The sequence below is a fragment of the Apium graveolens genome, chromosome 2 (genome assembly GCF_009905375.1).
Source record: "Apium graveolens cultivar Ventura chromosome 2, ASM990537v1, whole genome shotgun sequence".
In the NCBI taxonomy this organism is placed as follows: domain Eukaryota; kingdom Viridiplantae; phylum Streptophyta; class Magnoliopsida; order Apiales; family Apiaceae; genus Apium; species Apium graveolens.
The window spans coordinates 53,431,425-53,575,603 of NC_133648.1; the positions used below are offsets into that span (position 1 = coordinate 53,431,425).

The 144,179-nt window shown below is 36.8% G+C and overlaps 3 protein-coding genes and 1 non-coding gene across 4 annotated transcripts; 3 read left to right on the forward strand and 1 right to left on the reverse strand.

The window, feature by feature from the left end:
* Positions 1-26,666: 26,666 nt before the first annotated feature.
* LOC141707426 (uncharacterized protein C227.17c-like) lies at positions 26,667-50,391 on the forward strand. Its single transcript, XM_074510589.1, has 4 exons — positions 26,667-26,815; positions 27,172-27,276; positions 49,645-49,763; positions 50,079-50,391. The coding sequence occupies exons 2-4, from the start codon at positions 27,183-27,185 to the stop codon at positions 50,190-50,192; spliced, it is 327 nt and encodes a 108-aa protein (XP_074366690.1). The 5' UTR covers positions 26,667-26,815; positions 27,172-27,182; the 3' UTR covers positions 50,193-50,391.
* A 19,137-nt stretch (positions 50,392-69,528) lies between these two features.
* Positions 69,529-74,620, forward strand: LOC141707427 (glucomannan 4-beta-mannosyltransferase 2-like). The gene is made up of 9 exons (XM_074510590.1): positions 69,529-70,214; positions 70,416-70,514; positions 70,764-71,016; positions 71,962-72,072; positions 72,703-72,839; positions 73,011-73,124; positions 73,232-73,431; positions 73,517-73,714; positions 74,085-74,620. The coding sequence occupies exons 1-9, from the start codon at positions 69,885-69,887 to the stop codon at positions 74,242-74,244; spliced, it is 1,602 nt and encodes a 533-aa protein (XP_074366691.1). The 5' UTR covers positions 69,529-69,884; the 3' UTR covers positions 74,245-74,620.
* Positions 74,621-91,428: 16,808 nt separating this feature from the next.
* Positions 91,429-92,731, reverse strand: LOC141689708 (ubiquitin-like-specific protease ESD4). The gene is made up of 5 exons (XM_074494065.1): positions 92,615-92,731; positions 92,413-92,502; positions 92,137-92,346; positions 91,832-92,043; positions 91,429-91,507 (listed from the first exon to the last, which is right to left on the reverse strand). The coding sequence occupies exons 1-5, from the start codon at positions 92,729-92,731 to the stop codon at positions 91,429-91,431; spliced, it is 708 nt and encodes a 235-aa protein (XP_074350166.1).
* A 46,355-nt stretch (positions 92,732-139,086) lies between these two features.
* Positions 139,087-139,193, forward strand: LOC141709472 (small nucleolar RNA R71). The gene has a single exon (XR_012570046.1). It is a non-coding gene; the product is annotated as a small nucleolar RNA R71 (small nucleolar RNA).
* The last annotated feature ends 4,986 nt before the right edge of the window (positions 139,194-144,179 follow it).

The following is a 144,179-nucleotide window of genomic DNA, read 5'->3' on the forward strand; positions in this document are numbered from 1 at the left end:
TGTGTGAGGAACAGTCTTTGTTCTCTTTGGCTTAGAGGATGTAGGCTTCACAATAGATGCTGAAGAAGAAGGTTGAGCAGTCTGTGAAGTGGAGAGATAGGATTTGAGATAAGTTCTGAGGGTAGGTTGAGTAGAATGAGAGGTAGGTACTGAGGTTGATGGATTTTGGTTATGGTGAGTTGGTTGAACATTTGAGTAAACAGATTTGTAAGTAGCAGGATCAGCATGTACCAGAATCTGTTTCACAGACTGAGGAATCTGTAATTGTCTCACCATTGATTTCTTTGTGTCAGCATTTATCAGGTCGTTAAGTACCTTTTTGCAACCTTAAAAGGTGGGGTTTGAGTGCTGACTAACTGGGGTTCAGCAGTACAATACGTATAAATAAGTTGACAGAATCTAGCAAAATAAACAACATCTCGATCCTCTGTCATCCTATCCCCAATAAAACCAATTATTCCAGTTGCAAAATCAAAATGAGTTTGATGGATAATAGCATACCCGATGTGCTGACTCAGAATTGGGATGACATCAAAATTTGAACACTTGTTGTCAAAAGCCTTGGTGATGCAATCGAAGAAGAAACTCCAGTCTCTTCTGATATTAGCCCGTTTCAACTGTCCAAGTTTCATCAGACTCTTTTCATATCCCAAATCAGTCATTAACCCCCGAAGTTCTGATTCCTCTGGTATAGAGAAGGTACAATCTTCTGGAAGATGTAATGCTCTTCGTACTGTACCAGGAGTGACTACATAGGATGAATCACCCACTTGGAAGATAATACTGGGAGTTCCTCGTTTACCACCATCATCAAAAACGCCAGTCCTCCAGAACCGCAGAACTTGTTGACTTGAAAATAATTCAGGCTGAGTTAAGGCGTACCCAACCTCACTATGTGCAAGAAGATCTTGCACAAAGTGCAATTCAGATGGAGCTTCAGCATGATCAAGAATTGCAGCATAGTTGTTTGGAACAAACTTTGCTCCATCAATGAGTAAATCCTTTGGTGCCATGTGAAAAAATATTGAGATTCAAGTATGCCTGTTAGGTGTTTGAGATAATGTCTGTATGAAAAACCAACGTGAGAAAGAATGAGAAATAAAGTAAAAGTAAGAAGAGAGATAAAGTATAAAGAAAATAAAAGATTAAAGAAATCTTCTCTCTGTTGTTCTTATACTCTGAAAAAAAATGTTACCGTTGGACACCTGTCAGACATGCAGTAATAACGGATAGTTACTGGGCTCGAGAAAACAGGAATGATTACTTACCCAGTTGCCTTGTTTCAAGGAAAAACCGTTCCATTTATCAAGAGACACAGTTTTAATTCAAAATTTAAACCGTTAGCACTGATTGAATTATTTTTCACTGCAACATTAATATTCTGAAAATGAATCATGTTAAAAATGACCGAGATAATTTCGATGAATAAGTGCTGACAGAGAATCAGAACTTAAATGAAGACAAAATTTAAATGGTCATCAGAATATCAAGCAGGATTTAACAACACAAGATAAAATAACTCAGAGACAAAATCTTGAAGTAAAAATAGTTTTCATTAATATATCAAGTCAATACATATATGAAATAGAAATTACATCAATACAAGATTTTCCCTAAGCTTCTAATCCTAACGTCAACAGCTTTAGTCCTAGCTAAGAAGCCTGACAAAGCTGAGGATGAAGAAGAACAGGAAGAAGACGAGATTAAGTCATCTTCCTCTTCCTATCTTCGACGAACAAGATGGCGAGTCGTATGATTGGCTCTTGCTGACGGATAGCTTCCCGCCTTTCCTCCTCCTGGCGCTCCAGATGGCGATGATAATCCATCTCGAAGAATAGAAGGTGAGCCAGCACCTCCCGTGGGACAGAGTCCCAGATCTCCTCAGGAATGGCTATTATATGCCACTCCTGCTGCCAGTCGGCACAACTGAGCTCCATTGTAAAGGTTTGTGTGTTCAAAAACATGTTGTATCGAACCATTATGTTTTTGACCGAAGAAGGAGGATAAGTGTGTGAGAAGAATGTGATGGAAAGACTGATGTGAAGTGGTTGTTTATATAGGCAAAAGAATGCCAAGAGACGCAAAGATATTTAATGCTGACAGGTAGAATTAATTCTACCTCGGCTCCCTAGACTTTGAAAAAGAATAACAGTCATTGGAAAGAGGAATCATGGTCTAGACCGCACAAGACACAAGAAACAGTGGACTGTTCAAGTACAAAACCATTAATCCTAATTATAGTGACTATTAATCTTCCACTTCAACATATGCGAGTACAAACTGAGACTGTTATTAAATTTCATTCAAAGATAAGCCAAGTAAAGGATTAGACTGAGAAATCAGAACTTAGACCTATACCAGAACTTAACAGTCATCAGAACATAATTTCTTAACTCGAAAAAGGAATGCTCATCTTAGTAAATCCTCATACAAGTTCTTAGTTATGAACGTCAGAACTGAATCATCAGAACGTGTAACTAGAACTTGTCCTCAGAATTTGTGCAAAAATGACACAATGACTGTTTATCTACAATAACATAGACCACCACAGAAATTTTCATCATTCAGATGGAGTGATTAGTGTGTGCATTAAGCTAAATAACAGACAAAGAGTAAAGTCTGATTCACTTCAGTACATCTTAGAAATAAGGCATAACTAAAATTTTGCTAAAGAGCTGTCATTATCCTGAAACCTACTGATGAATGAGTTCATGCTTGACGCCACCTCAACTGTTTTGTGCTAATTTTACGCATCTTTTGAAATTCTATTTTACAGTGGCTTCTCAGTGTAAGTGAGTCACGACTGTTTATCAGAATTTATGCTATTATCAGAGTATTTCTCCAGTAATCATAGAGTGTGAAAAGTCACCAAGAAAATATTTTGCTTTTCTAATGCATATTTACTTAATACCGGGAATGCACTTGGGTCGTCCCTTTCATATTTTTAGTCTAGATCTCAAAGGAGTACCTGATTTTATTCTTTAATCTTTTTGCTTTTTCTTTTTATAAGAGAGGTCTATCAGCACTTAGTGCACTCAGTAGTTTTACTAGTATCAGAACTTAACAGATGAGTAGCATTATTCTAATTTGTGACTTAGTAATAAGATATACAAAGTAAACTTAACTAAGCTCAATTATCAGAATTTGCTAGTGTCGTAAGATTTCCACTGAAATAATTACTTCTTCCATGGAATCATTTGTTTATTGAAGACTACTAGGTCAGTATCTAGCACAGTTATCCTCAAAGGATTGAATAGGTACTAGAACAAACATATCACTTATCAGAGTTTAGAAACATATATCAGGCAACAGTCAGTACTTAAAGACATTTATCAATTAAGCACAGAATACACAATGAGATTAATTCTGTAAATACTGAGCATAAAGTCTAATAACACAGAACAAGTCTAAGCAGATTTAAAGAAAGAACCTGAAACCATTCCAAGTTCATTTACCAATCTTGTAAAAGTAGCTTCATATAATGGTTTTGTGAAGATATCTGCCAACTGTTGATCTGTGGGAACAAAATGCAATTCCACTGTACCTTCATCCACATGTTCCCTGATGAAGTGGTACCTGATGCTGATGTGCTTTGTCATTGAGTGTTGAACTGGATTACCTGTCATAGCAATAGCACTTTGATTATCACAGTAAATAGGGATTTTGAAATATGTTAACCCATAATCCAGTAACTGATTCTTCATCCAAAGAATCTGTGCATAACAGCTTCCTGCAGCAATATACTCTGCTTCTGCAGTTGATGTGGAAATTGACTTTTGTTTCTTGCTGTACCAAGAAACCAATCTGCCTCCAAGAAATTGGCAGCTTCCACTTGTGCTTTTCCTGTCAATTTTGCAACCTGCAAAATCTGCATCTGAGTAACCTATTAGTTTAAAATCTGATTCTCTAGGATACCATAATCCCAGAGCAGCTGTTCCTTTAAGATACTTAAAGATTCTTTTTACAGCTGTTAAGTGAGGTTCTCTTGGATCTGCTTGAAATCTTGCACAAAGACAGGTAGCATACATGATATCAGGTCTACTAGCAGTTAGATAGAGTAGAGAGCCAATCATACCTCTGTAGTCAGTAATATCTACTGATTTACCGGTATCCTTGTCCAGTTTTGTTGCAGTGGCCATTGGAGTGGATGCACTTGAACAATCTTGCATTCCAAATTTCTTTAGCAAGTTTTTGGTGTACTTGGTTTGACAAATAAAAGTGCCTTCCTCATTCTGCTTGACTTGAAGGCCCAGAAAATAGCTAAGTTCCCCCATCATACTCATCTGATATCTTGACTGTATTAGTTTGGCAAACTTCTTGCAAAGTTTGTCATTTGTAGATCCAAAAATGATATCATCAACATAAATCTGGACCAGAAGTAAGTCCTTTCCATGGTTGAGGTAGAACAGTGTTTTGTCTATTGTCCCTCTGTTGAATCCACTTTCCAGAAGAAACTGAGCTAAAGTCTCATACCATGCTCTAGGAGCTTGCTTAAGTCCATAAAGTGCTTTATCAAGCCTGTAGACATAATCTGAATGTTTGGTATCTACAAAACCTGGAGGTTGTTCAACATATACCTCTTCCTCCAATTCTCCATTGAGAAAAGCACTTTTCACATCCATTTGAAAGACAGTAAACTTTTTGTGAGCAGCATAAGCCAAAAATATCCTTATAGCTTCTAACCTAGCAACTGGTGCAAATGTTTCATCATAATCAATTCCCTCATGTTGAGAATATCCTTTTGCAACCAGCCTTGCCTTATTTCTTGTAATTATGCCATCACTATCAGTTTTGTTTCTGAATACCCACTTTGTACCAACAACAGATCTATTCTTTGGTCTTGGCACTAGGGTCCAGACTTTGTTTCTTTCAAATTCATTCAACTCTTCCTGCATTGCTTGCACCCAATCAGCATCTTGAAGAGCTTCTTCTACTTTCTTTGGCTCAGTCTGAGAGAGAAAATAATTGCATAGACACTCATTTGAAGTACCTGTTCTAGTTCTGACACCTGCATCAGGATTTCCAATTATCAAATCAGGTGTATGTGATTTTGTCCACTTCCTTGCAGATGGAATGTTTTCTCTAGAACTGGATGCTCCCCCATGATCCATGCTATCTTCATTTTCATTTTCTGATGCTCCCCCTGAAACTATGCTCTCTGAGTTGGATTCTTCAGTATTTAGATTTTCAGCACTATCAGAACTTGGCTTATCAGAACTTGACGAATTAGAACTTGAAGAGCCAGATGCATGTTCTGATGTTTCTTGAGATGTGGTAGAATCTTGAGTATGCTCCCCCTGCATAGGTGCATCTTCCTTTAACGTAGTCACCACAGTTTCAATAACATCAGAGTTTAATCCGTCAGAGTTTGTAGTATCAGGACTTAGACTGTCAGGTTTTTCAGTATCAGAATATGAGTCTTCATTTTCAAATCTCAGATGATCATGATCAACGAAATCTTTAAGACCAGTGATCTTCTTGTCATCAAAAGAGACATTGATAGATTCCATGACCACTTTTGTTCTCAAATTATAGACTCTGAAGGCTTTTGTGGAAAGTGGATATCCAACAAAGATTCCTTCATCAGCTTTTAGATCAAACTTTGATAGCTGTTTAGGATGAGTCTTGAGAACAAAACACTTGCATCCAAATACATGAAAATATTTCAGATTTGGCTTCTTTTTCTTCACCATCTCATATGGTGTTTTTCCATGCTTGTTAATGAGTGTTGCATTTTGAGTAAAACAAGCAGTCTGCACAGCTTCAGCCCAGAAATAGGTTGGAAGCTTTGCTTCTTCAAGCATTGTACGTGCAGCTTCAATGAGAGTTCTATTCTTCCTTTCAACAACTCCATTTTGCTGTGGAGTTCCAGGAGCAGAAAATTCCTGCTTTATTCCATTGCTTTTGCAGAACTCTTCCATTATCAGATTCTTGAACTCAGTGCCATTATCACTCCTTAAAATTTTCACAGAATCTTTGACCATTTTATCCAGCTGTTTGACACGATCAATCAAGATAGATGCAGTTTCACTTTTTGTGTGCAAGAAATACACCCATGTGTATCTGGTGAACTCATCCACTATGACCAACGCATACTTCTTCTTTGCAATAGACATGACATTTACTGGACCAAATAGATCAACATGTATAAGATGATAAGGCTCAAGAATTGATGATTCAGTCTTGCTCTTGAATGAAGATTTTCTTTGTTTGGCTTTCTGACATGAATCACAAAGACCATCAGGAGCAAATACTGTGTTTGGTAATCCTCTCACAAGATCTTTCTTGACCAGTTCATTTATATTGTTAAAATTTAAATGAGAGAGTTTCTTATGCCAATTCCAGCTTTCTTCAATTGATGCTCTACTTAACAGACAGATTGCAGAGCCATCAGCACTTGTTGAAAGCTTAGCTTCATAAATGTTACCACGTCTATATCCTTTCAGAACAACTTTGCCTTTAGATTTACTCATAATTTCACAGTGTTTTTCAAAGAAATCAACATGATAACCTCTGTCACAGATTTGACTTATACTCAGAAGGTTGTGTTTAAGTCCTGAGACCAGAGCTACTTCTTTAATGATGACATTCCCAAGATTGATATTGCCATATCCCAATGTTTTTCCAATGTTGCCATCTCCATAAGAAACACTTGGGTCAGCTTTCTCCACAAAGTCTGATAGCAGGGTCTTATTTCCAGTCATATGACCTGAACATCCACTGTCCAGAACTAGAATATTTTTCCTGTTGCCCTGCAATCATAAGGACCACTAATTATTAGTTTTAAGGACCCAGACTTGCTTGGATCCTTTGGTCTTATTAAGTTTGTTAACATTTGCAGTGGATTTAGCATCAGAGTTTATGTTAACATTTTTCTTATCAGAATTTACATTATCAGACTTTGAATCAGAATTTATACTAGAAGGAACAATGGAAACTTTCTTCAAAGAAGGTTTTATTTGATAATAATCATAGTACATACTATGATATTCCTTACAAGTATAAATGGAATGCCATAAACTACCACAATGAAAACAAGGATTTTGTGGTTTGTATCTAACTGACTGACTCTTAACTCCTGATTTCGAAGGTAAGGAGTTAATATTCTTATTTTTCCTGCAAAAAGAAGCCAGATGGTTAGAACTTCCACAGTTATGACATGTTTTCCTAGGTGCATCAGGAACAGGTTTATAATCATTGCTTTTATTCACACCTTCCTTTCCATTCCTATTTTTCCTAGGTGATTTTACCTTGTTTGCATTCTTGACATCTTTCAGCTTATGCTTAAGCTGCTTCTTTGTCATTAAGCCTATGTTTACTTCAGCTGTCTTTTCCTGTTTTAGTTTGTCAGAAGTTAATTCCTCTTTAACTTCTGATTTCTCATTATCAGACTTTACAGTTACAAACTTAACAGGTTTTAACTTTGGCTTTTGCTTAACAACAGGCTTAATTTCTTCAGTTCCTTTATCATTCTTATTTTCTCCATAACCTAAGCCCTCTTTCCAATTTTCACTACTTAGCAAATTTTGAGTTGTTCTGCCAGAGTTAGTCCAAGTCCTGATTATTTCTCTTTCCTTTTCTAACTCAGTTTTTAGAGATTCATTCATTTTTAGCACTTCATCCCTAACATAAAAAGCATCATCTCTATCCTTCTGAGTTTGATGGAATATGACTAACTCTTTTTCTAAGAAATCATTTCTTTTCTTATATGCAAGATTTTCAGAAGTTAATCTTTCACATGTTAAAGTTTGATCTCTATAGCTAACAAACATGGTTTTAAGATATCTTCTCAACTCATTAATATCATCAGTATGAAAAGCATAAGTAGTCTGACGTACCTTTGTTTCAGCAGCTTCAGAACTGCTCTCAGCACTTTCTTTATCAGCATTTGCCATTAATGCATAGTTCTCCTCACTTTCAGAGTCTGAGGTTTCTGTCCAGCTTTTCTGCTTTGTGACAAGAGCCTTGCCTTTGTCACCATTTACCTTCTTGCAGTCAGGAGATATGTGGTCTTTCTCACCACAGTTATAGCATTTAACATTGGTATAATCTCCTCTGTCAGATTTTCCTCCTCTTCCTTCAGATCTTCTGAAATTCTTCTTATCAGAACTTATGCATTTCCTGGGAAACTTCTTTCCCTTCCTGAACTTTCTGTATGCAATCTTTGTGATTCCTTTCACCATAAGAGCACACAGTTTCATCATCTCCTCATCAGCATCAGCCTCAGGCAAGCTTTCAGAATCTGAGTCATCATCACTCTCAGAACTTGATGACTCAGTATCAGACTTTATGAAAAGAGCTTTACCCTTGTCTTTCTTTGAGGAAGCTGCTTTGGGGAATTCTTCTTCAGCCTTAAGAGCAACTGTCCTTGACTTTCCTCCTTTCCTCTTGCTTCTTTGTTCCATCTCCAGCTCGTGTGTCTTGAGCATTCCATAGATTTCATCAAGAGTTGTTTCATCAAGATTGTAGTTGTCTCTTATTGTCGTTGCCTTCAAATCCCAGCATTCAGGAAGAGCTAACAGGAACTTAAGGTTTGAATCTTCAAGGTCATACTCTTTATCAACTAATGACAAATCATTCAAAAGTTTGACAAATCTATCATATAAATCATTCAATGACTCATTAGTCTTTGAGTCAAAGTGTTCATACTCTTGAGTGAGTATTGTCTTCCTGTTCTTCTTAATTGTGTCAGTTCCCTGACATCTTGTTTCCAGAGCATCCCATATCTCCTTAGCAGTCTTGCAGTTGATTACCCTGTTTGACATTACATTGTCAATGGCACTATGCAGTAAGTGTCGTACCTTAGCATCCTTAGCAATTGATGCTATGTCCTCAGCAGTATAATCACTCTTCTCCTTTGGTACGGTCGTTGCTGCTTCACCTGCAACTGCAACAGCGAGTTTGGTTGGTTTGTGAGGACCTTCCTTGATTCTATCCAGGTATTCTGGATCTGTTGCTTCCAGGAACATGGTCATCCTTACCTTTCATATGGGATATTCAGATGGTCTCAGTATGGGGATTCTGATGGTCTCATACCGACTCTGAATTTGTGTCTTTGGTGGTTCCTCAGTTGTGGTAGGCTTAGTTGGAGTTTCTGTGTCCGACATGATTGTGTTTGGATCTTTAACTGTATGTAAGTTAACAGATAGGCTCTGATACCAATCGTTAGGTCACACACACACTGTAGAGGGGGTGAATACAGTGTATAGTACACTCAAATCGAACTTAAAGAACTTGAGTAACAGAAAACAAACTTTATTGAAACAATAAACTCTGTTACAATATGGAACTGTTACCTCTCAATGATGAACAAATATCACGAGAGCTGCTAGGGTTATATAGAATAATAACTTCGATAATGATAACACTTATAGTGTAAACCCTATGCCTGTGTTTATATACTACACAATTACAAGATAATCGCTAATTGATATGGAATATAATTCTGCTTCCTAAAATATATCAATCAGATATCTTCTATTCCAAGTATTCCATTCTTCACGGAATTCCTTCTTCATGCATATCTCTTCTTATGTTTTATCTCTATCTTCTTTCCTTTAATCAGCTACTGTCCTTATCTGATCGTCCTTCAGCACTTAAGTTCTGATATCTATCTTCTGATGATTATCTCCTGATAATATAAGTACTGATATCCTTAAGTCCTGACTTCCAGTATAAGTACTGATCAACAGTTAAGTACTGATCTATCATGTTCACACAAGATCTGAAAGCTAAACACAAGACATATTAGCCATGACATTATCAAATATATCTAACATCCTTGTTCTTCGTCTCCTTAAAGTCATGACCCATAGAGTATGCTTTGTTGTCCCCTTGTGGAAATTTTAAGTCATGCCGCTCATTGTTTACGATTTTTAATTAGATTTAAAATTATTGCCATCATATAATAACCTAAAGGGTCACACAAAGAATGATTGGAGGATTATTTATTTCAAATTGGGATTTAAATTAAATGTAAGCAATTCGAATAATTTGTTATTAATTAAGTAAGGCTTAATTAATTAAATAAATATGAAATTTGAATTTACTATTTAATCTGAAATTGAGTTATTGGGTGATTAAGTAAGACTTAATTAATAATAACTAGGATTTTCGGATTTATTAAAACTTTAAATTAGTTTAGGGTAAGAAATCTTTTTCTCTAGCCTATATAATATTCTTTTAAGCCTAAACTAGGGTTGGACGTTTTTATAAGATAAAAAAATACAAACCTTAGCAGCTTGAGAGGAAAAAGAGAGAGAGAAAAGGCGGCTTCTGGTTTACGAGTGCTAGTACACGCTCATCCTCCATTCGATCATTCGTGTGGATATATTTAAGGCGTACATTGTTTCACGACAGGATACGTGGTGATTGTTGAATGTTTGGACCTCCATTAGACATCAAAAATCGTAAACCTTCTTAAGGTAAACATCTCAACCACAAATTAAATATTGTCTTTTCGCATGGATCATGCGATGAGTTCCATTTTTTTCTGGTTTTTATAGTTTTAAACTTTGTTTCCGCGGCATTTTATGCCTCGAAACCCAACATCTTTTGATATGTATCGACCAGTGGGTCAATTGATACATTCAATAATGCACTTATTAAGAGTTTATCTTCTACCCACTTCCATTATCCAATCTTTTCTCGAACATCTTCGGTTTTTTTGTAGTCATCATTAAGATTGATATAATTTCCTTATTAAAGACAAACACTTGTAAATGCAGAGAATTTTGAGTAGGTGACTGTTAGGTTTCAAATTGTGGATTTAAAAATGGAGGAAATTGAAATTGATAGAGAGAATTTTGAGGATTTGGAAATGAAAATTGAAAATTTTGAGAGTGTGGGAATTGATATTGAGAATTCAGAGTTAGAGAATTAAAATTAAAATTTCGGGTATTTAGAAAATAGAAATTTGGATATGGATTTGAAAATTGAGAGTTTGAATGTTGAGAATTTGTAGGAGGAGGATTATTTGAATTCATCGTTCGATATAAAAAATACTAGAATTTGGAAGAAGTAGAAATTGTGAATAATAAGGGTGTGAAATTTTGGTATATATAGAAGTTACAATGTTATTGTTAATTATATGAATGTTACAATATAAATGTATTAACCGATAAAGTGTATACGAGTTAATAAAGTAATACACTAATCTACTAAAAAGTAATTGGTGTGGTAGAAACGGACGCGGCGTGTCCTTTTTTTCTAATACTCATCTAATGCAAAATTCTTGTTTCTGTAAGACCACTTTCCATTTCGTGCGTCTCGAGGTAGGGACTTGGGCAGCATTGTAGCTGCTCTAAGGACTACACATTGTGTTATTACGTGGTCAGTGGGCATCCAATTCACCGATCTTGCTGGTCAGTATTTTGGAGATTACATATTTGTGAGGTAGTTTGGGCATTCTTTCCATTTAATTTTAGTAACAAATATTGAAAAAATATTTTTTTAGAAAGAAAATTAAGGTAAGATACGTGATAGTGGAATGCACAAATTTTTTTACAAGAAAATGAAGAAACGCTTTTACATAATGCGTGTATATTGATAGGTATTTGTGAAATGCATTTCTTTTATTTTTCAGATGCACCTTCTTAAGATGCGATTCCTATCAGTATTTTGGACCATCTCGTGCTCATATGGATATTTGGGTCGTTATTGCTCAGATGCAGTTATTTTAGACATGTCATCGATGTTATACACCGTAATTATGAATGCAAATTAATTGTTTTAAATATTAAAACTGAAAATGCATGAAATATATAAATAATTAATTTAAGATTATTATTTTAGACAATATTTTATTGAAAATAGGTGAAATACTATCTTTTAAAAAAATCAAAAGCACTTTTTAGGACTTTTACGAAAGTACTATCTTTATTTGAATATTAAATAACCAAAGATATACTTATATGAAAGTACTATCTTTATTTGAATAATCAAAAGTAAGTTTGATTATCGAAACATTATTCTTTAACAAAATAAAGAATATTATTTAATAAAATAAGCGGAGCCATAAGCCCTCGAATGAATATTCAAAATAATATTCATTAATAAAATAAAGGGAGTCATAAGCCCTCGAATGAATATTCAAAATAATATTCATTAATAAAATAAAGGGAGTCATAAGCCCTCGAATGAATATTCAAAATAATATTCATTAATAAAATAAAGGGAGTCATAAGCCCTCGAATGAATATTCAAAATAATATTCATTAATAAAATAAAGGGAGTCATAAGCCCTCGAATGAATATTCAAAATAATATTCATTAATAAAATAAAGGGAGTCATAAGCCCTCGAATCAATATTCAAAATAATATTCATTAATAAAATAAAGGGAGTCATAAGCCCTCGAATCAATATTCAAAATAATATTCATTAATAAAATAAAGGGAGTCATAAGCCCTCGAATGAATATTCAAAATAATATTCATTAATAAAATAAGGGGAGTCATAAGCCCTCAAATGAATATTCAAAATAATATTCATTAATAAAATAAAATAAAATTGTCGAATAAACCTTATTCGATTAATAGTTTTGAAAACTATATCAATATATATATATATATATATATATATATTATACTCGGGAACATCGACTCCCGGTTTAGAAAAAATGTTCACCTTTAGGTCCCCTATACTAAGGGTATACGCAACTACTGCTTATTTCTAGCATAGGTATTATGCAACTATAAACATTGAAATCAACAGATAGATAACCAGATTATGAAACAGACATGCATATATATACCATCTCAGCATGCTTCAATATATCGCAAAATTTGCTAATTAACCAACATGCATCTATCACAAGATAATGCATATACATATATACATCACCACAACAGTATAACAGGTAGAAAACTTGTATGAGTGCTCCCGGATAGACTTAAGCTTAGAGTGGGTCCGATAACCTATGAACAACAACATAAGTTGGAATTAAACCCCAGTCGCTTAAGAAACTAGACTTTAACCAATTGAACTCTAACGTTCGCTTATGGTCACTCATACGCTTAACGAATCACCTAAGTCGTTCGAGTACCCTCGGCTCCACTATTTTTAATAAATTAACCATTAAGATTTTTAAGGCGATTCTTTTGCGAGTACCTTACCAACTGCCTAATCCACTTAACATAATTGTTTCATATCCCAATTAGTCATTTAAAGTCCTTAACCAAGATTTTAAAGTAAGGCGAGGGGTAATGGGTCGTTCGCGAAACGCCGTTACTTAAAACGGTTGTTTCTCCTAAACCGTACATCGGATTTAAACGAACCACATATCAAAACGAAGCTCGTAATATGAGCTATATAAACATGACAATGGTAAGAATCTTACAGTGAGTTCACGGGTCCTGAATTTAATAACAAAAACAGTCTTAGGTAAATCGGGCATTACGACGGCTATGTTTACGCGATTACCAAAGTTTAAACTACTCCAATCAACCACCAACCAACTCATAACCATCAATAAAACAAAAATTCACATAAACCATATCACATCAGTCCATAACCTCCAAGTTTTTCAACTCAAATAACCACAATCAAGACCTATGAACTATAATCAAGCTTTAATTACCAAAACACTTCCAAATCAAACCGAACTACTAATAATCACAATCTATGCTTCTCATTTCTCAAAACCAACAATTAAACTTACTAACAAATAAATTAAAGGCTAGGTTTTGATGTTTATACCTTCCTTGGTAGGTGTTAAGTTGCTAGGAAGCCTTAAGAAGCCTCCTACAAGCTTGATCTTTTCAAAGAAATCAAGAACACAAAGTTAGGCTTTGAAGTTTCTAAAAGTCCGATTTAAAGAACTATAAAAATGAGGGTCTTACCATACTTATTTGGACAAGACTTGTGAACAAGAGTTATAGGCCATCTCAATACCTTTCCAACGAGCTATAGAACACAACATTTGAGTGAGTATTGAAGGAGATATGGCAGTTTGAAGTTTCTGTGTTTATTTTGGCCGAGAGCTTCTTCTTGCAAAGTCAACTCTTCTCTTTTTGATTTATGTTATTTGCTTGGTTGATTCTTCTTTTTGTCTTGAAATTTATTTTAACCTTTTTACCATGGTTAATTTTGTATGGCCCAAAATCACCCAACAAACAAAACTCCTTTGTCATGCTTATGCAATCAAGCTTGTGTCATGTGATGACATCATCATCCACTAACTTTTTGATTAATCCCTTAATTACTTGGCTAATGACCACTGATCTGTTATACGGTTCGCTTATCTTTTGTTTTCGTTTATCGTTTGAGGGATCATACCTGGGATCTTATTACTTAGGTTCCCCTAAACCTTTCTCAATATTTTATATTCCTTTTATGATCCTCTCTAAAAATCCTTGAATTTAAATTCTTTTTATCATGTTACCTTATACTCAATTCTTTCGGTATCTGGTGGATTTTCGGGAAAAATCAAAGTGTGCGGATTTGGATTCTGACGATCTTTACATACACTTATTTACTTTATGGAATACTAATACGATCTTAGAATTTCCATAACAGTACTCCTATATAGCATGGTCTGATAATTTTCCTTAATCAGCATCATCAGCAAAAGTTACTATTCATCCATGCTTCAAAAATTCCAAAAATTGGGGTTATTACAGTCTCCCCTCCTTAAAAGGATTCCGTCCCGGAATCGGATAGAAAATGAATAGGGATGCTCTCTTAGCATTGCACTTTCTAACTCTCAAGTAAATTTTCCAACATTGTGGTTCTACCATCAAACTCTGACTAGTTTGATAACCCTTCTCCTAAGCACTTGTTCCTTTTCAATCTATAACCCTTCCTGGTTGCTCCATATAGGTTACGTTTGGTTGCATGTCTATGCGCTTATATGCCCCTATTTGTCTGGCATCCGAATTACACTTCCTTAACATTGATATGTGGAACACGTTATGAACTTGCTACATGTTCGGGGGTAGGGCTAGCTCATATGTTAATTTCCCAATACGTCTTAATATATCCAAGGGTCCAATAATTTGTGGGCTTAGCTTTCCTTTCTTTCCGAACCTTATCCATCCTTTCTAAGGGAATACCTATAACAGCACTAGGTCCCCTACTTCCTATTCTTTGTCCTTTTGTGTCAAATCAACATACTTCGTGTGCCCGTCTTGGGCTACTACCAGCCGTCCTCTGATTAAATCTATTATATCCTTGGTCATTTGGACCACTGCTGGTCCGAGCATCTTGAGCTCTCCAACTTCATTCTATCATAAGGGAGATCGACATTGTCTTCCCTCAAGGATCTTATAAGGCGATACCTCGATACTGACATACGATCGATTATCATGAGAAAACTTAATCCGCATTAAGTGATCATTCCAAATTCTTTCAAGTCTATTGCACCGACTCTCATCATAGCTTCTAGCATTATAGCTTTTGCTTCTCAATACCTATTTTTTTCCAGTTCGTAGTCGTTACTATCTTTCGTACATAATACTATACTGGTTACACTTTTGCTCGTTAGCGTTCTATAACCTTTTAATAACCACGTCAACCTTAGTATCACGAACGTGTTAAAATCAGAATACCACCGTACTGATACTACTTCCTTTCTAGCTGCTTCCATCTTCGAAAGCTTGATCCATCATATAGAAGTAAAGGAATTTGTTGAGAGATCACTATGATCATGAACACTTGTTATATCGCATAGTTAGTACAGAAGGTGGCCAGCCTTTAGTACTTGACAAACAATTAAACAATAGATGGTATCCTACTAGGCTTCTATCACACAGATAGATAGTCATTCGACAATACCTGCCCTTCTGGAAGGGTTGTTCTTCTCAGCTTACATGAAATGAAAAGGAGAGAAAAGAACGAATTGAAGAGAATTGTATATATATTAAAATATATACCGCCACAAAATATCTGGCTTGAAATCTACCTCTGAACTATAGAGGTTTATCATAGGAGAACAAAACATATATGTATATAAATCAACATTAAGCATTATAGCATCGTATTTCACATGCCTAATTATTTTTGATATTCCGTCCATCATTCTATGGACCCATGCTCTTCCTCGAGCTTATACACAATCACCTTTGAAACTCCCTTGACATCGAAAATCGAATTTGGGATTTCATTCTAGACATCATCTTTACTAGAATTCTATGCTTGCACCGCAACCTTCTTCGTAATAATACGACTCTCTATTCCTAAGAAGGAATAAATATTCAATAGGTAAATAATCGACCTAGTTTTTCTATCAAAGATAACTTATACGTCAACACGACCCGATTAGTGGTACTCAATCTCAACATCCATTCCAATACAACTCTCACGGTTGTAATCAACTCATTACTCGCAGAATCATTGCTGCATTACTATGGTCCACCACTGACCTACTGTCGTCATTCACTTTTCATGAAATCTTAATATCTAACCATACGGAGTCCATACATGTCGTATCAAATTCTTCTAAGGAGTTAACATAATCACCATTCATAATTCATGAAGAACACTCCAGATTCTGACGTACTTTCATGACATGAAGCAGATAAAATTGTAGAAGAGTTTCAATCAATGCAACGATAGCAGGTTAATACCATTCTTAATCATATGCCTTAAATAGAAGACATAACTCAAAGGTTCTTCTAGTCCTTTTTGAAACATGGTCCTGGCTTATCTCAAGATAGTACCTTTTGAGATAGATAGCCCGCTCATGGCGATTACACGAATTAAACCTTTACCAACTACTATTACGGTTGGGTATTGCACAGTCATCAGAAGGAATGTCAATCTTCCCAACCATAATACAACCATCACAGCTTTAACCATCATCACTGTATTCCTTTGGCACAAGAGCCTACAATTATCCTCTTACCTTTAAAGTATCGGCCACCTCTTTGGCTTTTCCTGATAGTAAAATTTTCTTACAGTCAATGTTATTTTAACCACCTCCAAATAAATTTTCTACCTCATTTCAATCACTGCTTATGTGAAGATGTTTTCCTTAAAATCTGATGAGTAAAAAAAATATCACCATTTTTCCATTAGTTATTGCCTTAGTCTTTAGAGGTTAATCACTGTCACGACTGACTCTCAATCATACGTAGAACATCTTTTATCTTAGGTCCTAATTGCCCTGAACAATTTCGACCTTTACTGGTTCGATCCATACTTTCTCGTGGTTTAACACGTGCCCCACTTGGCATCATTATAATTACGTCATATTTCCTTTATCAATATTTCTATTCTTGAGAATTTTGAATATTACCTTTCTCCTTGTAAAACCTCTAAGGTTATCCTTGAATCGTTCCTCCTGTATTCCCTAGATACAGGGCATATCAAGATACCATTTATTAATACCAGAATCATTGTCTATATTCTTCTGAAAAATTTCTCCACTGATTCTTAAAGGTTGTTATTACCTTAATCCTTTCCAATTTATACTGTCAAAACTCATACTATCCCTATTAAGGGTGAAATGCCAACCTTTATGCATTCCCCTAGGATTCATTTTAAGTTACCGATGTTCTATCCTTAATTCCACCTTTAAAAAGGTACATGTATCCTTCCATGGATAAATCAAGTCATATATCCCTGATAAGGGTGTCTTATTCAATCATTCCCACCTCGATAGTATATGCCGAATTTCACAATAACATCTGTATTCAAAATGAGGTCAATCAATATGGCCTTCAAAAGATAACAACGGTTATCCGCTTTTATTGCCTAAATTGGGTAACGATAACAAGGATGTTCTGGAAGATATTGGTCGTGTTCAACGTGAACTTCTTCTTAATAAATCCTTATTTTCTTTTGTTGTTTATCTCAATAGTCATCTCAATGTTGGGATATCTTTCATACCCGGCGTCTCCCTTTCTGGGTATCATGCCCCCGGTCTTACACTTCACTTTCTTGAAGGTCACTTCCTTCATCCAATTTTCTTAATTTCTTACTTTCTTGTCTCCTCAGTCTATCTGCGTCTCATTATTTATCCTTCGAACTATCTCAAGGTTTCCCCGAATCCTTCCAACTTGAAGGGGTACAACATATATATCTCTTATGCCTTCAACCATCAACTTTAACTCATGGTAAATCATCCTCATCCTGACGATCATATACTTTTCTATTTCTATTACTACGAATCTTTAGGGTTTCCTCATACCCAACTCCCTTATCATTCCTCAAACTCTATTGCCTTTATATTCCTTTCCACTTCAGTTTCTTTTTATTTTCCTTTCTCTTATCATTATTTCATGAACCCACTAATCATTGACTTCAAACATCACATCATTCTGGGATTCTTGTCATCAGAACGAATCTTGACAACTTTTACAACTTAGCTTCATAATTCATCATACTCGTCCGCCTTTGTTCTGGCTCTAAAGCTTTTACACTATCTCCATAACCTTGGGAATTACTTTCCCGAAAACAATTGATTGAACTTTAATCAGTTTATTCTAACCTCTGGCTTCGTGCCTTTCTTGGTCTTTCACCAGCGGGTGGTCTCTCTCTTAGGAGGGTAAGTGACAAAAACAGTCTTTTGCGCTTCATCAATCATTTAGAATATAAAATCATTTCTCTATTTCCTTTGTCCAGGCTCTTGCCTCGGCTAGGTCAGCTTGTTCCTTGGAACTCTGAGAGCTTAGTGACTTAAAAGTCCTGAAAGAATTTCCCACTGCATTGTTTCCTCAGGGTGGTGTTTGGGAATAAAAGTATATTTTTTGTTTAGGCAGGTCCATGAATTGCCTCATAGGAGTACCATCCCGGTTCTCCCTATCTTGGTTCTCCCTATCTTGCTCGACTTCTATTTTCTCAGTATGAAATGTTTCATCCTTCTCCCACAATCAGGGTTATCTTATACGTTAAAATCCTTGTTTTCCATTTCATTATGTTATGGGTTCTTCTATCTTGATGTCAACCTCCCTGACTATCACGTTCAGGGTTTGCTCTAAATCTTATTCCTCAAACTAGCTTTCATCTAAGATCTCATCTTTAAGCTCTTGAACATTTGGAAGCCAAATTCTGTAGGAATACCTCATTATTCCCCTATCATCTTTCTCGGTATTAATCTTTTATCTAATTGTTGGCTCTCTGCCTTCATTCATCACTTTTTCTGGCAGAATATGTTCTTTTCCGATAATTTGAACTATATTGCAATCTCAAACAGCTTTTCGGTACCGGCTCTGGTTACCTTCACTTCTGTTTCCATTTTCTCAAAATCTCCTATAAACCCTCCAAAAGACATTATCATCTTGAGTCTCTCCTTTTTACTAAGGGCATCAACCACCACATTGGCTTTCCCCGAATGATAAAGAATATCCCAATCATAATTCTTGATTAGCTCTAACCGCCTCCTCTGGCGTATGTTGAGCTCTTTCTACGTAAAAATATACTAGAGCTCCTATGGTTTGTGAATCTCGCACTTCTCTCCATACAAGTAGTGCCTCAAATCTTTAGGGTAAAACTATTATCACGAGCCTAAGCTCATGGGCGGGGATATCGAACTTTATATTCCCTTAATTATCTTGACGCGTACGCGATTACCTTATTGTGCTGTATAAGAAGCACCCTAATTCCTTATGCGAAGCGTCACTACACATCACAAAATCTCCTTTTCCATCTGGCAACGCCATCATAGGGGCCGTCACCAATCTTTGCTTCAATTCTTGAAAGTTGTTCTCGTATTTCTCCGTCCATTCGAACTTCTCAGTCTTATGAGTAAGCCGCGTTAAAGGGGCTACTATCTTTACGAACTTGAACGAACCTCCGGTAGTAACCGGCCAATCCTACCTCTGGTAGTTTCCCTAACCATAGTCATCAATTCCTCAGTGGTCCTTTATTCATTCTTGTAAGGATCCTCCATGGGATTCTTCTCAGCAACAATCCCTTCTAGGACAACATCCTCAACCGCTACATCCTCAATATGAACATCATCCGGTCCCTCATTAGGACGCTCTATCGGATCCACAATCTGATCTCCAATAAGTAATAAAACATCATCACGTTGTTGCTCCTTAACCTCAGGGTTCGGAGTCCCGCTACCATATACGATAACGAACTACGCTTCTATCACGATATTTATAAAGGTTCCCATAAGGGTTTTAACTGTCAGTACTACGTTAGGTAGCCCGACTATGAACTTGGCAAGAGTTCTTATTATCTTAGTGAACTTATTATCTTAACGTCACATCATCTCGAGGTTTATAACGCTTAGCTCTGATACCATTTCTGTAACACCCCCAAATCCGGGATCGGGGATCCGGGTTGTCACGAGTTCCATTTTCCTTAATAACACTTAATCTTAATAAACAACCAACTACTACATACTGTGACCCCACAATATACACACACACCACAAGTTATAGTCTCAGAGATGAATACCAAAAAAATAATACAAGTCACTTTATTCCACAATTATATGCCATTACACCTTAAAAGGGTTTCTGAATAAATTTACATTTCCTTGCCATTATTACAATTCATAAATATACATAAGTCTGGTACATCAAAAGTTGAAAGCCTAGCCTATTGGTAGATCCTACCTCGGCTATAACGGCATCAACGCCTACAGGAAACTACGGAACGTTTCCTAACCGCTTGCGAATCGGGAACTTGGTCCTGTTCATCTTTTCTATCTGTTGTTGCCCACCGAAATAATATGTATAATAATTAACAATATATGAGCATTCTCATAATACTCATGAAAGTCTTGGTCAAGAAGAAATGAACCAAGTTTGATATCTTAATGCGACGAAGTCGCAAAATATTCAGTATATATACTTATATACTTTTCAAAACCTTGGAAGTCCTCTTCCATGCCTAATATACACAGAGTTCCAGTTTATAACTGTATAAAAATATCGTTGCAAGGTGATCTCATATATCTAACCTTGTCTCAACATTTTTGTGAAAATCTTTGTCATGCATAAGATAATCATTAACCAGATATAAGTTTAAAAGATGAAGTTACAAGATACTCCAATATACTTATATCTTTTCCAAATACTACTTATATCTAGCATAGGTATTATGCAACTATAAGCATTGAAATCAATAGATAGATAACCAGATTACGAAACAGACATGCATATATATACCATCTCAGCATGCTTCAATATATCGCAAAATTTGCTAATTAACCAACATGCATCTATCACAAGATAATGCATATACATATATACATCACCACAACAGTAAAACAGGTAGAAAACTTGCATGAGTGCTCCCGGATAGACTTAAGCTTAGAGTGAGTCCGATAACCTATGAACCACAACATAAGTTGGAATTAAACCTCGGTCGCTTAAGAAACTAGACTTTAACCAATTGAACCCTAACGTTCGCTTATGGTCACTCATACGCTTAACGAATCACCTAAGTCGTTCGAGTACCCTCGGCTCCACCATTTTTAATAAATTAACCATTAAGAGTTTTAAGGCGATTCTTTCGCGAGTACCTTACCAACTGCCTAATACACTTAACATAATTGTTTCATATCCCAATTAGTCATTTAAAGTCCTTAACCAAGATTTCAAAGTAAGGCGAGGGGTAATGGTTCGTTCGCGAAACGCCGTTACTTAAAATGGTCGTTTCTCCTAAACCGTACATCGGATTCAAACGAACCACATATCAAAATGAAGCTCGTAATATGAACTATATAAACATGACAATGGTAAGAATCTTACAGTGAGTTCACGGGTCCTGAAGTTAATAACAAAAACAGTCTAAGGTAAATCGGGCATTACGACGGCTATGTTTACGCGATTACCAAAGTTTAAACTACTCCAATCAACCACCAACCAACTCATAACCATCAATACAACAAAACTTCACCTAAACCATATCACATCAGTCCATAACCTCCAAGTTTTTCAACTCAAACAACCACAATCAAGACCTATGAACTATAATCAAGCTTTAATTACCAAAACACTTCCAAATCAAACCAAACTACTAATAATCACAATCTATGCTTCTCATTTCACAAAACCAACAATTAAACTTACTAACAAATAAAGTAAAGGCTAGGGTTTGATGTTTATACCTTCCTTGGGAGGTGTTAAGTTGCTAGGAAGTCTTTGGAAGCCTCCTACAAGCTTGATCTTTCCAAAGAAATCAAGAACACAAAGTTAGGCTTTGAAGTTTCTAAAAGTCCGATTTAAAGAACTGTAAAAATGAGGGTCTTACCATACTTATTTGGACGAGACTTTTGAACAAGAGTTGTAGGCCATCTCAATACCTTTCCAACGATTTATAGAACACAACATTTGAGTGAGTATTGAAGGAGATATGGCAGTTTGAAGTTGCTGTGTTTATTTTGGCCGAGAGCTTCTTCTTGCAAAGTTAACTCTTCTCTTTTTGATTTATGTTATTTGTTTGGTTGATTCTTCTTTTTGTCTTGAAATTTGTTTTAACCTTTTTACCATGATTAATTTTGTATGGCCCAAAATCACCCAACAAACAAAACTCCTTTGTCATGCTTATGCAAGCAAGCTTGTGTCATGTGATGACATCATCATCCACTACCTTTTTGATTAATCCCTTAATTACTTGGCTAATGACCGCTGATCTGTTATACGGCTCGCTTATCTTTTGTTTTCGTTTATCGTTTGAGGGATCATACCTGGGATCTTATTACTTAGGTTCCCCTAAACCTTTCTCAATATTTTATATTCCTTTTATGATCCTCTCTAAAAATCCTTGAATTTAAATCCTTTTTATCATGTTACCTTATACTCAATTCTTTCGGTATCTAATGGATTTTCGGGAAAAGTTAAAGTGTGCGGATTTGGATTCTGACGATCTTTACATACACTTATTTACTTTATGGAATACTAATACGATCTTAGAATTTCCATAACAGTACTCCTATATAGCGTGGTCTGATAATTTTCTTTAATTAGCATCATCAGCAAAAGTTACTATTCATCCATGCTTCAAAAATTCCAAAAATTGGGGTTATTACAGTCTCCCCTCCTTAAAAAAGGATTCTGTCCCGGAATCGGATAGAAAATGAATAGGGATGCTCTCTTAGCATTGCACTTTCTAACTCTCAAGTAAATTTTCCAACATTGTGGTTCTACCATCAAACTCTGACTAGTTTGATAACCCTTCTCCTAAGCACTTGTTCCTTTTCAATCTATAACCCTTCCTGGTTGCTCCATATAGGTTACGTCTGGTTGCATGTCTATGCGCTCATATGCCCCTATTTGTCTGGCATCCGAAGTACAAGGAACTCTAAACTTAAATATCTCCTGGTCGTAGGATTACTAACTGGTAATTAGTAATCCGTAAAGATCAGTACATACTATGCTTGCTTCATTATGAAGGATGTCTGTTCTCATAGAAATTTATGTGGTGACACTATAGCTAGTATGTAGGTACTTATTATAGAATAAGTTCACTGAACATGACTCACACAGCTGAACAACTGATGGAGTTCACTCACGTGTCAGCAGTTGTTCATATAGTGATAGTTGTACAAGTATCCTTAGACTTGAGGTTATCATAGTCATCTTGTGTACACTGAACTATGCTTTGGTTTAGTTCTTAGTCTCCAGGGACAATTATAAGGGCTCTACTGGGTATAGGAATTTGTACACGAAGATAGTGTATGATCAATAAAGGATCTATCCCTTCCAGTGAAGGAAGAGAATGTTCAATGCTGATCCACTTATGCTATTTCAGGAATCTCTAGCCAGAGTGAATGAAATTAGAAAGGAGTTTCTAATTTACATTAAATAGAACTAAGCATAGTGAATGGGAAAGCAAATGATTAAATAAGATAGGCTTGACACAAGTTTCATACCTTGTATTTAATCATGACATTGCAGGGTAGAAGGAATTGATTGTACGGTAACTACTCACTGAATAGGTTCTTGGTATTCTAAGCAGTGAATTCGTATTATCCGGATAGTCGCGATATGCTGAGAAGTATCCCTCACGACGAATAAATTAATTATATTTAATGAATTAGAGAATTTATATAAATAATGATAAAATAGTTTTATTATTATTTATTTCTACTACCGGCTTAATATTGAATCTACAGGGTCACACCATAAAAGAGAATGATTTAATGGCTGATAATTAATTAATAATGGCTGGTAATTATTTATTTGTGAAATAAATAATTAATTAGCAGATTTAATAATTGATTAATTGAGATTTAATTAATTCTTAATATTATTAATTAAGAATTTAATTTTAAAAATTAAATCAAGTGAGAGAATTATTTTTCTAAAGTATTTAGAAAAGATTAAAAGGTGTTTTAATTATTAGTTAATTGGTTAATAAGAATAATCAATTAAAGGGTTAATAATAATAATAATTTATGGAAAATTTTCAGCTGAAAATTTTGCCTATAAATATACTATTATAAACCCTATTTGCCTCAACCCAAATAATTAACCCTAATTCTAAAGTAGAACAAGAGAGAGACAACTAATTATCTCAACCTCTTACTCCTCCATTACATTGATCTCTTGGTGGATACCGGTGGAGTGCTTCACACTTGAGGAGCAGCTGCTAGGGATTTCCGTTCATCGTTCTTGGATCGCTATTAAAGACCTCCATCTTTCCATTAATGTAAAGCTTCCTAAGGTAAACATACTGAACTACGAATTAAATATTATTTTTCGCATGGATCCTGCGGAGGGTTTCAGTTATTTTTAAGATTTAAATTTACATTTTCGTTGCGTTTATGTGCTAAAAACCCTTCAGCAACTTTGTCGCAATATATTCATGGATTCCACTAAGAAAATGTCTTAGATCCAAATATGAAAGTTGAAGTCCTCATGTCAATGAACAACCTCCAAGTGTTAACTTCCGGAAATCATATCAAGAACATATATAAAATATGCCTCAAACTTTCCATTTTCTAACATTTAAAATATTTAGGACGAGATAAGCCTGAACCTATGACATTATTCACATAGGATTTACCTAATTCCAAATGTATTTAACATTTCTCAAATAGCTGGACATACATAACTACCATGAAAAAGAATAACTCTTTTGAAGATTGAAAAATGAACTTGGACATCTACTAAAACGATCCCGTTTTCCAAAATGGCCTCAACAAGCATTAATCAAATCAACATCTCTACAGAAATGACAAAAACAGTGGATAATAAACCAAAAATCTAAAGCACTTCAAAACTTATTCTATAGGTTTCCGTAAATGAAAGTAAAGAAAACCTTTTATGATAATTTTTCTAAGATTGGTATGCTTGTAAAATACGTGGTAACCACCAGGAAGAAGACCAGCGAAATTGGTATTATACCATTAATATTTGACTATGATTCAGTTTTTGGCCATGGGTAAATATACAGGAGATAACAATTGACAGTTTTGAAAAAGTATGAGATGAACAGGACGATTACCGATGGTAGGAAGAAGATAACCCGCTACTGGGATCGGGTTCTTACTGTATATCCATATTTAGTACCCATTCTCTTCAAATAAACATCGCCTCTCCGCAATCTACTAACGTTGAGAAGACAAAATCCACCAAATCATATTAATCTTCGACATGATTATGCACTTTCTTACCGGGATCAAGCGCCTTCTGTTGCAAGTAATGAGAAGCAGTTCCAAAAATCAAAACCAACTTTAACCAAAGTAACATTATGTGTTAGAGAAGAAAACCGATGAAAAGAAATTTTTATCTATCTTATTCCTAAAAACTTCCTTGTTTTCGTCCGACCATCACCACCCCTGTTTCTTCTTCCACGATAAAAACCGCTCACTCCATCTTCTCACGCAGGCTACCATTTTTATCGCCCTAATTTTTTTCTCCTCAATAAATTTATAAATTATTAAATTATAGAGAGTCTTTTTTTAAATAATTTATAGAGAGTTTATAATATTAAATAAAATTAGATTTAATTGTATAAATAAAAATGGAATAAACTATCCTAATTTATGTATTGTATTTAATTTCGTGAATATTACCTAGAAATTTAATGTAAATCAAAAAATATTTAATTTAAATGTGTTAATTTGATTCCTAAGAACAATATTAAGAAGATATTAAATAAGATACAACATCTTATACGTAAAAAGCGAATAAAAATACTCAATATCTTTATAACTTGTGTGAAAGACAATGCTTAATTTTTGAATTGATATAAGAGTTTAATATTAATTGTAAAATATATTTAAGTTTTAAACAAAAAAAAATAAAAAAATAATAATAATATTTAACATTGTAATAATAAATATATTTTCATAATTATCACAAATTATTAATTTATAATATTATTTTTTTGTCAAATCTATAATATTATTAGATTTATACTTGTATATAAGAATTTTTACAAAATATATTATCTTATTATTTTCTGTGAAATGGCCACCGGCGAAAAAATGACAAAAATAACCGATTTTTAAAAAAAATTAACAAAAATAGCCATTCTGAAAAAAATGACCAATTTTGGACGATTGAATACTCCACTGTCAGTTGGGTATCCCAATTTGTATAAAATACTCCACTGGTAGTTGGGTATTTCATATATGGGATACTCCACTGCCAGTTGGGTATCTTATATAAAGTGGATACTCCACTGACAGTTGGGTATCCCATCGGCCAAAGTTGGCCAACTTTTCAGAAATTGGTTATTTTTGTCAATTTTGTGTAAAAATAGGCTAAATTTGTCCTTCACCCCCACCCGCCTCGAAATCAAGCTAGAAAAAATATTAGTGTAAAGAGGTTATATTATAAGGATTAATAGCGTAACAACTAACAACACGAGGAAAATATAGCTTTCGATTACTAATTACAGAACTCCCGCGACTCGTACTCTCGGTTGTCGCCACGGGGTACGTTGAAGCTTTGATTATCGCTAAGGTGCGTAATGTTACTTTCAGTTTGATATACGCCCCATTTCGTATCAATTGTTCTATTTTGTTTTCATAATTCACACTTTTCTCTTGTGTCAAACAACTTTGGTTTGTCAGTTTTATAGATAGAACATCTTACTCTTTAGATTTTATATGTATGTGTGTATTACTGGTGATGGCTCTAAACCCTCGAGATTTAATCTTCTTTTTTTTAATGTTTTATATTACTTTCGTTCCAATTTGGGGCTCAATTTGTTTCATTTAGTATAGTTTAGGCGTCTTGGCGTTTGGGTTTTGTGTATCTATTAAAATTTTTAACAATGGCTCTGGACATTTTGTGTTTTGAATTTGTCTAATTGACAGGCCTAGAAAAAATGAGTGGCATTAAGGAAGAATCTTCGGTTGCTGTCGCCCCTCGGAAGAAATTATCGTGCACCTCCTACTTTGATGCTCTCATGTTTTGCTATTGTATGTCATTTTTATTCTCCTTGCTGTCGATGCTACTCACACACATGATTTACACATGTAACTATAATCTGCATCAGCTTGAAAAGTTTTAATGCTAGAGTCCTTGTGAAAGCAAATTTTCAATGGGAATTTTCAATTTTTATATAGTAACCATAAAGATATACGAAGAATTTTGAAGGTGAATTTTCAAGCCTTATACATTTGCAATTGCAGCAGAAATTTTCATTGCTAGTCTTAAACCTATGTGTCTTCTGAGTTATGATATAGATCCCTTAGTATTAGTACTATAGGTTCAAGTTTCACAACTTGATGGTGATGTGGAGTACGAATCAAGAATCTAGTTAGTTGTTTTGTGCGTATTAATAAAGACAACTAGTTATAGATCATCTTAGTAACGGATTGAATTAGCTGTTTTGACTAGCGGCAAATTGAGTAAACTGTTTTGACCATCCAATTGAATTTAGAATTTAGATGTTTTGAATGAAATTGTTCGGTGAATAACTGTTTGAACTACATGTTTGTATTTTAATTAGACACATGTCAGCCCTCTAATTGAAAAAACTGCTCCAAGTAACTTATTCAAAATTAGCGGATTAGGTCCAAAACGCTGTTTCAATCCACTAACTACCAAACATTAATTTTAGAGGATTCAGTTTGGTCAAACCTCTAATTTGATTCAATTAGCTAATTTCAAGAAGAATCAGCAAGAACCATAACAATTCCGCAAAATTATTATAAAAGCATTCATCAATAAAAATATTTCATTCTAAATAATGATGATGATTAGAATTGAATATAGACTTCCTAATACTTGGAAAACTTTACAAGTGAGATCCAAAATAATACGGAACTTGTGGTATTTGATAGCCGGTGCTTAATAACTAGTACAAACTACTTTATCTAATACTAATTAAATTAATTATGATTTGTATATTCGATAATGTAACTGTTAAGACAAATGAGACAGTCTCTTATGTAAATGAGACAAACCCTTTCACGAATCGGACAGACTATGAGATAGTCTCAATTAGTTCTGCAGAAAATAAATTAATGAAATGCAAAGCAGTAATAAACATAAATAAAAGTAATGCTGAACACCAAGAGTTTTCACTTGGTTGGGCCCCTACTCCTTGTCTATGGCCTACATCCAAGTCCCTATGCCAACTAATCTAAATAATGTATTATATCAACTTCAATAAAAAAACTTACAATCTTTTCTATGATTACAAACGGATAGCCACGAAATCACTCTTTCCCTTAGCACACTTGCTACCTAGCACTACTGCTATCACCTAGCCCACTGGCAACTTTGTATAATCTTTTGAAATGAAAACATTGCCACAACCCAGCACAAGTTGATATGAATACACGTACAACAAATGAATATGAAGTTATGTCAGGATTAGAGCTAAGGAAGCTATAGTGTTAACAGTTAGAGTAGTACTATAATGCTAGAGACTCAATAATTCAATTACAATTTCTTATAAAAATACGAAAATGACTCAAATAAGAAAGGATATGACTCTATGCAATAAGAGTTCTTGCTAATTATTACACAGAGCCTAGCCACATTCGAGAGGTGGATCTCTCCTGATCTCAATTACACAACACAATATTTCAGAATGGCTACTCTGCTCCCTTTCTTTCCTTTAAGTATATCCCTGAGTGTAATTACTTATCTGCCCTTTGGATCTCCATGTTTAGACCGTTGTGCCCTTTCTTTCTTTTCCTTGCACATGTCAAGACTGTTGACGTGTCTCTATGTGGGGTCATAGCAATCAGGGACAAAACTGGAAATTGAAAATGGGGTGGGCTTGACAAGTTACTAGCCGGGCTTAGCATATAATTAGGCAAAAATAATTCAAAATATGTATAGCTAATAGTATATTTTTTCCAAATCCTCCTGGGGCTAGGGAAGCCCCTCTGTACTTCCGTCCCTGATAGCAATATCGGGGCCCCAGCCACCTCGTCCTCAAGGTGAAAACTTGGAAATCGTAAGTTAGTGCCTACAAAATCTTCCCAGGTTGCCTCCCAAATTGGTAAATCCTGCCACTTGAGCAACACTTCCATACCTGAATTTCCCTGCTGGTCCCTGTAACGAACATCCAACACCCTTTCTGGTCTTGCCTCCATAACCATATCCGCAGAGATCTGAGGTGGAATCGAGGTTGGTTCCTTAGCTGCTCCTACTGCCTTTTTGAGCTAGGAAACATGGAATACGTTGTGTATTTTTGCTGACTCCGGTAGCTGCAACTTATAAGCCACCTTACCGACACGACCAAGCACAAGGAATGGGCATAAAATCGGGGTGCTAACTTGTCATTTGGTCTTCTGGCCAGGGAAGTTTTCCGATAAGGCTGCAGTTTCACATACACAAGATCACCTATTTCAAAATCGAGTTCTCTTCTCTGCCTATCAGCATAAGTCCGCATCCGCTGTTGGGTTTGTGTGAGGTTTGCCTTCAGTTCATCTAAAATTGCATCCCTGTCCAACAATTGCTCTTCTAGAGATGCCACAACTGTATTGTTTTCAGTAAAACGGATCACCATTGGAGGAGTTCTCTCATAGACGATTTCAAATGGAGAGTATTTAGTCGATGCGTGCGAGCTTGTATTATACCAAAACTCTGCCCATGGCAGCCACTTAGCCCAGCTTCGTGGTTTACCTTGGATGAAACACCTCAGATAACTTTCCAAGGTCTTATTGACTACCTCGGTTTGGCCATCCGTTTGAGGAGTTTGAGGATGGTATGCCGTGCTGCGTAACAGAGCTGTTCCCTGTGCCCTGAACAGTTAACTCCAAAACAAACTCATAAAAACACGGTCTCGGTCCGATACGATGGTGGAGGGGTACCCATGAAGACGTACTATCTCTCGTATGAATGCAGTGGCTACACTTGGTGCTGTAAAAGGGTGAGAGAGCCCAATGAAGTGAGCATACTTCGATAAGCGATCCACTACAACTAATATTGTGTCAAAGCCTTGTGATTTCGGTAAACCTTCAACAAAATCTAGGGAGATATCCTCCCAAATTCGAGACGGAATCGGCAGAGGTTGCAAAAATCCAGCTGGTTTTAAAGTAGATTGTTTTTGCTGCTGACACACACTGCATTTATGAACATATTCTCCTATCGCCTTACGCATACCAGGCCAAAACCATTCCGGTGCCAACCTTTTATATGTCTTCAGCTCTCTAGAATGTCCCCCAATTGGTGAGTCGTGGTATTCCCGAAGTAATTTACTAACCAATTCAGATTTTGGAGAGATGACTACTCGTCCCTTGTATCTAACAATTCCTTGAACCAACTTATAACCCTTCGTCTGGTTCTTATTATTTTCCAAGTCAGACTTCAATTTCTGCACGAATTCATCGTTACTAATAGATTGTTGTACCTCTTGCCATGGTACGCCCCTAATTGAAATCATGCCGCACAATTCTAATGCTTCTAAACAAACTCGAGAAAGAGCATCAGCAGCCTTGTTAGTGTTCCCCGACTTGTAAATTATCGTGAATTGATAACCCAATAATTTGCTAACCCAGCGTTGGTATTCTGCACCCACTTCGCGTTGTTCAAGTAGAAATTTCAGACCTTGCTGATCAGTTCTAATAACGAAAGGGTGCCCTAAAAGATAGTGTCTCCATTTTTGAACCGCCAACACAATAGCCATCAATTCTTTTTCGTAAATTGATTTTAGCCTTGCCCGTTGCCCTAAGACCTTACTGAAATACGCAATGGGATGCTCTCTTTGCAACATAATTGCTCCCAAACCGTAGCCTGATGCGTCTGTTTCAATAGCAAAAGGTAGGGTAAAATCAGGTAGCCCGAGAACAGGGGCAATCACTAGAGCTTGCTTAAGAGCAGAGAAGGCTTGAGTTGTCTCAGATGTCCACCCAAAAGAATCCCGTTTCAACTGGTCAGTGAGGGGTCCAACAATATGGGCATAGTTTCTAATAAATTTTCGATAATAGCCCGATAACCCCAGAAAACCTCGCAGGCTTTTTAGATTTTGTGGAATCGGCCAGTCCAACATTGATTGGACCTTGTTAGGATCTACTGCTACTCCCTTACCCGATATTAAATGGCCTAAATACGCCACCTCCTGTTTACAAAAGTCACATTTCTTAAAATTGGCGTACAACTGCTGTTGTTGTAGCATACCCAGGATTGTTTCTACATGCTTCACATGCTCTTCAATATTAGGGCTATAGATGAGTATGTCGTCAAAGAAAACAAGTACATATTTTCGTAGATAAGGTCGGAAAACCTCATTCATGTTGGCTTGAAAAGTAGCGGGTGCATTTGTTAAACCGAACGACATCACTAAAAATTCGTAGTGACCCTCATGTGCACGGAATGCCGTCTTGGGGATGTCTTCCTTTCTCACCCGAACTTGATGATATCCGGATTTAAGGTCTAGTTTGGTAAAAATGGCTGCCCCGTTGAGCACTTGAGCTCATCTAGAAGCTCGTCAATGACAGGAATGGGAAATTTATTCGGAACTGTGGCTTTGTTTAAGGCCCGATAATCCACGCAAAACCTCCATGAGTCGTCCTTTTTCTTCACCAATAACACTGGACTTGAGAATGGGCTGTCCGAGAGTTATATTATCCCCGCGACAAGCATGTCGTGTATAAGTCTCTTAATCTCATCCTTTTGTGTTTGTGGATATCGATATGGCCTGACATTTATCGGGTTCGTCCCCTCCTTCAACATTATGTTATGATCAAGCCTTCTCTCGGGAGGCAGCCCTTGAGGTAGATGAAAAACCTCTCGATATTTACTGACCAGGGATGCTAAAAATTCAGGCACCATCCCCCGGACTTGTTCCTCGCCCCTTTCCCCATTACTTCCCCCCCAATAGTTGAACTCCACCAAGACCCTGTTACCATCCTTTCGAAGCGTTTTCATCATAGCCTTTAGAGTAATTCCTGACCTACCAAGGGAGGCATCTCCCGTTAACACAACAGTCTCGCCGCCCATTTTGAATGAAATTTTATGCGATCTCCAATTTGCTGTCATGGTGCCCAGCTTCTCTAACCACTGCAGCCCTAATATGAGATCAGAATTGCCTAGAGCAATTGGCAAGAAATTCTCAACCACGGTTAGCCCCTGCATTTGTAAAACCACTGACTTACATTCACCATTGCTTTGAACTAACTCCCCTGTGCCCAGTGAAACACCAAATGCCTTAGTTGGGCTACACTCAATTCCTAACTTCTCAACATCGTGTAAAGCTATGAAGTTGTGTGTTGCTCCTGGATCAATCATAATGATCACCTCACCCCCCTTTACCTTACCCCGAATTTATAAGGTTTTTGGATCGGTGAATCCAACCACCGAGTTTAATGAATCTCGGGGTGGTTCTCTTCTTCCATACCCTTGTCCCCCTCTCCTCCAAACTCTGTTTTATCAGAATCATCCTCTACCGAACTTTCTTCTTGTGTAAGGAGGACCATTGTTATCACGAAGACGACTAGTCGACGACTAGTCAGCGACTAGTCGACACGAAGGTACTCAGGCGTCAAGAGTCTTCAAGCCCGACTTGTCGTCGACTAGTTGACGTGAAGGTCACCCAAGAGTCTCGTAGCCCGACTTGGGGGCTTCATAACCATAATTGTGATGTACCATGCTTATTTTGAACTAATTATTCTATTACTTTTGATCTAAATTATAAAATTAACGTGTTCAAATATATTATATATTAAATCTAGTAATTATACGTATAATGAACACTTTGTCGACTTTTTACGACTAGTCGGACGACTTGTCGACTAGTCTTCACGAAGGTACTCAGGCTTCGAGGGTCGACTTGGCGCCGTGATAACCTTGAGGAGGACGCTCAACTCCTTATGTTGACATTTATGACCAATACTCCATTTGCCATCGCATCGAAAGCATAATCCCTTGGCCCTTTTTTCCTGCAATTCCTTTTCATTCAACCTTCTAACCTCCGAATTTGGTTTTGGGCTACTTCCAGTTGAGACGCCTGATGGTGTATAACTCGCGTACGAATTTGAACCAAAAGATTTTGGGCTAAAAGATTTTGGGCTGGACATATAACTACCATGGGTCGAACTTGGAGATAGATTTCCCGGGGTTCCCCTAAAAGCAAGGTTTACTCAGTAGGCTAAACCCTGTTTTGTATTCCCCTCTATGTTTATTCAATTTCAATTTATCCTCTACCATGTGAGCTAGCTCCATAGCATGGTCCACTGTTAACGGGCTTAAAAGCCTTACCTCTGCCTTAATTTCCTCCTGCAACCCATTAAGAATTGGCCCAATGACAATTCCTCAGACACATTATCTAACGGAGCAAGTAATTCAATGAATTTAAGGCGGTAATCAGAAACAATACCTAATTGACGATGGGCTAACCATTGTTCTTGCAAGGTCCCTGTCGATTGTGAACGAAATTGCCGTTGTAGTAAGGCTATCATCTGCTCCCACTGTTCAATTGGTCTTCGCCTATGTTCCCACTGGAACCACAATAAGGCTTGTCCTTCCATTGCCACAACTGTAGCCTCCACTTTTTCATCCTCATTCAGCCCATAAAAATTAAAGAGCCTCTCCGCTCGTAAAATCCATCCATCCGGATTCGTCCCATCAAATAAGGGCATATCCAGCTTCTTATGTCACCATGAGGTTCGATTATATCCATTATTACCACCGTTATTTTCCACCAATCCGGGTCCGTATCCGCCATCTAGACCCGACCCATATCTGCCACCTACACCCGACCCGTTTCCACCTCCCGGACCTCCACCCGATCCAGACCCGTTTCCTCCATATCCGGCCCCTGTTTTTCCAATACCACTGCTACTTCCTTCTCCAAACCCTAACCCGACGTCATCGATGTTGTGTCCCCCTCCTTGTACCTTAGTTTGTCCCGATGGAAGGTTTGATAACGTAGATCTAACATCGGATTTAAATTTGAGTTGTTCATCACGCATCGTCGAGATGAGGCTTTCTTGGGTGTCTCGAGATCTGGTGATTCGACCTTCCAGGCGAGATATGGCAGCAGCTAGCTTGTCATCCTGTTGTTTAGAGATTTCATCGAATGTGGCCGTGAAACTATTCACTAAGGTTTGTTGCATAGCGGCCACGACACCTTTGATGGCGGCGCCTACCTCAACGACAATCGTCTCCCTCATTTCCTGGTGAATGGTCTCTAGCCGGTCTTCAATTTTGCTCAAACGATCTGCTTCGGGTTTAGTGGGTGCCATGGTGCCATGGATCGAGAAGGGGGCTCTGATACCAAGTTTGCTAGAGACTCAATAATTCAATTGTAATTTCTTATAAAAATAGGAAAATGACTTAAATAAGAAAGGATATGACTATGCAATAAGAGTTCTTGCTAATTAGTATATAGAGCCTAGCCACATTCGAGAGGTGGATCTCTCCTGATCTCAATTACACAACACAATATTTCAGAATGCTTACTCTGCTGCCTTTCTTTCCTTATCCCTCAGTGTAATTACCCATCTTCCCTTTGGATCTCCATGTTCTGACCGTTGTGCCCTTTCTTTCTTTTCCTTGCATATGTCAAGACTGTTAGACGTGTCTCTATGTGAGGTAATAGCATATAAGTCAGGGGCATATTAGTACTTTACTTGTTCAAGTTAGTTGTATTAGTAGTCCTATTATATAAACTCAGTGGTATGATGTAATTCAGATGTATGCATATTATGAAAAGGAAAGCTATTTCCCCCAACTCTCTCCCTCCTAGGAAGTAATCTCAGCTGCAAGTTCAGAAATTTCTCAGAAAGTGATCAGGTGTTATGTTTCTAGCTTATCTCTTTAGATTTGTTGAAGTTTTGTTGTTACTAGCTAGAACTGAAGATGTTTAAGATGGTTCAACTCGTTTTCATTCTAGTAGTTGTTATTAGCTGTTGTTATTGAAGAAAATCACAAAAATAGTAGGATTAGTGCAGTGAAGTGAGGTGTGATTGTCTGCCACCTTTTACTTGCTGTTTTGTGAGTGATCTGTGACTAGAGTTGTGAATTTTGGTTGATTACTGGAGTTTGTAATTGTTGTTAGTTGGAGATAAGATCTGTGTTGTGAAGTGAAGTAGTGATTACAGTCCTGTGAAATTTTGTGACAACTGCTTGTTAAGTGTTTGAGTAATTGCCTAACAGAATGAATTATTTGAAGAGTGAGGAGTATGCTGAATCATCTCCGCAAGGAGCCTTCAGGATTATGCAACAGGATCTTCAAGGCCATATGCTAAGTGCTGAAGATAAAATTGACAGGTTGCAGAGGCAAATTGAGCTGTTAGTAGTTGGAATGAATAAGAATAACAGTAAGAAGGTTGATGTGGACAATGAGTATGTGGAGGAAGATGACTATAAGGAGAATGTACTTCCCGGCTCTAATAGTAAAGGAATGTACAGAGATCATTTACGTGGTGCTGTAGAAAGACAGAAGTTATGGCAGAAGCAAAATAAGGTGGATGATTTAAGGATTTTTGGAGGATACAAAGAGAAAGAAGGACCGAAAGACACTCAGAGTCTAAGACACCTTAAGTTGATTTTTCCGGTATACAAGGAGGGAACTGATGCATTGGAGTGGTTAAGAGATTGTGAGGAATATTTCTCTATCAATGAGGTGAATGATGGAAAAAGAGCAGCCATTGCAGCCATGCACCTGACTGGAGTACCAAGATCCAGGTACAAATCCCTCATGATGGGACAGGAAGGAGCTATTTGGCAACAATTTGTAGATGCTTTTACAGCTAGATTTGGAGAAATTGACACAGAACTAGTATCTGACAAGTTCAAGAGACTGCAACAAAGCAGTTTAGTGGAAGAGTATTTTGATGAATTTGAGAAAATTAAGGGACGAGTTCTTTAGAAAATACCTGGATTAACTGTAGAATACTTTTTGGAGAACTTTGTTGGGGTCTTAATAATGAAATTAAAGGAATGATCTTGTTATTAGAACCTACTACCTTAGAGCAGGCTCTATGATTGACAAGGTATTATGAAAGCACTTTAAGAAACCTACCTAAGAAGGGCAGTTACACTGGAAATTATCAGAAGTCAAGTTATATTGTCTCCCAAGCTAGTAAAGGTCCCAATACTGGTGCTGGAAGTGTGACTATTAGCAAAGCACCTTTGCTAATACCTAATAAGCATGCAGAAACTCTGAATGCAAATCCTAGACCACTCACTTATTCACAAAGAGAAGAGAGGAGGCAAAAGGCCTATGTTACTACTGTGATGATAAGTTTGTGAAAGGACACGAATGCGAGAAACATCAAAGTTTTATGATGATAAGTGAAGAAAATACTGAAGAATATGAAGGAGCTCCAAAGTTTGATAAAGATCCTGATGATACAGGGGAGACTGGAGAAATGAGGAGATATTATTGTCAGCTTTGGGATTAAAAGATATGAATTGTAAACAGCCTATGAGGTTTCAAGGATTATGTAACCAGAAGGCAGTTAAAATTCTATGGGATGGAGGTAGTACACCTAACTTGGTAGATAAGCAAGTTTGTGAGGAGTTACACTTGCAGACTAAAGTGGTGGAACCAATTTCCATTAGCTTGGCCAATGGTGAAATCATAAATTCAGATAGGAAGTGCGCATAATTTTATTGGGAAGTGGATTCTCAGAAATTTCAAGCTGAAGTTTGGGTTGTGGAATTACAAGAATGGGATGTGATACTGGGAGTGCAGTGGCTAGCTCGGTTAGGAGAGGTACATTGTAATTATGAAACTCAGACTATCAGATTTGAGTGGCAAGGAAGAGTTGTGGAGCTGAATTTAAGAACCAGATGGAAATTACTAGGAAGCTGTTTTCATATTAGTGCTGTTGTTCCTGCTTGGATGTAACAGATCATTACTAGCTATGAAGGAGATGCTGAGGTGCAGGGAATTATAGCTGAAGTTGTTGTAGACAGATCTGGTCCACAATAATACTATCTGGTGCAAGGGTTGTTACGGTACCAAGGAAGGTGGGTTATTGGGAGTTCAGGAGACTTGAGGAAGCAGATTTTTACTGAGTTGCATAACAATGGCATTGAGGGGCATTCAGGTAATAGGGCCCCTTTCAAGAGAATATATGAATATTTTTATTGGACTACAATAAGGCAGGATGTGGGAAGATGGGTAAGAGAATGTGAGATTTGTCAAGAAGTTAAAGGAGAACATGTCAGAAAACCAGAAATGCTTCAACCTTTTCAAGTACCTGTAGATACTTGGACTGACATAGCTATGGACTTCATTACAAGGTTACCATAGTCCCTTGGGTATGAAGTAATTTGGGTAGTTGTTGACATATTTAGTAGATATGCCCATTTTGCAGCATCCAATATCAGCTAAAAGCCTGGCTTTATCTTTCTTTGATCACATTTATAAGCTACATGGCTTACCTAATTACATTGTGAGTGATAGAGACAGCCTGTTCTTAAGTGAGTTTTGCAGACACTGTTTAAAATTGCTGGGACCAGGTTATGCATGAGTACAACTTATCATACACAATCAGATGGTTGTACTGGAAGGGTAAATCAGTGCTTGGAACAATATTTGAGAAGCATGCCCAGTCAAGTGCCAAGGAAATGGGCTTCATGGTTAACTGCTGCAGAATGGTGGTACAATACCACATTCCACATTGCTCTCAATTCAACACCTTATCAGGTTGTATATGGTTCTAAACCTAGGCATTTACCTTGGCAAACTAGAATTCATACCAATCTCTCTTCATTGGAGGCAATGCTGGTTGAGAGACAACAACAATGGTCTATCTTAAGAGAAGTGTTGGAGGTTGCTCAAGGAAGGATGAAAAGCTATGCTGATAGCAAGAGATCTGAAGGAGAGTTTGCCACAGCAGATTGGGTATATACCTAAAATTGCAGCCCTACAGGCAGGTAACAGTGGCCATTAGGAAGAATCTGAAACTTTCTGCTAAATTCTTTGGTCCTTATCAGATTCTGGACAGGATTGGTAAAGTTGCTTACAAACTGGATTTGCCTGCAACTTCAAGGGTACACCCTGTGTTCTATATGTCTCAGTTAAAGAAGGCTATTGGGCAAGCTAAAGTTCAGAGGAAGCTACCTCAAGTGACAAAGCAGGGGATATTTGACTTAAGTCCACTCAGGCAACTTGATAGCAGAAGTATTGTCAAGGATCACAAGGATCACAAGGTAGTTCATCAGGTGCTAATACAGTGGAAAGGATGTAGCATTGATGAAGCAACCTGGGAAGATGAAGATTTACTGAAGATCAACTTTCCTGAGTTTTCCTTATCTCCATGAGGACATGGTGATACTTGCAGGAGGGAAGGATGTCAGGATTAGTGCTAAGGAAGCTATCGTATTAACAGTATTAGAGTAGTACTATACGTCAGGGGCATATTAGTACTTGTTCAAGTAAGTTGTATTAGTGGTACTACTATATAAACTCAGTGGTATGATGTAACTCAGATTTATGCATATTATGAAAAGGAAAGCTATTTCCACCACACTCTCTCTCTCTAACTGAATTCTTACTTCTTCTATAAGATATGCATCACTCTATCATTTCTGTGTTTCTTCTTCATCTGATCTGTTGATTCTCTCTTGTTACTAGCTTAATTCTATCTTAATTCTATAAGATATGAATTCTTAAGATTTATGCATGGTGATACTTGCAGGAGGGAAGGATTTCAGGATTAGTGCTAAGGAAGCTATAGTATTAACAGTATTAGAGTAGTACTATAAGTCAGGGGCATATTAGTACTTGTTCAAGTAAGTTGTATTAGTGGTACTACTATATAAACTCAGTGGTATGATGTAACTCAGATTTATGCATATTATGAAAAGTAAAGCTATTTCCACCACACTCTCTCTCTCTAACTGAATTCTTACTTCTTCTATAAGATATGCATCACTCTATCATTTCTGTGTTTCTTCTTCATCTGATCTGTTGATTCTCTCTTGTTACTAGCTTAATTCTACGTTCTCCTTGTTATTTCCTGTTCTATAAACTCAGAAAATACAAAAAACACTCAACTCACAAAAACACAAAGTTAGAATCCTTAGTTCCTGACAAGTTACAACTCAAACTAGCTTCTTGTTTGACTGGATATACAAGATATAAAACAAGAATGATTTTCAGAGTATAAAAATTGAATGGGTAAGCATTAGTCTAAAATCTGAAACCTGGAGTTGTATATATATCAGATCTGGAACTAACAGTTTGGATTTTCAAACTCGGGATAAGATAGATTTGTTAAAATAAATGTTTAAAAATTGTTTAAATAATTCTTTGAAAATAATCCGTTAGTTTGTTGTAGGTAGATAAACCTTAATAAGGATAAGAAGATTAGTTCAAAATAAGTTTATCTAGAAAGAGTTTGTTTGAGATAAAATAGGAAGACGATACCCTCTCAAACTAGAATTACAACAAACCCTATCAAGACAAACAATTCTATGCTACCAGAATGTGTGCATTATCTCGAACAAGTTTGCTGCTAGAAATCCAAATCATCATAAATCTGTGTTCCAAGACTTCTTAGCTGAGATAGGTGTTTTTAAACCCTTTCACGGACTTGTACCTGGGTGTTAAGAGCATTGGTCTCTTAATCAATTCCATAATTATTGGAAAATATAGGTTCTACATGTTTTAATAGGGCATTGTTCATAGTCACTGTTCATTGGACATGGTTCACTGTCATTGTTAATTGGTATTGTTCATTAGGGCACTGTTGGGAAACAAACCTCCATAGTCAAAATGGAAGAGATTCTTGATGATCGTAAATGTAAAAGTCTCTAGCATTTGTGATGTGGAACAAGGAATTCTTAAATTAATTTGTATTTATTTTATCTTACTAATTAGATTTAAAAGTAATTATAATTGATTGGGTAGTTTAGTTATAATTAAAATATATTTATTAGGAAGATTCTAGATTATATTGTAGGATTTGTTTCCTTTAATTAGTAGATATTTACAAGGATTTGGTTTTAGAAAATTACTTGCCTCCCAAGTACTCAATTATCTAAAGAAACTTTGTATCTCATATTGGAATAGAGTTGAATATTATGAATTAAGTCTGCGGATTTGTGTGTTTTTGCTGATTTGCTGCGGAGATAGCCCTGTATTCCCCTGTTTACCCCTTTCCCTACTCATTGTCCTACATCAAGTGGTATTAGAAGCCGTCGTTCCTGTACCTAAACCTTTTATCAAACACCTTTCTTAAAAAAAACTCCCAACAGCCAACAAACAGCCGCCTTCAGCCACCACCAGCCGCCAGCAACCACTATAGTCTCTGTCTAGAAGTGTAAGGGATTCCAAAACCCTTTAATTATTCAAAACAGCCTTGCACTTTAGTATCTTGGACAAAAATGTCATATCAAATGACACCGGATCGAGAATGTCAGGTTATATTAGATATGCTATCATTCTCTCTTTCATAGTCCCGATTACTTTAAATGTTATGAAGAATGTCAATGGTGATGATTGTAAAATTGAATGTCGAATATGAAAGAGTAGTACTACTTGACATTGCTCGTGGACTAGAAAGAATGGAACACACTCATAGTCCCGATTACTTTAAATATCATGAAGAATGTCAATGTTACATTGGTACGTTGAGATGATTGTAAAATTGAATGTTGAATATGAAAGAGTAGTACTACTTGACATTGTTGATGGACTAGAAAGAATGAAACATACTATGCAAGATTTGATTGTTCCAAAAGAGAAAAAGTCAACTTAAATGATAACGAGTTCTTGCAAAAGATCGAGATAATGGAGACAACAAGTTTGTTCTTGCAAAAGATCGAGATGTCTTTATTGCAAATGAGGAAATCAAACTTTAGATGATTCCATACATGTTGAAGAAGAAAATAGGCCTGAATATAAAAATAACAGTAACACCGATGTGGTAGTTGTGGAAATTCTGGAAAATTAATTTTGTTTTTAAACTCTCGAAATTAAGGTGCATGATTATGATTTCATTATTCCAGATTGGTTTTACTAAGTCAAAGTTGTCAATAATGTATCTCAATTGCTTCCAAAAGTTCATGCGCAACGCTAGACCTGACAATGTTCCATGTTGTGTACAAACTTTCGTGTACTTTCGTGTTTTCGTGTACCTAACCTTAAATCCGAACTCGGCCCAGATTTGCATTTGTGTACCAATTTGGTGACACTAACCCGAAACTAATATATTCGTGTTCACCCGCTTTAGTACACTAAAGTACACGGATTATATACGAAAAAATTAATTCTTAAAATATGCAATACATAATTAAATGGTGAAGTGCTCACTCACGTAGTCAAGGATCAATAAAATATATTTTAGTATATATAATTATTATGTTATTTAAAATAGGTAAAATTAATATTTGGTATTTAGTATATATATGTGTATTATATATTTTATAATATTTAATTGATTATTTATTTTGTGTACTTTCGTTCCATATCGTGTACCTATACTCAAACCTGACACTAATTATATTCGTGTTTTTCCGTGTTCGTGTACCAAATTTTCGAACCCAAACACTAATTATTCGTGTCATTTCGTACCGTGTCCACGTGTCGTATACCAGTATTGCCAGGTCCCCTCAACGCATATAAACTATAAAACTCGTGATCGAGTTTTTTTTAAAGGAAAGGAGAATGATGTGGAACAAGTAATTAGTATATTGATTTTTATATATTTTATATTACTACTTAGATTTTAAAGTAACTATAATTGGTTGGTAGTTTAGTTATATTAAAATATATACATTAGGAAGATTCTAGATTATGGCCATAGGATTTGTTTCCTTATTAGTAGATATTTACAAGAATTTGGTTTTAGGAAAATACTTGCCTCCCAAATAATCAATTATCTATATAAACTTTGTAATGTCATATTGGAAAAAAGTTTAATTATGAATTAAATCTGCGGATTTGTGTGTTTCTTGCTGATTCTTTGCGGAGATAGGACTTTATACCTGCTTTAACCCTCCCTTTAACCCTCCCTTTAACCCTCCCTTTAACCCTCCATTTACCCTTTCCTACATCAATTAGTGGCAATATAGAGTATATTGTTATGATTGATGATTTATTGGTAAGATGGGGTGAAATACAAAAAGAAGGAAAATGATAAATGTTAATGGATTAACTAGATGAACCCAGAAGCACAAGTCCTTAGTTGATCCAACGGCCGAAGTACCCCTAGGATTTCTTAACAACAAAAGAGACGAAATTGCATGGATCGCAACCCTCAACAAAGAGAAACAAATCTCAGTTTCAATTATCAAAGTCTTTCAATACATCTCCTTATATTGTTGTAACTCTTAAAAATTCAATTAGTTAAAAATTAAAATTAAAATAATTTAGAAGGAGTTTGTTTTGTTCTTGCTTTTCGGTATCAATTTATATTAACACTATTATGATTTATTTTATTAATTTTTAGTTTTTTGCTGGTTAAAGTTATTTAATTCTTTGAATTGTGGTTTTAATATAAAGTTGAGAGGATAAAGATTGATCTCATTAAGGTATTAAAGACCAATTGAAAATAGGCATGATTTAGATAAAGTTGCATGTAAATTCTGTTTTACACATCCATACTTAATCAATGTCTTGAGTATATTTATATGGTGATCATCTTTGGTGTCATATTTATATATGAGATGAACTAGATTGATTAAGGGAGATGTTTCCAAAGAATGAACAATTTTGTGCTCCCCTGAGGTTATTAAATTTAATTGTTGTTTGGAATAATTTGCGGTAAAGTTGGAGACCGTTAGATTATTTTTTTGATAATCACAATAGATGGGCTAACAAATTAAATGCTATTATATTTAATGTTAATTCTATATGTAGGCTAATGAAGTGGTCTAAAATAAAGGATCCGTGAGCATCTTATCTGGTACAGATTATGTAATGCGTGATACCCAAGAATAAGTGTTATTAAGGTAATGGGGTCTAAATGGGCTATTTTATAAAAAAATATAATAGGGTTTTGGTCTCCAATACTGTTCACAACATCTACTTCTCTATTCCCATCAGTTCGAGTAATGTACGACTAGAGGCGAGTCAATTCTTTGGAAGATCAAGTCTCGAAATTTGTATTCATAATTAACTTCATGGAATCAGGTATGTTTTGCACTGCAGTTTTATCATATAACTTTGATTATATCGCATAAGATGATCCGTGGTTATTTAATCAAGATTTAACATCAGAACTTGTATAATAATGATTCCCATTTCAAAGCACCAATGAATTAATTTCATTTTTTATATGGATATTGGGAAGATAGATTAATGTATGTGTTAAAGTAGAAATTGTGTAGGTAGTTTGTGTAATACCTAATAGTAACCTTTTAAAGTTAATGGAGGTCTAATCGGGATACTATATAAAGTACCTAATAGGGTTTTGGTCCCAAGAGTGTTCGCAACTTTTACTCCTTATCATATATATGACAATCCGTTACTAGCCCAACATATACGACTAAAATATAAAATAATATATTTATCTACGTTATACACTTATAACATATATATATATAGGAATAGATTCAATGGGTAACCTTTTTTGTTGGGTAACTAAGTAACACTTAACGTCGTTAAATATAAAACCATTACACACATCTGTTTCACTTAACTGCCCATTAGTATTCCCTTGTTGTTTTCCTATTTTTATGTATTTGTATACTGCCTTTTTATATATCTATTTTTTTATCTTGTACTCTAGAATTATATTTAAATTTTTATCTTTTGTACTCTCACCTGTTCCAAGTGTTCTCTATTATTTATTTATGTTCTCTAATCTTTTCGGGTTCATAGTTATTTTATGTTCTTTATTTTTTGTTATTTAGTGTATATATAGTTGTGTTCTGTATTTCTATTAATGTTTCATGTGTTCTATAATTATTTTTATGTTCTTTATTTCTTTTTGTGTTCTTTAATTCTTGTTGTAGCTGTTCTGTAATCATTTTACAGAACACAAAATGAACATTAAATGTTTTATCATTGTTGTGTATTTTAATATTCAGTAATATAATATAGTGTTTTGTAATGATTTAAATGACTTCTTTAATTTTTTTTATAATGTATAATTCTTATTAGTGTTTTGTAAATTTTGAATTATGTTCACTAACTTTTATCTATTTTAATGATAATTTTATGTTCTTTGTTTTTTTTTTTATTTTCTAGTGTTCAGTATTTTTAATTGATATTCCATATGTTCTCTAATTACTTTTATGTAACACACAATGAGCATTAAAATTTTTGTCAGTGTTATGTATATAAATGTTGTATAAAGAAATTATTAAATATTTAATTATTATTTTGTATAAAAATATTTTGTAAGAAAGTATTCTGTACTTATTTTAATGAGTTCTTTAATTTTTAATAATGTGTAATTCTTATTAGTAAATTCTGAATTATGTTCACTGATTTTTATCTAATAACAATATTTTTTTGTTGTTTATAAAATAAAAAGTTTGATGTAGTTTTAGAAAGATCATTTCAGAATTTAATAAGATATATCATGTTTAGTAAAGTTAAACTTGTAGTTAAAGATCATATATCTGGCTTTAAATAAAAACAACACGTGCCACTTAGTTAGGTTGGTGTACGATGTCATGTCAGTTTCTTTTTAATGTCTTGGATTAACGTCGTTTAACATACTTGTTAAAAATGATCTGCACCCTTGATATACTATCAATCCAATGGCTACAGGTGAGTTACGTAGTCACCCACACAAAAAGTTACCATTTGATCCCCCTCTCTCTCTCTATATATATTCTCTTCACTTTCGTTTTCAAGATCTCAAATAAAAGTAAAATACTTCTAATTCATGGCCAATATGACGCAGGACCGATTTAGGAAGATGTGAATATAAAAAACGATTATACATGATTATGGATAATCCATCCAAATTCATATATTATCGTTCTCTTTATCATATATTCATTTTTTCTAAAATTTGGCCTAAATTAAATGACAACAAATTCGAGGTTTCGAATTTCACTAGTTCATGTTCATCCTAGAAAAAAAGAAGCAAAAGAAAGGAACTCACTAACAATAGTTTTTCCATCACCCTCTGGTTATGAGGTCACGACTTTCTTAACTCTAATACGTGTGTGTGTGTATCGTATTATATAATATCCGCCTTTACATATACATTCGACCATGTCATATAACTCGGTCCACCTCTATTTGTAGATGTAAATCAGCCTTTAATATTTGAGAAAATACAAATCAGCCCCTGAATATCTAGAATTTTTCAAAAGTACCCCTCTTGAATCTTTCATTGTATCTATGTTTTGAGACCTAAAATTCGAAATTCAGAGGGTAAGATATGACATTTGTTGTCTTGAGGATGATTGTAATCACTTTAGCTATAAAGTTTATGTAATCGTAGGAATAACTTATATGGATATGATATGAACATGAGCTTACATTGCATGAATCTAAAGCATGTTATGAACTTGAAACTTGAGACATAATTACAAAGTTGAAATGTGAAAGCAAGAAACGGACAAACATGAAAAGGAGAGACAATAGATTCCTGGGTGGGAATGATGAATCACATTTGGATGTGGAACGAGAGTGGAAAGTGTATATATGTGTTATTTATAAGTGTATATATATTTACTATAGAGAATTGTAATTATTTATGTATATATTCTATATTTGGGGTTGGTAGTTCACAAAATATAGGTTATTATTAATAAATTGTTTATGCCAGTTTATTTTATTTATGAGTGTATATATATTTGGTGAAATATAATAAATTTATGTATTTCTTTCTTATATTTGGGGCTGGTGGTTCAAATTATGGGAGAAAGGTATTTCCGTCAATTCACTGAAGGAGGGAAATAGATTTCAATTTTTGAACAGCTGTCAAAATGAACAGAGCGGGGGGAGATTCTGTTTTGCTTATTTCTTGCTACATTACTATTTGTATAAATACAGAATTGTGGTGAAACCTAGCAATTAAGAAATGAAATGAATTGTTCTTAGTTCTCATCTATCCCCCCCCCTCTCCCCCCCCCCCTCTCCCCCCCCTCTCCCCCCCCTCTCTCTCTCCTCGCTCTCTCTCTCTCTCTCTCTCTCTCTCTCTCTCTCTCTCTCGCTCGCTCTCCCTCTCTCTCTCTCTCTCTGATCTCTCAAATCTGTTAATCTCTCTTGATAAATCTCTCTCGATCTATCTGAATTGTATTCATTAGTTAGTAAAGGTCGTTTAACCTTTATCATTCACAAAAGATATGTTATTTTTAATAAATTGTTTATGGCCAGTCCATTACTATTAGGATAGATTATTACAGTTTTCAATTCCTATATAAGTAATGTAATTCCCACAATTTATAAGACTTGATTAACATAATATTGTCGAATATTAGATTGGGTCTTGTATATGGGTTGCGATCCATAGATTTTCTCCCTTCAGCGGATGGGAAACCTTGGTGTAGTGGGTGTTCTGCGGTTTTACCACCCAAGCTTATTCTGTTTATGTTTTGATATTATATATCATCGTTTCTAGAAGTTGTTCTCCATCAAATGGTATTAGAGCTTAAGGTTTCTTCACTGTTTTCTTAAATGTTAATAGATCTTGATTTTTTTTAAATGAAAACTGTTCATCGAATTACTATTCACTGCTAGAAACATTGTTCACAGCCAGTTACAGTTCATACCTGCTATTCACTTGTATTGCTCATTGAAACGAAAGAAAAAGAGTGATTGAAGGTCTTGGGTAGGAAGAACAAGAGAATGGAGATAAGAGCAAAGACTTTGTTGCTAGTTTTCTCTATTGGTGGCTACTGCGCTAGAAAGATAGTATAGGGAACCCAGAATTTTTTCAGAAAAATTATAATAAAGTACCTCAGTTTACTTGGCTTTCAAGAAACTTTAATTAAGTCCCTCGGGTTTCTATATTTTAGACCCCAGTCCCTTAAGTTTCTAAGAAATACAAAACAGTCCCCGGAATTTGCATGTTTTCAGATAAGTCCCTGAACGTCATAATTTTGTCAATTTAACTCCTGAAGCTTCTGATTTTTGACATCTCAGCTCCTGCAACTTCTATTATTTATTGACAATTTTACCTCTAATGTGCATTCAAACATGTCTAAATGCATGAAATCTAAAATTGGGAGAGTAAATTATACTATTTGTTGTCTTGAAAATGAATGTGATTTTTTATATAATGAAACCTGTGTTTGTCATTGTGGATGTAAGTTAATTGAATATTACCTCACAATGAAGGAATTCGATAATCAATATATCGAATTTATAATGTTGGGAAAAAAGGTATACATGTGCAAATGAGGATCAAGAGAGGACTCTTGAGACTCTTACATCTCAACTCAACATCTTACACATTTGGAGCATGCGATAATAGTCAAAGAGGATGATCAGGCAAGGAAAATCCAATTGAGGATGTTAAACGAGTAGAGGTTGTTAGTAATGATCAGGTTTAAATAGAAACCAAGCCAGAATCTTATTGCTTTCGAATTGTTGGGGAATGTAAAGTGGTTGATGATGTTGTGGAGGTTGAACATACTGAGTTTGTAATTGCAGTATACTCGGTTACACCTCCTTCGCTTGCTAGTCAATTTTCAGAGTTCTTTGCACCTCAACAGTTCTTCAAGAACAAAAACTTCTTCATTCTAGTTATGTCTTGAATGGTTCTTTCCTTCTACAAAAACTATTAAGGAGAGATTAATGGCAATTAAAGTAAAGTGTGTGTGTATATGCTATTTATAAGTGTTTATATATTTAGTGTAGAGAAATATAATATTTTGATCTATTTGTTTTATATGTGGGGCTAGTAGTTTATAAAATATAGGTAATATATAATAAGACCAGTTGATTATAAGCTCGAGTCCATGAGGTATTATTAGTTGGTTTTCGGGTTGGTGGGTGTTTTGATGTACATCCGCCCAAGGTTATTTTGTTCTTGTTTTTATATCACATATCATCGTTTCTACAAGTTGTCTTGCATCAATTAGAGTATTTATGTATACTAGCGTACATCCCATGCGATGCACGGGTTTCCATTAATATTTTAAATTTTTATTTATCAAGTTATATTATATTTTTAAAATATTTATATAAATATATAATGATTATAAATTTATAATAAAAACAATAGAATAACATGTGGTCCTAATTTAGTAGAATAAATAGACTATTTCTAGTAGTTTAACAATTTAGTAGTTTAGCAGATATGTAACACTATTATTTATATCTTTTAATAATAGGATAAGTTGTATTCGTAGTTTAGTAGAATAAGTATACTATATTTAGTAGTAGTTTAATAATTTAGTAGTTTATTAGATATATAACACTATTTATCTATTTTTGTAATAATCAAAATTATGGAATTATCGTTGAACCAAATCGTTGAACCAAATTATCTCTATTCCGACTATTATAATATAGTATAAATTATTGTACTCATCACTAATAATTAGATTTGAATTATATATTGAAGAATTCTTGGACATAAATACGCTGATTTATTGTGTATTAGTTGATTCTATGCGGAGATAGGCCATCACCCCCTGTTAAAACCCCTTCCCAACCCATGTTTTACATTAACGAGTGTCATGACGTGCGTCATGGTGGCAGCTGTAACAATATAGTTGGAGTAACACCTGAGGATGTATAACTAGTCTGATTTACACTAGATGGAGGAAATGCTAATTCTGCCATCTCGCTCCAGACAATAAATCTTACTGTCCTGTAAATGCCCAGAAATAGATAGCAACCTATTTATAGACGAATATGTGACACAATTTAAAATTAAAGTAGTCTACAGTGTTCAACATATCTTATATCTTGTTAACTCATTCATGGAATTCTGACCAGTAGACAGGAATGGCTTGAGAGGGAGCTATATGGTGCTTATTACTGTAGCACTTTCAAATTACAGTTATTTTTTAAACTTTACGAGAACCTTAAGTTACATACTAGTGATATTCTTAAACTCAACTAATTAATTATTCTATCAATGGTATTAGTTATCTCAAAATGGGACCTTTAGTTTAGCAACACTAAAAAAAAAGTGAGGACTTTCTAAAACAAAAATATTTTACATTTATAATTAGTTATTATAGGTGTTTTATGTAGACTGCTAATGTGATTCATAATCAATTTCTTGTTAGGATTCTTTTTTAAATAACAAAATAACTTGTTGATTTGATTTTGGTGATAATATCAAAGTTACAAAAAAATTGGGGGCCTAAGGTAGTTGCCTCTATAAGGCCTATACAAAGGACCGGCCCCAAATGATGCATGTATGCATTTATTTTAACATATCGAGGATTTGGTTGACTTAAAAATTCTGCTAAATACTGGAATATCGTCTTTTGACAAACCTAACCATTTCAGCACCTTTCTTGCACTGAAGATTTTTAGCTAATGGGTTTTAATAATCTTGCAGCTCCGGTTCATCAGCTGCAGCAGTACTATCGAGCTGGGCAGCTTGATAACTGTTCTGGGAAGTGGAGTGGGCTTGTCGATTGTTTAACTCTGAAAACAAAGAGATCTTCTGAAGTGGAGGTGATTTATACACTGTAAATTTTATACTATATATATATATATTTAACACAAGATTTAAAAGGAATCACTGCGTCTGAGAACCATCATTCTGAACTGTCTCACTGAGTTTGTACTCTAGTGGAAAAAATATTTTTAAAACTTAGCAAAAAAAAAGGAAAAATATTATTATTAATTGTAAGGGTCGTCATGTGGGTGCTAATCATATTGCAGTGAGTATGGTTGTTCTATATAGTTCTTTGGATGTAGAAACACTCTTGTTTCCTCTTTGGTGCTAATATCTGCTTAACATCGAAAATTCTAATTATATGGCTGCAGGAAATCTTAGAAGCCCGTGAAAAGGAAAAGTTCCATATTTGGTCTTTTCGAACACCAGAGGAAGCAGCATCTAACTGGGAAGAACTGTTTGGACACTTAGATGAAGTAGAATAAATTGTATCCTGCTATATTCTTTTTAAAACATTGATGTAGCATCTCTTTGATAATTATTAATGTTGAAGTCGTGGATCAACAATCCAGCAGAAGAGCATACGCCTTAGCTATTTGACGATTGTCTCAGTTTACTGGAAAAAATTCTTGAAAACTCTTCATTACATATTTGAAATAATATGATGAGCAAACCCTTATATTCCCTTGTGATTCAGTCCAGAAAATTGGTCCCGGTAACCTGTGATCCCAACACCATCACTTATTTTCACGAACTTGTACTAAATCCTTTGTCCTAAAAGTTCAGCTTTGTGACCGAAAAGAAAGATGAATCATCAAATCTATCCTTATTTTTGGAGAATCTTGTTAGCGAGGAACTGGAGTTGCATATATGTACATATAGCTACACAGAGATTTAAAGGCAGGTATATTTTGTTGCGTTGTGACGAGATACTTAGGTATCTTACGTTTTTCCAGATCAAGATTCAGGCAGCAAGTTAAGTGGGGTGCAATTAGAGTGACATGAGGATTCCGCTCATTGTCAGATTCCTACCCTGCTATCTATTTCAGGTAAACTGAATTTAGTTAATTGTCATGTGAAACGCGAATATAAATGCTGCATATTAATTGAACTAATAGGGTAACTAAGCGTGTGCTACTTGTAATGTTATTATGTTTGACATTTCACATACATTTGGAACAAGGTACACTAATTTTATGTGTTGCTGTCATTCACTGAGATCTAGATGCAAGTATATTCTAAATAGGTTCTTAGCTCATGTGATTTATTCCTTTTAATAGCACTGCAGTTTATGTTTTAGACCTTTCTTTAGTTACTAACTAGTGTTCTACCACCAAGACCATGTTAAATTTACGTGTATATATACATTATATCATACATCAATTACTGTACCACCAATGCTATTATAAATATTCTGTATCAGATATTAATTTTTCTATATTCATGTGGTGTTTCCACCACAAGTTTGGTTCTTATTGGCAAAGATGGACAGCTTCTTCCTAGCTGTTTTCTGAATGATCATTAATTCTTGCACATGTAATATAGGAATATAAGAGCCCCCCCCCCCCCCCCCCCAACAAACACAAACACACACTTCTTATTCGATTCTGTAGCATATTATAGTGACGTGCTTTGCATCTGAGCCTGTAATCTATCTTTAACTACAACTGCATCACTTGGAACATTGACTAACAATTGATCCTTCTTCACAAAAAATTACCAATTTGTTGGTTGTAGACTTGGAACAGCTTTTTATGCATAAACAAATTAAATTTAGATGTCCGGGGCACAAGACTCTCATACTGTATTACCACCACGTAAATTTCCCGTAGAACATTATCGAGAAAGTCGAGATTTAATCTTATCTTTTTATATACATTATCATATGCATAGGTTAATTATACCTGCAATCATTAATTGTCATTTTAATGTTTCAGAATTGCAATTTAATGATTATTTCTGTTGAGAAATGATTGATTATGCCGATGAGATAACTTTACTTTTAAGTGTGTAATTGGTCAAGGCAAAAATGAAAAAGTGTCACATATAAGAAAATAAACATCGGATTCGGATGGTTAACGTAATACTTTGTTTATATATGTGCATATAATACAAAGCTACCGTCAAATAGAGGTGACAATGTTCTCCTTTTAATAGATGTCTAGTTGAGCCATCACTCAATTACACAGGGTATGACATAACTAATAACATAAAATATCCTTGTACCAATCGATAATTGAACAAGGAATATCTTCTTTAAATTATTCAAAAAAGTAAATGTGGAGTAGATATTTTAATTTTTTGTTTTTTTAAAGCAAATAAGTCACCAGGGCGGTAAAAAGAATTAAGGGGACGTAAGAATTGAAAATGTAACATCGTATACCAATCTCAGTTTATTGGGCTTGCTGAGCACTTGTTGAGTTTGCTGAGCAGACCTAACTCCACATTAGTATGATATTGTCCGTTTTGGGCCGAGCCCTCACGGTTTTGTTTTTGGGCACCTCCCAAAAAGCCTCATACTAATTGAAATTATATGGTTGCTTATATTCTAGCAAACTGCCCCTCCCACAAACGATGTGGGACAACTCCTAACAATCTCCCCCTTCACATATCGGGCCCGACACCTGTCGATTTTGCCTCCTTCAGTGTGACTAGGGTCCCCCTCGACCCATACTGAAAGTCCATCTGGCTATCTGCTCCCCTAGGCCCATAATGGAATGTCCATCTGCCTCTTCCTAGGTCACTTCTGGAGCCCATTTGAGATTGTTATGGACCATTTATAACCTGAAACTCTGATATCACTTGTTGGGCTTGCTGAGCAGGCCTAAGAATTAAGGGGACGTGAGAATTGAAAATGTAATATCGTATACCAATCTCAGTTTTCGTCACTAGATTATGAACTTAGTGATAATGAATTTTTGCTTTTATGTTGAACGAGACAAGAGTCCCTCAACTCGGTAACAAGAGTTGCCGAGTTAGGTTTGATGAAATAAATAAGTTGTGAGCCATAGTTTTTTTTAATGTTGGCTTAATCTTTGATTGATTGAACTTGGAAACTAACACTTGACCTTAAGACTAGTAGATGAGAGATGCCGGTAGTTAAAAATTGGACAAAAATAGGCTGTTAAATCGTGTGCACTGCATTTTTTTTAATCTAAATAGCCATAAAGAGTAGTTCTTGACATTAAACAAACTCTCCGGATAAAATTCTTTTGATGTCAGCTTGAAAATAGTTATTAGACTCGTGAAAGTGAGTTGGCTAACTATTGAACAGCCAATCTCAAACCGATCTAAATTCTGACTCAGACAAGTGGTATCTATGTTAAAAGTGGGATTTATATTTGACTCGTTTATTCATACTTCCAGATTATTTCAAATTTTAAGATCATTGTAAATAAAAAATATTTGATTTTTTTTTATTGTGCTCAACACGAATAAGATTTTTAACAGGATACAGCCATTGTAAATGAAAAGCACTTGATTTTTTGTTGTTCTTAACTTGAATAAGATTTTTAACGGGAACGCTGTATCATTCATCAACAGGAACGCTGTCGGTGGAATATTTGGTGAACATTGTGTTGAAGAAACCTTTAAAATCATCTAAACTCAGCTGTGCTCTCTTTTTCTCATTACATTTTATATTGTGCCCCTTATGAAGATATTGTATACCCCACGAAACACTCAAAGAATCAACTTCTTGGAGCTATAATTAAGAATGTGACATTTAATGTAGACCAACATCTTTCCTCTTTCTTTCTCGATGAAATCATCAACAATATGCTATAATTTGATTATTGACGTGAAATCTTTGTGAATGAATTCATCTTAATAATTGTATGTGCTAATCTTATATAAAGTCATGTTCATGTAACATTGTTCTTCTTTTCCTCGAAAGATCTCAAAATCTACCCGTACATAAACATTAACGTTAGGTGCATGACGTGATTAATTTTTTAAATTAAGATATCTCTATTGAATACCAAAAGCGTTTTCAAATACTTACGTTTAAATGTATATTGTATAATTTTTGTAATAATAAAATATGACCTTGCGCGTATACATACCTGTATATAAATTAAAATACGTCAAGTGTCGTTTTAGGAATCAATTCGGGGTACGTAACACTAAACAGATTATGTGCGAGAAGTTAATGTAAGTACAGATAATTGAATGTATAAAAATGACACAATTATGTATTTGTTAGAGAGAAAGTGTGCCATGGAAATTTTCAGAAAAAAATTGCAAGTAGGCGTTTTAAATTAAATGGCTTCCAAAATTACCACATTGTGGTTAGGTGTCTTGTTAATATTGTGTGCAACAAAATTTTGAAATATATAATAAACCCGTATAAATCTTTCTATTTGTTTAATAGAAATCGATTCAACTAAGTAGATTGAGCGGATAACTCAAGGGGTTTAAGATTTCTAGCTCAATACTCGCTCATCTCGAATTTTTTTGAAAACGGATACTCATTCTCATTTGTAAAATTTTTAAGTTATATTTATCAAAAAAAAATCAGAATAATTGTTAATAAGCTTCTGATACAAATGAGAGTATTAGAAATATATACAAGTGGATCAATATTACATTTTTAGTTACGTACTAGTACCGATTTATAAAATAAGTTAGGGATAAATTAGGTAGCCAAAGAATAACTTGTATAAAAAAAATTATAAAGACAGTTGACATTATAACAACATATTTAGACTAAATAACCAGTGATTAGCCTGTTAGAATTTACTAGTGAACTACCCCGTTATTGGGGGGTTTTTGTTTATAACTAGTTGGTTACTTGGTTAGGTCATAGCATACGTGTGTGAGGAACCAATTTAGAAGTTCTTTAACTTCAATAATTTTCATATATTCAAATATAACAAAAATATGTAAAATTGGCCTCAATTACCTCTTAATATGCATATCGAAAATATTTTTTCTCGGTATTTGGTTGAATGCTTATCACATTTTCTCATTGGCTATCTTTGGGAGAAAAATAAGATCAGTCGGGAACAGAAAAAAAAGAGTAAGAGTTTTGTATCAGTTGACGTTTTACATGTCAAGTTAAATTAGTAAATCCAGAATTAATTATTTTAGTCAATTGAGAACTAAGTAAAATTCAGTTTCTCTTATTTGATATTTTGTTCGATATAAATTTTGATGTAGGTAAGAGTCGCATCGAAACCTTCAGCCGATGGATAGCTCTGTCACTCAGCTACTTGCGTGGCAATTATATTTATCACTCTTAGTACAATTGTGCTTTTTTGAAAAATATTCAAGTGCAAAAATATTTTTGTAAGAATATTGTAATTTTTTAAAAAAATATACAAAAATGTTTTTTAATTTACAAAAACACTATTTTTAATTTTTTTTTATCGTAGATAAGCCGCAGCCCCTACCCTTTGGGTGCGCACTGGATAAACACTACTGATTCACGTAATAACCTGTAAATCACGTGAATCAAGGTAAACCGCATTTAAACGACATACTCTGACTCAAGAGGCATAATCGTAAATTCTCCTCCAGTATGATTCGAACATGTGACCAAGAGAATAGTGATAGGGATAAATAAGTCCTGATTTTATAATTAATGGGCTGCTAGGCCCAATAATAAGATGTATAATATTCAGACCAGAAAGGTTAAGCCTGATGGACCAGATCGGGCCTGGTGGAATAAAAAAGGCCCAAAAGCCCTGATTATTAATTAATTTCGTAATTAATTAATAAGGGAAAAATCAGCTATTGAGAAGAGTCCCGATAAGGATATAAATCCTTATAGATTAGCCTCAAGGGGACCTAAAAGGATAAGGAATCAGCTTCCTACTTCCTAGGACTCCTAAGTCTATCCTAATTCAGAGGCTTGTCCACCAAGTCTCCTATACCAAGTCCAATTCAAGGACTCCCACATCTATATAAGGGGCCTCACCCCACAAATCAGAACTACGTTTTTTGACTTGATCCTTGGCAATCAGCAAGGTACGTAGGCATCTTGTTAAGGCAGATTGAGTCACGAAACACAAGAGCAGTCAAATCGAGCCTTGGAGCTCACGTTCCTTAGTATTAAATACAGCAATTATATATAGTAGTTTTAATCCATAACATTTGGCGCCGTCTGTGGGAAAAACGGAACAACAACCATGGCGAGAACACGGAGAACAACCAGCACTCTGGAGGAGGGAACACCATCAGGGACAACCCAGGTGATTTCATCAACCGTGGAGGTTCCTCCCCATTCAACTTATGCATCTACTCAGGGGGAAGCCCAGACAGGGGCAACTCATCCTCAGCCACAAGGGACAACTCCCCCGACTATTCAAGGTACGAATCCTCAAGTTCAACAAATACATATACCTGTGAATTCTCGACCCGTCGGGTATGAATATTCAACTATTGTTACTAATAACCCCCCTTATGGGATGCCCCTTCACCCTGAGGTTGGAGGAAGTGGATATGCTGGGCGAAGCGAAGCACGAGGGCGGTCGCCCCCCTATATACGAGGTTTGGATCCTATCCCTGAGGATCGGGAATTTTCTGGTCCATACACTGAGAGAGACTCCGAATCTTCGGATGATGAAGTGGCCCCGAGAAGGAGGCGTCCTGGAAAAGAGCCAATGGCCGATGGAAGGCAACGCCCCCAAAGCACCCCAGGGGCGAATCCCCAAGAAGTGCAGGAAAAGATCAGGGCTCATGAGGCTGAAATCCAAAGGCTGAGGCGTGATTTGGAGGCTCACCAAGCCACCAGACCCCACATACCTCCTAGGGGGAGAAATCCTCCTCCTATCATAGACCTGGATGGTCCGGTAAGAAGAAGGGCTGCTGTCCCAAGAACTGATCCAAGCAATCTCCTTCCCCTTGGAGATCCTGATGATCCAACCCCACCCTTCACAGAAGAGATAATGAATGCCCATATCTCAAGAAAATTCAAGATGCCCACTATCAAAGCCTATGATGGCACGGGAGACCCCGCTAATCATGTTAGGACATTCTCTAATGCACTGCTGCTGCAACCCGTGAATGATGCTATAAAATGTCGGGCCTTCCCTCAAACCCTGTCGGGTATGGCTCAAAGATGGTACAGTTGCCTACCCCAAATTCTATTGGATCATTCAGAGAATTAAGTCAGGCTTTTATTAAGCAATTCATCAGTGGAAGAGTCCATGAGAAAAGTTCAGCATCTCTTATGAGTCTTGTGCAGGGAGCTAAAGAATCCTTAAGAGATTACCTAAATCGTTTTACAAAGGAGGCTTTAAAAGTCCCAGACCTTGATGATAAGGTAGCCATGATAGCACTGCAACAAGGAACTAGGGATGAGTTTTTCAAGATGTCTTTGGCCAAACGACCCCCTGAGAGCATGTTGCAGCTCCAAGAGAGGGCAGGGAAGTATATCAAGGTTGAAGAAAGTATGAGGAAGACCGTAGTAAGTAATGAGCCCACTGGAGGCAAGAAACGAAAAACTGATTTGGAGTATATCGCTAAGGATAAATATCCTAGAACTGAACAAAACCCTGATTCAACCCCCAAGAAGGGAGGACCTGGGCAAAAGTTCACTGAATACGCTAAGCTGAATGCTCCCAGAAGTCAGATTTTGATGGAGATTGAGAAAGACAGAGATATTCGCTGGCCTAAGCCCTTGAAGGCTGATCCCGCCAAGCTAGATAAGGGCAAGTATTGCAGGTTTCACAAAGATGTTGGCCATGACACCGATGAGTGTAGGCAGTTGAAAGATGAAATTGAGTTTTTGATTCGAAAAGGAAGATTGAACAAGTATACTGGAGATGGAGGAGACAGAAATAATAATGGAAGGAAGAACTTTGAAGATCGTAGGAGGGACCAAGATGATCAGGGGCGGAATCCCCAACCTAGAGGACCAGTTATAAACACCATTTATGGAGGGCCGAGACCTCGAGGGCCTGTGATAAACACGATCTTTGGAGGTCCAACTGCTGCTGGATTGTCCAAAAATTCCAGAAAGGCATATACTAGAGAGGTTATGCATATTGTTGGAGAAGCCCCGAAGAGGGCCAGGACAGAAGTAACATTGGCTTTTGATGATTCCGACCTAGAGGGTGTGAAGTTTCCCCATGACGACCCGCTGGTCATAACGCCGATAATAGGAAATAGCCCGGTTAAGTGGGTCCTTGTGGATAATGGTGCTTCTGTGGATATCTTGCTCCACGACACCTTTCTAAGGATGGGGTATAACGACTCCCAGTTGACACCAACCGACATGCCGATATATGGATTTGCTGGAGTAGAATGTCCTGTGGAAGGGATAATTAAATTGCCAACCACCATAGGTACGGAGCCAAGGCAAGCAACGCAAATGCTGGATTTTGTGGTGGTAAAGGCTAGTTCAACTTATAATGCTATCATGGGGAGAACAGGGATACATGCCTTCAAGGCAGTCCCCTCTTCCTACCATTCAGTCATGAAGTTTCCCACCCGAAACGGGATTGGAGAAGAGAGAGGAGATCAAAAAATGGCTAGAAGCTATTATGTGGCCTCTTTGAGGGCAGATGGAGTCGGGGGGCAGGTTCTTCCTATTGAAGATATGGATGTTCGAGAAAATGATGAGAATAGAGGAAGGCCAGCGGAAGAATTGGTTTCGGTTCCTTTAGATCCCAAGAATCCTGAGAGGATGACTTTCATTGGAGCTACATTAGAGGAGCCCCTTAGAGGGAAGTTAGTGAAATTTTTGCAAGAAAATAGTGATGTGTTTGCATGGTCAGCAGCTGATATGCCAGGCATAGACCCGGAGTTAATTACCCACAAGTTAAACGTGGATCCAAGCCGGAAGACAGTGAAACAAAAGAAAAGAAATTTTGCCCCGGAAAGACAAGAGGCTATAAAGCAGGAAGTGGAAAAGCTCTTAGAGGCTGGTTTCATTGAGGAGATTCAATTTCCGGAGTGGTTAGCAAACCCTGTAATGGTGAAGAAGGCTAATGGAAAGTGGAGGATGTGTATAGACTTCACCGATCTGAATGATGCATGCCCCAAAGACTGTTTTCCGCTGCCTAGAATTGATACTTTGATTGATGCCACCGCTGGACATGAGATGCTGAGTTTCATGGATGGGTTTAGCGGATACAACCAGATCAAAATGCATAAGGATGACATTCCAAAGGTATCATTTATCACTGACTTTGGTGTTTATTATTATCTTGTTATGGCGTTTGGTCTCAAGAATGCAGGAGCCACCTATCAAAGGTTGGTGAACAAAATTTTTAAGGATCTTATTGGGAAGACTATGGAAGTCTATGTTGATGACATGCTAGTCAAGAGTCTAGTAAAGACTGATCATATAACCCATTTGAGGGAAGCTTTTGAGGTCCTGAGGTACCACAAGATGATGTTGAATCCCACGAAGTGTGCTTTCGGAGTAGGATCTGGAAAGTTCTTGGGATTGATGGTCTCAAAGAGGGGAATTGAGGCTAACCCCGATAAAATAAAGGCAATCCTGGACATGGAATCCCCAAAAACTGTCAAGGATGTTCAGAAACTCACAGGAAGGGTTGCTGCGCTAGGACGATTCATCTCCAAGTCAGGAGACAAGTGCTTGTCATTCTTCAAGTCATTAAAGAACATTAAAGACTTTGTATGGAGTGAGGAAAATCAGAAGGCATTTGAAGAGTTAAAGAAGTATATGGGCCAGGCCCCGTTGTTGGCCAAGCCAGTTCTGGGTGAAGTTTTATTCTTGTACTTGGCTGTTTCAGAAAGCGCCTTGAGCGCGGTGTTGGTTAAGGAGGAACTGAAAGTCCAGAAACCCGTATACTATGTCAGCAAAATTTTGCATGGTGCTGAGTTGAATTATTCAGCCATTGAGAAATTCGCTTTAGCCTTGGTAATGGCTTCAAGAAAGCTGCGTCCTTATTTTCAAGCTCACCAAATTGAAGTGCTAACAAATCAGCCACTGAGAAATATCATTCACAGTCCCAAGGCAAGTGGGAGACTGATTAAGTGGGCAATAGAGTTGGGAGAGTTCGATCTCAAGTATAAGCCACGTATGGCCATAAAAGCCCAGACACTAGCTGACTTCGTGGTGGAATGTACCATACCCAACCAAGAAGTCGGGGGGCAGGAAGATACCACACCTCAAGACAAGGGAGTCGACAATGGGGACAAGGAGAAAGAATATTGGGTTCTCTATTTTGATGGAGCATCAAAAACAAATTCCAGTGGAGCAGGGTTGGTTTTGCAAAGCCCTGATGGATTCTTAATTGAGTATGCCATGAAGCTAGACTTCCCAACCACAAACAATGAGGCAGAGTATGAAGCCCTGATTGCTGGCCTTGGTCTAGCTGGGACACTTAGAGTCAAAAACTTAAAGGTCCGTGGAGACTCGAAGTTGATCATATCCCAGGTAAAGGGAGAATTTGAAGCAAGGGATGATACGATGGCAAAGTATGTTCGCCTAGTAAGGGCTGTGATGACCCAATTTAATGAATGCCATGTTGAACACATTCCAAGGGAAGAAAATGCTAAAGCAGATGCGCTATCAAAGTTTGCTTCATCTGAGATTGAAGAAAGTTCAGGAAGTGTGTACTTCCGTGTTTTGAAGACACGAAGCATAGATGTTAAGCTTGTGGCTCCCGTAGGCTTGGGGACGTCATGGATTGATCCCATCAAGGCTCACATTCAGACCGGTTGGTTTCCAAGCGATACAATTGAGGCACGGAAGTTAACTGTTCGAGCACTAAGGTACTCTTTGATAGATGGGATTCTATATAAAAGATCTTTCGTGGTTCCTTACTTGAGGTGTCTCAGGCCCGATGAGGCACGCTTAGCTCTTGAGGAAGTGCATGGAGGTATTTGTGGGCAACACTTGGGGGGCAGGGCCTTGGCTCATAAGATAACTCGTTTAGGCTTCTATTGGCCAGAAATGATGGCTGATGCCAAAGAATATGTAAAGAAGTGTGATCGTTGTCAGAAGCATGCACCAGTCGCCAGACAACCCCCCGAGATGCTGACCTCTATCAACTCACCTATTCCCTTTGCTATGTGGGGGATGGATATTCTAGGGCCTTTTCCTATGGCCACAGCACAAAGGAAGTTTCTGATTGTAGCCATTGATTATTTCACCAAGTGGATCGAAGCCAAACCTTTGGCCAAAATCACAACTAAGCAGGTTGCACAATTCCTGTGGGAAAACATTATGTGCCGATATGGAATTCCCCGTATCCTCGTCACTGACAATGGAACACAATTCAACAACGAGGAATTCAAGAAGTATTGCGAAGAAAATGAAATTGAGTTACGGTTCACCTCTGTGGCTCACCCGCAAGCCAATGGGCAAGCGGAGGTAGCAAATCGGATAATCCTGGATGGACTAAAGAAGAGGATCGAAAAGTCAAGAAATAACTGGGTGGATGAGATACTTCCCATATTGTGGGCCTATAGGACTACCTGTAGAGTCACGACAAATGCAACTCCTTTCATGTTGGCATATGGGGCGGAAGCAGTAGTTCCCGTGGAGATATCACATTCTTCTCCAAGGATTCAGGCTTTTGATGAAAAAGAAAATGAGGAAGGGCAGAAGTTAGCCCTGGATTTAATCGATGAAGTGCGAGATAAAGCACACGCAAAGATAGTAGAATATCAGAAAAAGGCTTCATTCTACTACAACCTAAGGGTTAAAGAGAGGTTTTTCAAACAAGGTGACCTAGTCTTGAGAAAAATAGAGGCTTCTGGTGTCGGACAGAAAGGAAAGCTTGCCCCAAATTGGGAAGGGCCGTATAGAGTCAAGAGCGTTCAGGGTAGAGGAACCTACAAGCTGGAGACTATGGATGGTTTTGAAGTCCCGAGAACCTGGCACGCACAAAACCTGAAGGTTTACTACGTGTGAGATGATCGAAGTACGATTCTCACTCGTCAGGATGGCGAGTAGGTTGAAAAGCACCTTGAAGCTTTGCTTGCTTAGGATTTATATGTTTTAGTTTTATTACGAAATTTATTAAGACTTGTGTAAGGGACGAATCCCAGACAATTTTATGAAATTCATAAGTTCTTCAAAGTATGTTTGTGGCCTAACAAATAAAAATCAAATGCATGGATGCAAGCATAAAAGGTGATAAATGAAATAGATCTGATAGATGTTACAAAAGTTTGATAAATAAAGTCTCGAAAATAAAAAAAGCCACGCAGGGCTGAAAAAGCTCTAAGGAGCTGAAGTACCCTCGGCATCCATATCATCGTCCTCTCCACTCTCGCTGGATGTCTCTGTCGTCTCGGAGGAGGAGGAAGAGCTGTCGTCCTCAGCAGGTCTGGAAGAAGACTCGGGAGGAGGAAGGAGTGGATCCTGAGGAACATGGTCTGAGACAACTACTCGGGTACGAAACCTCTGTAGCAAAGCCTCGTCATCAGGGCAGATATAGTCCGCCGGGTTAATATCAGGACAAGCCCCGTTCACGGTCCCAAGGGCCGTGTCCCAACCAGTCCTAAAAAACTCGGGAAAGACTGAATCATCCCTAGTCCTCATAGACTGGGCAAACTCCTCCGAGTCCAGATAGTTGTCTATAGCCTTATCCTTATCCGCCCGAAGTACCACCAGCTCGGCGTTAGACTCTCCGAGTTCTTCCTCCTTGCGCTTGAGCTTCTTCTCCAGGGTAGCATACTTCTTCTGCTGCCTCCTGAGGGCATTATCGGCCTTATCAGAAGCCCGCTTCCATGATTCGGCTTGCCTCACAGCGCCTTGAAAGTAGGCGTTAGACTGAAACAAAACAATTAACAAAGTATAAGGCAAGAAAGTGCTACAAGAACGAGAAATAAGTTTAAAAAAGAGAAGGCATACCGAAGCCAGAGATTGGGCTCCCATGAGCTTAATCCTCTCAAAGTCAGGGGTGGCCACCACATCAGTAAAGTCCTTTGGAGTCACGCTATGGTAGGACCAATCCCAAGCATGCTTCGTGGAACCAACCACGGTATCCCCTCGGCGGAATCCCCAGAGAGGCTAAAAGGCGCCTGTAGCAGCAGCAGCAGGGGCAGCAGCAGTGATAGGAGCATTATGTCCCTCAGCTCCTTCAGTTGAAGCCTCCCCCATAGGCTCCTTGTGCTTTCTCAAGAAGATAGGCTCTGCCGCCTTTCCTCGGGTGTCTAGGCCTGCTAACCGAGCTTTCTTCATCCTAGCTGTTTCCTCGACCAAGGGGACATTGTCCTCGTTAATCTCCTTAGCAGCTGAAACAAAGCAAAAGACAAAATAAGTGATGTTAATAATGCGTGAAATAAAGAAAAATAAAGAAGGGAAGAGAAATACCCTGTTGAGAAACAGAGGATAGTCCCACATGAATCAGGGAAAACTCTTCTAAAAGAGTCCAGCTGGTGGTGGTGCCATCATCCTGAGTGAGCCCATTGTAAATGATAGTTTCTTCAGGAGTTAAGTGAATGGATTTGAGGCTACCATCACTGACCTTCCCGAAGGAAGATCGAAAGAGCGTGCCCCAGTCGCCATTCTCCCAACGTAACCCAACGAAACTATTCCTCCAATTTGGATTATTATCAGGAATAGAGGCGCTATTAAAGATATGTTTGCTTTTGGGCCTTTGTTTGACATAAACCCAGCCACAAATATTGGAAGAACTATTGTAACATTGAAAGACTTTCCTAAAAACGGCTACAGAAAGAGGAAAGCCCTCCCTAAGACAACAAACCATAAAACATAGAATATTCCTCCAGGCGTTTGGAGGAAGCTGACACGGGTTGATTTGTAAGTCAGCCAAAAGATGAGGGATAAAAGGATGGAAAGGGAACCTAAGCCCAACATTAAGGGCGTCGGTGTAGATGAAGAGAGTATCGGGCCTCCAGTGGCAAGTACGGTCACCACCAGAGACTGGAACTAGTCTAAAGGGGGGAGGGACGTTATAACGAGCATTTAGTTTATTGAAATCTATGTTATGCCAAGTATTACAGTGATTAAAGGAGTCGAGATGTGCAGTGGAAGGATATTCATCCCCCCTAGTATTAATCATATCAATTAAAGACATATATGAAGAGCGGATCTCGATATCCTTACCTCGTTTTGAAGCCGAGGCTATCTTGGCCGCCCTCTCGGAACTCTTGTCAGCCATCTAGTAAAGACTGGAAAAGACTTGGGAGGAGGAAGGAGTGGATTTGAGAGAGGAGAAGATTAGGAAGTTTGAGATGAAGAGAAATGAAATGAGAGGTGTGAAGAAGCACACTCTCATCCCACCTATATATAGGAGAAATAAGTGGATAATGGGCCTTAAAAAGCCCATTTTGGCCCAAAGTAAGGAATATTCTGGAATGTTCTACAAGGAATTGAAAGAATTAAGGGAAACTTTCTAGAAAAATCCAGAAACATTTGGAAATTCCATAAAAACCTCGAAAATTCCAGAAGGTTCTAAAATTTTTTAGACCAGCCCCAGAATTATTGGGCCTGTGGGTACAAGAAGCCCAGATTCAGAAAAAGGCCCAGAGCTAAGGCCCAGGTATAAAAGCCCTGTTTGAGGCCCTAATATCTTTTTGAGTGGGCCCAAAGATTAGCCCAATAAAACCAGCCCAGAAAAGGGCCCAAATAGTTGAAAATCAAAGGCCCAAAAAGGAAAAACCCACTGAATGGTTGGCCCAAAAGAATCTAGGCCCAAATCAAAAAAAAGAGAGAGTCCAGCCCAAACATATGGCCCAACTTCAAGATAAAAGGATATGAAAATGATCATTTCTTACTCATTCGACTAGAAATCAAATGAAAACCCTGGTCGAATCAATCCTGCTCAAAAAAGCTTCGATCAAGGCACAATATGGAGGTTAATTCGGTCAAGAAAAGAATCCTGACCAAAAATTCCTGATCGAAAAAGGAAGAAAAGAATATTTTGTTTCATTCGACCAGAATGCCTGAATGATTTCTGACCTTTTTTCCTGACCCTGTCGACCAGGAAGCAAGGTAAAAACCTGGTCGAATAGAACCTGCCCGAATTTTTGTCGATCTGGGCTTAAAAGAAAGGCTAAATCGGTCAAAAAATGTATTCTGACCGAAAATCCTAGTCGAAGATTTCTGTTCAAAAAAAAAAAAAAAAAAAAAAAAAAGGGAAAAAATCCTGGCCGAAATTCGACCAGGACTTCTGCTCGAAACACTCCTGCTCGAAAAGCTGTCGACCAGGGCAATATGGGGGTTAATTCGACCAGGATCCTGGTCGAATGGATTCCTGGTCGAAAATTATATAGAAAAAAAAGAAAAAAAAAAGGAAAGAAAAGGAAGAAAAATCCTGGAAAATCACAAAAAAATAAGGAAATTCCTTAAATAATTTCTGAAAAATATTAATATTTTCAGAAATAAGGAATAAATCCAGAAAATTAGGATAAATCCCAGAAATTAAGGGAAAAATCCAGAAAAAATAAGGAAATTCCTTAAATAATTTCTGAAAAATATTAATATTTTCAGAAATAAGGAATAAATCCAGAAAATTAGGATAAATCCCAGAAATTAAGGGAAAAATCCAGAAAAATTAGGATAAATCCCAGAAATTAAGGGAAAAATCCAGAAAAATTAGCATAAATCCCAGAAATTAAGGGAAAAATCCAGAAAAATTAGGATAAATCCCAGAAATTAAGGGAAAAATCCAGAAAAATTAGGATAAATCCCAAAAATTAAGGGAAAAATCCAGAAAAATTAGGATAAATCCCAGAAATTAAGGGAAAAATCCAGAAAAATTAGGATAAATCCCAGAAATTAGGGAAAAATCCCAGAAAATTAGGGAAAATTCCAGAAAATTAGGGAAAAATTCCTGGAAATTAAGATAATTTCTGAATAAAAGGAAGATTCGTTGTAAATGTGTAGGTCGCTCCACACTTTACGCAAAAACGAAACCCTGTAAGGGAACGAATAGATTTAACTTCTGCGAAACCTAATCAATGTTTCCCAAAAGTTGGGGGGCAAATGATAGGGATAAATAAGTCCTGATTTTATAATTAATGGGCTGCTAGGCCCAATAATAAGATGTATAATATTCAGACCAGAAAGGTTAAGCCTGATGGACCAGATCAGGCCTGGTGGAATAAAAAAGGCCCAAAAGCCCTGATTATTAATTAATTTCGTAATTAATTAATAAGGGAAAAATCAGCTATTGAGAAGAGTCCCGATAAAGATATAAATCCTTATAGATTAGCCTCAAGGGGACCTAAAAGGATAAGGAATCAGCTTCCTACTTCCTAGGACTCCTAAGTCTATCCTAATTCAGAGGCTTGTCCACCAAGTCTCCTATACCAAGTCCAATTCAAGGACTCCCACATCTATATAAGGGGCCTCACCCCACAAATCAGAACTACATTTTTTGACTTGATCCTTGGCAATCAGCAAGGTACGTAGGCATCTTGTTAAGGCAGATTGAGTCACGAAACACAAGAGCAGTCAAATCGAGCATTGGAGCTCACGTTCCTTAGTATTAAATACAGCAATTATATATAGTAGTTTTAATCCATAACATATAGTTATCTTCTCTTTATTTTTTTACAAAAATATGGTTTTTGACAATTGGAATCAACTCGATGCAACTTTTGACGAGTTTCTGAAACTACATGCAACCTCAAATACAACCAAAAATACTTCAACTAGTTGAATATCCCGGTTGATTTTGGTTGATTTTGGTTGATTCCGTATTTTAGCAAAAAAATCAGAAGATAGTGAAATCACAATTTTTTATAGAAAAGTTAGTATTTTTGGTAAATTTTCAACAATTTGTGTATATACTATATTATAATAATCAGAATGGACTATAATTTGGTTCAACAGTTATTTCCTAAACTTGATTAATAAAATAATAAATAATAGTGTTATATATCCGTTAAACTACTAAATTATTAAATTACTAGGCATAGACTATTTATCCTACTAAACTACAACCATAATTTATCATATTATTAAAAATAAATAAATAATGTTATATATCCGCTAAACTATTAAATTGTTAAACTAATATACTCATCATACTAAATTACGATCATACATGTTATTTTATAATTTTAATTGTAAATTTATATTTATTTATATATTTATATAAATATTTTAAAATTATAATATAACATGATAATAAAATTTTTAAACATTAACGGGAATCCGTGCATGATAAGGGATTTAGGCTAGTCATTATAAATCTATGACAGTAGTAAATTTTTTTTTTTAATAGATTTAAAACTACCAAATTCCAGACTTACAAGTTGTATAGTAATATATATGACCCGCATATATTATAGGAAGATAAAAGTTTTATGGAGACCATTTTTTTATGGGAGACATTGGAGACCATATATGTTTTGCAATCAAAACATTATAAAATATATTATTTTGTGAAGTATGTTCTACGAGTATCATTAATTCATTAAAATTATTGAAGATCATTTAAGTTTAATAAGTAGAATATGTATGTTCTGCAAGTTAAACAAATGTTCTGCAAACTTAACATGTTTTGCAGAATAAAGTATTTTTGTAATGTTATACATGTAGTATTCAAGATTGAATAAAATAAAGATCTTTGTAGATCACGATTCACAAATAATATGTTTTGCAATATTTTTATACAATATTTAACTTGCAGAACACAAGTGATCTCCCAGATCTCCAAAAAAAGTGGTGTCCATAGAACTAATTTCATTACGGGAAATGTGAAAAATGATAAGGTACATAAATTTGTATAGTTGGACTTGGTGGCCTGGCCTGCAAACCCTATGGGAAATTTCATTTGACCGAGCGTATTATTTGTGCAAATAGGGCATATGCTGTTTGGTACTCCTATTTGATTCTTTCAGTAGTTGCTGCAGCACTTGCAGTGCACATGCAAACAACCATAAATCATTTAAAACTTAAATACATGCAATGTTGATTATTTCGGAAAAAAAATTAATTCTTTAACCTTAACATGGTTTATCTTTTAACAGTCCATTTGAATTTAACATAAAAAAAAATTTATACAATTATGACAATTGGGAATTTATAAGTGTGTATATTGGGAGAGAATGAATCAATGAAAGGTATGCCTCAGCAACTTCACCATGAAATATAATATTAAAGCAAAGTCTGTGGGCAAAATCTTCACTAGGGCCTGTCATATTTCTTATATTAAATAATAAAGAAGAGGTGGTTTTAGGTCTTTTTATTAATTTTTAATGTGTATACGATTGTAGGGTTATAGCATTATATTCTTCCTTCTTCTTCTTGGTATGTTTGTGCATCTAGCACCGACAATGTGAAGATGTTACTTTCTCAGTAAACTTGACAATCATGAGTTTATTCAATTTTTACTAGTAATTCATTTAAGTTACTCCCCGTGATCTTCCCTCCACTTTCAATTTATACTTCCCCAAAACCAGAACTAAATGAACCAAAGCCTTGAATGTTACTCCATCGTCTGGGAGTTGCTCCATTGTTTAGGACAAACAAATTGCTTAGACAGTTAAATGTCCTTTTTAACTACTTCAAACGTTTATTCTTAACACCAATTTCAATAATTTACCAACTTCTAATATTAATATTACAAGAGTATGTTAGTGATTTCTTAAATTATTAAAACAAGTTTCTCATGCCTTATTAATAATACAGTCATCCCTTACCTATTTTTTATCAATAAAAAAATATTTCTCTCCTATTTCTTTATATTATAATGATGATAATAGGTGAATATATGAATTATTATTACAGTTGAAATACATAATTATATCATAAATCACTAAAATTTATTATTTTATAAAATTTATAAACAATCAACTAAGACACCATTATGAAATTTGAGTACACAATTAGAAAAGTACATTTTACATTTGCCATAATTTGGTAATGTCATTTTAAGTTGATACTTTGAAGTTTGAACCCTGCTATTCCTCAACTGGAAACATAATTTTGCATTGAAAATATTGTGGCCATATAATTAAAGTACAACAGCCTGGTGTAAACTGTTTCTTCCAATGAACCATTATATTTTTCATATACCGGGTAGTATTTTGATGAATTTGTCACTAAATTCATGTGACAACATTTCTTTAATGCATTTGTAGGTTATATACATTTTTGTTACAATGTTATTATTTGTAAAGCTAGATTGGACATGTGCACCGTAAACCAATTATTTGCTTGCAGCTCATTTTCTTTATCATCTGCATTTCTAGCTGTCCCTTTATGACTGGTTAGAAAATACCTTTTTTTTTCTTTTCATATATTTCACATGAATCTTTCCTCTTTAATTAATTTCAGTTTCATTATATCATGTATAAATATTAAGTAAAAATACATAAGAAGTCATTTACATACATGTTCAAGCATTAAAAATTAAGTATTAATACATAATAAATAACAATTTAATTTCTGTAATTTTTAAATTTGGGCCATGTAGCCGGAACTATAATAAAACAAATTAAAACTTGGCAGATGTAAAATACTCTCAACATACATACAAAATTTACACACAAAATCCACAGGAATGAGTTGGTATTTCAAAATTGTAATGTGACAGCAAGTAAATGTAGGAACCACTTTACTGTTGAACACTATTTTTTATAAATGTTAAATACTAAAATAGAAACATTATTTTATTAATAAACAACGATGACTAATTTTTTAATTTATTATAAAATATTCATTTTAAACCGTTTTTGATAAAAGAATAACAATTCCAACGGGAAACTTTTACCATTGACGGCTGACAACTATTGCAATTACTTGACATTAGTGGTTGAAACAGTAAAGGCCAACAAACATAAATAGTGACTATATAATAAACCAGCATTATTTGTTTTAATAAATTAGTGAAAATTAAATGTATATTGCAGATAAATCAATTATAATAACCAAGAACGACTATAAAACTCCTCACTTCTCTCTCTGCTTGATACTACCTCGTCTCTCTCTCTCTCTATGCACAGTGCAGCTCCCTCGTCTCTCTCTCCCTGCACAGTGCAGCTGCTCTGTCAGTTGTTCTATTATGATTAAATCAATAGACAAGAAGGCAGACAGTTTCAGCACTTGCTAAAACAGAGAAGAAACCTTTTTTCTATTTACAGGAAAAAACAGAGAGCTCTGTAAAAATAGCCCATTTGACTAAAAGCTAGTAACCCTTTATTCCTATCTCATCCACATTGTTATATAACGACTCCATTTATCAAATCTTTACATACCCACGTCAAGATTTGAGTGTTTATATACATCCAGTGGCTGCTATTTAGCTCCCCCCCTGTTTTTAGTAGAGGAAATGGCACAAGTTTCTGCTAATAGTTTCATTCCAGAGACATTTCAGGGAACAACAGTGGATTTAACTTCACAAATTGGATTGCTTTGGGAGTTGATTAGAGTTCCACTGATTGTTCCATTGCTGAAATTAGCAGTGGTCATATGTTTAGTTATGGAACTTATGCTGTTTGCTGAGAGATTATACATGGGTATAGTCATTATTTTAGTGAAACTCTTTTGGCAAAAGCCTGAAAAGAGATACAACTGGGAGGCAATGAAGGAAGATTTGGAAGCTGGCAGCTCTACTTTTCCATTGGTTCTTATTCAAATTCCCATGTTTAATGAAAAAGAGGTCAGTTTTATTACATTTTCTTGATTTTTACCATATGAATTTTATGCTCTGTTATTGCTTGTTTGTTGTTCTCTGTTTTTTGGTGTCTGTATGTTGTTCTCTGTCACAATTTGGCACTGTTCAAGTTTCTTACAGTAAAAAAAAATAAGTTTTTAAGGGCTGTATTTGTCTGTTTGTATAATTTTGTTGTTTTGTGGGCAGGTTTACAAGATCTCAATTGGGGCTGCATGTAACCTGTCATGGCCAGCAGATCGTCTTGTTATTCAGGTTCTTGATGATTCAACTGACCCTTTTGTCAAGGTAACTTCAAGTTCAACATTAGTTCCTTGTCTTATTCAATCTGTTAAGTGCCGTATTTGGTTAACTTTTTTGTTGATAAATCTTCTGGAAATGCAAGCTTTGACCTGGTTAAGTCACCGCTTGATGATTTTACTTACCGTTAACAAAGTCTAAATGTCATATAAAACTTATAATTACAAAATAGTTTGATACATCATTCGATATTTTTTTGGCATGTTATATTAAATTAAGTTATGACTAATGTTGCAGGAATTAGTTGAGAAAGAATGCAAAAGGTGGGCAGCCAAAGGCTTAAACATCACCTACCAAATCAGAGAAACAAGAGGAGGCTACAAAGCCGGTGCTCTTAAGGAAGGATTAAAACGAGATTATGTTAAGGATTGCGAATACGTTGCAATTTTCGATGCTGATTTCCGGCCAGAACCTGATTTTCTGCGGCGATCTATCCCATTTCTGATGCACAACCCCAAAATTGCACTTGTTCAAGCTAGATGGAGATTCGGTAAACCTACTAACTAAATAACCAAATTAAGTAATGTTACCGTCGTATTAACATGTCACTATAACTACCTCCTTTTTGTCCCTTTTCCTGTTATGTTTCTATCATTTTAAGAGTGTCGGTTGTCTACTGTGCCTTATATTTTTACCTATGAGAATGCCAAAATTTTACAGAAACACTTTCATGTTTCGGGTAAAATTTTGTTGACAGTGAAGAGGTTTCGTGGATTCTTATAAAGTTGTGTAAATCTTATAACGAAAAGTTTGTACAAGCATAATTTTGCGAAACAGATAAAATCTCCGGATATGCTTTGGAACGTTTAATTAAGTTTGTTTGAGCATGTTGACATGGTGAAGTGGTGAAGTGGGCACATAAAATGCACAGCTCGTGGATTGGGCCAACTTGGTTGTCCGTCCTAATTTGATTGTCTTATTACTCTGGACCTCCCATGGACTCATGGTGTTTGTAGTTTGTACAACCAATCCACCACCACGCCATGTTTTTTTTTCCTTTCTACCCTTTGTCATACAAAATTTTCTACTATTAATGAGTAATTAATATAAAAAGTAGTCAACATATGGTGCAATTAAATTTTCTACTATTAATGCTTGAGCTATCATAAATTTGTTGACCAGTAGTATTATATTGAGAGGTGACAGAGTTTGTGTACAGGTATAGATTTGTAATATAATGACAGAGTTTGTGTGCATATTAAAACATGGGAGTAGATTGACTCTTGCTAACTTACTTCACCTACCCACACTTGGGTCTGGTGGTCTCCTGCAATCAACATTTTTATTGCATTATTTGATGTGTCTGTATGTTTTTATATTAGTACAAAAGTCTAGCCTGTTATAGTTGATGTGTTATATCATATGTGTAGTTTTATGAAATATGCTGTTGTTTATAAGTAAAATGCTAAGTGGATAAATGGGATTTTTACTGCAGTGAATTCCGATGAGTGTTTGATGACAAGAATGCAAGAGATGTCACTGGATTACCATTTCACAGTGGAGCAAGAAGTGGGATCAGCTACTCACGCCTTCTTTGGTTTTAACGGTACTTATATTTCAACTACTGCCTCTTCCTCATGTCCCTTTCCGATGTGATTAGTTACTAGTTTCGATTCTTGTTTCCTCGCTTTCATATTTAAGAATTAAGACATTGGGAAATATGTCATTTACCAAAAGATATATGAACTTCGCAAAGTAATGTGATAACTTCAGTAAGTTTTGACAATTTATGCCCATGTTTACTTGTCCCGAGTTCTTCATCAACTTGATAGTTCCAGACTCTAAAACTAAAATCTTATAAATTGTTTTCATTTATATGTGTAAACATAGGACAGTAACTGAGTTTGCAAAGTGCTTTGGATTTTGTATACAACCTTGACATGTGACTCTTACAAGGCACAACATCACAAAGGGAAATAGAGAATGGTCCATTTTTGTAATCGATAGTCACTGGGTGGGTCTTTTGTTCTGTGGTCCAATCTCTTCAAATCAAATGATGCTTGTAGTTTAGTCCTATAACATAGCCATCCCCAGTAAAAACTAATAAATTTGGCCTAACAGTTCCAAACTTTATAAGTTTAAAATGTCTTCTTAAGTCAATCTAGTGAAAACTACTTAATACTAAATAGAATAACTAGCATGCCTAATAAGTTATTATGATTGAACTATTGTGCAGGAACGGGTGGCATATGGAGAATTGCTGCTATCAATGAGGCAGGTGGATGGAAGGATCGAACAACAGTTGAAGATATGGATCTTGCTGTCCGTGCTAGTCTCAGGGGCTGGAAATTTGTCTACCTTGGCGATCTTCATGTACGTTTTACTTGCCTATTAGATCATGCATTGTATAAAATCATTCACGACAACTTAAAAATCAGTTCATCTGGACATTTTATTTGCAATTCGAAACTGATAATCATTTGAGAATTGTTTGTAATTGAGAGATATATATATCTTATGTTTTGTTTGCTGAACTTACCATAGGTTAAAAGTGAACTTCCCAGTACTTTCAAAGCCTTCCGATATCAACAACATAGATGGTCTTGTGGTCCTGCTAATTTGTTCAGAAAAATGGTGATGGAAATTGTGAGGAACAAGGTATGTTAACTATAACTCTTGCACAACGGTCCACGAAAGTTATTCTATCAAAATTAAGACAACATTAACAATATCTCTTTTCCTTTTGGTTTTAATTATTGTTGCAGAAAGTAAACTTCTGGAAGAAGGTTTATGTGATATACAGCTTCTTCTTTGTAAGGAAGATCATAGCTCATATGGTCACATTTTTCTTCTTCTGTGTCGTCCTTCCATTAACCATTATGGTTCCCGAAATTGATGTTCCAAAATGGGGAGCCATCTATATTCCTTGCATCATCACCGCTCTCAATTCAGTTGGAACACCAAGGTCTGAAAACTTCTCATTTCTTACAGACGGTGAAACCTTTTTCTTGTCTTTCTCTCTTTCCTTATTTTTGAAATGCATTTTGCAGGTCGATCCATTTACTGTTTTACTGGATTCTGTTTGAGAATGTTATGTCTTTCCACCGCACCAAGGCAACCTTCATTGGTTTATTTGAAGCAAAGAGAGCTAATGAATGGGTTGTGACTGAGAAACTAGGAGATGGTCTGAAGAACAAAAACAGCAAACAAAATAAGAAGTTCCAATTCAACTTCAATATAGGAGACAGGTAATAATACTTTGATATGCTTCTTTCACTTTAATTTAGTTATAAAATGTGCATCCAGTTCTACTGACAACGTATAGAGTTACTCTGAACTCCGAAGGTAACATATGCGATCAGCATATCCATATCAGTAAAATGCACATTCTGTCTGTGATCTATATTTTCTTTCCTGTTCAAATTCCCCAGAAAAATATAAGACATCCTTACTAGTCACTACGCTATGTGATCGATGAATTGCATATAATTGAATTTCTGTTTTCTTCTTTATAAAACATTGATTTGTTAAATAGTTCCCCTTTCCAACTTTTCCATATTCGTATGGTAATAATAGGTGGCCTGATATGCAATACAAATTTGTGTTCTCTCTTTTCAGGATACATGTTACAGAGCTTGGATTTGCAGCATTTCTTTTCTTCTGTGGATGCTATGATTATCTTTACGGGAAAAACAATTACTTCGTTTACATGTTCCTCCAGACAATAACCTTTTCGATTGTTGGATTCGGCTATATCGGAACAATTGTCCCAACCTAATAGACAAAGGAAGCATAATCTACATGCAACATTCCAGCACATAGTGAATCCTCTGTGTATCTTTCTTCTTTACGTGAATACGTAGAATATGTGTTTCTGTTCAGCATTGAATTGTCCAAGGTTAGTTGTTGGAGGGGAACCAGAAAACAGATTGGTAATTGTTTTAGCTTAGAAATAGATAGTGAGTTAAGGTTGATACAAGTACAGATTGCAGCTATTGTATTCCAGAGGTTAGATCATCAGTGTCTATGTTTTTACTTGTGATTACATCATTAGTTATTGCTGTACTTGTTCACCAATCACTTCAATTATACTTGTAGTTTTTTTCAGTTTGAAGAGTGAAATAAACTGTTGAGCAAAAGAATCAACCTTGCAACTTGTTACTTGTATCAAAATGATCTTGCCATTTTGTAATTCTTATTTTTTGTCAGTACATATTAGTTAATGAATTTGAGAGTTTATCAGAATGTGCAAGTGATTCTGTGATTACCCTTCTTTAAAACACTCTAATAAAATAAATTTTCGTGTGATTGGCCCTAGCATGTCCAGTTCTTCGACTAAAAATGACATTATAAGAGCAAAGTCAATGCTCTTGTAAAAATAGGTGCACCTATTAGTATAATTTAGAACCAAAAGGTGATTTTTGGTATTAAAATAACACCACTTCTTCAATGGTTGTTTCTGTATTTAACTAAATTGTTTCTAATTTAACTAACTTTTTTATTTATGTGTATAAAAAATTTTCACTTTTACTTATTTTTTATTTCCCTCTCTATTTGTAACTCTTTTGTAGTGTGGCAAATATAACACAATGCTAAATTTTGTGCTATATTTAGTACAAACTATAAAACTGTGTTATTTTAGGACAATCTTTACACCACCATTGGATTGTCAAAATTCACATTTTGTGCTATATTATAGATATTAGGGGTGAGCAAAAAACCGAAATAAAACCGAAACCGAACCGAAACCGCTAAAACCGCTAAAAATCGATCCGGAAAATATCGAGCCGAATCCGAAAAGTTGAAAACCGAACCGACTTTATGGTTCCGGTTCCGGTTATTGGTTAAAACCGAACCAAAAAAACCGAACCAAACCGAATATTTAAAATATTTAAATAAATATATTATTTAATTAAGTTGGGTTATGTGGAGACCTCTCTAAATTGGAGACCACGAAGACCTCTATCTCTAATGTTAAATTAAACTTAATCCAATGTATTATTGTACCTTTTTTCTATCACTTTTCATTAAAGTGTCAATCTGGTCGTCTTATTTGTCACCTTTTTTGTAAAAAAATTCTATTGTGCTGAACTGTTAGTATTACTATTACAGTTGGTAATATATTTGGAGTTCATGTTTCTTATCTCTCAACCAAGTCTGTGTAAATTTGGTATATTGTGTAAAACTTAAAATGTTGAAATAAATTTTGAATTAAGTATGTTTTTATATTTATAATTGTATTTTCATTTTCTAATTTTAATCTCATCCGGTTTTGTAACCGATACCGAACCGATTATAACCGAACCGGGGATTTTTGAACCAAAACCGAAACCGAATCCGAACCGGCGGTTACGGTTTTCAATTTTAAAAACCGAATATATATGATTGCGGTTCCGATTTTAACACACCATTTAGCACACCATTGGACACCAATTTATCAGTGTTATAAAACCAAAGCCTACATGACATAGGTGCCAAATCTTTCGGAAGGATTTCTTAATTTAGAAAACATATAATATACTGATATTGAATACTGAATCACAACAACCTATTTTATATAAATTGTTGCTGACCATAATCCATTAAATACATATTTTTATATTATCACTAACTCTAAGAATAGAATAGTATAGTATAGTATAGTAGTGATAGAGATTTTAAATTGGGTATCAAAATTTATTTTCTAAATAATATGGCATTGATAATATTTACCATTTTAATTAATTTTTATGTAACATTTTGAAATGCAAATTGAATACTCTAACATTTTCAGTAAAAATATCCCCCACGTACGCTCTGGCCAAGCGCTCAAGGCATTTAACCTGAAATTTGGACAAAGTATCTAGCATCCGTCTTTTACTTGGATTAGAGATCTGCTTACAGATATACTTTACCTCCCCTTCTTAAAAAATACACAATCATCGGTGAAGCTTTTTAATATAGTATACATTCTTTATCTATCAGTAGCTAAACTTCCTTTTCCTTGTATAATTTGTTTTGTTTTCTCGAGTCTAAGTAACAAACACACGAGTAAGGATGGATAGCTCAAGTGGTTAATAGTTTATTATGTGTAACTGTCTGTAATAACCCCAATTTTTAGAAATTTTTGAAACCCTGATGAATAGTAACTTTTGCTGACTATGCTGATTAAGGAAAATTATCAGACCACGTTATATAGGAGTACTGTTATGGAAATTCTAAGATCGTATTAGTATTCCATAAAGTAAATGAGTGTATGTAAATGTCGTCAGAATTCGGATTCGAAAACTTTGGTTTTTTTCAAAAATCCACCAGATACCGACAAAATTAAGTATAAGGTAACATGATAAAAAAGATTTCAATTCAAGGATTATAAGAGAGGATCATTTAAGGAATATAAAATATTAAGAAAGGTTTAGGGAAGCCCAAGTAATAAGATCCCGGATGTTATCCCTCAAACGATTAACGAGAACGAGAGTTAAGCGAACCGTAAAACAAATAAACAACCAAGGGACAAGCACATACAAGTAGAATGGGAAGGAAGCTTCCAAGAGAAGCTAAAACATGTGGTTAAAAGAGAAGGTGACATCATCACACCATGAGGATTGGACAAGTGGTAAGATGATGAGGTAGGCAAGATGATGCAAGCAATTTGCAAGATATTTAGCCAATGATTGATATCAAACAAGCATTTTTATGCACAAAGATAAATAAAATTAAGCAAGCTTCTCCCCCCACCCATTTTATCTTCTTCACTTCGAGTTTTCATGCAAATGGTGATTTGGAAATTCAAAACTCAAGCTATACTCCATGGAAAATTATAAGGTTTGTTTCTTTGGATCCTATATTTCATAACTAAGAAGAGCAAGTAGTTTGAGTGCTTGAATCAAAGGTTTTCTATCTCAAACAAATCATTTTAGTGGAGGGTGAATAGTAACCAACTTAGTTGTGTTTTAGTTTCATTAGGTTCCATTGAAGATCCAAGCTTCCTAAGGCCATATAAGCACCCCTTGAAGCTTCTAATTGAATCCCCACTCTCCAAGGAAGGTATAAAGCCCTTGAACCCTTATAAATCAGTGGGTTTAATATGTTTTTAAGAATATTATGATTGTTGTGGGGTATTCTAAGAATTGGTATGATTAGTGATATGATTTGGATGAGTTTATGCTTGGTTATTGCCATTAGTTAGTCAAGTTAATGCTTAATGATTAAAGTTATGGATCTTGAATGTTTTGTTGGGAACCACGGACTTAGGGTGTTACTACGTTTTACGATAAAGATTACGAAAAGAGGATTACCTTGTTAATGGTTGATTCCACGCTCTTCTATTGTATTCCCAAATTCCCTTGAGCGAAGTGTGGCCTCCGTCTTCTCAAGTTATCCTCTCTTCTTGCTCCTTGGTGGCTACAATATGTTTTCACACAATTCCAAGCAAGAAGAGAATAAGAATATATATAGGCTACAATAGGGACCATGAATAACTAGGCTGGGCCTTCTAATTACATCTTGAGCCTAGCCCAATGTAATTAAATATTAATTCAATCCACTAAAGAATTAATATTTGCACTACCTTTCTTAATAACGTAATTTAATTAATTCGGTTCCAATATTATTTGCTTATTAAATTCCCCATGTTTAAAATATCATATGTCCATTAATTAAATAAATTACTGATAATTTATTTAATTAATATCTTTTATCCTTGATCATCCACTCAACCTTTATTTAATTATGCCAGAATAAATTCCACTTGCAGGGTTTCACATAATTAAATCTTTTTAAGCTTTCAAGGGGACATCATTAACCCGAATATTATCAGGACATGGATTCCTTCAATAAATAATATCCACCATGTATATAATTCCATCACCCAAAATATAATGATATAATTCAAAAGAATTATTTCATATATAGATCAAAGCATGTAAATAATATACACGTGTCAATTACTATTTTCGGATTAAGAACCTAAGCATTAATAATAACATAGAATCTTAGTTCTCCTTCTTAATCAGTATTAAGGGAACAATTCTAAATTTGATCCTGTTCAATATACACAAAGTATACTAGTATTATTTATTAGTCAATATAAACTAATCTAAATAATACTACAGCCATACTAGTGGATTGTCCAACACCACCTGTGCTGTGAACCTTATTATATTATATAACCGTATTTAACAATCTAATATTCTGTATCCCATTTGATACTAAATTGTTCACAATATATAATATTAGACAACATGTAAACATTCAAATTATTCTCAAATAAACTGGCCAGAAATAAATGTACATACTTCAAATAAATATTTTCAGTAAACACTAACAATCTCCCACTTATACTCAAAATATTCTATGTGTACATCAGTGTTTATTTAATCCACTATTACATAAAAATCTATGTGTCCACCCATCTGACTCCTATCGCTTCCACATGCTTGTCAAAAACCTTGGTTGGCAAGCTCTTTGTGAAAGGATCTGCTCGGTTGTCTTCTGATGATATGTGAGCCACAACTATATCCCCTCGCTTTACGATTCCTCGTATGAGATGATACTTACGTTCAATATGTTTAGCTGCTTTGTGGTCTCGCGGTTCCTTTGAATTTTCCACAGCACTAGTGTTATCACAATACACCGTCAAGCTCCTAGGCAAATTAGGTACCACATCTAAGTCCAAAAGGAAGTTCCTGAACCATACAGCCTCCTTGGCAGCCTCAGAGGCCGCCACGTACTCGGCCTCCATGGTGGAGTCTGCAATGCATTTATGCTTTACACTCCTCCATATAACGGCTCCACCTCCCAAAGTAAAAACATATCCCGAGGTTGATTTCCTCTTATCCCTATCTGATTGGAAATCTGAATCAGTATATCCCACAGGAAATAGATCTGAGGCCTTGTAAATTAACATATACTCCTTAGTCCTTCACAGGTACTTGAGTATAGTTTTTACTGCACTCCAATGTTCCTTACCTGGGTTCGACTGATATCTACTAACCATGCCTACAGCAAAGCAGATGTCAGGCCTCGTACATAACATAACATATATTAAGCTTCCACATGATGAAGCATAAGGAACTGCTTTCATGCTCTCTATATCCTTAGGTGTCGATGGACATTGCTTCTTAGATAGAGCAACTCCATGCTTAAAAGGTAGAAAACCTTTCTTGGAGTTCTGCATGTTAAAATGAGCTAATACTTCATCAATGTAGGGCTCTTGAGATAAAGCCAACATCCTTTTCTTGCGATCCCTTATAACTTTGATCCCAAGGATGTATGCCGCTTCACCTAAGTCCTTCATGTCAAATTGTTTGAACAACCATGCCTTTACTGATGACAACATCTCAACATTGTTTCCAATGAGTAAAATATCATCTACATATAGTACTAGAAAAACCACTGCATTACCTTCACTTCTCTTATACACGCCGATTCGCTTGGACTTTGATCAAATCCATATGACTGGACTGCCTGATCAAAACGAATATTCCAGTCTCTAGAAGCTTGTTTAAGTCCATAAATAGACCTCTTAAGCTTACATACCAGATGCTCTTGGCCTTCTTTAATGAATCCTTTTGGTTGCTGCATATAGATGGTTTCTTCAAAACTTCCATTAAGAAAAGCTGTCTTGACATCCATTTGCCAAATCACATAATCGAGATGAGCTGCTATAGATAAAAGAATACGGATTGACTTAAGCATGACTCCCGGTGAAAAGGTTTCCTCATAATCGATACCTTCTTTCTGAGTATACCCTTTCGCAACAAGTCTTGCTTTCCAGGCTTTCACCTTTTTATCTAATCCCCTATTTTTCTTGTAGATCCACTTACATCCAATAGGTTTTATACCTTTGGGTGGTTCCACGAGCTCCCAGACCTGATTAGAATACATTGATTCTATCTCAGATTCCATCGCCTTTTGCCAAAGATCTGCATCTTTGTCTTGTGCTGCCTCTTCGTATGTACGGGGATCATCATCATGTTCACCAGAGACCAAGTCTGAAGACTCACCCAAAAATATGAATCTATCAGGCTGTTGAACAACCCTCCCACTACGACGAGGCACTGGTGCGGTATTAGTGACAGGTTGTACATTATGTTGTGGTTGTTCTACTTGTACTACAGCTTCATGGGTATTATTTGTCCCTCCCACTAGTTCCTCTAAAACGACACTACTCATGGGTTTGTGATTCATTATATATTCCTCCTCTAAGAATCTTGCATTGGTGCTAACAATGACATCCCGATTCTTCGGACTATAAAATAAATATCCTTTCGTTCCCATGTGGTAGCCTACAAACAACCTTACTTCTGTACGAGATTCTAACTTAGTCGCATTCTTGTTCAGCACATGTGCTGGACAGCCCCATATTCGAATATGTTTTAGACTCGGTTTATCCCCGGTCCACAATTCTAAGGGGGTTTTAGGAACCGACTTAGAAGGTACTAAGTTAAGAAGATAAGCTGCTGTCTCTAAGGCATGTCCCCAAAACGACTTGGGTAAATCCGAATAACTCATCATCGATCTAACACTCTCTAAAAGAGTCCGGTTCCTTCTCTCTGCTACACCGTTCTGCTGGGGTGTGCCTGGTGCAGTTAACTGGGATTCTATCCCATTTTCTGATAAATATTCCCTAAATTCTCCAAGCAAGTATTTGCCACCACGATCTGATCGTAGTGACTTGATACTTTTATTAAGTCGCTTCTCCGTTTTAGCTTTGTACTCTTTGAACTTATCAAAACACTCAGACTTACGGTGCAACAAATAAACGTACCCATATCTAGAATAATCATCAATGAAAGTGACGAAATATTCATAACCACCTCTTGCTTGGATATTCATGGGTCCACATAAATCAGAGTGAACCAATTCTAACAGTTGTTTGGCTCTATTCCCTTTTGCCTTGAAAGGCCTATTAGTCATTTTACCTTCCAAGCAGGATTCACAAACTGGAAATGGCTCCACTGCCAATGAGCTTAAAGGCCCGTCTACTACCAGTCTTTGAATCCTCCTCAAGTTAATATGACCTAATCTCAAGTGCCAAAGATATGTTTGGTTCAAACTAGAAGGTTCCTTTCTTTTAGTGGAGTTAGAAGATGTGTTGTTCAATTCTCTAAATTGCAGTTGCAGTGCAGGTTGACTAGGATTAATTATATACAAATTGTCTTGTAATGTACCAGAACATATAATTCGTTTATTCATCATAATAGAAACATTACGATCCAAACAAACATTATAACCATCCAAAGCAAGTTTAGAAACCGAAATTAAATTCCTTCTAAAAGAAGGTACATAAAGACAATTGTTCAAAACCAAAATCCTATCAGAACCAAAAGATAAATGAATAACTCCTACTGCAACTACCGTTACTTTCGTAGCATCTCCCATGAACACGTATATCTCACCATCTCTAAGAATTCTGGATAGTTGGAACCCCTGCATAGAATTACAAACATGATCAGTGGCTCCTGTATCTACACACCAAGTGCTCGTAGATATAGCCGCTATAAATGTTTCTGTAACTAGAGAAAGAGACATACCAGTATTGTTTATCTTCTTAGGAAGAGGACGATCCTGTTTCCAGTGACCTGACTGTTTGCATCTGAAGCACTTTCCCTTAGGCTTTTTCACACCACCCTGAACTCCCACTGCCTTCACAGCTTTCTTTGTCTGATCCTTTTTCTTCTTCTTAATACCTTTCGGCTTAGAGAAAGAACCTTTCTCAGCCACATTCACTTGAACACTCTGCCGAAATAATCCTTCAGCTGCCTGAAGTTCTGTCAGCAGTTCCGCGAGACTATACTGCCTCTTGTTCATGTTGTAATTCAAGCAGAACTGCTCAAAACTCTTGGACAAGCTCATAAAGATAATGTCAATCTGGGTTTCCCCATCAAGTTCAGCACCAAGGATCTCTATCTCATTCAGATGCGACATCATCTTGAGAACATGATCCCTTACAGGTGTGCCTTCAGCCATCTGAGTGTTCATTAAAGCCTTCATGGCTACTTGCCTAGCAGCCCTATTCTGATCTCCAAAAAGTTCCTTGAGATTAAAGAGCATATCCGAAGTAGTGGCCATAGACTGATGCTGATGCTGCAAAACACCCGACATTGCTGCCAGAATGTAACATCGCGACATCTCATCAGCCTTAATCCACCATTTATAATACTCTTTCTCATCTTCAGGAGCATCAGCAGCAGGCTGTTCAGGCTTGGGTTCATAAGTGCAAAACTTGTATTCCTCAGCAGTCAACACAATGTCCAAATTTCGTTTCCATTCAATATAGTTAGGTCCGGTAAGTTTGTTATCCTTAAGTATGGTGAATAGTGGATTAAATCCCATTTTATCCTGAGAATCATGCATTAAAACATCACATAAATAAGGGTGCATTAATTATTAAGATCTAAATTATTAAAATTTAATGCACTAACATTTAAACACCATAAGCTTCTGGTACGCCACGATGTGTGACATGTATACCACCTAATTTTGTTTAAATGTTACTTCGGTCCTATTACTAAAGAATATGCCACGTTGGGGTGGACTATATTATTTTTCATAGCTAAGTGTATACCATCATCAAATCTTAAATTATTCGAAATCTATGGAACTTGGCACGCCACGATGGGTGGCGTGTATACCTTCCAATATTCGTAATTTTGCCTTGAATAGAATACTTCAATTCAATATTCATCAATGGTTTGATTTCCAGGTAGTGGAGGAGTCACATCGATCTCGCTTAAAACCCACAGCCTTACAAGTTCGATGAATCCGTTTTTGACAAAATCGCCCCAAATCAGAAATAAAGAAAATCCGTATTTATTCCTTTCAAAATTTATTAATTTAAGAAGTTTGTTCTAGTAATTTCTATAACATTCTAGACAACACAAATTACATGCCACGATGGGTGACGTATATATAATTTATATTTGTCTTTATGTTAAATTACCTACAACCAATAATGGAGACCATGTGATTTAATTTCATATTAATTCCCTCTCCCACTTAGAATTTTTTTTATTAAAATTGAGGAATTTTAAAATTAAATGGGGCCCTATATTTTTATAATTATGTCTAATCATGCATTCAAAATACACACATAATTTTAGCAACATATAACATTTAATTAAAACAATAAATAAATTTTATGTCCATGTCGTCCTAATTAAGTTAAACATGCAATTTTAAAAGAATTACACACATAATTAATGACACACATAATCAATAAATTAAAGCAATAATTAAAATTTAATGGAAAAAATTAAAATAAATTTTCCACTATTATGGCCCTTGAAAAAAAATCCAGCTCTAAAAAAAAATCTGCCCCAAACGCGCCCCGACGCCCCCAGCAGCCCCAGCAGCCCCAGCAGTCCCAGCTGCCGCAGCAGCCCCAGCAGCCCCAGCAGCCCCAGCAGTCCCAGCTGCCGCAGCAGTCCCAGCTGCCGCAGCGCGCGCGCCTGTTGCTTTTCTGTGAGTTTTATTTTAATTTCGTTCGATCCAAACATCAACAACATCCCCTTGTAATCGCACAGCGGAACAAAAAACTACCGGAATTGATTTCCGATCGCACATAACTATTACAAAATACCCGGAACAATTACAAAAAAATAGATCTAATACAAAACTAATTTTGTAAAATCTATTCTAACACGATCAACCCTCGTGTAAATTACAACCACGATTAAACCACGTGGAAACCAAAACAAAAATTAACCACGATTAAACCACGTGGGATCCAAACACATAATTAAAATATACATGGCCATAATAGTGGATTAACAACCTGCATCAAAACCAATACAAGCAAAACACTATATACACGCATATATAATTATAACATGGACATTATATCATAAAACGTATAACCCATTATCAGGCTCTGATACCAATTGTTGGGAACCACGGACTTAGGGTGTTACTACGTTTTACGATAAAGATTACGAAAAGAGGATTACCTTGTTAATGGTTGATTCCACGCTATTCTATTGTATTCCCATATTCCCTTGAGCGAAGTGTGGCCTCCGTCTTCTCAAGTTATCCTCTCTTCTTGCTCCTTGGTGGCTACAATATGTTTTCACACAATTCCAAGCAAGAAGAGAATAAGAATATATATAGGCTACAATAGGGACCATGGATAATTAGGTTGGGCCTTCTAATTACATCTTGAGCCTAGCCCAATGTAATTAAATATTAATTCAATCCACTAAAGAATTAATATTTGCACTACCTTTCCTAATACCGTAATTTAATTAATTCGGTTCCAATATTATTTGCTTATTAAATTCCCCATGTTTAAAATATCATATGTCCATTAATTAAATAAATTACTGATAATTTATTTAATTAATATCTTTCATCCTTGATCATCCACTCAACCTTTATTTAATTATGCCAGAATAAATTCCACCTGCAGGGTTTCACATAATTAAATCTTTTTGAGCTTTCAAGGGGACATCATTAACCCGAATATTATCAGGACATGGATTCCTTCAATAAATAATATCCACCATGTATATAATTCCATCACCCAAAATATAATGATATAATTCAAAATAATTATTTCATATATAAATCAAAGCATGTAAATAATATACACGTGTCAATTACTATTTCCGGATTAAGAACCTAAACATTAATAATAACATAGAATCTTAGTTCTCCTTCTTAATCAGTATTAAGGGAACAATTCTAAATTTGATCCTGTTCAATATACACAAAGTATACTAGTATTATTTATTAGTCAATATAAACTAATCTAAATAATACTACAGCCATACCAGTGGATTGTCCAACACCACCTGTGCTGTGAACCTTATTATATTATATAACCGTATTTAACAATCTAATATTCTGTATCCCATTTGATACTAGATTGTTCACAATATATAATATTAGACAACATGTAAACATTCAAATGATTCTCAAATAAACTTGCCAGAAATAAATGTACATACTTCAAATAAAAATTTTCAGTATACACTAACATGTTTGACCTAGAAATTGGCGTATTAGGTAATGGTAAAATGTTGATGGTTGAATGATCTTGTATTGGGGTTAAATGGTGGTGTAATGGTGTTGATTGGTGGTGGTTTGGTATTGAATTGATTTGGTAAAATTTGGGACTGATGTAAACATAGCCGTCGTAATGCCCAATTTTCCTTAGACTATTTTGTGCATAACTTTTGCACCCGAACACTCACTGCCATGAAATGACAATTACCATTCTTAGATATTTTATGATTCAAGCTTCGTTTTGATATGTGGTTCGCTTAGATCCGATGTACGCTTTAGGAGAAACGACCATTTTAAGTAACGGCATTTCGCGAGTGAACCATTACCCCTCGCCTTACTTTGAACATTGGTTAAGGTCCTTAAATGACTAATTGGAGTATGAAACAATTATGTAAGATTTATTGGTCAGTTGGTGTGGTATTCGCGAAAGAGTCGCCTTAAAAAGTTAAACGGTTAATTTTATAAAAATGGTGGAGCCGAGGGTACTCGAGTGATTAACGCAAATCGTTAAGCGTATAAGCGACCTTAAGCGACCGTTAGGGTATGAGTGAGTTTTGACCAGTTTCTTAAGCGACCGTGGTCTAATTCCGGCTTATGTTGTTGTTCATAGGTTACCGGACCCACTCTAAGCTTAAGTCTACCCCGGAATGCTCAGGCAAGTTTTCTGCCCGTTATACTGTTGTTGTGATGTAAATATATATATGCATTATCTTGTGATAAGTGCATGATTGTTATTAGAAAATCTTGCGATATATTGGAGCATGTTGATATGTTATATATATGCATGTTGTGAAATCTTGATATTTTATTATCAATTCAAATGCTTATAAACTGCATAATACCTATGCTAGAGATAAGCAGTAGTTGCGTATACCCTTAGTATATGGGACCCGAAGGTGAACATTTTTCTAAACCAGGAGGCGATGTTCTCGAGTATATTATACACATATATATATATATATATATAAAGTTTTCAAAACTATGAATCGAATAAGGTTTATTCGATAGTTTTATATTATAAATGAATATTATTTTGGATATTCATTCGAGGAGTTATGACTCCGCTTATTTTATTTAATGAATATTATTTTGGATATTCATTCGAGGACTTATGACTCAACTTATTTTATTAAATAATATTCTTTATTTTCTTAAAGAATAATGTTTCGATATTTGCCAAGTATTCAGAAAATAATTGATATTATCCAATCATTCTTACTTTAAATATTTCCAGAGATCATTTTCAAACTAGAAAAACTATTTTTGGAAAGTTAGAGCGGATCCCAAAACTCATTTTCAAATTTAAGATCTTCCTTTCGAAGGGGATTTAAATACTCGCTCAAAAATCTGAGGGATTTGGCTCCGTGATGTATTTTATATTCGCAACAAGGTTGTTGTTTTGATAAAAGAGTTTTTGATTACTTACCCAACACTCGATAAGTAAAATTCTTGGAATAAGTTAATCCATTAACAGGCATCGCCTGGGAAATATCGGTGAGTTTTCCTTTCCAACTAGATACGACTTCTTCGTGGAGCCGTATCAACAAGTTTCTACTTGGGGAAAGTGGGGACGAGCTTTACGTTTCAGAGTCATGGATTTTATCTGAACTAGGAGTGGTGTAAGTGGTCGAGTGGCATCGGCCCAGCCTTATTATATTGGCCCAAATGGCCCAGAAGTTCCGCTAAGACGGTCCATTCCTTAGGAGTCCAGTGTTCGGTTGACAAGTAAATCCGACTGTTCTCCTCTACATGCAGAAAATGGTGGGGTTGCACTACTGCGACCGATCATCGTGAGTGGTCTTCCTGGCGCGGTAAACTCCCGTAATGAGTTCATCATCTAGTTGGATATTTCCGAAACACTACCCAAAGCACTTCGATAGAAAGGCTACGGCTAGGCGATTGTTGAGTGTTGGCAGGGTCGAGTTTTCAAAATGATGTTTTCATCAAATGAAGTATCTCGTAACTTCATTTCATTTTGATGATATTTCAAAGATTGATTCTCTACAAGTTTGTCTTGTAGCTTTATCTATGGGATGAACTATTTATACCTTGAACGGTGGTAGTTCAGTAGTATTCGGAAAAGATATAAGTATATTGGAGTATCTTGTAACTTCATCTTTTCAACTTATATCTAGTTAATGATTATCTTGTGCACGACAAAGATTTCAGAAAAACGTTGAGACAAGGTTAGATATATAAGATCACCTTGCAACGATATTTTATACAGTTATAAACTGGAACTCTGTGTACGTTATACATGTCAGAAGATTTCAAAGATTTTGAGAAGTATATATGTATATATATACTGAATATTTTGCGACTTCGTCACATTAAAATATCAAACTTGGTTCATTTCTTCTTGACCAAGACTTTCATGAGTACTATGAGAATGCTCATATTTTGTTAATTATTATACATATTATTTTGGTGGGTTTGTTGCTCACCCTTGCTTTCTTCTTTCATCACACAACAACAGATAGACAGGATGAACATGACCAAGCTCCCAATTCGCAAGCGGATAGGAAACGTTCCACAGTTTCCTGTAGGCGTTGATGCCGTTGTAGCTGAGGTAGGAACTACCAATAGGCTAGGTTTTCAACTGTTGATGTACCGGACTTATGTATATTATGAATTGTACTAATGGCAAAGAATATGTAAATTTATTCAGAAACCCTTTTGAGGTGTAATGACTTATAATTATGGAATAAAATGACTTGTGTTATTTTGGTATTCATCTCTGAGACTATAACTTGTGGTGTGTGTATTTTGTGGGGTCACAGTACGCAGTAATTGGTTGTTTATTTAGATTAAGTATTGTTAAGGGAAATAGAACTCGTGACAACCCATATCTCTGACCCCGAATTTGGGGGTGTTACACTGTCGTTCCATATTTTAGATTCGATTCTCGTTCATTCCGAGAATTTATTAAAATATGAAGATCACCTTTTTTAGAGATGATTATTTATGTTCAGCAAATAAAATCTTGCATAAGAATATTGCAAAACGTATTATTTTACGAATTATGCTCTAGGATGCAAATATGTATGAAAATGTTGATGGGGAGGAGTTCCATATTAGAATCAAATTTTTCAAAGTATGGATGACGCCAGTCATTTTTTAGGGCTTATGCTTTAAAAAATGGATTTGCTATTAAAATTCAAGCGAGTCATCGTAATAAAGATAACGAGATATATGGTCGTTTATATGTTTGTAGGTCTTATGGAAAAAGTGTCGTCGTCGAGAGTAGTAGAAATAAATGGCGTATAGAGGTTCTTCCTAAAAGTGAGTGCAAGGTGAGGATGTATGTCAATTATCAAAAGAAAAAATGTCTTTGGGAGATAACTAGCCTTGAGTTGGTACACAACCACGATCTTGTTTCCGCTAGTAAGATGAATTTGGTACAACGCGAAAGACACGTCAACACCGCTACCCGTAATTTGATTGAAACTCTTTATGATTCGGGGGTTCGTAATTGTCAAGTGATGAATGTGATTGGTAATATTCATGGAGGTAATGATAAAGTTGGTTGTAATGTTCAACATGTTAGGAATGTGATAAGAGACGAGAGAAAGAAAAGGTTTGATATTGGGAAGGCGATTCAAGAGGGAGAAGAAAGAAAATAATGTCTCGATTAATCTAAAACGTCCAATGAAAATGCATACCACATTGGAGTATCATGCTTCTTGTATTTACATCAAGGAAATATTTAGAAAATTTCAAGATGACTTGGTTGAGTCTTCAAAATACTTTGTTGAAAAAAACCGATGAGCTTGTGAAGATGGGGAGAGACGAGGGGATGTCTATACGTACTATAGTTGTTATAGGCCCATGTCTGAGCCTACGAGAAGAAATGTTTATTTTGTTACATTCGAGAAAGAAAGCTTGTTGGGAATGTGTATGTGTAGAATATTTGAACATTCGGGGCTACCCTGTAGACACCTATTGGCGGTCTTTACTAAGAAACGGGTTTCGAAAATTCCCCCTATTTCATACACTCGAGGTGGACAATGCATGCCAATAAAGTTGATGGTGTGTTGCCTTACGATTTGGATGTTGGACAAAGTCATGAGATGACCTCAACCGATAGATTTAATAGCATGACAATATTAACCATGATTTTTTGTCAAAGTAGCATTGCATCCAAGGAACGATATGATTATGCCGTTGGAGTGATGAATTGAGAAATACCAATTCTTGAAAGAATAAGCGTTGATGGAATTAATTATTACGAAAGCAATTCTCATGCTCCAAATGCAAGTGCTCATGAAGAACTAATTTTTGACCCTATTATGTCCCAAACTAAAGGGAGGAAAAAGGACGTTCATTTCAAAAGTCCCGTAGAATCGATTGGTAAAAAGGAGAAGCCTCCAAGAAAGTGCACCTACTGTCAAAGGGAATGCCATGATAAAAGAAAGTGTGCTAGTAGATTAGAAGATCTTAAAAATGCTCAAGAATTGTAATATAATTTGTAGTGTAGTATTTGTAACGAAATGTTGTAATCTTTTAATGAATTTGAATTTTTAGTATTTAACATTGCTTTCTTTTTTGTTATGTTTTATTGTCATATAATTGTGTTTTATTGTCATATAATTGTGTTTAATTGTGATAGGTTACATGACTAGCGAGTATAGTGGTGACAACAACTCCGATCATAGTTGTGATTCGGTTTCTCACGTTAGCAACACATTCTCAGACTCCCACCCAAGCGACTCGTGGTATGAGGAAAATGATGAGAAAGTTGTGGTCTCACCAACCTTTAGTGAGATGGAAGATGCATATGGTGAGTTGATGCTCCTTGTGGATAATGATGAGTCGCCCCATATGGAGGAAGAGGAAACAGACTTGTACCCTCCCGATGAGGAGGCTTACAGGGCTAAAAATTGGATCGAGGCATGCAATTGGATGGGGGTAGTGAACCGTTGACCTTGGTGAACTCTCATCCGGATCCGTAATTCCTTCCGATCTTGAATTTGGGCAACAACACGCCTGATGAAAAATGGAAAAAATCCGGATGGAATGGCGGTAAGCTTGTTAAATATGATCGGATTGCCAATATTGTAAAGTTGAGGCCTTGTGAGGGTTGTAATATGGAACAAATGTGCATTGAATATGTGAAGGGTTGGGTCTCATACCTAACGGGAGGGAAGGAGAGGGAACACATGATATTTTCTGCAAGATTTCATCTCTACGATGGCTCGAGTACCATTCTCGTTACCATTCAGAACGACTCCAACCCTTACCCATGGAAACTTACGCAAGGGCATATCCGTGATAGTTGTGTACTTATTCTCTACCATATTGCATGCTTCGTGGATACTACGCAAGGAGTTGCTTAACACCGGTTATCCGGTGGTCTTTCTAATATACTAGGTATTTTTGGTTAGAATCAATGTATTTCGTAAAATTTAGTGGATTCTAGTGATCATGTAATTTTCATTCGAATCTATGTATTTTGTAATTTTCATTGAATTTGAGTGGAAAGTATGTATTTTGTAAGATTTCAAGTATGAAATTTAAGATTGAAAGTCTACCTATAAATTTAAGATTGAAAATTAAAAATTACAAGTCCAACTATACATTAGAAATTGTTATGGAATGCATTAAAAAGTTTTTGTTAACATTTAATCAAAATGTTGTCTTTCTTTTTAAGGAATTTTCATTTAAATGTAAAAATTGAAAAAAAATATTCTAAAATTCATTCATTCATCTATTTTAAGACCTTTGAAAGTGCTTAGGAATTTTCGAAGTTAGTTAAGGACCAACTTCCAAAATTTAAGAAAAGTTATAGAAGGTTTTTTGCTAGCTTCCCAGTTTTTGCTCTGTTTCTTGGCTGTAGAAAAAAAAACATCCTGGACGGACCGCATAAATTGTCCGCAGTTGGGCTGGATTTTTTTTTCCTGCAGCTAAGAGATAAAGGACCAAAAACCTGCCAACCTGTATACTCTATCCATTCACAATCCTACCAACAATCCATTCACATTCCTACCAACAATCCAAACACCAACAAAAATCCACCAACAATTGAAAAACCAAACCAAAACCTACAAATCCACCTACAATCCAAAAACCAACAAATCCATCAAAATTCAACTACAGAAAACCAAATAAACCAAAATAAAATCAGACTACATAATCAAATTCAAACTACGACTGCGTAAATCCCACTACATAAATCCGACAACATAAATCTGAACACATAAATCGAAATGAAATCCAACTACATAATCCGACCACATAAATCAAAATGAAATCCAACTACATAAAGCTAACTACCAGGTAAGTGATATAAGTACTACGAAGCTTCGTGACGTCTATGCATACGAATCCTAGGAATCCCCCTTGCCTTCCACAGCTGAAGCTCCCTGGCTATCCGGTACCTGAAGGTATCCACCTCCTCTTGCGACCAATTCGGTACCGTGGCTAAGTCATATCCTTTTGTGAAGTAGTCCATGTATTTCATCACATAAAGACAACAATCATTGGATTTTCGTTGCTTTGGTCTAGACGGTAGAGCTAGGACCTCTGCTGAAGCAGGGTCACACCCCTCCACTGGCTGTATCATATGCAATAGCCTCGGCAACAACCATGACTACAATGAAATCATTATCAGAGAATGAATACAACATACAATTGGTAAGGACTATATAGAACACATTAATAGTATATAAGTAAAAGACCATACCACCACTCGTATATCCTCCCGATATGACGGCTCGTAATTCATTGAATCTATGATAAGACCTTCAAATCGTCTAGTACCGAACATGAACAAAACCCAATGCACATCTCCAACATAACAGGGGATTAAAATGTAGTCCGCCTCGAGAATAGTAGGCCCAATATTAGCAGTGGAAAAACCAGTAAAACTACGTAATGCTTTATTGCATGCCCTCTGCAATGTATCTTCACCAATCCTTGATACTTTTCTGATTTTCTTCACATGTCATTTCCCAAGTACCATGAAGTAGGGATCCATGAAGTAATAGACGGGTATCCTCTCCCATATACCTCCATTGTGAATCTCCTCCTCCCGACTCATTAGCAATCCCTGAAAATAAATATGAAGGAAAATGTATGCACTTAGAAACAAGTAAAATATATGCAACAAGTAAAATGAATGCAATAACTAAAATGTATTAGCAATGAGTAACGAACAATACCATATAAGTGTATATGATCCTGTCATCAACCCATGATCCTGGAGCAAGGCTCTGCATCGCTGATGCATGGACATGATAGTCATGAACAGTAAGACCACCAGGAATCCTCGGCTCCATCCCAAAGCCCAATCCTCAATCTGAATATATCTCATTCTTCTTTGTCATGCTCAGACTCTTCGTGATACTCCACGTTTCTTCTTTCATCCGGCGGGATGCAAGCTTCGCGGGTCTACTAGATGAGGCAATAGTCTGGGGGCTGAGACACATGTTAGGATGGTTGTGTCATGTCAACGACATCCTGGGAAGGAATGGCTGGTATGTCAAAGTCGTCAGCCGAAGCTGCAATGAAATCTGCTTTTATGTTCTCAAATGTGGGAGGTCTATAGGAAGGTCCTTTGATCTTCTTCATCAACCAAGAGAATGGTGTAAGGAAGGTACCATAAATCATCCCAAACTCATCCACAAACTCTGGAGGAACCCTAACATCCAGCTGCTTCAACATATTAAGCCCGACAACCATCTACAAACAAAAACATACAGTTTTTTTATTAATTCCACAAGGCTATTATATGTGCAAGATGAAATACGTGTGAATGCAAATTTGGTAGTGTGTGGTGTAATGTGAAATATGTATATTTGTAAAACACTTACAACTTCATATCCCTCGAGGCTATCATACAACTCCTTCGTCTTGTACTGTTGCTGAGGCTGTAGATCCAACTTCCCTATTCACATACGAGATACATCTGCATACCACACCATGTAATCAGCCTTAGAAGCAATATCAACCGATTCATCAATAAGTCCATCTAAATCTAAACAGAACCTGGCCCATTTGTTAATATCAACGAACCACCGTACAAGCAAATCCTCTCCTGTAAACGTGGCCTTCCTAGGCCCCCTATAGCCATGCATGTTCACTGGCGCTCGTGGAATCTGGGGAATAGCACCAAACTATCTGCTCACCCTGCTCGGATGCTGCCACTCGACCACATCATAACATATAAGGGGAACTCGACCACACCCAGCTAATTGTGTCTATATCATCTCACTTTCCATAATATCGTTGAATCTAGAATATGGCCTCCAAACCACCTCATCACCAGCAATGCCATCAAACTTACCCCTATAGAACGATAATCTATGGTGAGTGATAAGTGGAATTTTATACCACTTAGAGCGTCTTATAAAGGCTTGAATTGGTGTCTTGAACTCGAGTATTTTGTGTATTTGATGTGTTTTCGAGTGTTTTTGCATTTCAGGGTATAACTTGCGTAAATAGGAAGAATTCATCAAAATAAGCCTAAGGAAGTGCTTGGGACCAGTCTCCGGGAGTTGTGCGAAGAAATCAGCAAAATAAGGAGCAAAAAATATGATTTTTCCAGAAACTGTGCAGGCGCCCGCCTGGGATGTGCAGGCGACCGCCTGGAGATGCAGGCGCCCGCGTGGGAATGGAAGCGGCCGCCTAGGGTTTAGAAAATTAATTATGGATTTTCTAATTAGAATTCTATTGGGCTTCTATGACTGCTGGTTCTTGTGGATTCTTATAAAAACCTTATGGGAAGACGTTCTAAAAAAAGAGAGGTCTCGGAGAGCAATAAGAAGCCCTAGAGAGCACGAGAAGGCTACGAAGAAGAAGAGTCTTATTTTCTTCAATATAGTTGATACTTGGATGCTCATTTTCGATTTGTTCTTGAACCCTAGAACTCTTATATTGTTTAACATTATGCTTTCATCGGAACCCACGTTGATGATGAATCCGATTATGGGCTAATCGTTATCGTGGGGTTCTAAAGGATTTACTTATGGATTTCAATAGTTAATTATTTTGATACCTTAGTGTGTGGTGATTGATTGATATCCTAGTATTGGTTGTGCTTATTCGTCTTATGTGCGTAGCTAACATATAAGATAGCGTATTAATCTCTTGTGAAGCGACAGTGAATCTTGAGGTTTAGAACTTGCCATGCTAGTATAGGTTCATGTATTGTATGCATTATTAGTGGGTAACTCTAACCGTTTTACTTGCCCTATGTAATCATTATGGTTTAAACCGTCATGTTGTCAAATTCTATAGATATACAGGGTCTCAATATAACTGGTGCCTATTCAGCTTCTATCTCTTTTGTGGATGTCTGGTAGAATGGTACTCGTGCAACGAAAGTTGACGTTTATCAGTTTCGTGTTATCTGATTAGTGTCATCACCATCACATGCTCGGGTTAAGAACGAAAAGGCTATTGAATGAAGTAGTAATGAAGTTAGAATCCCATATTTGTCATATATAGTAATTCAACCTTAATTCTCTTAGTTAATGTTATTTAGTATAATCTCTTAGTTAATCAACCTTAATTGTTATTATCTTGACATTGAGAAGTAATCATACATTGGTGAGTAAGTGTTAATTAAACATAATTAGTCAGAGTCTTTGTGGGAACGAACTAGAAATCATTCTATATTACTTGCGAACGCGTATACTTGCGTGAATTATTAGCGCATGCTTTGTGCCTAACAAGTTTTTGGCGCCGCTGTCGGGGACTTGGTGTTAATTTGTTTAGTTTATATACTTGCCATCAGTGGTCATTAGTACTCATTGATTAAGACTTGTTACTTCTTGTTTCCGGTTGTGTTTCAGGTATTCTAGCGAGCGTTTATGCAAACACGTTCTCACACTCGCAATAGGACTCTAGATACGGCTGAGGAGACAGATTCACTTCTTGACATTCCGGAGAAGTTAGATTTTGAAGATTCGGATAAAGAAAGTGAAAAGAAAGAACCGGTAATCATGGGTGATCGTATAGTTCCAGCAGATCCAGCTCTTATGGACTTTTCTCGGCCTAAAATTGATGACATTCAGTCAAGCGTCATTCATCCGGCTATTCAGGCTAATACTTTTGAAATCAAGCCGGGCACTATTCAGATGGTGCAGAATTCTGTTTCTTTCGGAGGTGCTGCGACTGAAGATCCCAACATGCATATCAGGAATTTTGTCGAGATCTGTAGTACTTCCAAATATAATGGTGTTACTGATAAGGCTATCAAGCTGAGGCTTTTCCCATTCTCTCTGAGGGATAACGCTAAGGACTGGTTACATTCTTTACCAGCTGGGTCTATCACTACTTGGGAAGATCTTGCGCAAAAGTTTCTGGTGAAGTTCTATCTAATGGCCAAGACTGCAGCTATGAGGAGTGCTCTTACTCAGTTTGCGCAGCAACCAACAGAATCTATGTGCGACGCTTGGGAGCGTTATAAGGAGATGTTGAGAAAGTGTCCACATCATGGTATGCCTGATTGGATGGTGATCACTGGTTTCTACAATGGTTTGGGGGCCCAATCTCGGCCCATGCTCGATGCAGCTTCTGGAGGCGCCTTGTGGGCCAAAAGCTATACTGAGGCCTATAATCTCATTGAAACTATGGCTGCAAATGAGTATCAAAACCCTACAACAAGGATGATGCCTAGGAAGGTAGCAGGTATTCTGGAAGTTGATGCAGCTACAACTATTGCAGCGCTGTCTATGAAGATCGATTCGTTAACCAACTATGGAGTCAATCAAATAGCTATGGTCTGTGAGCTTTATGCAGGCTCTCATGCTACGAATCAGGTTCTCTTGTTAATGAATATGTTCAGTTTGTGAACAATTTACAGCAGCCTGTGCCAGCTACTTATCATCCCAATAACAGAAATCATCCCAATTTCAGCTGGAGCATTAATCAGAATGTTGTTCAGCAACCATATCAACAAGCTGTGAGTAAACAGTTTAATCCACCTGGATTCCAGCAACCTCAACAGTATGCTCAAAGGCAATCATATCCTCAACAAGGAGGTACTGCTCCACCTTCTAGTGCTGATTTTGAGGAGCTAAAGCTATTGTGCAAAAGTCAGGCTATTTCTATCAAGACCGTGGAGAATCAAATTGGTCAAATAGCCAAAGCCTTGCTTAATCGTCAACCTGGCACACTTCCCAGCGATACTGAAGTACCAGACATGAAGGAAGCTAAAGAGCAAGTCAAAGCTGTCACCTTAAGATCTGGAAAAGTTGCTGATGCTGAAAAAGCAAAAGATGGAGAAGCTGAAGTTCTAGATGAAGAAGAGAAGCAAAAGGAGAAAGAGGGGGAACCAAGGAAGACTACTATTGAACACACTCTGCCTGAGGGTAATACAGGAGATAAACAGTTCTATCCTCCACCACCTTTTCCTAAGCGATTGCAAAAACAAAAGTGGGACAAGCAATTTGGTAAGTTTCCGGAGGTGTTCAAGAAACTTCACATCAACATACCTTTCGCTGAGACTCTGGAGCAAATGCCTAGTTATGCGAAATTCATGAAAGGTATTCTTTCAAGGAAGGTGAAACTGGATGATCTCGATACCGTTGCTCTGACGGAAGAGTGCAGTACCGTGCTGCCGCAAAAGTTACCTCCAAAACTTAAGGATCCAGGTAGCTTCACCATTCCTTGCACCATTGGCAAGTTGTCATTTAACAAGTGCCTCGGCGATTTATGAGCAAACATTAATCCGATGCCGTTGTCTATCTTCAAAAAACTGAATTTGCCTGAGCCGAAGCCCACCTACATGTCTCTACAATTGGCTGATCGTTCGATTACATACCCACGAGGCATTGTGGAGGACGTGCTAGTGAAGGTGGATAAGCTCATCTTTCCTACTGACTTTGTAATTCTTGATTTTGAGGAAGATGATAAGATACCCATTATTTTGGGAAGATCATTCTTAGCTACAGGCCGAACTATGATTGATGTGCAAAAAGGAGAGCTTACAATGAAGGTGCATGATCAAAAGGTCACTTTTAATGTGTTCAAGGAAAGAAAGTTACCTACGGCTAAAGATGAGTGCTTTAAAGTAGAGCAATTGCCAAAGTCAGTTATTGATGACAAGGAAGGAGCAGAGCAATTGCAGGTTTTGATGCACCTCCGTGGAAGAGGAAGTTGGATATGCCATTCGATTCTCTTGGGTTAGCAGAGATGAAAATTTCTCAGGAGTGTCTTGAGCCGTCTATTGAAGATGTTTCCACACTTGAGCTTCACCCACTACCAGATCACTTGAGTTATGCATTCTTAGGTGCACCTCATGATAAAGGCTTGAGATATATTTTTGATGATGTAGAGGGTAGCCGAACGGGTCCTCCAGTGCCTACAGAAGGTTCTTCTCATGTACAACAGTCTAGAAGATCGACTAGGTGTATGGAGGACATGCATGACATCCACCATCATTTTGTTGCGGATTTGATATACGCTCTCGGTACTGTTGTCCGAGACACTGGTGGCGAGGTTGATTAGCCACATGATCCTCCACCCGACGTTCCGCTAACTAGGTATATTCTGTGTTCCTTTCTATTACCTTCACTGGGGACATTGAAGATTTTAAGTTTGGGGGTGGTAGTTAAGGAACGCATTTATGTGTGTGTCATGTAGTTGCATATTCATGTTAGTTTAGTTCATATAGTTGCATATTTTTTTATGCCATATAGTTTTTATTTTATTTTATAGCTTTATCATGTCATATAGCTCATGCATATACCATGATCCCTTTGTGTTGCTTTACCAATTGATATGTGATATTGATGCGAGTGTAGTGATAGCGTTAGAGTGATGTTGAATCTTGTTAGGTTGGCATGCATGCTAGAAACACTTGTAATTTCACTAAGTCTTAGAGTATGCTTATGGACTAGATTGTTGTCATGATTTGATGGTTTTTGAGGTTAATCTGTTGCTTATGCTTAGAATATGTGATAAACTTTTAATGATAAAAGGCATGAACATATAAAATTGGAGTAAAAATTGGAATTGATTGCTAATCGTGACTAGGCGTCAAATGGCTAGTAGCCGACTCGTATTGTATGCGAGTAGTCTAGGGTTGAGCAAGATGGACCGAAACACACTTGCTCAGAAATTGAAAAAAAAATAGAAAAAAAAGAAAAACAGAAAAAAATATGGTTTAATGCATAATTGATCACGAGTGAGCTCTTTGGTATTCGAGTTATTAAGTTCTTAGGGGACTTTGTGCCTAGTGACCTAAGGCTTGTATAGTCTGGGATCCGCTAACCTAACGCTCGCTAAATGGATACCATTGCATAAGTCTTTTGTGGACCTCACTCATTGCACGATCAAATAAGCATTTGTTTATTGTGTTGAATAAAAGCATGATTCCGTAATAAGCTCCAGTGATCTTGAAGTGTTATAAGTCATTTTGTGTCTAGAATATATTCTTCGTATAATCTTGTGATTACCTTGAGGATAATTGAGTTAAAATAATTGATCTCGTTTCGGAGCATATCTGTTAAGCATTCGCACACACCACGTTTCTAGTTGTATGTTAGCTTGCGTGATTTGATTGATCTTTAGTCGCCTAATTGCATTTGTTGAGATGTCATGTGTTGGTTGGTTTAGTCATCACGATGGGGATCGCTGCATTTCATATAGTTTGCATTCATGCATGTTTTTATTTTATTTTTGAGCCTGTGACACTTGAGGACAAGCATCGATTTAAGTTTGGGGGTATGATAAGTGGCATTTTATACCACTTAGAGCGTCTTATAAAGGCTTGAATTGGTGTCTTGAACTCGAGTATTTTGTGTATTTGATGCGTTTTCGAGTGTTTTTGCATTTCAGGGTATAACTTGCGTAAATAGGAATAATTCATCAAAATAATCATAAGGAAGTGCTTGGGACCAGTCTCGGGGAGTTATGCGAAGAAATCAGCAAAATCAAGAGCAAAAAATATGATTTTTCCAGAAACTGTGCAGGCGCCCGCCTGGGATGTGCAGGCGACCGCCTGGAGATGCAGGCGCCCACGTGGGAATGGAGGCGGCCGCCTGGGGTTGAGAAAATTAATTCTGGATTTTCTAATTAGAATTTTATTGGGCTTTTATGACTGCCGGTTCTTGTGGATTCTTATAAAAACCTTATGGGAAGACTTTTTAAAAAAAAAGAGGCCTAAGAGAGCAATAAGAAGACCTAGAGAGCACGAGAAGGCTACGGAGAAGAAAAATCTTATTTTCTTCAATATAGTTGATACTTGGATGCTCGTTTTTGATTTGTTCTTGAACCCTAGCACTCTTATATTGTTTATTATTATGCTTTCATCGGAACCCACGTTGATGATGAGTCCGATTATGGGCTAATCGTTATCGTGGGGGTTCTAACGAATTTACTTATGGATTTCAATAGTTCCTTAGTGTGTGGTGATTGATTGATATCCTAGTATTGGTTGTGCTTATTCGTCTTATGTGCGTAGCTAACATATAAGATAGCGTGTTAATCTCTTGTAAAGCGACAGTGAATCTTGAGGTTTAGAACTTGCCATGCTAGCATAGGTTCATGTATTGTATGCATGATTAGTGGGTAACTCTAACCGTTTTACTTGCCCTATGTAATCATTATGGATAACTTGTACTTAAACCGTTATGTTGTCAAATTCTATAGACATATAGGGTCTCAATATAACTGGTGCCTATTCAGCTTCTATCTCTTTTGTGGATCTCTGGTAGAATGGTACTCGTGCAACAAAAGTTGGCGTTTATCAGTTTCGTGTTATCTGATTAGTATCATCACCATCACATGCTCAGGTTAAGAACGAAAAGGCTATTGAATGAAGTAGTAATGAAGTTAGAATCCCATGTTTGTCATATATAGTAATTCAACCTTAATTCTCTTAGTTAATGTTATTTAGTATAATCTCTTAGTTAATCAACCTTAATTGTTATTATCTTGACATTGAGAAGTAATCATATTGGTGAGTAAGTGTTAATTAAACATAATTAGTCAGAGTCTCTGTGGGAGAGAACTAGAAATCATTCTATATTACTTGCGAACGCGTATACTTGCGTGAATTATTAGCGCATGCTTTGTGCCTTCCTGCGCTTCTTCGAAACCCCCTTATGAGTAGAATAGGCCCATCCCTCAGCAACCGGATAATCATCCTGACCGGGAGACCGTAAAGGCACGCCAATACGAGGAAATCTCTCCTAAGACCAAACCTGTAATACCCACGTACAACAAGCAATGGTCTTATTATCTTTCTTTGCAGCGTTCTCCAAACCCCTGTATAGATGAGCTAACACAGCTGCACCCCAACCATAATTAGGAATCTCCCGCATATTAATTAGTGGGTGCATATACCGAACAAGAACAAAACACCGGTTGTTGGTAGGGAAGATGATACAACCCATCAAGAATAACAGATACGCCTTAGTATGTACAACCGTGGCCAACATATTATTCTTCTCAGGCTTCCATGCACCATATCTATCAAAAAACCACCCTAACTTGATGTTATTCTGATACAAAGCCTCCTCCACATCCTCCTCGTTCAAAGGCTCAAACCTGTTATTAACAAAATACGAAGCCTTGTTCTCTATCACCCCACAAGTCAGTGCATTGTCCTGAACTGGAAACCCTAGAATAAACCCTGTATCCTTCAGTGTAATAGTCATCTCCCCTGTCTCGTGAAGAAAGTGTTGGTCTCCAGTCTCCAACGGTCTACGAAAGTGGATATCAACCGAGTGTCAGTAGCCAAGACAACATGAGGGTCTGCAAATATCCCAAACCCGAGCATGTGTAACAATTCCCTCTGTGGTCTTCTTAACTTCCAATCGTGCAATGACTTGTTTCCAGAATAGCTCTGCAACTCCTTTCTCCCTGCAGCATCCCAAACATCCTCACTAATGTGATATCGATTATCCCACATAACGTTATGTGCGTTCGGACCCGACAATATATTCCCGAAATCATCAAAATTAACCATACCGGAAAATATTACAAACATGATTCAATCACTATGCAGTCAACATTAAACAAGAATTAAATAAAAAATATTTTGAATTAAATAATAACAAATTTCGAATTAAATTACCATCAAAATAACAAATACAAATAAATTCGAATTAACAAATAAATTTGATTACCAACAAAATTGACATTAAATTATTACAAATTTCAAATGAAATTACCATCAAAATAAAAAATATTAATTAATTTGAATTACTAAATAAATTTTAATTACCAAATAAATTCGAATTATTAAATAAATTTGAATTACCAAAAAATTCGAATTACCAAATAAATAGTAACAAAATTTGAATTAAATATTAATAAATTCGAAATTAATTTTCAATTTTAGTTTAATTACCAAATAATATCTAAAATTCCTACGTAAATTCATACGTATTATGCCCCAAATTCAAAACCATAAATCAACCCTATTTTTCGGATACAAATAATACGAAGGAGTTAATCGAAGCAAAAATTCTAAGAATCAATTACGAAGCAACCCTCTTATTCAATTGAGGGATTAATCAAATAAACTACCATTTAATGAACAACAATCACCATGTAATAATATCATATAAACAACATAAAATAAAGAATTCAAATTGATAACGAAAAAAGGATCGATTACATACTTGTAATTACGAAGATGAACACGATTCAAAATATTAACGGAGTGTTCAATCCCCTCTAATCACCACCTCTTATTTTGTTACTAACGGAATGCTTGAGTCGGTGTTTTAGTTTGTGTTTTCCGTGTCTCTGTTTTGGGGTTTGTGATTTTTGTGTTTTGCTGCTGCGTTTGCTAGGTAAGGGCAAAAGAAAAATGACCCCAATCGGGGAAATTGTCTGCGGTCTGTGTGAGAGGGCATTTTGGTCATTACACCAGACCGCTGACATTATCCGCGGTCCCCCTTGTATTTATTTTAATCCCAACTGTCTGATGAAACATCCAATGGTGCTCAACCTGTTTGTTAAACAACCGTCTTTGGCAACCGTTTACCAGAGACCGGTCCCCAATAAATATTACATGACACAATTTCGGTAATGCATTTTCCTTAATTTTAAACATAAGAAATTATACTTTCTTCAAAAGCTACCTTATAATTCCACTTTACACTTTTAGTTTTGTAAGTGGCATATTTTTGGCTCAAATAAATGAGCTTATGATGGATTAAGGACTTTTATGATTATTCATTACGAGAAAAGTTGTATAAAGATCGCTATATTATCAGAAATTTCAAAAATAACTTATATTCAGCAATTAAAATATTATAAAATATATTATTTTATGAAGTATGTTTTACGAATATCACTAATTCATTAAAATTGTTAAAGATCGTTTTAGTTTAATAATTAAAATGTGTATTTTCTACAAACTGAACAAATTTTATGCAAACTAAACATGTTTCGTAGAATAAAATATTGTGTAGGGTTCTACGTGCAGAACATATATGATATTCAATATTTTAAATAAAATAATATTCTTTGTAGAGCATAATTCGTAAAATAATATGTTTTACAATATTTTTATGCAAAATTTTATTTGCAGAACGTGCCGTATATATTCGATATTCAAGATAGATTTATCAACCTGAGGGCCAGTAGGAAACTTACTAAAAACCATCTTCTACTAACTTTAGGAATGTCCGCCGATGAGGTCTAACCACAAAGGCCCAAGACTCGTCCGCGGCTTCAAGACTTCGCAGACAAGGCATCTCCCCGGCCGAGTATAGCCCTCCGTTATCAGCTGTTTCTCTAGTCCATGAACACGGGAATAGCCATGGTTTACCCCAAATGTGGGACGTATCATTGTTCCCCGAATAAGGAGCCCCTACCAGATTACAGAACAACCGATCCCAAGCTTTTGGGTGCAAAGTGCAGGATACTGCGAAGTCTCCCAACAAGGATACCCATTGACTACAGAGACATAATTCCCAAACAACACAACAAAGTTTACCCCACATCCCTAGTGAGGACAATCATTTACTACAAGAGGAGGTCTTCCGTTCAGGCATACACATGAAGGTCTCTGACCCCAGACACCCCTTCCTGTGGGAGTTCTTCAATAGAGTACTTGTAGAAAATATATTAGCAATAATCATCTATCGTCCTCTTAAAAATTCTATGCATCCCAAGATTCTATCCAAGGAGTTTATTTGAAGTTCTTCTTTGAACAAATAGTACTAAAGGGTGCGCCCTAACCAATCTATAAGTTAGGGCGCCTTTAATTACCAGCTTCAGAACTCTTCAAGTTGAAGCGAGGCCGCACCCCAAATGTTAGGTGTTCTGGCACCACCCTTTATTATTTAGGGCGCGTCCTAATATTTAGGGTGGCCTTGGTTTGTGTTTTATGAGGGAACACCCTTTCCTTTTCTGGAAAGAGGGTAAGCCCGAATTTACCTCAATTTAGGTATTTTTTTCCCTAATTGATCTTAATTTACCCGATTCTGACCCAAATATCCTTTGTACCAAATTTTGGGTATAACAACTACCCCCAAATTTTATATGCCATTAAAGAATGGGAGTGGAATTTTCAACCCCTTTAATCACAAAAATTTGTATAATTTGTCTGATAATAATGGCGCACCATCTTCATAAGGCGCGACCTCAGAAACTAAATCGAACTGTTCAAGGAACGTGGACGACATGGTGGACAACTATTCAAGGAGCGTGGATGACGTAGTGGACAACTGTCCCCACAATCCATTTCCCTATAAATATCCTTAGAAACGTTACTATCATTTTTCATTTTACCCTCTTTACCGTTCTCTCTCCAAAAAAGATTCACAACCGCTTTTCAACTTCCGACCACTTGATTCCGGTCTTCTCACCAGCGCCTCACACTTCTAAACCGTTCAACTCGTTCATCTTCTTCAAATATACAAACTACCATTCTTCTTTTTTTGATTCCGTGTAGTAGATCTTTAAAAATGTCCTATTGACTGTTCATTTTTATATTTTATGTTCTTCATATTATCTGTATGTATATGTATGTATATTGTGTGTATATTGTTTTGATATGAAATTGTAGGCCCAAAAAATCTAAAACTTGTTCTTTGAATCTCAATCATTACTTCATGATATGCCTATGCACAACCTTAATAGAGGGCACACCTCATAATATTTATAGGGCATAGATTATTTTGGGCGCGCCCTAATACGATTGGTTTATGATATTTCCCATAACGAATATCGTTCGAGATTGGGCGCACCTTAAACATTTCATTTTCTTTGAATTTTTCTCTTAATTATATTGTGCCTGTTTTCCTTTTAGACACACCCTCGATAGATTTTTCCATTTATTTTGACAACAGAAAGACGAGAGCGCGTCCTCTTCTTCATCTTTTCATCCATTTGAAGATTTTTGCACAAAGTTGGGAATTTATTTTCCTCCAATTACCCCTATCAAACTCGATTTTCCAAATGCTCATAGGACTCTAGAATTCATCGATCTTGAGGCGCGCCTGATTAGAGAATTGAAGAAAAAACCAATCATGACAGACTATTATAGTGATTCATCTGTGGACGATATTCCCTTGAACAAGTGATATCCAAATAGAGGTCCGTAGTTCAACCCAATCAAGATCTAGATGCTTGGTTAGAGGATGAATTCAGATATGTATAGAAATGTAAAGGTCAGTGTAAATGTGAATGTCGGGCCATCTTTTGTTAGGTACAAGTTTTCTTCACCTCAAAACTATACTCAGGGCGCGCCTAATTCTCCGCAAGTTTTTACTGAAGGCGTGCCGCTTGAGGGCGCGCCATCACTCCGTGATCAGATGAACTTTTTTGATGAGGACACTTATCAATTTTCCATTTATCCTAAGCCATCCCCTGTACTTTATGAGCATTGGGAAGTTTATGATAGTGAGATTGATTTTGCTTGGAGCAAGTATGAAAGATGATTAGAAGCTGTGAAGAAACGTTTCAGAAAAGAGCAAGGAAAATTGTTTTGTATTGGTCTTTCATCAAGTTGTTCTGATGAGAAACTTGATTGGTTAATGATGTTTTATAATATAGAGGGCATTTGGGTGTGCCCTCTCATCATGATGCATCCCCATCTCTTCAATTATGGAAGAAATTTCATAATTCCAAGAATGGTCACCAGCCCTAAATTAATATCCCTAGGAGTGGGCGCGCCCTTACATCCCTACCTTAGGGAGGTAATTGAGTTGTATGATGTAGCGCCCCTACATCAATCATAAAATAGCTACAAGTTTGTACTAGACTTGTACATTCTTTACATGGACTTGAATTTCCCTAAGCCAACCATGGATGAGATAAGCCATTTCTTTAGTCTTCAAAAATCTGATTATGGCTATTACTACCTGGTAATTGACAAGAAACACAACAAGAAGGGGTTTTCTTCTGAAAAAGTTAGCCATGAGAAAGGTCGGAAATAATGTTTTTTCTATCTTTATGATGTTTCAAGAATAAGGATTCGGTTCAACACCTCCCCAAGTAAGAACATGCCCTTACTTTTATCATTTCACTATCCTTTCCTGCTTCTTTTTCTTTAAAAATATTCTCATTTTTTTTAGAAAAATCATCTATAAAAGAACTTGAGGGCACACCTAAATTTCATGCTGAAGCTTTATTGAAGGTTGTGGCATAAAGATGGAACTTAAAAAAGTTGATAACTATATCAAACCTGATGCAGGTTGGGATCCTTTCCGACCAGGTTAGAACAAAGTGTAAATATGTAAAGTTCAGGAAAGGTATCCCAGTCTCCCGTGTTATAAATGTTGATAGTGATGATGGCGTAGAAGAAAAGGAAAATAAAATTGAAGAGAACATCCTTCAGGATCCATCTTCTTTAGGCCAGAAACCCTTAAGGCGCGCCTTATTATTGGGGCGCATCCTCTACTGGACTTGACCGGTTTTTTTATTATTGTTTATACTTACCGTTATTTTTTAAAGCATCATGTCTCTTCTAGCATCACATGCCACCTGCATTTTTTCCGCTATATGCATTGTGGTCATGTTTTATTATTTTACCATTTTTTATGCAATGCCCCTTTTAGGGTGCACCTTTATTGTATTAATATAATTATTTTATTTATTGTGCAGATATGGCGCCTCCCAAAATCCCTAAGTCTTTTGGGGGGCACCCTGGGGATAAACCGAAAGCTAGGTTGCAGAAAAAAGATGCTCAGAAAACTCCGACTCCTGCCCCTGTTCCTATCATGGTAGATTTTACTGAAGCTCAAGACGCGCCCAAAAAGCAGAGAACCCAGGGCACATTTTCTGATTTTAGCACTTTGGTGTTCCATCATCTTGTCCCTTTGGCATTTTTGTATGTCACAGATGAACATGTCAAAGAATGGAAAGCTTTAAGCTTGGAAGAATTCACAAAAGCTTCCATCAAAGCTTCAACCATGTTGATGTTTTACTCTACTCAACCGGTGAACGGGATTTTGCGCGTCTTAATTGGCTAGAAAGTGAAAAAAACATCCTCCAAAACAACTGGAAAGATAAAGACCTTCTCCATGCCATGGATATCAGGAAAGAAGATTATCAAATCACTTTTCTCAAGGGCGAGGTCGGGAACCAAAGAAACCTAGCTCACAACGGCTAATCAGAAAATCTAGAATCAGGACACTGAGATTGGAGAGCTGAAGTTGAGAATTGACTACCTTGAAGATCAACAGAAGAACAACTGGCCTGATGAGAAGAGGGAGGTGACTGATGAAGCTTTTGCTCATGGCTTCTATCACTACCGTGTTAGGTTTGTGGCCAACAATCCTGAATACACATTTGAGAAGTTTGGGGAGAAAAAAATAAACGATATATTGGAGTTCAAGCAGGAATATGCTGCTGAAATCAAATAAAGAAGAGTATAGTTAGGGTTGGACGAGGATGAAGATCTTGAGGGTGTGCCCAAGAATGATGATACCTAAAGTAGGGGCACATCTGTTGTTGATGAAACAACCCTTCTCCAAGTCATCCTTTCTGCTGCAAACACTCATGGCGTGCCTTGTTAGATGTTGAATACAACACAGAGGGGGGTGAATGTGTTTTAGATATTTTAGTCTTTTTCAAACTGTTTGGATGATGAACAAAGCAGATTAATTTGTAGAGATATTGTGTTTAACAGAATTAATAAAGCATGCACAACAAACACAATATTTTCAAAACTCACTTAACTTTGTATTAAAATTAAGTATGTCTTGCTATAATTTTCTGGGTTCTTTTGTAAGTAAAGAACTCAGCTTCTATCTTGAGAGAGTTACAAAAAAATCTAGATCTGTTTGTTACTTCTTAAACATAGGACCAATGTTTACTTTATAGATTAGTAAACATAGGTTTATACAGTATGCAATAAGATGTACTAAACCCTACTTTAAGTTATCTCTAAAACTTTCCATTTTTGGCTTAGCGAATCTTTGCAAATCGTGTAGATCTGTGACTTTCCCTTGTCAGTTAATCTTGGCCTTTGATATTGCACTCTTCAAGATGCTTTTGTTGATTTTTTAATCTAAGTGATTAGATCGTTTGTTGATTGATAATCTTGAATATTTAACTTGACTGCATTCGGTACTTGAGGTTCATATCGAGATCTCCAGTTTGTTCTATAGAGAACTGACATCTCGATAAGTATAATGGTTTATCGAGATCTCTTAGTTCTCTATAAGTGTCTTTGACTTGTCTAGGTCTCGGAGTTCTCTATAAGTGCACTTGGCTTTTCGGGGTCTCCAAAACTCTGCTTGTAGAAATGGCTTGCCGATATCTCTGAGATCTCTATAAGCATTTTAACTTGTCGATATCTCTGAGATCTCTAATGAGAAAATTCACTTGTCGATATCTCCAATCTTCATATCTTCATTTTGATTTGTCGATATTTCTGAATTCTCTATATGCAAAATGACTTGTCAATATCTCATAGATCTCTATATACATTTTGACTTGTAGATATCTCTGAGATCTCTAATGAGAAATTGACTTGTCGATATATCCAATCTTCATATCTTCACTTGACTTATTGATATCTCTAGGACTTCTCTATAAGCCAATTCAGACTTCTCGATAAGTCATTCTGGAGTTCTCGAATGACTTTTCTATATGACTTGATCTGTGACTTGTAGATATCTTGACTTAGATTATTTTTCCTAAAACAAATTTATTCAACTCCAAGCTTCTTCACCTTTTCTCTGATGCATGATCTTGTTGATCTTCTTCCAGAGTTTATTCTTAGGCTTGAGACTGTTTACGGAAAAAATACTCCAGTCTGATCTTTACTATTTTTATAGACTCAAGTAATACAATACAAAATACAGATTTAGACTATCATATGTTAGGGCGAAAACACGCGCTAATATTCACGCAAGTATACACGTTCACAAGTAGTATAAGATATAAATCAGATTCGTTCCCACAGAGACTGGTGTAAGTTAAGTTCAATTTATGCACCTATGCAACAATGTATGGTTATCGCTCAATGCTAAGACATATAACAAATTGGGTTTTGACAAACATGGGATTCTAACTTCATTAAATACTTCATTCAATAACCTTTTCGTTCTTAACCTTAGCATGTGATGGTGATGACACTAATCAGATAACACGAAACTAGTAAATGCCAACTTTCGTTGTACGAATACCCTACTACCAAGCATCCACAAAAGAGATAAAAGTTGAATAGGCACCAATTATGCTTAGTCCTTATATGTCTATAAGAATTGAAAACATAATGGTTTAATGCGCAAGTTATCTATCGTGATTACATAGGGCAAGTAAGATGGTTTAAATTACCTACGAATCATGCATAACAAATACATGAACCTATGCTAGCATGGCAAGTTCTAAATCTAGCACGCGGTCTCCTGGCACCAGGAGGCGGGCGCCTGCGGCCTTTCTGGAAAATTCTGATGAATCTTATTTTGCCCATAACTTGAGTTCTACTTGTCAGAATTAGGCGATTCAACTGTCCACGCGAAGCTAACGAGATTCTATACAACTTGACAATGGCCTTGGCTTCCAAATCTGATCACTTTTCATCATAATTCCTTTAAAATCTTTTTTTCATTTAACTGATACCTAAAATGCAATAACACAAAAACACATCATAATACCAACAACTTGAGTCCAAAACACCAATTTAAGCTTGTAATAAAGCGTTCCAAGTGGATATAAAATCCACTTATCACACCCCCAAACTTGAATCGATGCTTGTCCTCAAGCATAAACAGACTCAAAACTACAAAATAAACCTAATGCATGAATGCAACTACGTGAATGCAACTAAATGATAATGCAATCGATCCCCTCAGAATAACCATAACCAAATTAATAAGCCAATGCCTCTAAGAATGCAATGACTTAAAACAGAGTTTGAATAAATCCCACAAACCAAATCATAAACCAGAAACGTGCGTGTGTGGAATGCTTAACAGATATCTCTCGATGCTAGATCAATAACCATAACTTATCTATCATCAAAACAATCAAAAGTTTATAAATAGAATAGACGTTAAACGCATAATGACTCACAACACCTCCTTTCTACTAGAGTTATACAAGGATTCATGCTATTATTGAACACATAACAAAGATGCCTATTTGACCGTGCAATGAATGAGGTCCCAAAAGACTTATGCAATAATATCCATGTAGCGAGCGTTAGGTTAGCGGATCCCAGACTATAAAAGCCTTAGGTCACTAGGCACAAAGTCCCCTAAGAACTTAATAACTCGAGTATTAAAGAGCTCACTCTTGATCAATTATGTAATATCCCATATTTTCAAATATTATTATTATAATTATTTGGAATTATTTATTTGATTTTATGTGAATTTTAGTGAATTATATGATAATTGGAATTGATGTTTTGGATGTTTAAATATGATATTCTTTTAGTATACTAATTTTTATATGTGCAGAATAAAATATAGATAATTAAGGTATTTTTCTGATTTAATGATTTTAATTCGAATTAAATATGGATTAAAATATGAATTTTTGTTCTTGATGTTGTTTGTGTGATTTGATGGCATAATCGTGTAGATAATATTTTTCTGGTCAATTTGGTATATTATATGTCAAAAATAGAGCTCCATAAGTAAATCCGCTAGAATCCCATGACAACGATTAGTTCATAATTGAACTCATTGTCACCATGGGTTCCAATGAAAGCATGGTATAAACAAGGTCTTAATAAACTGAATAATAATTAAAGTACGAATAAACGAGATCTAGGTTCAACAAGAATAAAAACGAGCATCCAAAGTTACAACTAATTCAAAGAATCACAAGTTGAAAACAAGATCTTCTTTTTCAGAGTTGTTTTGTGCTTCTAGGTCTTCTCCTTGGTATCCCAATCTTCCCGGATGATGAAAACCCTTTTTTTTAAGTATATATAAGCCCATATTGGACCTGGACCTGTTAGTCCCTTAACAATATAACAAGAATTACAGAAGGGGGGTTGAATGGAATTCTTGAAACTTTTTCTTGAATAAAAATTATTCTAACTCAAATATATATATCAGTGTGAATCAATTAACAGAATGCGGAATAATCATTTGAAATGAATCAAAACACAAGTAATTAAAAACAAGAGTCTTTAAAAACTTTCTGGTGGATTTGAATGATTCCACCAAAGATATATAATATATATCGAGAGAAGTCTGTGTGCAAAAAGCTCACAATTGCTTACAAATGTTGAACAACTAAGAATACAGAGAAATACCGAGAATACAGCTTACAAATGTTTCTCTTTTGGTTGCTTAGTTTCTTAGTTAGTTGTTCTATTTGCTGCTTCTTGGTTTATATATCACCAAGATTACAAAGCAATAAGACAAGATAATAAAACAAAAAATATCGAGTCTATTACAATGCTACTTCATTACTCTATTCCAGCATCTTTGAATATCTTCATAATAGCATGGAAATGGCAATACTTCTTTATTCTCAAAAACCCAGTTGAATAGGTTACCACATTCCATTTACATACACTCGACGCATGTGACCGTGTTGTCACTGTCAACAGATATTTGAATTCTTTATCCGTCGGGTTCATGATCATCCGTCGAGTTAATGATCATCAGTCGGGTTGTTAATCATCCGTCGAATTCATTGTTGTTCATCCGTGGGGTAGCAATCAGGCACTAGACTTCATTTCATTTATGCAGAATTACAAGACATCATCTATGTACAATTAATCAACCTATTCTGCATATCTAGTTAAAGTCAACATGACTTAAGTACTACTACAGATTCTAAACAATGTGTATGCAGAAATGTGCTACAGACTTATTGTTACATAAGCTACTCACTCGATGGATAATAAATCATCATTCGTCGGGACTATATTATGTCATCCGTCTGGACTATAATCCTTATCCCTCGAGTGCTACAAATTCACTAAGTAAAATCTACCAAGGTGTTTTGTTAATGAGATCATCAAGTTCACAACATATACACAACAATCTCCCCCAATTTATGTATACCGGAATTGTAGCCATAAATTAAGAGATACTTGATGATAACAAAACACCCTAAAAATACAAATTTGAAAGTAGATAGATAAAACTGTAAAGTGCTTCAATTAACAAAATGTACAAAGTTTAGCTCACAGTCATTTTTAAGGTGCTCCTCTAGCCTGAGCAGATTTATCTAGTTCCTTAAAGGTCTGGATTTCTTTCCAAGCTTTCTGTTGTTTTCTTCTATCTGATTTTGGAGCTGCATGTGGAATTCCAGTTCATCAAATTCTGAGAGATTTAGCTTTTCTTGCATTTCCAAGAGAGTCTCATTGCTAGAGATGCTCAATTGGTCTTCTAATCTGAAAAATCTTCTCACTCCTTTGTCATCCATGAACTCCATCAGCCAGTAGGGCCTTAGATGCACTCTTCTCCCTGTGTAAGGGATAATTAGAGTCTTTGGGAGTGCATCTTTAGCTCTAACACTCCTTAGTTCTTCAATCTTCTTTAGAACCAATCTTCTTGCAGTAACATTGAACCCAAAGTTCTTCTTGAAAGATGAATAAACCTTAATCAGTACAGCTTGGCTTTCTTGAAGGATCCTGTGAAGTGGCCACTGATTCTCCTTTCCTCCCTTGTACTTGAACACTAACCTTTCAGGTAGGTTTCTGTATGCATCAATCCCCCTTACTTCTTCTAGTTCATCTAGATAGAGATTTAGATCAGAGAATTCCTTGATGTCACACAAGTACATGTAATCTCCCTTATTGATTTTAGATTGAGCTTTAACTAAAGATTTGGATTTGAGAGGTGACAACTTCACTTTCTTGACTGCTCTTGACTTTGTTCTCTTTGGCTTGTTAAGGATTGGCAAATTGAAGTCAGGAATTGGTATGTTCTCCCATTCTATTGGTTCATCCTTAGGCACAATAGGTTCACCATGAATGTTCCTGTAAGGATCCACCACCTTGATATCTTCAAATACCACAGAGAGTTTTGATGTTTAAGTTGTAGTTGGAGTGGATTCCTTGGGAAACTGATTCTCCAATTCCTTATCAACAATGTCCAGTTTCCTTTTGGTTCTTTTAGCCAATTCCTTGATTCTTAGAGATTTCATCTGTTCTTGTTGAACTTGCTTCTGTGGATCTTGAGATTCAGTGATTCCAGATGGCTGAGAAGGAATCTGTTGTGTTGGTTTCAAAGCTTGTAGCTTGGCCAAGATAGCAGTTTGCTCTTTCTTTTGCTTAGCCTTTTTGGCATCTAGAATAGCTTGCTTCTTTTCTTTCTTCAATCTTGCCTTTTCTTCTCTCTTTGCTTGAGCAAATTGAGGATGTCCAGCCACCACACAGATTTCTTTCCCATTCCTGAAAACTTTAGCAATTCTTCTTTTTAAAGCTGAATTAGTTGGATCTTTGTAGAAAGCAATTGACCTTGACAGAAGTTTCTTCTCATCAGGCTTAGGTGTCTCATACCCAGTATACAAAGGGTTCTTCAATGATGATTTTGGATAGTTCACCCTTGGTTTCAGAATTATTTTAGCCTTTGGAGATTTAATGCAGCATGGCTGTCCCCTTTCCAGATAGTTCATGCTCATCTCATTCACAGAAATCTGCTTGGTTTGAGAGTGATGGATGGCTGAATTTTCTGGCTCCTTTACTAGCCCAAATTTCCTTTGTATATCCTCATCAATCTTCTCCCAGTTGATTGGTTTCAACTGCTTTATTTCAGTTGCTCTAATGTTGACTGCTGCTGCATTTATCAGATCTATACTGTTTGTAACTGGTGACTTTGAGATAGTAATTGAAGGCACAATTACTTTACTAATTTGAATTTGAAGCCTCTCCCCCTCACTTGGTACTTTCTCCCCCTTTTCGTTATCATCAAGTTGAGTAGAGGAGGAGGTTTGAGCAACCACCGGTTTTTGAAGTAAATCTGTCTGTTGGGCTTGATGAAGATGAATGGCTGTTAAAGATGCTTCCATGGCTGATATTCGTGTATCCAAGGCATCTATCTTGGTTGCAAGATCAGAATTTTTTCCTTAATTGCCTCTTGATGTCAAGCACTGTAGCTTCTGGAAGCTTAGAATCCATCTTGTCTGAAATGGCCTTCTTCATTTCCTCAATATCTTCCTTGATGGTGTTTACATCCCTAGCATGTTGGAAGCCTTGAATTTGTTGAAGTTGCAGAGAGGCTAGATGTGCCTGAAGGAGCTTTTTGGTGCTGGCATTTGTAGTGGTTTGAAGAGAAGTATTTGTCTGATTGATTAGTTGGATCAGGGTTGTCTTGAAGTAGTGCTCATCACAGTGCTTTGAAAATGCCCATGTTGGCATACCTGATCTTGAACTGTGTTAGATATATTTGATAATGTCATGTCTAATATGATTTATGTTTAGTTTACAGATCTTACTTAAATAGGACAAATCAGTACTTAACTGAAATCAGCACTTATACTGAAGTCAGAACTTAAGTCGTCAGTACTTAAGGTTCAGGAGATATTTATCAGAAGATAATATCAGGACTTGAAGGAAACGTTCAGATAATAAGGAAGGCATCTGATTTACAGGAAGAGAAGATCGAGACAAACATAAGAAGAGATACGCATGGAGAAGGAATTCTATGAAGAATAGAATACTTGGAAGAAAAGATATCTGATTGATATATTTTAGGAAACAGAATTATATTCCATATCAATTAGTGATTATCTTGTAACTGTGTAGTATATAAACACAGACATAGGGTTTACACTATAAGTGTTATTATTAATCGAGAAGATTATTCATTGTAACCCTAGCAGCTCTCGTGATATTTGTTCATCACTGAGAGAGGACAATTCCATACTGTAACAGAGTTTATTGTTTTGAATAAAGTTTGTTTTCTATTACTTGAGTTATTAAAGTTCGATTTGATTGTGCTATACACTCTATTCACCCCCTCTACAGTGTGTGTGACCTAAAAAGTGGTATCAGAGCCTATCTGTTAACACACAAACAGTTTAAGATCCAAAAATAATCATGTCTGAAGTAGAAACTCCAACTAAGCCCACCAAAACTGAAGAACCTCCAAAGACACAAATCCAAAGCCGGTATGAGACTATTAGAGTTCCCATATTGAGACCATCTGAATATCCCATATGGAAGGTGAGGATGACCATATTTCTGGAAGCAACAGATCCAGAATATCTTGATAGAATCAAGGAAGGTCCTCACAAACCAACCAAGCTCGCTGTTGCAGTTGCAGGTGAAGCAGCAAAGTCAGTACAAAAAAAAAGAATGATTACACTGCTGAAGATATCGCATCAATTGCTAAGGATGCTAAGGTACGAAACTTACTGCATAGTGCCATTGATAATGTAATGTCAAACAGGGTAATAAACTGTAAGACTGCAAAGGAGATATGGGATGCCTTGGAAACAAGATGTCAGGGAACTGGTATGATTAAGAAGAATAGGAAGACAATACTCACTCAAGAGTATGAACACTTTGACTCAAAGGCTAATGAGTCATTGACTGATTTATATGATAGATTTGTCAAACTCGTGAACGATTTGTCACTAGTTGATAAGGAATATGATCTTGAAGATTCAAACCTTAAATTCCTGTTGGCTCTTCCTGAAATCTGGGATTTGAAGGCAACAACAATAAGAGACAACTATAATCTTGATGAAATTTATGGGATGCTCAAGACTCATGAACTTGAGATGGAACAAAGAAGCAAGAGGAAAGGAGGAAAGTCAAGGACAATTGCTCTTAAGGCTGAAGAAGAATCCCCCAAGGCAGCTACCTCAAGGAAAGGCAAGAGTAAAGCTCTCTTCACAAAGTCTGATACTGAGTCATCAAGTTCTGTAAGTGATGATGACTCAGAATCTGAAAGCTTGCCTGAGATGGATGCTGATGAAGAGATGATGAAGCTGTGTGCTCTTATGGTGAAAGGAATCACAAAGATTGCATACAGGAAGTTCAGGAAGGGAAAGAAGTTTTCCAGGAAAGGTGCAAGTTCCGATAAGAAGAATTTCAGAAAATCTGAGGGCAGAGGAGGAAAGTCTGATAGAGGAGATTATACAAATGTCAAATGCTACAACTGTGGTGAGAAAGTCCACATATCTCCTGATTGCAAGAAAGTGAAGAGTGACAAAGTCAAGGCTCTTGTCACAAAGAACAAAAGCTGGACAGACACCTCAAAGTGAGGAAAATTATGCCTTGATGGAAAATGCTGATATGGCAAGTGCTGAAAGCAGTTCTGAAGCTGCTGAGTTAAAGGTACCTCAAACTACTTATGCCTTTCACACTGATGATATTAATGAGTTGAGAAGATATCTTAAAACCATGTTCATTAGCTATAGAGATCAAACTTTAACATGTGAAAGATTAACTTCTGAAAATCTTGTTTGTAAAAAGAGGAATGATTATTTAGAAAAAGAGTTAGTCATGTTCCATCAAACTCAGAAAGATAGAGATGATGCTTTCTATGTTAGAGATGAAGTGCTTAAAATGAATGAATATCTAAAAGCTGAGTTAGAAAAGGGAAGAGAGAGTATCAGGACTTGGACTAACTCTGGCAGAACAACTCAGAATTTGTTAAGTAGTGAAAACTGGAAAGAGGGCTTAGGTTATGGAGAGGATAAGAATGATAAAGGAACTGTAGATATTAAGCCTATAGTTGTTAAAATAGAACAAACTTCTGACATTGAGAAATCAGAAGTAAACGTAGGCTTAATGACAAAGAAGCAGCTTAAGCCTATAGTTGTTAAAATAGAACAAACTTTCTATGGAGAGGATAAGAATGATAAAGTCTGATATTGAGAAATCAGAAGTTAAAAAGGAATTAACTTCTGACAAACTAAAACAGGAAAAGACAACTGAAGTAAACGTAGGCTTAATGACAAAGAAGCAGCTTAAGCATAAGCTGAAAGATGTAAAGAATGTAAACAAGGTAAAATCACCTAGGAAAAATAGAAATGGAAAGGAAGGTGTGAATAAAAGCAATGATTATAAGTCTGTTCCTGATGCTCCTAGAAAGACATGTCATAACTGTGGAAGTTCTAACCATCTGGCTTCTTTTTGCAGGAAGAATAAGAACATAAACTCCTTACCTTCAAAGTCAGGAGTTAAGAGTCAGTCTGTTAGATATAAGCCACAAAATCCTTGTTTTCATTGTGGTAGTTTATGGCATTCCATTTATACCTGTAAGGAATATCATAGTCTGTACTATGATTATTATCAAATAAAACCTTCTTTAAAGAAAGTTAGCATTGTTCCTTCTAGTGTAAGTTCTGATTCAAAGTCTGATAGTGTAAATTCTGATAAGAAAAATGTTAACACAAACTCTGATGCTAAATCCGCTGCAAATGTTAACAAACTTAATAAGGCCAAAAGATCCAAGCAAATCCGGGTCCTTAAAACTAATCATTAGTGGTCTTTGTGATTGCAGGGCAACAGGAAAAACATCCTAGTTCTGGACAGTGGATGTTCAGGACATATGACTGGAAATAAAGCCCTGCTATCAGACTTTGTGGAGAAGGCTGGCCCAAGTGTTTCTTATGGAGATGGCAACATTGGAAAAACATTGGGATATGGCAATAACAATCTTGGGAATGTCATCATTAAAGAAGTAGCTCTGGTCTCAGGACTTAAACACAATCTGCTGAGTGTCAGTCAAATCTGTGACAGAGGTTATCATGTGGATTTCTTTGAAGAACACTGTGAAGTTGTAAGTAAAACTACTGTTAGTGTATATTGTGAACAATCTAGTATCAAATGGGATACAGAATATTAGATTGTCAAATACGGTTATATAATATAATAAGGTTCACAGCATAGGTGGTGTTGGACAATCCACTGGTATGGCTGTAGTGTTATTTAGATTAGTTTATATTGACTAATAAATAATACTAGTATACTTTGTGTATATTGAACATGATCAAATTTAGAATTGTTCCCTTAATACTGATTAAGAAGGAGAACTAAGATTCTATGTTATTATTAATGCTTAGGTTCTTAATCCGGAAATAGTAATTGACACGTGTATATTATTTACATGCTTTGATTTATATATGAAGTAATTCTTTTGAATTATATCATTATATTTTGGGTGATGGAATTATATACATGGTGGATATTATTTATTGAAGGAATCCATGTCCTGATAATATTCGGGTTAAGGATGTCCCCTTGAAAGCTCAAAAAGATTTAATTATGTGAAACCCTGCAGGTGGAATTTATTCTGGCATAATTAAATAAAGGTTGAGTGGATGATCAAGGATAAAAGATATTAATTAAATAAATTATCAGTAATTTATTTAATTAATGGACATGTGATATTTTAAACATGGGGAATTTAATAAGCAAATAATATTGGAACCGAATTAATTATTTAAATTGCGGTATTAGGAAAGGTAGTGCAAATATTAATTCTTTAGTGGATTGAATTAATATTTAATTACATTGGGCTAGGCTCAAGATGTAATTATAAGGCCTAACCTAATTATCCATGGTCCCTATTGTAGCCTATATATATTCTTATTCTCTTCTTGCTTGGTAGTGTGTGAAAACATATTGTAGCCACCAAGAAGTAAGAAGAGAGGATAACTTGAGAAGACGGAGGCCACACTTCGCTCAAGGGAATTTGGGAATACAATAGAAGAGCGTGGAATCAACCGTTAACAAGGTGATTTTCTTTTCGTAATCTTTATCGTTAAACGTAGTAACAGCCCAAGTCCGTGGTTCCCAACAATTGGTATCAGAGCCTGGTAATGGGTTCTACGTTTTATGATATAATGTCCATGTCGTAATAATATATGTGTGTATATAGTGTTTTGCTTGTATTGGTTTTGATGCAGGTTGTTAATCCACTATTTTGGCCATGTATATTTTAATTATGTGTTTGGATCCCACGTGGTTTAATCGTGGTTAATTTTTGTTTTGGTTTCCACGTGGTTTAATCGTGGTTGTAATTTACACGAGGGTTGATCGTGTTAGAATAGATTTTATAAAATTAGTTTTGTATTAGATCTATTTTTTTTTTGTAATTGTTCCGGGTATTTTGTAATAATTATGTGCGATCGAAAATCAATTCCGGTGGTTTTTTTGTTCCGCTGTGTAACACAAGGGGCTGCTGTTGGTGTTTGGATCGAACAAAAACCAAAACAAAACTCAACAGACGAGGCACTGGCGGCTGGCTCGTGAAAAATCAGCAGAAACAGGGGTAACGCAGGCCGAACCTGCACAACATGCCGAGTTATGCCGAGTTATGGCGGTAACGCAGGCCGAACCTGCGCAACATGCCTATTTTGGCTGTAACGCAGGCCGTACCTGTGCAACACGCCTAGATTGGCCATAACGCAGGTCTGGCATGCGCAACAGGTGCTGGCGGCAGAAATTTTTTCTCGAGATCTGGATTTTTTTTTCAAAGGGCCATAATAGTGGAAAATTTTATATGTTGCTAAAATTATGTGTGTATTTTGAATGCATGATTAGACATAATTGTAACGACATAGGGCCCCATTTAATTTTAAAATTCCTCAATTTTAATAAAAATTCTAAGTGGGAGAGGGAATTAATATGAAATTAAATCCCATGGTCTCCATTATTGGTTGTATGTAATTTAACATAAAGACGAATATAAATTATATATACGTTACCCATCGTGGCATGTAATTTATGGTGTCTAGAATGTTATAGAAATTACTAGAACAAACTTCTTAAATTAATAAATTTTAAAAAGGAATAAATACGAATTTTCTTTATTTCTGATATGGGGCGATTTTGTCAAAAACGGGTTCATCGAACTTGTAAGGCTGTGGGTATTAAGCGAGACCGATGTGACTCCTCCACTACCTGGAAATCAAACCATTGATGAATATTAAATTGAAATATTCTATTCAAGGCAAAATTACGAATATTGGAAGGTATACACGCCACCCATCGTGGCGTACCAAGTTCCATAGATTTCGAATAATTTAAGATTTGATGATGGTATACACTTAGCTATGAAAAATAATATAGTCCACCCCAACGTGGCATATTATTTAGTAATAGGACCGAAGTAACATTTAAACAAAATTAGGTGGTATACATGTCACACATCGTGGCGTACCAGAAACTTATGGTATTTAGATGTTAGTGCATTTAATTTTAATAATTGTTAGAGGAATCAATAGCTCTTAATAATTAATGCACCCTTATTTATGTGATGTTTTTATGCATGATTCTCAGGATAAAATGGACTTTAATCCACTATTCACCATACTTAAGGATAACAAACTTACCGGACTTAACTATATTGAATGGAAACGAAATTTGGACATTGTGTTGACTGCTGAGGAGTACCAGTTTTGCACTTATGAACCCAAGCCTGATTAGCCTGCTGCTGATGCTCCTGAAGATGAGAAAGAGTATTATAAACGGTGGATTAAGGCTGATGAGATGTCGCGATGTTACATTCTGGCAGCAATGTCGGGTGTTTTGCAGCATCAGCATCAGTCTATGGCCACTGCTTCAGATATGCTCTTTAATCTCAAGGAAATTTTTGGAGATCAGAATAGGGCTGCTAGGCAAGTAGCCATGAAGGCTTTAATGAACACTCAGATGGCTGAAGGCACACCTGTAAGGGATCATGTTCTCAAGATGATGTCACATCTGAATGAGATAGAGATCCTTGGTGCTGAACTTGACGGGGAAACCCAGATTGACATTATCCTTATGAGCTTGTCCAAGAGTTTTGAACAGTTTCGCTTGAATTACAACATGAACAAGAGGCAGTATAGTCTCGCGGAACTGCTGACAGAACTTCAGGCAGCTGAAGGATTATTTCGGCAGAGTGTTCAAGTGAATGTGGCTGAGAAAGGTTCTTCCTCTAAGCCGAAAGGTATTAAGAAGAAGAAAAAGGCTCAGACACAGAAAGCTGTGAAGGCAGTGGGAGTTCAGGGTGGTGTGAAAAAGCCTAAGGGAAAGTGCTTCAGATGCAAACAGTCAGGTCACTGGAAACAGGATTGTCCTCTTCCTAAGAAGACAAACAATACTGGTATGTCTCTTTCTCTGGTTACAGAAACATTTATAGCGGCTATATCTACGAGCACTTGGTGTGTAGATACAGGAGCCACTGATCATGTTTGTAATTCTATGCAGGGGTTCCGGGTATCCAGAATGCTTAGAGATGGTGAGATATACGTGTTCATGGGAGATGCTACGAAAGTAGCAGTAGTTGCAGTAGGAGTTATTCATTTATCTTTTGGTTCTGATAGGATTTTGGTTTTGAACAATTGTCTTTATGTACCTTCTTTTAGAAGGAATTTAATTTCGGTTTCTAAACTTGCTTTGGATGGTTATAATGTTTGTTTGGATCGTAATGTTTCTATTATGATGAATAAACGAATTATATGTTCTGGTACATTGCAAGACAATTTGTATATAATTAATCCTAGTCAACCTGCACTGCAACTACAATTTAGGGAATTGAACAACACATCTACTGACTCTACTAAAAGAAAGGAACCTTCTAGTATGAACCAAACATATCTTTGGCACTTGAGATTAGGTCATATTAACTTGAGGAGGATTCAAAGACTGGTAGTAGACGGGCCTTTAAGCTCATTGGCAGTGGAGCCATTTCCAGTTTGTGAATCCTGCTTGGAAGATAAAATGACTAATAGGCCTTTCAAGGCAAAGGGGAATAGAGCCAAACAACTGTTAGAATTGGTTCACTCTGATTTATGTGGACCCATGAATATCCAAGCAAGAAGTGATTATGAATATTTCATCACTTTCATTGATGATTATTCTAGATATGGGTACGTTTATTTGTTGCGCCGTAAGTCTGAGTGCTTTGATAAGTTCAAAGAGTACAAAGCTAAAACGGAAAAGCAACTTAATAAAAGTATCAAGTCACTACGATCAGATCGCGGTGGCGAATACTTGCTTGGAGAATTTAGGGAATATTTATCAGAAAATGGAATAGAATCCCAGTTAACTGCACCAAGCACACCCCAGTAGAACGGTGTAGCAGAGAGAAGGAACCAGACTCTTTTAGAGAGTGTTAGATCGATGATGAGTTATTCAGATTTACCCAAGTCATTTTGGGGACATGCCTTAGAGACAACAGCTTATCTTCTGAACTTAGTACCTTCTAAGTCGGTTCCTAAAACCCCCTTAGAATTATGGACCGGGGATAAACCGAGTCTAAGACATATTCAAATATGGGGTTGTCCAGCACATGTGCTGAACAAGAACGCGACTAAGTTAGAATCTCGTACATAAGTAAAGTTGTTTGTAGGCTACCCCATAGGAACGAAAGGATATTTATTTTATAGTCCGAAGAATCGGGATGTCATTGTTAGCACCAATGCAAGATTCTTAGAGGAGGAATATATAATGAATCACAAACCCATGAGTAGTGTCATTTTAGAGGAACTAGTGGGAGGGACAGATAATACCCATGAAGCTGTAGTACAAGTAGAACAACCACAACAAAATGTACAACCTGTCACTAATACCACACCAATGCCTCGTCGTAGTGGGAGGGTTGTTCAACAGCCTGATAGATTCATTTTTTGGGAGAGTCTTCAGATTTGATCTCTGGTGAACATGATGATGATCCCCGTACATACGAAGAGGCAGTACAAGACAAAGATGCAGATCTTTGGCAAAAGGCGATGGAATCTGAGATAGAATCAATGTATTCTAATCAGGTCTAGGAGCTCGTGGAACCACCCAAAGGTATAAAACCTGTTGGATGTAAGTGGATCTACAAGAAAAAGAGGGGATTAGATAAAAAGGTGAAAGCCTGGAAAGCAAGACTTGTTGTGAAAGGGTATACTCAGAAAGAAGGTATCGATTATGAGGAAACCTTTTCACCGATAGTCATGCTTAAGTCAATCCGTATTCTTTTATCTATAGCAGCTCATCTCGATTATGAGATTTGGCAAATGGATGTCAAGACAGCTTTTCTTAATGGAAGTCTTGAAGAAACCATCTATATGCAGCAACCAAAAGGATTCATTAAGGAAGGCCAAGAGCATCTGGTATGTAAGCTTAAGAGGTCTATTTATGGACTTAAAGAAGCTTCTAGAGACTGGAATATTCGTTTTGATTAGGCAGTCCAGTCATATGGATTTGATCAAAGTACAAGCGAATCGTGCGTGTATAAGAGAAGTGAAGGTAATGCAGTGGTTTTTCTAGTACTATATGTAGATGACATTTTACTCATTGGAAATAATGTTGAGATGTTATCATCGGTAAAGGCATGGTTTTTCAAACAATTTGACATGAAGGACTTAGGTGAAGCGGCATACATCCTTGGGATCAAAGTTATAAGGGACCGCAAGAAAAGGATGTTGGATTTATCTCAAGAGCCCTACATTGATGAAGTATTAGCTCGTCTTAACATGCAGAACTCCAAGAAAGGTTTTCTACCTTTTAAGCATGGAGTTGCTCTATCTAAGAAGCAGTGTCCTTCGACACCTAAGGATATAGAGAGCATGAAAGCAGTTCCTTATGCTTCAGCATGTAGAAGTTTAATGTATGTTATGTTATGTACGAGGCCTGACATCTGCTTTGCTGTAGGCATGGTTAGTAGATATCAGTCGAACCCAGGTCAGGAACATTGGAGTGCAGTAAAAACTATACTCAAGTACCTGAGAAGGACTAAGGAGTATATGTTAATTTACAAGGCCTCAGATCTATTTCCTTTGGGATATACTGATTCAGATTTCCAATCAGATAGGGATAAGAGGAAATCAACCTCGGGGATATGTTTTTACTTTGGGAGGTGGAGCCGTTATATGGAGGAGTGTAAAGCAGAAATGCATTGCAGACTCCACCATGGAGGCCGAGTACGTGGCGGCCTCTGAGGCTGCCAAGGAGGCTGTATGGTTCAGGAACTTCCTTTTGGACTTAGATGTGGTACCTAATTTGCCTAGGAGCTTGACAGTGTATTGTGATAACACTGGTGCTGTGGAAAATTCAAAGGAACCGCGAGACCACAAAGTAGCTAAACATATTGAACGTAAGTATCATCTCATACGAGGAATCGTAAAGCGAGGGGATATAGTTGTGGCTCACATATCATCAGAAGACAACAGGGCAGATCATTTCATAAAGAGCTTGTCAGCCAAGATTTTTGACAAGCATGTGGAAGCGATAGGAGTCAGATGGATGGACACATAGATTTTTATGTAATAGTGGATTAAATAAACACTGATGTACACATAGAATATTTTGAGTATAAGTGTTACAACCGGCATTTATGTGTAATATTAATTGTAAATTTAGTACAACTTTAAAAGCCAAATGCCAATATATGCAACTATTGTATGCTTGTGTGAATGAGAACTCTGCGTCTTAAATTTTCGTTATGTGGTATATGAATTTTCAAAGCAAAAGTTTATTTATTTCTTTTATTTTTGATTTATAAGGAATATTTTAAACCTTGAATAAATTTCTCTTTAAAAGTTATTTTGTTCACAAATTTCAAAAATAGTTTTATAAAATTTCTAAAAATCCAAATTATTTTATGGTATAAATTTTATAATTTTTGAACTTATGTTTTATTTTACAAAAATAAATCTTTATAAATGTTAATTGTTATAATTAGCAAATGACATAGTTGTCCTTGCATGCAAATCCTTTCTATTCAATCCAAAAGGGCTAAAGAGACAATTACCACCCCACTAACTCTTATTTTTCTAGCCAAATTTCTTCTTTACCCTTGCATGCAAATGATCCAAGTATAAGTGGAGGGATAGTCTTGTCAATTCCTATTCCCACTCACATTTGTCAAAACAAAAACCATAAAACAAGTAAAAGACATGATCATTTCACACATCACCCACACCACACTCTTTCTTCTCTCCCTCCTCTCTCTCACTCTCGGCTCCTACCCCCTCACTCTCGGCTTTTCAGCCGAAACCACCCCCTCCCCATTTTCTTTCTTTCTCAATCAAGTTCCCACCTCCTACACAAGTAAATGTTACTTCCCATACCATGATCACATATATTTCAAAGAGTTTTGAGTAGAAAGTTTAAGTTTTAAGGTTGCATGTTAAGGTTTTAGTTGAAACTCAAAGTACAACCTTGATTCTTGTGAGTTTAAGGTTGTTTTTGAGAGGACTAAAAGGAATGGTGAAGTGCCTGTTAGGGCGAAAACACGCACTAATATTCACGCAAGTATACGCGTTCGCAAGTAATATAGAATACTTTCTAGTTCGTTCCCTCAGAGACTCAGACTAAGTTATTGTCTAATTAAACTCACTCACCAATGTATGATTACTTCTCAATGTTAAGATAACACTTAAAATTGTTGATTAAATATTAACTATAATTAACTACTTAATTATCCACTTAACTAACACTTCAAATTATCAATAATAAAACACTCATGAGATCACAACTTCATTATTACTTCCTTCTATAGCCATTGTTATTACCTTTAGCATGTGACAGTGATGATATTAATCGAACAACACGAAACTGATAAAAGCCAACTTTCATTGTACTAATACCATTCTACCAAGCATCCACAATTAAGATAGAAGTTGAATAGTCATCAATTATGTTGAGTTCCTATATGTCTACAGAAATTGACAACACAATGATTTAAGCACAAGTTATTCCATTTGATTACATAGGGCAAATAAAACTGTTAGAGTTACCCACTAATCATGTACAACGTACATGAACCTATGCTAGCATGGCAAGTTCTAAATCTCAAGATCCACCGTCGCTTCACAAGAGATTAACACCCTATCTTATATGTTCGCGACGCACATAAGACGAATACGCACAACCAATACTAGATATCATGCAATCATCACATACTAAAGTATTAAACAATTAACTAAAGAATTCCATAATAAATCCGTTGTAACCCCATGATCACGATTAGCCCATAATAGAACTTATCGCCATCATGGGTTCATATGAAATCATGATAAACAAACACAAGAAAATAATAACTAAACTGATTATATTAAAACAAAGTACGTCACAAGAGTAAATAAGTCAAAGCAAGAAAACTAGCATCCAACGTTATAACGAAACAAGAATCACAAGAATATATGCTTCCTCTTCGTTGCTGTGTGCTAAATCGGTCTTCTTCCTTATCTCCTTCGCTTCTTGCGTAAAACACAATCTAAAACATAATCTCCTTTTTTTATTTTTCCTGTGAAAACGTCTCAAATCTACTTATATAACAGTCCCATAAACTCAGATTACATAGAAGTTGGAAGCCAAACAGAAGTAGAAGTCTAAAATAATTTATCCTTTTCCCCGACCCTGCGCGGCCGCTCAGCATAGCTGCACGGGCGCGCAGGTTGCTGCGCGGCCGCTCAGCATAGCTGCGCGGGCGCGCAGAACCCTACTGGAAAAAATCCCGGTTTGCTCCGTTTCTTCTCCGTAATCTGCCCATTCCTTTCCTCTCGCAATGGTGAACACATACCAAGGCTTATTCTTGATGATTCCTCCCCCGAAATGCAACTAATACCCTGAAATGCATAAACACTAGAAAAACGCATCAAATACACAAAATACTTGATTTCAAGACACCAATTTAAGCCATTTTAAGACGTTCTAAGTGGTATAAAATGCCACTTATCACACCCCCAAACTTAAATCGATGCTTGTCCTCAAGCGTCACAGACTCAAAAACAAATAAAAATATGCATGAATGCAATCTATATGAAAATGCAACGATCCCCCTTACTACAATTAGCCAACCAAATTGTCACATCTCAACGAATGCAGTTAGACAACTAAAGATCAATAAACTCATGCAAACGAACATACAGCCAGAAACGTGGTGTGTGCAAATGCTTAACAGATATGCTTCGGAACTAGACCAATTACTATGACCAGACTATCCTCAAGGCAATCCTACGATTATACAAAGAATAAAAATTCTAGGCACAAAGTGATATACAACACTACAAGAACTCTGGAGCTTACTACGGAATTGTGCTTTTTATTTACAACTCAAATGCTTCTTTGACCGTGCAATGAGTGAGGTCCACAAAAGACTTATACAATGGTATCCATGTAACGAGCGTTAGGTTAGCAGATCCCAGACTCTAAAAGCCTTAGGTCACTAGGCATAAAGTCCCCTAAGAACTTAATAACTCGAATACCAAAGAGCCCATTCTTGATCAATTATGAAATTTTTTTTTTTTTTTAATAACTTCTGAACAAGTGCGTTTCGCTCCATCTTGCTCAACCCTAGACTACTCGCAACATATGCGAGCCGGCTACTAGCCATTTGACGCCTAGCCACAACTAGCAACAACTTCCATATTTTTTTCTCCAAAATTTTTCTTTTTCATGTCTTTATCACTAAGAACCTATAATCGAATTCTAAGCATAATAAGTAGATTGACCTTGAAAATAACCAAATCATAACAACAATCTAGCCCTTACGCATTCTTTAAGACTTAGTGGACTTACAATTGTTTCTAGCATGCATATCAACCTACACAACTTAATATCACTTTAATGCTATCACTACACTCTCATCAATATCACAATTCAGTCGATAAATTATTGCAAAAGGGATCATGGTAAATGCATGAGCTACATGACATTCATAAAAAAAAACTATATGGCATAAATTATGCAACTATATGAACTAAACTATCATGAATATGCAACTAAATGACATACACACAGTATTCCTTTAACTACCACCCCCAAACTAAAAATCTTCACTGTCCTCAGTGAAAGTAGTAGAAAGGAACACAGGGTATACCTACTCGGAGTCATCATCATCATCACCCTCAGCGTGTGGAGTATCAGGTGGCGGGTATGCAGAGTCCTCACCAAAAACTGGCCACTGGATATCAGCTCCAAGGCCTCGAAAAGCAGTCCCTAACGCAACGGTGAGCTCCTGAGCAAACCTGCTCTGCATCTTATACATGGCATCCATCCACCGTGAAAGCCTCCTATACTGGGCATCCCCCATCCCAGCACCCTCCTGAGCTCTCGAAGAACCAGCCTCACCACGCCCTAGCCTGGCCATAGTAGCACCTCGTGCTGGACGCCCTCCTGGAAGATGATAACCCAGCCCATGCTCCTCAGGCTCACCACCGGTCCACTCCTGCATCCCATTCAGAGTGCCAAAATCTATCGGAGCTTCTGGCAACTGCAACTGCTCATGAGCCGGCCAGTTCACTCCTGCTGCTCGGCATAGCTTCATAACCGTGGATGCATAAGGGATGTTCATATGCTTTGCTCCCCTCAAAAACTTCAGAATTCTTTGGTAGATAAACTCACCAAGGTCCACATAGTATTCCTCATTCAAAATTCCCCACAACAGCTGTGCTCTCTCAACTGTGACCTCGTGTGCATGTGAAGAAGGCAAAATATTAGCACATATAAATGCATTCCATGCACGGGCATACCTGTTCATGGCGATCACCGGAAAGTGACGATACTCATTATTGGCTGGACTGCGGTTCCAAACTGTGCCCGGTCGACAGAGAGTCGCACAAATCAAATCCAAGTCAAAATCCTCAGCAGTCTTTTCATTCCAGTTCTCCTCCTCGGGCTTCCTCTCTCGCTGTCCAATCACACGGCGAATCGCCGCAGGATGATAATCAACCGTCAGCCCACGAACTACAGAAAACCCATTCTTTTCAGCCTTCGCGTTCGCGTAGAACTCGCGAACAACACTCATCGGCACTGCTTCGGGTAACTCACAAAAAGCTATCCACCCCTTCTCTGCAATCATGGGCAACAACTCACCATCCCTCCCTGATGGTAAAAACCCCCTCTCCTTCAGAATCGGCTTCCCCAACAGCCTAGTGTACTCCTCCTCCGCAGCTCTGTCAGTTAACCGAGGCCTTGCAGCAGTACCCCTTGATGAATCAGCAGTAGGAACTGTGCTGCTACTGTCAATAGTGCGTGCTCTCTTGGGTGCCATTGATTTGTGAATAAAAGTGTGTAAGAACTGATTTTTGATGTTTATGAGAGGGTTTAAGTGTAGGAAGTTTGTGGGAGATATGTAGGATAGGTGTATGTATATATAGGGTGTGGAGTAGGTTAAATTAGATTAGGAGTGGGGTTGAGGGATAAAATCATGGGGTCATGAGAAAAGAATTCGTGGGTTTATGGGCTGTGATGGGTTTTTGGGTTTTTTTTTTTTTTTTTTTTCTGAACTGTAAAAAATTTTCTGGAACTCGACCCCTGCGCCGCCGCTCAGCATTTCTGCGCGGTCGCTCAGCATTTCTGCGCGGGCGCGCAGCAAGCTGCGCGGGCGCGCAGAGGGTCTCTGGAATTTTTTTTTTCAGCCCCTGTTTTCTGATTTTTTTGTGTTTTTGGATAGGTTATTAACTTCTAAGGGTTCCTGTAACAACAATTCATGGGTTGCCTCCCACGCAACGCTTCTTTTTCGTCATTAGCTTGACGTTCCGTACCTTTCTCAAGTAGTCAACAAAATGGCACTAACCACCTCTCGGTTTGCCATGTCCCCATAGTAGTGCTTCAACCGCTGACCGTTAACCTTGAATGCTTGGTCCGAATCATTCTCAAAAATTTCCACCGCTCCATGTGGAAACACAGTTTTGACAATAAAAGGTCCAGACCACCTTGATTTCAACTTCCCAGGAAAAAGTCGGAGCCGAGAGTTGAATAAAAGAACTTGTTACCCTGGCACAAATAACTTAGGATGTAGCTTCCTATCGTGCCACCTCTTCACCTTTTCCTTATACATCTTGTTATTCTTGTACGCTTGAAGTCGAAATTCATCAAGTTCATTAAGCTGAAGCATTCTTTTCTTACCAGCTGCATCTAAATCCAGGTTCAATTTCTTCAATGCCCAGTAGGCCTTATGCTCAAGCTCCGCCGGTAGATGACATCCCTTATCGTACACCAACTGAAACGGTGATATCCCAAGTGGAGTTTTGTATGCTGTTCGGTAAGCCCAAACAGCTTCATCGAGCTTTAAAGACCAATCCTTCCTTGACGGACAAACAACCTTCTCTAGAATGCGCTTTATCTCTCTGTTCTACACTTCCGCTTGACCATTTGTTTGCGGATGATAGGCAGTAGCTACTCGATGATTCACATTATAACGCTGCATCATAGAAGTGAACTTACGGTTGCAAAAATGCGATCCTTCATCACTTATGATTACCCGAGGCGTTCCAAACCTTGTGAAAATTTGCTTATGAAGAAAATTTAGTACTACCTTTGCATCATTTGTCGGTAAGGCTTTAACTTCGACCCATTTTGATACATAATCGACTGGTGCTGGGATGGGTGATGCCCAGTATAGGAGGCTTTCACGGCGGATGGATGCCATGTATGAGACGCAGAGCAGGTTTGCTCAGGAGCTCACTCTTGCGTTAGGGACTGCTTTTCGAGGCCTTGGAGCTGATATCCAGTGGCCAGTTTTTGGTAAGGACTCTGCATACCCGCCGCCTGATACTCCACCCACTGAGGGTGATGATGATGATGACTCCGAGTAGGTATACCCTGTGTTCCTTTCTACTACCTTCACTGGGGACAGTGAAGATTTTAAGTTTGGGGGTGGTAGTTAAGGAATATTTTGTGTGTGTCATATAGCTGCATATTCATGATAGTTAGTTCATATAGTTGCATAATTTTTGCCATATAGTTTTTTTTATATAACTTTATTTGTTTGTCATATCATATAGCTCATGCATATACCATGATCCCTTTTGCAATGATTTATCGACTGAATTGTGATATTGATGCGAGTGTAGTGATAGCATTAAAGTGATATTAAGTTGTGTAGGTTGATATGCATGCTAGAAGCACTTGTATTTTCACTAAGTCTTAGAGAATGCTTAAGGGCTAGATTGTTGTTATGATCTGATTATTTTCGAGGATAATCTATTTATTATGCTTAGAATTTGATAATAGGTTCTTAGTGGTAAAGGCATGAAAAAGAAAAAAAAATGGAGTAAAAATGGAATTTGTTGCTAGTTGTGGCTAGGCGTCAAATGGCTAGTAGCCGGCTCGCATGTTATGCGAGTAGTCTAGGGTTGAGCAAGATGGAGCGAAACGCACTTGCTCAGAAAGAAAAGAAAAAAAAAAGAAAAAAAAAACAAAAACACAAAAACCCATCACAGCCCATAAACCCACGAATTTTTTTCCCATTACCCCATGATTTTATCCCTCAACCCCACTCCTAATCTAATTTAACCTACTCCACACCCTATATATACATACACCTATCCTACATATCTCCCACAAACTTCCTACACTTAAACCCTCTCATAAACATCAAAAATCAGTTCTTACACACTTTTATTCACAAATCAATGGCACCCAAGAGAGCACACACTATTGACAGCAGCAGCACAGTTCCTACTGCTGATTCATCAAGGGGTACTGCTGCAAGGCCTCGGTTAACTGACAGAGCTGCGGAGGAGGAGTACACTAGGCTGTTGGGGAAGCCAATTCTGAAGGAGAGGGGGTTTTTACCATCAGGGAGGGATGGTGAGTTGTTGCCCATGATTACAGAGAAGGGGTGGATAGCTTTTTGTGAGTCACCCGAAGCAGTACCGATGAGTGTTGTTCGCGAGTTCTACGCGAATGCGAAGGCTGAAAAGAATGGGTTTTCTGTAGTCCGTGGGCTGACGGCTGATTATCATCCTGCGGTGATTCGCCGTGTGATTGGACAGCGAGAGAGGAAGCCCGAGGAGGAGAACTGGAATGAAAAGACTGCTGAGGACTTTGACTTGGATTTGATTTGTGCGACTCTCTATCGACCGGGCACAGTTTGGAACCGCAGTCCAGCCAATAATGAGTATCGTCACTTTCCGGCGATCGCCATGAACAGGTATGCCCGTGCATGGAATGCATTTATATGTGCTAATATTTTGCCTTCTTCACATGCACACGAGGTCACAGTTGAGAGAGCACAGCTGTTGTGGGGAATTTTGAATGAGGAATACTATGTGGACCTTGGTGAGTTTATCTACCAAGGAATTCTGAAGTTTTTGAGGGGAGCAAAGCATATGAACATCCCTTATGCATCCACGGTTACGAAGCTATGCCGAGCAGTGGGAGTGAACTGGCCGGCTCATGAGCAGTTGCAGTTGCCAGCAGCTCCGATAGATTCTGGCACTCTGAATGGGATGCAGGAGTGGACCGGTGGTGAGCCTGAGGAGCATGAGCTGGGTTATCGTCTTCCAGGAGGGCGTCCAGCACGAGGTGCTACTATGGCCAGGCCAGGGCGTGGTGATGCTGGTTCGTCGAGAGCTCAGGAGGGTGCTGGGATGGGTGATGCCCAGTATAGGAGGCTTTCACGGCGGATGGATGCCATGTATGAGACGCAGAGCAGGTTTGCTCAGGAGCTCACTCTTGCGTTAGGGACTGCTTTTCGAGGCCTTGGAGCTGATATCCAGTGGCCAGTTTTTGGTAAGGACTCTGCATACCCGCCGCCTGATACTCCACCCACTGAGGGTGATGATGATGATGACTCCGAGTAGGTATACCCTGTGTTCCTTTCTACTACCTTCACTGGGGACAGTGAAGATTTTAAGTTTGGGGGTGGTAGTTAAGGAATATTTTGTGTGTGTCATATAGCTGCATATTCATGATAGTTAGTTCATATAGTTGCATAATTTTTGCCATATAGTTTTTTTTTATATAGCTTTATTTGTTTGTCATATCATATAGCTCATGCATATACCATGATCCCTTTTGCAATGATTTATCGACTGAATTGTGATATTGATGCGAGTGTAGTGATAGCATTAAAGTGATATTAAGTTGTGTAGGTTGATATGCATGCTAGAAGCATTTGTATTTTCACTAAGTCTTAGAGAATGCTTAAGGGCTAGATTGTTGTTATGATCTGATTATTTTCGAGGATAATCTATTTATTATGCTTAGAATTTGATAATAGGTTCTTAGTGGTAAAGGCATGAAAAAGAAAAAAAAATGGAGTAAAAATGGAATTTGTTGCTAGTTGTGGCTAGGCGTCAAATGGCTAGTAGCCGGCTCGCATGTTATGCGAGTAGTCTAGGGTTGAGCAAGATGGAGCGAAACGCACTTGCTCAGAAAGAAAAAAAAAAGAATGAAAAAAAAAAAATTTTTTTTGCATAATTGATCAAGAGTGGGCTCTTTGGTATTCGAGTTATTAAGTTCTTAGGGGACTTTGTGCCTAGTGACCTAAGGCTTTTAGAGTCTAGGATCCGCTAACCTAACGCTCGTTACATGGATACCATTGTATAAGTCTTTTGTGGACCTCACTCATTGCACGGTCAAAGAAGCATTTGAGTTGTAAATAAAAAGCACGATTCCGTAGTAAGCTCCAGAATTCTTGTAGTGTTGTATATCACTTTGTGCCTAGAATTTTTATTCTTTGTATAATCGTAGGATTGCCTTGAGGATAGTCTGGTCATAGTAATTGGTCTAGTTCCGGAGCATATCTGTTAAGCATTTGCACACACCACGTTTCTGGCTGTATGTTCATTTGCATGAGTTTATTGATCTTTAGTTGTCTAACTGCATTCGTTGAGATGTGACAATTTGGTTGGTTAATTGTAGTAAGGGGGATCGTTGCATTTTCATATAGATTGCATTCATGCATATTTTTATTTGTTTTTGAGTCTGTGACGCATGAGGACAAGCATCGATTTAAGTTTAGGGGTGTGATACGTGGCATTTTATACCACTTAGAACGTCTTAAAATGGCTTAAATTGATGTCTTGAAATCAAGTATTTTGTGTATTTGATGCGTTTTTCTAGTGTTTATGCATTTCAGGGTATTAGTTGCATTTCGGGGGAGGAATCATCGAGAATAAGCCTTGGCATGTGTTCACCATTGCGAGAGGAAAGGAATGGGCAGATTACGGCGAAGAAACGGAGCAAACCTGGATTTTTTCCAGTAGGGTCCTGCGCGCCCGCGCAGCAATGCTGAGCGGCCGCGCAGCAGCCTTGCGCGCCCGCGCAGAAATGCTGAGCGGCCGCGCAGGGTCGGGGAAAAGGATAAATTATTTTAGACTTCTACTTCTGTTTGGCTTCCAACTTCTATGTAATCTGAGTTTATGGGACTATTATATAAGTAGATTTGAGACCTTTTCACAGGAAAAAAAAGGAGATTATGTTTTAGATTGTGTTTTGCGCAAGAAGCGAAGGAGATAAGGAAGAAGACCGATTTAGCACACAGCAACGAAGAGGAAGCATATATTCTTGTGATTCTTGTTTCGTTGTAACGTTGGATGCTAATTTTCTTGCTTTGACTTATTTACTCTTGTGACGTACTCTGTTTTAATATAATTAGTTTAGTTATTATTTTCTTGTGTTGTTTATCATGATTTCATATGAACCCATGATGGCGATAAGTTCTATTATGGGCTAATCGTGATCATGGGGTTGCAACGGATTTATTATGGAATTTTTTTAGTTAATTGTTTTATACTTTAGTATGTGATGATTGCATGATATCTAGTATTGGTTGTGCGTATTCGTCTTATGTGCGTCGCGAACATATAAGATAGGGTGTTAATCTCTTGTGAAGCGACGGTGGATCTTGAGATTTAGAACTTGCCATGCTAGCATAGGTTCATGTACGTTGTACATGATTAGTGGGTAACTCTAACAGTTTTATTTGCCCTATGTAATCAAAAGGAATAACTTGTGCTTAAATCGTTGTGTTGTCAATTTCTGTAGACATATAGGAACTCAACATAATTGATGACTATTCAACTTCTATCTTAATTGTGGATGCTTGGTAGAATGGTATTAGTACAATGAAAGTTGGCTTTTATCAGTTTCGTGTTGTTCGATTAATATCATCACTGTCACATGCTAAAGGTAATAACAATGGCTATAGAAGGAAGTAATAATGAAGTTGTGATCTCATGAGTGTTTTATTATTGATAATTTGAAGTGTTAGTTAAGTGGATAATTAAGTAGTTAATTATAGTTAATATTTAATCAACAATTTTAAGTGTTATCTTAACATTGAGAAGTAATCATACATTGGTGAGTGAGTTTAATTAGACAATAACTTAGTCTGAGTCTCTGAGGGAATGAACTAGAAAGTATTCTATATTACTTGTGAACGCGTATACTTGCATGAATATTAGTGCTTCATCGAGCTTTAAAGACCAATCCTTCCTTGACGGACAAACAACCTTCTCTAGAATGCGCTTTATCTCTCTGTTAGACACTTCCGCTTGACCATTTGTTTGCGGATGATAGGCAGTAGCTACTCGATGATTCACATTATAACGCTGCATCATAGAAGTGAACTTACGGTTGCAAAAATGCGATCCTTCATCACTTATGATTACCCGAGGCGTTCCAAACCTTGTGAAAATTTGCTTATGAAGAAAATTTAGTACTACCTTTGCATCATTTGTCGGTAAGGCTTTAACTTCGACCCATTTTGATACATAATCGACTGCCAGCAAGATGTACTGATTATTGCAAGACGAGATAAAAGGCCCCATGAAATCGATTCCCCACACATCAAAGACCTCGACTTCAAGCATCACATTTAATGGCATCTCATCCTTCCTTGACAAATTTCCCACTCTTTGGCAACGATCACACCTTAAAACAAACTGATGAGCATCCTTGAACAAAGTAGGCCAGAAAAAACCTGCTTGCAGAATACGAGCTGTCGTCTTCTCACCTCCATAGTGTCCACCATAAACCGTGGAATGGCAGTCTCGTAATATCCCCTCCGTCTCACAGAACGGGATACATCTCCTGATGATCTGGTCAGCTCCCTGTCTAAACAAATATGGTTCATCCCACATATACCACTTCACCTCATGCAGAAACTTCTTCTTTTGCGCGGATGTTAAATTAGGAGGCATTATATTGCTGACAAGATAGTTTACAATATCTGCAAACCATGGTTCTTCCTCCTGAATTGCAAATAACTGCTCATCCGGAAAAGATTCATTGATTAACGTCCTATCTTGTGAAGTAGAATCGGGATTCTCCAACCTAGAGAGATGGTCAGCTACTTGATTCTCGGTACCTTTTCTATCTTTGATCTCTAACTCAAATTCCTGAAGTAAAAGCACCCAACGAATGAGTCTCGGCTTCGAATCCTTCTTAGAAACCAGATAGTGAATAGCTGCATGATCAGTGAATACTGTTACTTTCGTACCAAGCAGATAAGATCGAAATTTCTCAAAGCCAAAGACTATAGCCAAAAGCTCCTTCTCAGTAGTGGTGTAGTTCAATTGGGCACCATTTAAAGTCTTACTCGCATAGTAGACCACATGGAAGAGATTTTTCTTGCGCTGTCCCAGAACTGCACCTACCACATAATCACTCGCATCACACATCATCTCAAACGGTTCTGTCCAATCTGGTGCTGTAATAACTGGTGCAGTGATCAAACTCTTCTTGAGAGTCTCGAATGCTGCCAAACATTCATCATCAAATTTGAAAGGCACATCTTTCTCAAGCAAATTACACAATGGCTTAGATATCTTTGAAAAGTCCTTGATGAATCGCCGATAAAAACCCACATGACCAAGAAAACTACGGATTCCTTTCACAGAATTGGGTGGGGGAAGATTTTCAATGACTCCCACCTTGGCCTTGTCCACCTCCAGACCCTTGCTAGAGACCTTATGCCCAAGGATAATACCTTCACGCACCATAAAATGACATTTCTCCCAATTAAGCACCAAATTAGTTTCCACGCATCTTTTGAGTACGGCGCGCAGATTATTCAAACATTCATCATATGAGTGTCCAAAGACGGAGAAGTCATCCATGAACACTTCGACGTTATTTCCAATTATGTCAGAGAATATAGCCATCATACATCTCTGAAAGGTGGCCGGGGCGCCACATAACCCAAACGAAACTCTACGAAAAGCAAATGTGCCAAATGGACAAGCGAAGGTAGTCTTTTCCTGATCCTCTGGTGCAATACAAATCTGATTATACCCGGAATAACCATCCAGAAGACAAAAATACTCATGTCCCGCCAATCTGTCAAGCATTTGATCAATGAATGGGAGAGGGAAGTGATCCTTTCTTGTGGCTTTGTTAAATTTCCTATAATCCATGCATACTCTCCATCCTGTAACTGTTCGAGTAGGGATGAGCTCATTCTTTTCATTTGCGACCACAGTGATACCTCCTTTCTTAGGAACACATTATACGGGGCTCACCCACGAGCTGTCAGAAATAGGATAAATGATGCCTGCATCTAGCCATTTCAGAATTTCTTTCTTCACCACCTCCTTCATGATGGGATTCAGTCTTCGTTGCTGTTCCACAGTTGGCTTACTACCTTCCTCTAGCAGAATTGTATGCATACAATATGAAGGACTTATCCCCTTGATCTCTGCTATGGTCCATCCTATAGCCGATTTGAATTCTCTCAAAATTCTTAAGAGCTTGTCTTCCTCACTACCTGAAAGGTCAGCTGAAATAATAACAGGTAACGTAGATGAATCACCTAAAAAAGCATACCTCAAGTGTTCAGGTAATGGTTTGAGCTCGAAGGTAGGTGCTTCCTCTATTGATGGTTTGAGCTTCCCTTCAGCGTTCTTGAGGTCAGAAGTACCAAGAAATTCAAATGGTATGTCCAACTTTCGCTTCTAGGGAGAAGCGTTCAGATATTGTAATTGCTCATTGCTATCTTCATCATCACTGTCAAATTCCCCCACTAAGGCCTTTTCCAATGCATCAGACATTAGCATGTGCTCGAGTTCTGAAGTAACTGCAGAATCAATCACATCCACTTTTAAGCACTCCTCATCTTCTGTAGGGAATTTCATTTCCTTGAATACGTTGAAGGTCACATCCTGATCTTGGACCCGCATAGTAAGTTCCCCATTTTGCACATCTATCAAGGTACGGCCAGTAGCCAAGAAAGGCCTCCCCAAGATTATGGGAATCTTCTTATCTTCCTCAAAATCCAGAATAACAAAATCTGCTGGAAAGAAGAGCTTATCCACCTTGAAGAGCACATCCTCAACTATGCCCCTTGGGTAAGTAATGGAACGGTCCGCCAATTGTAGCGACATGTATGTGGGTTTTGGATCAGGCAGATCCAGCTTTTTAAAGATCGACAAGGGCATCAGATTAATGCTTGCTCCCAAATCACAAAGGCACTTGTCAAAAGTTAGATTGCCAATGGTGCAAGGAATGGTGAAACTTCCTGGATCTTTCAGTTTTGGTGGTAACTTTTGTTGCAGAACCGCGCTGCATTCTTCCGTTAGAGCAACGGTTTCAAGGTCATCCAGTTTCACCTTCCTTGAAAGAATAGTCTTCATAAACTTCGCATAACTAGGCATTTGTTCCAGAGCCTCAGCGAAAGGTATATTGATGTGAAGTTTCTTGAACACCTCCAGAAACTTCCCGAACTGTCTATCCAGCTTTTGTTGCTGCAATCTCTTAGGAAAAGGTGGTGGAGGATAGAGCTGTTTCTCCCCTGTATTAGCCTCAGGCAGAGTGTGTTCAACAGTAGTCTTCTTTGGTTCCGCCACTTTCTCCTTTTTCTTAGATTCTTCATCTCTAACTTCAGCTTCGACTTCTTTTGCCTTTTCAGCATCAACTACTTTTCCAGACCTTAAGGTAATAGCCTTGACTTGCTCTTTAGCTTCCTTCCTGCCTGGTACTTCCGTGTCACTGGGAAGAGTGCCAGGTTGACGATTGAGCACTGCATTGGCTAATTGACCGATTTGATTTTCCAAGGTCTTGATAGAAACCGCCTGACTCTTGCACAACAACTTAAGTTCCTCAAAATCAGCACTAGTAGGTACAGCTGCACTTCCCTGTTGAGGATATGATTGCCTTGTAGCATACTGCTGTGGTTGCTGGAATCCAGGTGGGTTAAACTGTTTACTTACTCCTTGTTGATATGTTGGCTGAATAGCATTCTGATTATTCCCCCAGCTGAAATTTGGATGATTTCTGTTATTAGGATGATAGGTCGCTGGCACAGGCTGCTGTTGTCGCTGATAATTATTCAAATACTGAACAGATTCGTTGACAAGAGAACACTGATCCGTAGCATGAGAACCTGCACAAAGCTCACAAACCATAGCTATTTGATTAACTCCATACGTAGCCAGAGAATCAACCTTCATTGATAGTGCTTGGAGCTAGGCTGCAATAGCGGTGGCTGCATCAACTTCCAGAATACCTGCAACCTTGCCTGACATCATCCTCTGAGTTGGGTTTTGATGCTCATTTGCAGCCATTGTCTCTATAAGATTATACGCCTCAGTATAGCTTTTAGCCCATAAGGCTCCTCCAGCTGCTGCATCGAGCATGGGCCGAGATTGGGCCCCCAAACCATTATAAAAACCAGTGATTACCATCCAATCCGGCATTCCATGATGTGGACATTTTCTCAACATTTCCTTGTAGCGTTCCCAAGCCTCGCACATAGATTCTGTAGGTTGCTGCGCAAACTGAGTAAGAGCACTCCTCATAGCAGCAGTCTTTGCTATTGGATAAAACTTCACCAGAAACTTTTGCGCAAGATCTTGCCACGTAGTGATGGACCCAGCTGGTTCAGAATGTAACCAGTCTTTAGCCTTATCCCTCAGTGAGAATGGGAAAAGCCTCAACTTGATAGCCTCATCAGTCACGCCATTATACTTAAAAGTGCTGCAGATCTCGACAAAATTTCTTATGTGCATGTTGGGGTCTTCAGTTGCCGCTCCTCCAAAAGAAACAGAATTCTGCACCATCTGAATAGTGCCCGGCTGGATTTCAAAGGTGTTAGCTTGAATAGTCGGATGAAGGATGCTTGACTGAATGTCATCAATTTTAGGCCGAGAAAAATCCATAAGAGCTGGATCAGCTTGAACAATACGATCTCCCATGTTTACTGGTTCTTTCTGCTCAGCGCCTGAATCCGAATCCTCAAAATCTAACTTCTCCGGAATATCAAGAACTGCGTTTGTCTCCTCAGTTGTATCTAAAGTCCTCTTGCGAGCACGAGAACGAGTTTGCATAAACGCTTGCTAAAGTACCTGAAACACAACCGAAAAGAGTAAGTAACTACTACGTCCTAATCACTGAGTCCTAATGACCAATGATGGTAAGTACATAAACTAAACAAATACGCCGAGTCCCCGGCAGCGGCGCCAAAAACTTGTTAGGGCGAAAACACGCACTAATATTTACGCAAGTATACGCGTTCGCAAGTAATATAGAATACTTTCTAGTTCGTTCCCTCAGAGACTCAGACTAAGTTATTGTCTAATTAAACTCACTCACCAATGTATGATTACTTCTCAATGTTAAGATAACACTTAAAATTATTGATTAAATATTAACTATAATTAACTACTTAATTATCCACTTAACTAACACTTCAAATTATCAATAATAAAATACTCATGAGATCACAACTTCATTATTACTTCCTTCTATAGCCATTGTTATTACCTTTAGCATGTGACAGTGATGATATTAATCGAACAACACGAAACTGATAAAAGCCAACTTTCATTGTACTAATACCATTCTACCAAGCATCCATAATTAAGATAGAAGTTGAATAGTCATCAATTATGTTGAGTTCCTATATGTCTACAGAAATTGACAACACAACGATTTAAGCACAAGTTATTCCTTTTGATTACATAGGGTAAATAAAACTGTTAGAGTTACCCACTAATCATGTACAACGTACATGAACCTATGCTAGCATGGCAAGTTCTAAATCTCAAGATCCACCGTCGCTTCACAAGAGATTAACACCCTATCTTATATGTTTGCGACGCACATAAGACGAATACGCACAACCAATACTAGATATCATGCAATCATCACATACTAAAGTATTAAACAATTAACTAAAGAATTCCATAATAAATCCGTTGCAACCCCATGATCACGATTAGCCCATAATAGAACTTATCGCCATCATGGGTTCATATGAAATCATGATAAACAAACACAAGAAAATAATAACTAAACTGATTATATTAAAACAGAGTACGTCACAAGAGTAAATAAGTCAAAGCAAGAAAACTAGCATCCAACGTTACAACGAAACAAGAATCACAAGAATATATGCTTCCTCTTCGTTGCTGTGTGCTAAATCGGTCTTCTTCCTTATCTCCTTCGCTTCTTGCGTAAAACACAATCTAAAACATAATCTCCTTTTTTTATTTTTCCTGTGAAAACGTCTCAAATCTACTTATATAATAGTCCCATAAACTCATATTATATAGAAGTTGGAAGCCAAACAGAAGTAGAAGTCTAAAATAATTTATCCTTTTCCCCGACCCTGCGCGGCCGCTCAGCATAGCTGCGCGGGCGCGCAGGACCCTACTGGAAAAAATCTCGGTTTACTCTGTTTCTTCGCCGTAATCTGCCCATTCCTTTCCTCTCGCAATGGTGAACACATGCCAAGGCTTATTCTTGATGATTCCTCCCCCGAAATACAACTAATACCCTGAAATGCATAAACACTAGAAAAACGCATCAAATACATAAAATACTTGATTTCAAGACACCAATTTAAGCCATTTTAAGACGTTCTAAGTGGTATAAAATGCCACTTATCAGTGCCAAGTCTTGAGAAGAAAACTCTTGATGTTAAATGGTCATTCCCTTCCATTTCATTCGGCCATGACCATAGGGGAGCCGAATGAATGGTTCATGAGACCATTCTTGTTGCTTTGTTCAATTTTTGCATGTTTATGTGATAATGGCTTGAATTTTGTAGTAAAAATTTGATGAAACTCCTTGCATGCTAAGTGATCATCTAGATATAGCTCATGCTAGGCTTGCATGTAAATTTCTTGGTAAAACATATTTAGAAAACATGTTGTTTGGCTTGCAAAACTCGAAGACATGCATGCATGTGGATTTCACTTAGAATGTTATAAGATTTTGATCATTTGGAAAGATTTTATTAGTAAGCTTTAATTTCAGTAGGAATAATGTGTTAATATTGATTAATGCTTCTTGATGCATGGTAAAAAGTCGTGTATATCTTTTATAAAATGCATAACTTGTTGTTTCAAAAACTTGATGATTTGTGAGTTGTGAAATGTGGTTTCTTTTGTTTTGCCATGATTGCACCTTAGGTAAGGATGATCTCCACCAAGATTATTTTGAGTATAAGGGTGTTAGTTTAGTAGATCACCATGTTTAAGTCTTGGTTTGGGTATTGGGTTGTTGGTGGTTGAGTTTGTCAAGTCAAAACCTTGGAGAAAGGAGAGTTATAATTTCTGCAGAAAATCAGTTTAGTACCCTGAGGTTTAGAGTGAGTTTTGACCATGTCATTGATGTGCACTTTGAGGCCCAAGCCACCAGAAGTTAGTATTGGGAGTATATAAAAGGTTTTAGGTGTTGGTTGGAGGTTTGCATGTCATTTGGTTAGGTGCACAAGTATAATAACAAAATCTGTCCAGCAGGGGACAGTTTTGTTGCAACTTAGAAATAGGGAGATTTGACCATGTCATTGGTAGGCCCTCATTAGGTCCTGTTGGGCCTTAGTTAGAGGGAGTGTCAGAGAAGTTTTTCCAACCATAGTTCATACGATATGAGTTAGAACCATGTGTCACAAGTTAATTCAAGTTAGGGTGTTTTCTGCCCAGAAAAACAGGGGAACCATGGAAACCGTGGACTTCGAGCTTAGGCCCAAGAAGGCCCAAGTCAGGCCCTTGAGTCACATCAAGTTTGGGAGATGCCCTTAGGTCAGGAGAGTCTTGTGTAAGAGTTTTGAAGGAAAACCTATAGTTTAAGGGTGTCAAATGCACTCAAGAAACCATAGATGTCATTCTGAAATTTGCACCTGTGAACACTTTCACTCATCACATAGTTTTAGAACACTTAGGAGTGAGGTCTTGGTTAACCACCATAGTTGTAAGATAGTATAAGGTCAGTAGAATAAAAGGCACAAGTGAGGGTCAGTAGGTCTTGGATAGTTTAGTAAAGGCACATCGAGTTAGGAAGCCAAAATTAGAAGACTTTGTCTAGCTTAGCGACCAAGTGACTTAAGTTGGGGGATCGAGATCATCCAAGCCTAGTGTTGCATTATGGTGTATATGGTGTTATTTGGTATTAATATATGATATGTGATTATGTGGCTGTATGTGTGCAATTATAAATTAAAGTTGAATATAAATTAAGTGCATATAGGCCTAAGTGTCATCCGTGTTTAAATTCGGGTTGAAAATAGGTTAAGTTGGTGAGAACATATTATAATGAGGATTATTATTATTTATGTAGGATCTCGAGACGAGGGAAAACTTGCCATAAAGGTCGAGTGAAGCTCCAGTTGCTCCTACCAGTCAGACCAGACCAGCCTTTCTCAAGGCAAGTGATTCAACTTGTCCTTCATATTTACTGCTAATAGTTCATACATTGCTGCAACTATCCAGTGTCATTTGATATATTAAATCAAGCGTAACTTATGTTTATCTTTGAATTATATAAAGATGCCATGAACCCTCGAGTACTTATTGCAAAGTAGTCCTATTATGATAAAGTAAATTTACTGCCATGATGAAATAATGGGTTGTTATAACTCTTGGTTGATTCTCTTGATTATCATGTTGATGATTCCTAAGTATTGATATCTCATCCTGATACTTGAACCCCTATAGAACATTACCTTGAACCCTAAAATCCAGATACTTATCAAAGTGATTCCTCATTGATTGATACCTCTCTTTCTTATCCTGAAGCTTGATAATTCTGATATATCCTGAGTTAAAGGTCATTTCTGCATACCTTAACACCCTTAATATTCATGAAGCTTATCTTCTTGATGATCCAGCACTTGAACCTTGATGAAAAACCATTGCTTTAAGCACAATTTGGCATTACCCTTTATAATATCCAATAGCCTCACTAAATCCCCTTGTCCAATCTTTGATATATGAAAACCATTCAGTTACTTTAATAGAGTATAGTTTTGTGAATCATGGCCCTGAGATTCAGTACCATATTTCCCGTGTTTCGAGTTGATCTATAATCCCTTGATAAAAAAAATGTTTACTGTAAAAGAGATTTTGTTATAAATCGGCATCAGTTTTTGAAATAAATAAAATGTGGGTTTTCAGTCCCAAAGGGGGATAAATGTTTTCTTTGAATAGTGGATCTGGACTGAGACGCGTGTCCTTTCCACACTTATATTAGGCTTAAAAGTTGCCTAGGGATTCCCATTAATATTTTAGAACCCAGCGAGGTTCGGGATTACTTCGCGGCTGATCACCGACTGTAATCCATGGCGTCATAAAATAATTTTGATTAAGATATGATTTTTTTTATACCAACAAAATGATGCCATCACCCAAAGTTTTATCTCTCATTATCATTGGTCATGTCCTCCCATTGATATTCTTTAATATATATCTCGATTTATGTTTTGTATCGTATTGTTTAGCACTTGTTGAGCATTTGGCTCACTCCTTGCTTTACCCTGATATTACAGCTAGCAGCTATGGTTAGAT

Excerpts from the sequence above, each read along its gene's own strand:
- LOC141707426 (XM_074510589.1), top strand. The coding sequence starts at position 27,183 with ATGAGTGGCATTAAGGAAGAATCTTCGGTTGCTGTCGCCCCTCGGAAG. Across the intron at positions 27,277-49,644 it reads TGCTCTCATGTTTTGCTATT|CTCCGGTTCATCAGCTGCAG; the intron begins GTATGTCATTTT and ends ATAATCTTGCAG. Across the intron at positions 49,764-50,078 it reads AGAGATCTTCTGAAGTGGAG|GAAATCTTAGAAGCCCGTGA; the intron begins GTGATTTATACA and ends ATATGGCTGCAG.
- LOC141707427 (XM_074510590.1), top strand. The coding sequence starts at position 69,885 with ATGGCACAAGTTTCTGCTAATAGTTTCATTCCAGAGACATTTCAGGGA. Across the intron at positions 72,073-72,702 it reads CGCCTTCTTTGGTTTTAACG|GAACGGGTGGCATATGGAGA; the intron begins GTACTTATATTT and ends ACTATTGTGCAG. Across the intron at positions 73,432-73,516 it reads AATTCAGTTGGAACACCAAG|GTCGATCCATTTACTGTTTT; the intron begins GTCTGAAAACTT and ends TGCATTTTGCAG.
- LOC141689708 (XM_074494065.1), bottom strand. The coding sequence starts at position 92,731 with ATGGAGCCGAGGATTCCTGGTGGTCTTACTGTTCATGACTATCATGTC. Across the intron at positions 92,044-92,136 it reads GGGAGGATATACGAGTGGTG|TCATGGTTGTTGCCGAGGCT; the intron begins GTATGGTCTTTT and ends ATTTCATTGTAG. Across the intron at positions 91,508-91,831 it reads GAGGAGGTGGATACCTTCAG|GTGGATTTGTAGGTTTTGGT; the intron begins GTACCGGATAGC and ends TTTGGATTGTAG.